Below are 135415 nucleotides of genomic sequence, written 5' to 3'. Positions count from 1 at the left end.
CATTAATTACATGACACACACGGGACAAAGTGATGTCCCATGACTACATATGAAACTAGTGGTGCAAAATGAGCATTGGCAAGACCCTCCTACACAAAGTTAAATGTGGCGTTAACACCACATGTTAGAAAGTCCAAATATCACAGGACACGTAGGAGCACACTGTATGCTACACCAGGTAAGATCCTTGGTTCAGCTGTTAGCTTATTTTGCCTTACACAGCAGATGGTGGTACCTGATGCTGTGGAGACAGGTGAGATCTATCTGTAAATCAGCTAAGTATTTTCTGTGGCGGTGGGGAAGAGGGAAAGCCATTCTTTTTGGGGTACTGCATGTCTTGACATGTGAGATTTTGTTAATCTTTCTTAATACCAAATGTTATGTTGTAGCCAGCTACCCATATTATGCACATAAATATACACTGCTTAAAGACAGATTAGCATGAGAAGGTCATAGGCAGCTCAAAATAAAATTAAAAAAAAAAACCAAACAGCTACCTCCTCCAAAGCCCCCACATATTTCATCGCAATATGCATGCGGGTTATTTTCAGCTCCTGTAACTCGTTAGTCTCCATTTAGCAACTTCTGTATTTTTTTCCTCTTTTTATGGCACTTTGAAGGCGTGGGTTTATAGAGCAGTGATGTCAAACAACAATCTTAGGAAACAACGTAAATTAAGAATCTGTTCATATAATTGAAAAAAGAGGGAAAAAAAATCAGATGTCTTTTGCTTCTGATAGTATTTTCAAAGCCCACGCAGACAGTGTGTGGGCTCTTTAACTTTCCATTGGATATTTTGGGGTTTTCCCCCTGTTAAAGGTCCTTTCATGGAGACTGTTATCCTACAGGCCTTATGTTTCACTCACATTTAAATACCTCAGCTCTCAATAATGCCATTAAAATATTGTTTCTTTCTATCACAACAGCAGTCAAAAATGTCAGGGAGAGCCTTATTGTATGCCACAGTGTAACACGAGCCCGGAAAGTTCCCCTTGTGCCAAGCAGAATTTGCTGTTACAAGATTTAATTAACAGTATTATATTGTCGTGAGATCTTGCCCCTTCAAAGAGTCTGTGCGCTATCTGCTACGGGCAATAGAGGTACCTTCACGGGCAGGTGGGACTGTTTACTTTCATCGCACGCTGGCACATTATGACATAAATCTATAGGGTCTCTGTGAGAACCTCTTTTGTGAGCATACATCAAGCCATACAGTTAGCGCTCCCGAGCGATCCTTCGCCTTGGGTTGGATTGTTGGAAGAGCTACAACAGCTCCTCTGTCGAGGAACGACACTAATGATACTGCATGGTCCATGTTATACGGTGGCGGCTTGTCCCTTCTGCGTAGGGTCGCTCAGTTTGGGATTCCTTCCCTGCATTCGTTGTGTCTTTGAAGAGAAAAAAAGGAAAAAAAGAAGAAAGAAGGGAAAAATCTGAAGCTATTTCTTTGGAGTCAAGACCTCCACGTGGTGGCTAGCCACGGGCAGCCTCTGGCCTATTTTGTGCTCTGCCATGTTATGTGGCAATGCAATAACTTTGATCCCTGGGGAGGCGAGGCGGAAGTTGGTCTTCACCATTAAATTTTTTTATAGATAGCAAAGTCCATCCTTCCACCTGCATCCAAAGCACTGAGGCAGCTGGCAGAACAAAGTGCTAGAGAAAAATAGTTGACCAGAATCTATCTGAAATTGCCAGCGTACAGGTGCAGTCTTGTTTTTCATCTCAGTCGCAGCAGTCCCTGGTGACTGTCAATGTTTTACTGTGGCTAATTAACCCTTTTTTGCCTAGGATAGACCAGAGAAAGAACCACCACAATCCCCACCGCCCTGCTACCCAAGCTTAAAATTACACTAGTAAAGAAATACAATAATCATGCCTAGTCCAGAACCGTGCTACAAATTAAAAGGTTGCTACAATAGTAAAAAAGAAACAGCTAAAGTATGGGGAAAATTTGCCTCTTGGGATCACTGAGGCTGTTTCCAAGGTTAGCATGGTACTTCTAACACCTGAATGAGGTGGTAAAGATAAACAGAGAAATCACCCACTGCTGAAGCACTGCCAACTCCTGAGCGTAAAGGAGCAGTTGTTGAATAAGGAATAGTAAAACTGAACAATAAACTTGGATAAGGGCTGTAGACAGGAAGTCAGGAAATATAAACAACTGAAACTAAAGATAAGAATTTGAGGATAGATAAGAATTCCCAAAGCTGCAGTTCGGCTGAGCCGTCAACATTAAACATTCCTTCAGATCCTCAAGGAGAAGTGGTGGCCAAGGAGCCTTATGACTTTTAACTTTGTTTCTCAAAGAAGCCAGGGAAAATCCAAATGATCTGTGCAAAAGGCAGGACTGTTCCCTGGGATGCGGTGCCTCATGTTCCTTCTCTGTCTGGTTGTTTGAGTCCTAAACTACGGGCTTCCACTACTCCCCTGGGGAGACAATTCCACAATCCCAATGGTAGGATTTTTCCATTTACATATAGCCTAATTTTTGCTTCTCATTTTCATCTCATTCCTGCTATTTATACCTCCTCCATTGAAAAAGAAAATGTCCGTTGTTATTATTTGTGTGTTTGTCATTTTCACCGCCTCTCTAGCTAAATGGCTGTCATTAACCAAGGTGTATTTAGTTCTCTGACAGCCTCTGTGGAAGCCACTTGCCGGAGATGGCAGGGCTGTTCTGAATGCCTCCAGCCCCTCAGGGCCAGGCTCACCGCTGCCACAGAGGGGGGAAAGGTCCTTGCCTCTTGCCATGGTGGCCTGATACCTCAAAAAATGCGCTGGTCCTCTCAAAATGGCACTGGCCTTTTTCCCCTTCTCCAAACACACGATGAGCACATGTCCAGCTTCACTAGCAGGGAAGTTTCTTCCTTTGCAGAAAGTATATTTGATCCAGGCTACTTTTTCCCCCAACATCAGTTTTTCCATAACAACTTGAGTTAGACCTAACCACATCTCTGATTTGCTATAAAAAGTAATACACTGACAGCTTCCTATGCACCACCAAAAGCCAAGTGACGGCAGGACAGAAAGGTCAAACAGGCAGGCAGCATCTGGGCATGTTTTTACCCTCATTCTTTGGTGCCACCACCTCAGGAGGAGAGACAGGAGTATGAATCAAAAACAAGGGAGGTGCTCGCTGCCTTGCTCTGCTTTTCTGCCAAGTTTTCCGCTTTCGTGATTTTTGTGCCTCAGCCCCTACAAACTCAGGGGGGAGAGTTTATAAGGACGCTCTGTGTCTGCTCTCCAGCTGTGACAAAGCCCAAACTCAGATCCACCAAAGCCTCTGTAGCTGTAAATAAGGCAGTTTTGGTAAACAGAGAGTAATGCATAGGTCTGGGACGAAAAGGAGAAGGCAGGCTGCAAGAGGGGGCAACGCTCAGTCGTGCTGGTACGGCAGGAGTTCAGCGCTGGTGTCAGAGCTGCTCAGCCCTACCTAATTCGCTTCAAACAAGCCAGTTCAAAACACCTCGCCAGCCTGGAGTTGGGGATTCTTAAGTTGCAGTCACATTCCTGGCCCTCAGCGAAACCGCCCACTCTGCGTCTGGAGAGCAGGATCAAGGAAAGCGATGCCTCCGGACCTGAGAGGTGGAAGCCTGCCCACAGGGCTGGAACTGCTGGAAAGCCGGGCCGTGATGCAATGCTTTGGCAATCGCCGGCTGTGCCGCAGTTAAGCTTGCACAGCTGTGCCAGTGGTGCCTTCCACATCCCTCGCTTTGAAGGATGCCACGCGCAGACTCAGTGAAAGGGAAAATGTTTCCCTTGCCAAGACACTTCAACAGCAAGTCTTGGACATTTCGTTGGCTATAAAAATAGAAAATACAGTTGGAAGGCATCTCAAGAGGTCGTTATGTTCATCCTCATGCTTTCTAGCAGCATCAAGCCTAAGAAGCATTCCTGCGATAGATTTGTTTAATTTTTTCTTGAATGACTTCAGTGGTGGTGATGCCCTGTTTCTTCAGGCCTCTCTGTTCTTAATGTGCTGCTTTCTCAAAGTCTTACCTGTCTTCCTTGATGCAGGTCAAGCCCAATCCTTCTTTTTCAATTGGCAAAACGCATGGAGAATAGTTTACTTCCCTCTTTACAGCAATGTTAATAGTTAGTATTAATAAACGATTGTCTTCTAATGAAATGGAATAAGGTTGAGATATATCAGTCATTAGAAGCCTTCAGCTGAAAGGCAGTACAGCTTGGTAATGTAGTATGACAAAACCTGTTCTCGGGCTGTAAAGGGCTCTTAAGTCTAATGTTTCAGGATTTAACTGGATTCACGCTGTTAAATTGAAATTCCGCAGCAAATGGAATTCTAGGCTTGCAAAATGACTCCCTCCCGTTCCTAAATCATATCACTTTGCATATATTTGAATGGTCAAACATCTATTTAGTCCCTGGAATGATTTGTTCTTTCATTAATGGAGACTAGATGAAAGCTGCAGATAACAGCTCACGGTGATTGAACATAAAGCAAAAACTCCTTTACGTTGCAGGATCTGCAGACCGAGCACCATGGCAATAATCTAATGATGCCAAAACTTGGATGCCCTTCAAATGCTTCAGAACAATAGGTGCTGTCAGCATGACCTGCACGAGGTACCAGCAACGGAGAAGCTGGAGTCTGAAGTTACGCTTTCCCTCTGCCACGGCGTGCAGCAGGTAAGGGGCACCTCATGTCCCTCTGGGGCGCCCAGGAAATGCTGTGCAAGCAGAAGGCTGGGCCAGGGGCTGGCCCCACTCAGGCCCAGCCTATTTGATCTCGTCTTCATTATTTAGACCTCCTGAAATCTAGCTGTCATCGAAGTCGCTGCTAAAACTCAGGCAGAGGTGAATCAGAGCCCTTCTTGGCGTATTCCAGAGCAGTTCAGCCCAGCAGCTCCCACTGACTTCAGCAAGAGTTGCCCAGCAATGAAGCATGTACATATTTACACTCGAAGAACTTCCACATTTTAAAGTTAACAAGGGCTCGGCCTGGGTAAGGAGTGTGGGATGTAAGTCAGTTACAGAATCACAGAATGGTAGGGGTTGGAAGGGACCTTCGGAGAGCATCTAATCCAACCCTCCATCCCTAAAGCCGCTCCAGCGCTTTGGAGCAGACAGTAGAGGAAGAAGCCTTCTCAGGGCCAAGTGTGCAGCACACTGTGGACAATCAATTATGTTGATTGAGTGCATTCAGCTGTACATCGGCAGCCCCTTTAGAGGAAATGTCCCACCAAACCCCAAATTATTTTAATGGCTGGTGGGATTATTCAACGTATACGCCATAAAATCCATATGTACTCCGTGTAGGATAAAACTAAAATACAGCTGGAGCAAATACATTTTACTTGCAAGCAAAAAGTGATTTCTCAGACTAATACTTGGAGTAGATTTGGTGCTTTCAGAGGGATGTGTGAATGGGAAAGGGTGGGGAAAACAACTCAACCAAAACATGGTGCAGTTAATTTCCTGACTGCTATTTCCCTCCTTTCTGCCAAATTGTTGCATTCACTGACTGCATTATTTCCTGACCAGAAATAGTGTTAATTTTGTGTTGCGGAGAAAGATTCCTCCATTGAGAAAAAATGTGAGATCATTACAAACCATTCACCGACTGAGATCACAAAAGAAGCAAAACGGACATGAAAAAAAGCCAAGTTCTCTGACAACGAGACATTTCCAATTGGACTACTGTATTTATTCTAGCTTAAACGTATCGCTCAGTGAATTCATGAACTGAAGGTGCATAGGTCAGGACCCACCAGGAATACCCTCCTCTCCTATCATAGTGTTGGGATGCATATTTTTCAAAAGCCTAAGTGGTTACAGCCTTTATTAGTCCTGTTTCAATCTAAAGATACTTCCACTCCTTGATGAGGACGTGCTTACAATCGAGATGAACGCTGGAATTGCAGCCTGACCCTCTGATCTTTTGATAGGGCGTTATTATCTCACCTACTGTAAAATGAGCATGGTCTCCTCAACTACTTCTTAACGCATTTCTGTTTTGTTATCAAATCAGCACACCATCCTATATGCTAGGCAGGCACTCCTGTTTGGGGGGGACAGCAACTTGGGTCCTTTCTTTGCCAGCTTATCCAGCATTTATCTCCTCTCTCTGTTTTGATGGTAATTATCGCTTATGAATGCAAGAAACCTGAGGGGAAAAGTAACCTCTCTTTCCTTGCCATGGAACATACTTCAAGGCTTTGAGTTTTTCTGGCCAGACTCCCATCCCAGATTTTTGGAGCTCCAGTGGGGCTTGCTCTACGGTCTATTATAGTTGCCAGGGGAGAGTGTATTGTAATAAGTTATAGTCTCCAGCTACAGCTGAATAATCCACCCTTACAAACAAAGGCCTTCTTCAGAGTTTCATCTCATGGCTGATATTGCCAGCCCAAAAAATAAGATAATCAAAGTTGCCTGTCCAAGCCATAAGACTGAAAAACATTTTACAAAAGTACTTTTTTTAAAAAAAAACAAACCCAAAACAACGTCAAAACTTAGTCCCACCGTAAATATGTACTATTTGCCAACTACTTACTGAGTCATATAGGTACGTGACAGCTAAACTTTTAAGATTCTGCTAGACAAGGGTTTGAGGACTGTACATTGTCAAGGCAGTCCTACACAGATTAGCTCCCAGGCTGACCGCAGGAGAAATATTAGTATCTCCAGCTAAAGACAGGGAAGTTGAGGTGGAAGTTCAATTTACCCAAGGCCATGCCATAAATCACCGGAACAGCAGGATTAAAACTGAATAGCCATGGGCTCACGAGTTCTGGAGAAAGATTCAGGGTCAGGATTTTTGCTCCAGTTAGAGATTTATGACAGAGGAGATAATGAATAAAACACTTTCACTGTCTTTTTTTCTCTACGAACAGTTGTTAAGCACCAACATGATCTAGTGGGTCTTACAGATGCTATTTTAGAGGAGGAAAAAGGCAACTAATAATAGTACACATAACACAGAGAAAGAAAGGAACTGCATGACCATCTAATTTAAATGGTCCCAGAAATACTTCTTTTTGCTCTGTCACACTGCTGGCAGATAAAACCAAGCTTGTCCACAAGCGAGAGAGAAAACATAATAGACACGCTTAGTAACGAAATCACATGGACACAGATCATACCAAACAGGGCTGCCCAACCTCTTCCTTTCTGTAAAAAACTGTACACAGTTAAGCGCTGCTGTCGTGTCTCCCATTCCTTGGCTCTTTTCTACACTAACAAATCCAATTCCCTGCACATCCTTCCTAGGTTTCTAAATCTCTTGCCACCCTCCACTGCTGTTCCCTGCACCCTCTTCAGTTTGTCTACAGGTTTCAGTACGTGGTGCCCAAAACTAAAGCAAAGTATTCTTGCTGAAGCTTCACCAGCCTAATTTGGAAAGGAATAATCATCTTCTATTTTACACATTTCATCCCTGCTAAAACCAACACTCAGATGACATTTTTTTTCAAACAGACATAGTGTGTTGTTGATTCATTTAATTTGCATTTGAACCTATCGCCTTTAACATTTTTCCTGCAATAAAACTGAAAAGGCATTTTGTATTTTTGCCTTTGGTTCCTTCTTCCTCTACTTTGCACAAATCTTACTGGCCGCTGTTGTACTGATTTGCACCATTAATTCCATTTTCCGAAGTCATTTTTAATTCTGATCACGTCCCGCAAAGAGCCTGCAAACTCCTGGTGTCACGCACAAGTTTTATAAATACTACTACATCCTCCAGCTCATTAATGGAAATAGTGAATAGAAGTGACAAAGAACTGACCTTAGGGACCTCACTTGCAATATCTCCCTGGTATGATAACTAAACCTTGGTAACTCTTTTTTGAATGCAGCTTTTCTTTTTTAATTAGTTATGCATCAACTCCTCGTGACAGTTTCATCTAGACCATGTTCCCCCCTTTGTTTATAAAAAATATCATATGAGACAGTATCAAAAATTCTTATCAAAATCCAAATTTGTCACACTTAATACGTAGTCTTATTCACTTAGACCAGTTATACAGCCAAAGGAGCAAATTCATTTAAGCGTTCAACATCGGCATTTCTCAAACAAACTTTTTTCCTAAAAAAGGATCTTTAAATAAGCACAGAAGTTCCCTGTGAAAAACTGCCAACATTGTCAACATTTCCCGTGACAGTGTAATTGCTAGTTTTTTCAAAATTATTGTAAAATCACTGCTGGTATTTTTTCTTAAATACTGATAAAACATAACTTGTGATAATGAACTAGGTCATTGAGTATTTAGATAAGAGTTTCAGATTAAAATTAATTAATCTTATTTCAGTTAAAATCACAAAACCAGATGTAAATTGAACCCAACAAAATGGAAACAAATAATCATTTCAACATCTTTTGACAAATCGCTTTCTTGGTTTTCAGACAGCAATAAGATTCCAGATCACGGCTTTAAATTCAACATGGCCAAATGCTTTTCACCCTACAGCAGATACTTTGGCACCTTAGGACGGAAGCAGCAAAACACAGCTCTACTCACACCTTTGTAGTCAAAGAAAGTTGGAATGATAGTGGCAAAAAAACCTCAACCCAGCCGACCAACCTAAACAAAAAAGCCAACCTTCAAAAAGGCCGGTACAAAACAAGGCAGTTATATCAATATTTGCACAGATTTGTCCAGGAGTGAATAATTCTTTGAGTTACACGAGGCCTGAGTGCATGGAGAAGTGAGTCACCCCGGGGATGGATGGCAGGGTGTCCGTCAGAGAGATAAGCGGCGTTCGATGCCCGGGCATCTGGCACGCTGCCACCCATCCGATTTCTCCATTTCAGCTGGAGTTTTCCAGAGGAGGCGGGAGGCCAGCAGGGAACTGGGGGCGGCTGGGAGGGAGAATGGGAGCGGCACCACAAATTGTGTGTCCTTCCAGGAGCCCCTAATCCTGTGTGACATTTGCCACTGCTTGCAAATCCGCGTACAGCAGGGCCTGTTTTCCACGCTGCTGCACCGTGCAGCGAAGAGACTACCAGTGCGCCACTCAAGCGCTTCTCCACTGGTTTTGCGCAGATTCGAATGACAACTAAATTCTCTTTGTCTCTTTTTCTTTCCCACTAAACCCTTACTCAACTTGCAGGATTCAACCTGCAGCCTGCAAGATGTACTCATGTCAAGAAACTCCAAGTCACAAGGGAACTCTGCGAGTGAGGTTAACCACCGTTCAGCTACGGTTTCAGGCACAAATACATGTGTCTTCAAGTTTGGATGCTGTATCAGTCCATTGTCAGGTCCTAAGAAAGCAGGTATCTAAACTTAGCTGCTTCTAGCTCTAGGAAAAGTTGCCCGTGTTCCAGAAAAAAGATACCAACGGTTCAAACGAATTAGGAACAGGTTTCTTCAATGACACAGAGAGAAGTTTCCAATATGTATTACCACGCATTCAAAAAAGGAACAAAACCAGAACAACAACAAAAAAAAAAGATAGCCCAAAACATTCACAGATGTTACAGTGCTGCTCTTAGCGTGGGAAACCGGCAGAGTTCAAATGACTCAGTGAAGCAACCTCAGCCTACAAACAGACCGAACCTCCACAGCGTTTGACCAGTGTGTCAACCCCAATGTGCTGAACTAGTCACTCTTTCCTCTCCATAAAACACTTGTCCCTAGAACAAGCAACCTGAGCTAAACATTAGGTTTATCGCCTTTGAGGTGAGGCCCAGTCTAAGTGCACCTACCCCGTAGGCTGAAAGGGATTTCAGTCTTACAGCTTTCTCCTCCAAACCTCCCATTTTTTCATGGCCCAGGAGAAATCTTCGTTGGCAGTGGTACAACCTGACCATCGGCAGTACTAGTCCTGCATTGCTGGTATGGAAAACACCAGCGAATGTTAAGCGTTGTCAAAAATATTTGCTCTCCGGATGAACCAAACTGAATCCAGCTGTTGCTAGACGATAGCACAAACCAATCAGGGAACTGTGCCTTAGACCGTGTCTATGTGGGTCTCTGTCCTCCCGCACAGAACCCGACCAACAACCAGAACCTGGGAATTGCCAGATACTCTTTCTCAATACGAATTCAGGCTACTCGGGGACCTAACTGGAGGCAGCCAAGTCTGTACCCCTTTGGACTATGAACTTGATGTCAAAAGCAATGCCTCAAGTGATTCTCAGCAAAAGTCAGCTGCCCAGGTTTGCAAATATGACCTGAAAACCTACACTATTTTTGTTGCCAACGAATATAAAGGGCAAAATGCCAGAGACGCTGAACTTGAAGAGCTGCCATCGAGGGCTTTTTCCTCTCTCAGAGCGAAAACCTAACCCTGACGGAAAGAACGGCAAGAAAAAAGCAGCTGTACCTACCACACTTCAACCAAGCACGCTGCAAAAAGTGTTGTCTGAAGCTTCCACCCTCCTTCCCTGTGCTGTCTCGGTGACTGCAGCGTGTCCCCAAACCAAGGCCCTGCGCCGGCTCAGCGCCAACCTGCAGCCCCCTATCTGGGGACCGTGCCCTGGGTCCCCCCTCCTGGGGTGAGCGTGCCCTCCTGCCTACGGACCTGCCCCCGGGGCAGCCAACCTGGTTCCCATCCAAACCTTTGGACGCAGGCAACAAACTAGCAGCTTTGGGGTGTAAATCGTGATTCCTGATTCCGGGATGCTTCCTTCGGTGCATAGGAACCTGCAAGGCCGTACCCTTCGTTGGGCAGCAAGCCAGCGGAGGGTCGCGTGTCGCTCCACACCTTCTCTCCGCCCGTGCGTGTCCATGCTGCATCACCGAGGAAAGATGCCCCAAGATATTTGTTGCCCCCTAGCATTCCGCCTCAGTTAACAGAAAAGCCATTTTTAGTCACCCTCCGTAGTAACCCAGACCTGATCAGCTCCAGTCGTGCTCTTGGTTAAGCAGGAGGGAGGACAGGAGCCCTCGGCCACACTGCAGAGCGCATTTACTGCCCCTTTTGCCCTTTCCCTGATGTCACTTTCTCATTATGACATTATACCAAATCACAATGGGGATTAACCACCCCCGTATAAGCTTATTATGGGCTTATGCAGGCTGCTAGAGCTTGGCTTTAGATAGCATTTATTTTAATGAGCCGGGGACCGATGTCACTACTACACCCATGAGCGTATACCCACATGCTATGCAGAACATAAAATTAAGTTGCTTTATACAGTGTCTATACAAAGGTGTCAAAATCCCGATGACATACACAGAAAAAAAATGGCTGATGATGCAATGGCAAAATAGAAACGTTGAAGTGGAACTAAGGGAACAATTACAGTCCATAATAAAAAAACACTGCCAAGGGAGTAACACTTGGCGATGATAAATACTTGCATTTACTCTGTACCACTCACCTGCAGCAATGGATAAGCAAAGGCTTAACTTGCATGCATTAAGACATGCAGCACAGGCAAGGAAGCAAAACACTTTATTCTACTTCTCAAAATTTGGGAGCGGAGAAAGATGAATTTTCTTCATATTATACATTTCTGCAGCGCCAAACTGGCTATATTTAGCTGTGGATTAATAGCAGGGTATTCAAGACTGAAGGTATTCCCAGCAAAAGACGAAATTCAGTATTTCTTCATTTTAGCTGAGAGCCAAGGCAACGAATACGGGATAAGAAGTTGAATGCAAGGAGGACCTACTCTAGTCACCTTCGTAAGAGCTAAGCAGTAAGAGACATTAAAAAATCGATTTGTGAGAAATTTGTACTAATTCTCTTTTCAACTCACAGACAATTTCATTGGAACTGTCCCACTATTTATTAAAGAAAACTGAGTGTCTTTAACACGAGCAGAGATACAAAAATATGGACTGATAAAGAAGAAAGTTAAACCACCACTGAGTGTCTCGGCTCCACTTCTTAATTTCATCACCAAAACACATGGCTACGGGCTGCACTGACTCACAAAATGTGTGAAAAGAGTTTCCTCAGTTGAACATCTCCACAGAAATTCATTAACTCTCTTTCTGACTCCCAGAAGAGTAGGATCTAAGCCAATATATTCTGCAACAATTTCCTTTCCAGCCAGTACCTCTGCCTGCACTGACTTCGCCGCGGACGCTCCATGGTCTTGGTGAATGTGAGTCTGGGAAAAATTTCTAAATTCAGAGAAATAATGGTAATATTGGGCTCTCTGTCTTTTTTTCTTTTTTCTTTTTTTTTTTTTTCCGTTTCAGCTATACCTGCATTTTATGTGACTGCAGAGTTTTCAAACAGCTATATCATAACAGTCTGTCGCAAGTGTATTGGGTGTTTCAGTTTGCCAGACCTGTCATAATAAATTAATTACAGGATGTTGCAGAAATGGCTGAGTTCCAGCAGCATCTTGCACAGTTTAATATAGCCCCATTTCCCCATTTCGATGTATTTGTGGTTAGATAAATCCTCAGAAAATTTACAGCTGCTACACACTAGTTTATTATACTCACTGCCTGTGCAGGCGATATAAGTGCAACAAAAATTTGATGTCTGCTCAGAGTATAGATTTTACTGATATTGCTTTACCAGTGTGGAAACATTTTTCCGCTAAAAGTGGCATCTGCAGTTTCTTCCGAGTATTTGCATTTGAGCATTAGACAGGACTTGTAAACTTGCTTGCCGCAGCCAAACGTGGTGCAAATTCATTTGGCCTGACACAGTCCTCACAAAAACTCGGGTGCTAGAGTTCTAGATGAAACACAGAGCTATCATTTTCACTTATGAGTGCGAGCTAGAAATTTTTTTTCCAAGTCGTTAAAGTTAGTGTACCTTAATAAATAAACTACGGCCACGATGTTGCTGCTGAAAGCCTAATCCTTACTGACTTTGCTGGAGCTTTGAATAAAGGGGTCCGTTTACCCTGAGCAGCTTGCAGGACCGGGACTCTACGTCTATATGTCACTGCTGGAAAACAGACCCTTCTGAAGGGGAAGGCAGCAAGGGACCGGCAGACAACAGACCGAACAAAGGACAAAACTCTGGCCAAACCCACTGCGAGTACAGCACATCTACATGTAAGAAAAGGACCATACGATATTTAGTGTTCAAAACAGCTTGGTGTGAAATTCTCATCTCTGCTCTGCCTGTTTTGCGCCGGATGAAGAGGCTGGAGCGGACTGAATCAAGGCAGAGGTGCCTGTTGCACCAGACAACAACCATAAAGGTGCCCTCTGAAGAGCTGTGCCAGAAATCAGGGAGCCAAAGCTCCAGCTATCCCAGCAGCACTGCAAGCCATAGAAGACACGGACCTTTCCGAGTTGTATCTCAGAGTTAAGACAGTGTCGCGTTATGAGTTACTGGGGAGACACAGGAGAATATTCCTCATGGGTTTTAAGAGTTCACCCAAAAAACTCCTGTAAATAGCACAAAACTTAAACGTGTTAAAAAATGAAGTGGTCAAAAATCTTAATTTCTGAAGTCTAAAAAACATGACTGAAGCCACCAAAGCTCTGCTGTAACATGCCTTCTCGCTGTCCTCTGTTCCTTCTTCTTAAGTTCCAATTTCTAATTGCCACATTCATGCAAGTCTCCCCCAGACAGCAGTCGTCTTCTCAAGTTGCTTATTTCCCTCTCTCAGACCTCCTCTCGTTTCTATTCCTTACGTGCAGCAGTTTTGTTCCTAATGTACATATTTTATACTCCAAGCAATAAAACTCCTTGAACTAACACAGCCTGTTTTCACAAGTGCAGGTGTACGTCCATAAATTAATTTGTCCAAAACATTCCGGCTAGTCATCGAAGAGAACGCAAAGGGAAAACCCCCACGGTAGAAACTTGTGCGTGAATCTGCCTAGCCTCCCTCCACTATTCAGAAAATACTTCTATCCCCTCCCAACTTCCACATCCATAAAATAGGTTGCACCGCACACATACTAATTTTATACGTGCTAGAAAAGGATCATTAAAAAACCCCACCACTCTTTGTGTTTACCAAACAAGTGTTTTTGCTTTAGTCTGTTCCCGCCTTAAATGAAGTATTTCCTATTCACCTTAGCAATTAGAGCAGAAGGATGTAGTGAATGAAGTGCCTCATTATCAAGTTTGTATCCACGATCTCTGCAGAATGGCTACCATGCCGGCTATTTTTCATAGCTGTCTGCTTTTGCTTGTAATGGGCCATTGTTAACCCTAAATGATCCTGACATTCAATTCTCCATCAGACAATCGGGTCCAGCCGGCAGATTTAGTTCACTAGTCAACAGAGACTTTCAGTTGTCATGTTCCTCTGTGTTCTCATTAGCCCTTGTTTGACTGTGATCCATCCCCTACCGCCTTCTGAATTAAGTGATGCTACAAATACACTTATTGTGTTTTATGATGTCTGTTCCTCAAATTCTTTTAAGGAAAAAAGAAATAAATGCAGTCTGATGGCCATTGGGAAAACACAGGAAAAATGCGCCCTCCCTTCTTTTCTATTTTGTTAATTTATGCATTGTTCTCGATGTCTCTGTCATATCATAAAAACGTAATAGGAACTGTATGTTGTAACCACCCACACAAAACCTAAAAACACCAGAACAATGAAAGACCTACTATGCTGTTATCAGCAGGCAGTTCTAAACATCTAATATTTACCCTTTTTTAAACAAGGTTTCATATGCTTTGTTCCAGCAATGAACTTGTATGACCCTCTAAAAACTCTTCAAATAGATTTTTATAATTCTGCATTTTAATTCACACCTCAGGGAGCAATTCTGCAGGGCACTCGTGTTTTAGGATACTTAAGGTAGTTCTTCAACTTAAAAAAAAAAAAAAAAAAGAAGGAAAATTTTCAGTAGGCAATCAGAATCCTTCTGGAATTCTTTTCTTCCACTGAAATTTAAGCCCTTTACATACTTGGACAATTTTCAGCAAACATACACAATGTTCATTTTAAAGTGATTTTAAAAAACACAGTTTGCATTAACACAGAAACAAGAAGCATTAAAGACAGTTTAATTTAAAAACTTCTTTTTTTTTTAACCACTGTCCTAATCCAAACTGCTTAAAAGTTTTACCCTTTCTTGTAAATCGAAAATCTGAACTGCAACGTCTGAAAAATAAAGAATCTACTAACACTGCAGAGAAAAGCAGTTTTTCTTAAAATGAATCTATTGGCCATATTTCTGAACAAAAGCTAAAAACTTTGCCATTGTGCCATGTTAATGACTTAAGATATTTTAGTCTGAAGGTTCTAATTTTAATACAGAAGGATCACTTAGACTATTTTTTCTTTTAAATTTCAGGTCTTTTTGTTCATTTTCTGTTAAATGAATGCAGAAAACTCTAGTACCGCAGTGACATGGTATATAAAGCAACAGAAGTCTCTAAACAACCCTGTGGTAGGGAGGAAAAAAAATTAAAAAACAAAACAAAAGCTATTGCAATTACAAGAAAACATTATGAAAAGTTTATTTTCAACTCCCTGCATTTTCGTGTTTGGCTCTTATCTGATTCCTTCTGCTTAATTGTTATTTGGAACTGTGCCTTGGAAGACACTACTGCTGCCTCTCCTCTCAATTTGGAAAGTGTGGCAAAGCAGCTCTATTCAGCTTCAGAGCAGTGAACATAATTGGAGCCCTAGTTCGCAAGCATGAAAGGAGGTGCTGTGCCTTTGATTAGAACTACCATCTCTCTGTGGTGTTTATCTGAAGTGTTATTTCTGTCTTCGGTGTCCACAATGCCAAATTAACATTTTACAATGCTTTCCAATGAGCTCCCAGATCTTGGCTACTGCTCAGCTCTCCCTGACGTGGAGCCTGATGTCATGCTCTGCCCTTATTTTCAATGTGATCCAGGACATTTTAGGGAATGTTAGATGTTGAGATTTTTCTCTATTATAAAATCTTTAAATCCCACACGTCACACAGAACGATAAATTGGAATAGATTGCAAAAGCAGAGAGATAAGGAACCTCGCTAGAAGGCTAGTCCCAGGACTAAGATAATTTTACACCACATTTGACCGGGGAAAGAGACATTAATAAGTTTCCAGTACACATATGCAAGTCCCACTTAGGGGAGAACTCCATACACGTGCTCTAGGCAAAGCAAAGCTAGGACCGTTGGCAAAGGACAATTACCAGTGGAACCAAAAAAAGAGTATTTGCTGCTGTGCTTTACTCAAAAGAAACAAGTTTACAGATTTTTTTTGGCTTTAAAACATGTGCAGGGAAGATATTACAATATATAGCAACTAGTCCTCTGCATCTGGGTGCATTTCACACATCAGTGCCCAACATTGTTATTCTCACTTCTTTTTTTAATGGAATCAAGTGCCCTGTCTACTAAATAAGGGCTTTCTAATTTTATGTTATTTATTGCTTCAGAGGGGGAGGAGGAAGAATTTCCTAGTAGAGTAAAAATAAACTGGACATCATCAGCCAGAAAAAATGCCAACACTAACTGATAGAAAGTGCTTCCTTTAATACAAACCATAAATTATTTAGCACTGTAGATAATTAGTGAAGTCATTAGTAAAAGTTCACAACATAATACTCAAGTAAAAAAATAGATTAATGACACTTAAAAGTGAATAAGAACTACAAGTAAAACAAACAGCACAGCTGGATATGAAATATTTCATTCAGACAAAAGAAAGTACATTTGGCAAGACCGCTGCCAAAGCAGGCAGGAACTCTGACAAAGCTGCAATGCACCTTTATTATGTGCAGAAAACCTCATTTGAAAAACAGAACTGCCTGGAATTTGTAACACTTATTTACATTAGGAAGCGTGAGTAGTCCCACTGACGACAGTGTAGTTGCATAGATAGTTACTCAACAATTTGCTGCAGAGCTGTAAAATGCAGTCTAAGTGAATATCTGGTGTCAGGAAAGTATTTTTAAAAATAAGCTTCTGTTTTCAGGTACACTGCAATGTCAGCGTTCCTTTGGAATTTTACCATTCTGTACACTCTTCTCTTACTTACAACACATTTTAAAATGCTAATTTAATAACTTATGCTGTGGATGGGCTTATTTTGCTCTACATCACACTTTTTCACTTGATTCTCTGCTCTACAGTCTACAGAAATGCCTGCTTAGCCTAAGTTAAGGTGTCATCAGATATTAAATTCGTTAACATTGTATTTGTCAGTGGGGTTCTCATGAAATATGAAAGTCATTTTCAGATTTTACCAGTCCAGTGAGGAGCTGAACATTCAAGTTCTGTTGATTTCATGGAACCCAGGGCAAAAGTCTTCCAAAAAATGGTTGGTAAGTCCATTGGTAAGTCACAACTGGCGCCATTTTGCGTATTTGAGTATTTTAACTATTCTTTGTTTCTTGTTCATCCTAGAAGTGAGATCGTAGTTACTGCCTTCAATGTGTATACCAAATATCACACCAGTATTTAGAATTAAATTATGATTATACGTCATAGCATTCAGGCTCAAAGGCAATATTTGTCTTTCCATTTGCCCTTAAGTTTGAGCCTCTCACTGCCTTTTTCTTCTTCTTCAATTCCACTTCATGGGCTGTAGGTTCATTTTCAACACCATTAGCTGTAACTGATGATACAGGAGTATTGAGACCCATCAAGTTGTGCTGATTTTCTAACTCGTTCTTCTGTATCCTTTTCTTCTTTTTCTTTGCACCTCTAGAGGAAGGTGGATATAAAAAGAGTAAAAGAAACACAAAGTTAGCCCAAATTCAGAGCTTTTTTCCATGCACAGCTGATGTGTTAGAGCAATTGTCTGCCTGTCTCCCTTGAGTACAATGCTGAAACAGCTACAAAAAAATACCATTCCACAGCAGAACAAAGAGAAAAAACATGAAGACAAGATGAGACCACTCCACTAGTCTACTTTTCAACATATCACAGCATTGCTTTGAGGAGAACTGCTCATGATCTTAAAAATCAGCTAGTTTTGATCAATAGTCAACAGATGTAATTAGAAAATACAAATTACCAGTCTCCTCCTCTCATAAAAGCCATTGCACTTTTTTTTTTTCTTTCCTAAGCTCAAACACCAAAATACTTGCAATTAAAGAGAGATTTCTGGTTTATTTATTCAACAAGATAAGACAGGCAGGCAAGGCGCATAAGATTAGTTTTCCATTTTAATTTACCTGAACTATGACAGATTTGTAAAATCAGAAATCACTTTAATGTCTATTCATGCTTATCAGACTTCATACAATGCCAAAAGCATCAGTCAAGCTTCTGTATCTTTTCTAGTTAGTGCCTTTAACAAGGGAATTAGACTGGTCTTACAGATGACGTTATACCACTTCTACCACGAATTTCCACTATTGGCAGAAGTTTTAACTTTACTTAACTATAAATATGTAATAATACTTCGACTGTAACCCTTCAAGGGCAGGTACTGTCTTTGTTCAAAATTTGTATTGTGCCTAGCACAAAGAGGTCTTGGTTTGTGATCAGAACTCTTACGTCGAAAGCTGCAGAAACACATAAGTGAGTGGATGAATCCAGACTAAAGAGTGTAATGAGACGTGTGCAGTTTCCCCAGAAAGGGTGCTGCAAGAGCATTACTGTTGGTGATACTGTCCTAATGTAATCATGTTTTATAGAAGAAAATTTTTTACACATCATCCTTGCTAATGGACTGATGACGATCTGCCTATAGTTTGAATTTTTTTTAAAGCTAAATTGTGTATTCATGAATACATTAATTGCTGCAGCTCTAACACTAGAACATCCTGAAGTAAAAGGTTCTGGAGTTTAAGACCCTCTGTGTTAGGATTCCTGGAACACTTTGAGAAGTACTGCTGCATGAGGAAAGCAGGGTACAAAATCATAATTAATCAGTAATATAAGTATCAACCTACCAGAGTGTTCAGCTGGGTCTGATGTGTAATCACTTGTAAATTTATGCAAAGAGCACTACCTAGTGTACCTCAACAAAACTGTACAATGGGAATATATCTAAGGAGATAACGACTGTACTGACAGATCGTATATAACCATTAATATTCATAGGGTGAGGCTACTATGCAGTTTTTCAGCATAAAGCTACTCAAACTTTGAGAACTAGTTTTTATCTTTTTATTATTTGAACATCAGTTGTGATGATGTATCGAAGCTTTGAGATACTTAGATAAAAACTTTAGTTCACTTAGCATCTATTATGTGGAGACCGCTGTTTCTTCTAGAGTCTGCAGAAGACAGGTTAACTGCTCGGCTAAGATAAAAATCTACTACCATCTTGCATAAGGTTTGTTTTCCTATTGCAAAACCATATTTTCCATCCAGAAATTCTGAAAGATAGACATGTCATAAGGGCTTGCCATTCACTTTCATTTACAGCAGGTATTGTGGCCGTACTGAATACTGTTCTATATAGGCACAAGAGCAAACATCCATTTGGAGGCTCAAATAAAGGTATAGTGAGTTGTGCAGGTGCTAGCAGTTTCACTGCTCCATAGTGAAAGTGCATACTTGGCAATCACATCTCACTTGATTCTGACGAAGTTTATTTACTGCATAATTCCTATTACATACTAGCACGTGACATGGATATTCAGTGTATTTTCACAGAAAACAGGAAGATAATAGAATGTTTTAGGTGGAGCAACTATTTAAGTACAGATTGGACTGGTCCTCAAGTCACGTTGATACAGCTTTTAGATGCTAAAGTAGAAAACTTTTCCAGTTAAGACTGCAACACTTACATGCGTGTAATGTTTTAAGGTTATTTCAAGACACATCAACTACAGTGAACAAGAATACTACAGTTCTGTCACAGACGCTGCTGGTCATGGCTTCAGGTACAAAGGCGTCAGAGTTTTCATGAAAAATATGCAGCCATGCTTCTGAGATGGTTTATGATCTAATTTGTACTACATAGATAGCCTATAAACAGAAACAGGGAACAGTGTTTCAAACTACTGGCATCAGAAATGCCAGAAGATCCTTCTCTCTTCTAGCTCTCAAAATAAGGCAAAACCTTGTAGTCTCTTCTGAAAAAAAATTTGTTATGTGCAGTCACTACTATAATTAGAAAGGCAAGTGAATCACATTTCATTATGTTCTAGTTCATAGAAGAGCTTGCAAAATACATCATTTCAGAGTCAAGCTTTACATTAGGAATGGATATTATGCAGATTTGCATTCTGATCTTAAAACATGCAGTGAAAACTGCCCTCTCCATGTCAGACAAAACGCGAACACTGGGGACAAATGCAGCAAAAACATAATAAAGCCTAGAATGACCCGTACATGTAAGGAAAACACAGCACTGTGTAGTACTGACATGTCTATCTCCCTCCCTTCCAAATTAGTTCTCCCCTGACAAGGTGTAACATCAAATGCTCCCTTATGGCATCTTTCACTAATGATCAGGTGTAAATGGCACAGTACCCTGAAAGCTTGTGAATGTGGCTCTGCGACACTGCTCTTCACCCAGATGAGACAGCAATGACATGAAGCATGACTTCAGACTGGCATCTCCACAACGCTCCTGCTCCCTATAGTTCTGGAGGAGGGAGGCACATTCCAGCGACTCAGGCATGTAGGTTTCTTCTCTTACCTTTTTGAAAAGTAACTGAAGCGGTTTTGGGGCGCTGTTGCTTCAATAAGACACTTCTGTGTGACCTCTTCTCAGGACAGCCTTAGTTTCCATTAAAATGAATATTTCACATTTAATATGACTCGAAATTCCTGAATTTGATTAAACCATATGTGATTCCACATTTTAAATCCGTGGTCCCACATTTTTCAGTGGATGCCCTGGAAAGGTCACTCAAAATAATTGTTTCCTGAAGTTCTCTAATGGAGTTGAGTCATACCAAATTTTTGATACTGGCTTCTAACAGACTGTATCAACCGTCACACTAACTGTGCTTTTAAAGCATTTCCTTCCTTAATGTACATCCTATCAGAATAGCTATGCCCAAAATTCAACACTGAATTCTGTCAGTGTGTAGTTATACAGCCCATTCCTCATCATCCATGAGGGTTAAACTTTCTACTCACAATTTATTTTCAAATCTAGATACAGCTAGAGACAAAAAATTAAGATTTAAAGAGAAGTTAAAATTAGATACGTATTTGCATCTACACTGTACATGCACAGATTATTTATATGGGCAGGGGACCAGTTTGGAAAACAATCACAGGAAGTATTTTCAGATGTATTTTTTTCAGTATAAATGGTTGCAATAGCTAAGCTAAAGACATTGTGGAAGCTCTTGTTCAAAATGCTGAGATCTTATCTGCTTACAGCTTTCAAACAACAAATAGATAGCATTTTTAAAAAATGCTAGTGTCACAATCGTAGATGCTAGCTTGCATCTTCTAGCTTGTACCTTCTTGCAAATTCCTTTTGCAATTTATATTAATTAGTTTTTAGAAGGTGGAAAAATAGTTTGGAGTTTGTAGCAATAAAACCTAATACATACCTAAGGGGTGCCACAGGGAAATCCCATATCCTTGAGTTTTGATTCTCATGTACATTATAGTCCTTGCTCTTTTCAGGGGAGAGAATGTGTATATGCATATGTGTGTGTGCACGTATATACAAACTGTTATTTCCTTCATATTTCAGGTCTGAAGCACTTTTTGAACGATTATCCTAAAGCTAACTTCCTGTTTTGCTTGCTAAAACAAAATAACCCTTCCAACGCTGCTCACAGTTTTCTAACAGCAGTTGTAGAGCTAACACTGCAAATTGTTTTAAGTATTTCTTGCTTACTGTGTTGTAGGAGAGTCTCTATCTGTGCCACGCTCCGAGCTACATTTTAGGTCCCTTGACTTACTGATGACTGGTGACATCTGTAAAAGATGAAAAAAAAAAAGAAAAAGAAAAAGCAGGAAGGTAAAAAGAAGACAGACAATGGGGCCAACACATGTACGTAGAAAACCCACCAGCTTCCTGAATAAGGAGAGAATATACCTCTTTTGAAAGAGAATGTCTATCAGCCATAAAATGTCAACTCCTATGTGGTTACAAGCAAGAAAACAGTACCGTGCTTTAAAAAAAAAATCCAAAAATCCAAAAAAAAAAAAACAAACCACAAAACAAACTGTTAGCAAATAGAAGACAGTTGTCAGGTATGTGTAGAAACAAAAAGTTATGAATCTACTTGAAGTAAGCTTAAAATACACACTATCTGTGAAGAATTATGTTATTTCTGCTGCTGCATGAGTAGAGAATGCTAAAAAGCCATCTTATTGCCTAGTTTGAACAAGAGAAACCTGTCTATTTTTTAACCCTGCAAGTTTCAATCAAAAGTAGTTCAAATTACTCCAGCTTACTTTATAATTCAGGGCTAAAAGCAACCAACCAAACCAACCTGGAAAAGCTTAAGTAAATTCTCTAATTTCCAACGTAATTAGTGGGTCTCTTCTAATTCTAACAAGTCTCATACTTACTGCAAGAATTCCCATAAGGAAATGCAAGTGCCCTTCCTGAGTTTACTGTCTTCAGGGACAGATTATTTTCTCGCCTTTCTTCCAGGATGTTCACAGGTATCTGGTAACCACCCTTGTAGTTTCATTTTCACAGAGGGCAGAAGCCAACACAATTGATAGGCCTTATGTCTTAATCAAAATTTGCTTTTCTGGAACCAGCCATACACTACACATCCAGCCAGGAACTTCAGTCCTCCAGAGCACCACAACCAAGGAGAAAAGCTGTGGAAAGCAGTGCAGCACACTGTAGGTTCAGACCTAGGATCACAACGCTGGCAGTGAAAAACTGTTGTGGATCTCTAGTTCAGGTCGACAGGACAGCTATGTTCTGTAAGCGTCCATTTGGTGTGGCATGCATGAAAGAAAAACAGAATTTATATGCAGGTACACCATAAGAGCGGTGACCGGTTCCTATGAAGACTTTGGAAAGCTGGAGAAAGTTTCTTTCAGGATACTGGAGCCCTAGGCCAGAGAAGGGCGGGAGAAATTAGATCTGGTGCTTTCCAAAAAATAATTTTTTTTTTTCCCAGGGAGTAAAGGAGAAGAATGGGCTTGAAACTAACTCAGCCATCAAAACTTGGACCACATTTATGATCTTTTGACTGTTAGCTGTATTTCAGATTCATAGCCAGCCTAAAGCAAAACCTACTACATTGTTTCTGAATTTCTCAAATATCCTTTCTATTAAAAAAATCAGTCCATCCAGTTCTGCCAAGCACAGAGGTACTCATCTGCTTGTAAATAAGATGTTTAATGTTCTACTACAGCCTGAATTGCTCCAGGAAAAAGCCGGTTACTGACGTTACTGTCTCTAAAAGCCCAGTTAAAAGTGAGCAGTATTAGGAAGAGAGTATCATTGAGCAGCTCTGGAGAGCCTAACAACAACACAGCATCTAAAAAAATAGCCACAAAGTCAACAAGAGCTTTCTGGAAGCAACAGAGAAGAAAAAAATTACAGTTCTTGACCCTCTAAGTCTGCCAATTGTTCATTTCATTTTCTGTAACCTCACAGGCAAGGTTTACCATGGCTCCTCCATATTTAACTTAAGCAGAGAGAAAACAGAGGGTTGCTTCACAGCTGTTCTTTTTATCACTTAAGCATTAGTTTCAGTATTTTAAAATTAAACAAAAATACTTTGTTTTCAAACACAAAACGTATCCATCACAGATTTCAAAGCCCTAATGGGTAAAACTTAACATTCCCCTGTCAAGTACTATTGTCCAATTTTAATTTGGGGTAAAGCGAGGCACAGATGAAAATTGTCTTGGCACACACAAATAAAGACCATATTGGAACCAGAACCGATATGTCCCAAACCTCAGTTTTAGGCCTTAAACAGTTTAATTACTTTCTTAAACTCTAAATGGAATTAATTAAAAAACTTCTAGTCCATGTTAGTAGTTGAATGAAATTTGAACTTTTTTTGTCTTGGTCCTGCTCCCTAATATTATTTTATTAGTTTAATATTATTTTTCTGCTGACTTAAGAGAAACAGGATCAAGCTCCCATTGGCCTATTGAATTAATATAAGCACACTGCCCACAACAACCATGTTTAAACATTAGTCATTAGAATTAGTCTGCTGAAATAACACAGATTGCTGGTTTAGTTTAGACAAAAGTCAGCCTATTAGAATATAATAATGTAGCATTGGCGGGGCTAGGAAGAAAAATCTTCTACTTCACCCAAAAAAATCGTTGTTAATACAGTAACAAACTTGAGACTAAGTCAATGGTAAAAGTAAACACAAAAGAAGGAAATATAATGCCACTGATATGAAAATACAAGGGAGTGCTGTAAAGGGAATGACTCTAAGGAAGTAACACTTCCTTCAGCATTTATAACCTTGAGGTTCCTTGCCATACAGTAATGAACTCACTTCATTTGCAGTTAAAACAAAATCTTTTTCTGAAAATCCTATGTGAATTATGTTGAACTCGTTTTTTTACCCTCCTTTTTGAGTAAATATAACAGAATCTTGACATTGTACTAATACTATAATCAAATATGGACCTTTTGAGAGCACAGTTTGGTGGAATTCCTTTAACTGCCACTACAGAAGACTGATTTGTCTTATAAAAAAATAGACTAAGTTTTTTAGTACTTACAAATACCAAACCACAGAAAATTATCCTTGTTTCCCAGTTAGAAGGTTAAAGTATCCACTACATTAATCTGCCTAACTGAAGAATCTTATGATCTGTGTTAAAAAACTACTCATCACGTTGGCTTTCATATATTCAAACACGGCATTTCAGTATGGGTACCCAAGGAAAGAAAAGCACACAATTAGAGATTGTCTTGGAACAGCTGTGTTCACCTAACATGACTACTAATGAGAATTCCTAGGGTCTGTAGGGACAGACTCACGATTCTCCAGAGTTCAAGTATGATACCTTTCTTACCTACAAATTTTCAAGTATGTAACAAGGCAGGAACTAGATACTACATCTTTTTGAAGCAGATCTCACTGCCACTACCTTCTCTTCCTTATCCCACATACCTCTGTGTCCCTCAGCCCACTCTGTAAACTACTTTTCCCATCCCAGTGATGTGAGTAAGCAGTAGCAGTACTGAAGGAACAAGTGGGGTCAGCGGCAGATGCAAGAAGGCAGTGCAGGATCTAGTGCAACAAGGGGATGAAGCAGCAGGAGAAGCACAGTGAGTAAGTGAGTGGAGACTGGGAAAACAGGCAAGAGGAATGCAGCTAAGGAGGCAGTGGTAACACTTAGACACTTGAGAACATCAAGGATATGCTAATGAAGGTGCAAGCCACAGAATTCTAGAGTATGGAGGGGCTGAAGAGGCAGCTCCGCACTACTGTCACTGCGTCTGTACTGATTCAGCAAACTTAGTATTGTAACAGATACAGTGGTAGCTATTAAATTCATTGAGAATGCAGAGCTTAAATATTAATACAGAATTATTAGGGCTCTGTCTGCTTTAAAGAAAAAATTTAATGTGTCAGATAATTATTATGAACATCTCGAACTTTTCTGTTCACAAGAACAAATACTGAACACAGTGCAAAATACGAGCTCCTTAGTGACACTAATAGTGTTCAGTTTTGTTGCCATATTCTAATTCTCCACCCTTTGAAAGATATAGCCCACCAGAAGGAGAGGAGAACATCAGTTCATGTCAACTGTAGAAGCTTAGATTGTTCACAATCATAAAAATTGTAATAAATATACTTTTCTAGAGGAGTTGCTTGCTTTACAGCTCATTTGGCCTCAGATTTTTTGATACTTAATATTGTGTCAGTGTTGCCAATAAGAAGCAACCAAGGCCAAACAACTGAAGGCTAAACACACAAAAGCATTTCAGTTCCTGATCCCTGCGCTGTAGAATCCACAGCGGTAAGTCACACACTAAACCGTCCCTGTGAAACTTGTGGAAACAACCATATGTAACAGAATGCACTTCATAGCAAAACCTGAAGCAGAGGGCATCTGAAGGAAATATCGGGGACAAAGTATCATCCCAAGTCTACGTCTTTGGTAGTGCTTTCCTCTAGGCTGTGCAGAGTTGCTTCTAAGGCTGATGGTCTGGAGAGGTACTCTGATAGACTAAGAGGCAGATGGACAGACTGGAGTGGTGCAGGCAATCTATTCAGGTGTTTCAAGCCTTGAAGGTAAACGCGCTTGCTCTATAGCCTACTCTGCACAGAACTCTCCCATAGAAGCTGTTCCTACAGAACTTGATCTAATTAAAGATTTGTTGGATCACAGATGGCAAGAATGAACATGTCTGTCTGTCTTTTCAGACTAGCCCTTAGGATGTTAAGCTCAGTATTGAGATTGTATTTTGTTTTCTATTACACAGTCCATGGATAAAAGATTTATAGCAATGTACTTAACTCCCCAGAACCATGCTGATGACTCCAGTCAAAACTGTTCTAATTAGTCAAGTTTGGAAGAAATGCTGTAAAACCGCAACACATTTTTTTTCCTGCTATTCTGTACCCCTCCACACATTTCCCCATTGAATGAGCAACTGGCAGGGAGTTTTGCTAGTGGAATTACACGTATTTCTTTTGATGTGACCTTCCTAGTCAAAATGCAATTAACTTCAATTGCCTGTTTTCCCCTCTCTAGTGTTTTTGAAGAACAAGACTATCTAAATCAGAGTCACTATATTGTAACCCTTACGTCTAACAGTATTAACTTAGCTGTGAGTACCTAGCAGAACCATGGCTTTGTATACAACAGAGAATTTGGCATGAATTTCTCTCTTTCCTATAAAAGAGAGCTAAAGCACTGTAGCGTTTAGGACTAAGGCAATAGTCACTAACTTCTCCATTCATGAATGCTAGAGCCACAGGCAGAGAGGACTTTGCCTTGTCTAGTCCTTGAAACTGCAAAATCCTGGGCCCATTCAGGCCTAGGAGGGATCAACAGGAAATCTGGTGAGTGAAAACTGTAGTCATGGCTCAACACTGACAAATACTGCATCTCAGAAATCAAATCAACTAGATGACTATTTGAGGGACAGTAAAAGAAAGAGGAGGAAGAGTGGAGACAAGATACTTGGGACTGAAGCACTATGGTTTAGAACAGCTGTTTTCAGTCTTGAAGTCTTGGCCTCTGGGAATTTATCCGTGGTTACAGCTTTGCATTAAAATTTGCATAAAAATAGTTCAATCCTGTTCAGAAAGAGGCTATGAGGACCCAAGGAGAAAACAATGAGAAGTTAGCTTGCTTCTGAGTGCTATCTTAACAATATAAATATCCCTCAATAGTATTTTTGGTTCTGCTTGACCAGTTCAGTTGGATTCTTCCTATCTTTAAACAGACCAGTCACTTACAGCAAATGACCATGAATGTCACTTCATCTTTCCTTTTTTCCCCAATAGATATTAATTTCCTTATGAACCAGATACCTTTTCTTTCAGTGACTCAAATAATAATACGGACACAGGCGCAAACATTTTTTGAAACAGAAGACATTAGGAACCACAGAGGTGGTTTTGAAGTTGGAAATGAAAGAGCTACCAGCTTACAAATAAAGTAGCACCACACACGCTTAAGGGAGAGTAATTCAATTTGAACATTTTTGTGGGTCTGCAACCTCTCTGAACCTTGAAAATGAACATACTTCATGAAGCGTTGAAAGTCTCCAGCTCTATTCACTGCAAAAGTTCCACTGTGTTAATTCTTTAATGTTTCTCTCATTAACATGACCACATCTTCCTAGTCCCTCCTCTTCCTAAAAAGACAAGCAGTCACTGAAGTGCTCCCCAGTAACCTAAGAAAGGCACCATTAAAGGAGAAAATAGAAACAGCACAAACTATGAAATGAAAGTTTTTGTTGAAACTAATAGAAAAATTTCTAGCTAGTATTTTTTGGAAATATTTTTGAGCAAGTTTTCTATGCTTTTTAAATTTTTAGATCTAATAAATAAATTTTGAGCCCACAAAAACATCCACATTGAAAGAGCTCCAGCCCAGGGGAATAGCATCAATTGCTTGGCAGGTTTGTTTCACACATGTTAGGCTAAGTAGTTAGAAAGTCTGACAACAAACTACTCTAGGGGAAGAAGAGTGAGAACATGAATTATTTATGTGAACAGCGATAATAAACTTTGTTTAAATATACATGCAATCAAGTTTTGATGATCTCTGGGTAGATTCTCCAAATTGCGAAATAATAATGTTGTTCTTGAAGGTGACCCTCTTCTTTTCATGCTTACGATCATTATTTTACACCTTACCATCATTTTTCAAAGATAAAGATACTAGAAAGAATATTTTCTTATAATGGACATTTTAAATTACTGTTTTGTTTTTTTCTATTACTACTTCCCACTATTCTCACATAATGTAGCATTGAGTACTTAACATTCATAATCCAATTAGATACATTTTATATAGTGAGTGGTAGGCCATCTTAAATTATAAAACATGTTCACAAGATCTTACAGACAGCAAAACATTTCTGGCAAAAAAAAAAAAAAAAAAAAAAAAAGACTCTATTGACTTTGAAATGTCTCTGATTTGCCAAAGTTTTGCAAACCCCAAATTTTGTTTTCTAATACAACTCCATCTGAACTCCTGTCTTTTCTGCCGTCAGCTTAACGAACCTGAAAACAGCACGTTTCCTGGAGCAGCCAGATGACAAGTTTATCTCTATTTCTTGGGATTCTTCATCAGTGCACTGAGAACTTCACTCCATGAAATTTCTATTGGCAGTTTAGATGTATGTTGTAATTAAAGATGATTATGACCTAATTTTGTGGCTCAGGAATTAAGTAACTCATAAGGCAGGAAAACAATGTTTGCATAAAATTATTATGTTATGAATGCAAAGCTGATGGTAGAAAGCATTCTGAAAGCAGGTTCTTTGAACTACAACTTTTTTTTATTATTTGCAAAGATTAATATTGGATCTTGAGTATTACACCCTCTTTTAATGTTGATTCCATTTTATTCACTCATCATAACATTCTGTAGATTAGCTAGATATGCATTTATAATATCTGCAGTTGGAAAACTATTCTTAATTAGATTGGTATTCCTGGTAATTAAAACCATAGTATTCTTCTACATTTTAAGTGCCCTATTTAGTCTCACAGGGTAGCAAAATCTCATGAGTAACTGCTATGATGATTTTCACAGTAACTGTGTTTTTGCAGTCTTAACAAAGCTAAAATATTTAAGTATTCCTCAAAAAAAACCCCAAACGAACAACAGATATAGCAGACCTGGGCATAACTAAGTATTTGGTAAAAACACGCTAGTGGCCAAAACCCAAACACAACCCAAAAGTTCAGCTATATTTTGCTGTTTGTGGTAAAAACTTAATTATTTGATAAATATTTTTGGATTTTAAAAAAACACCTAATTTTCTGTCAAAGCAAAAAAAAAATCATAGGATATTAAAAAATAATGTTTTTTCATACTTCCCATGTAAAAGAAATTGGCATTTACTTTCATCATGTCTAATACTGAAAAAAAATGAAAGGAATAGGAAGAAAAGTTGCTGCGTCACTGCTGCAACACAGGAACTGCCATAACCGATCAGCCCCCTCAGTGGTCGTCTTAGCAGTTTTGTCTCAGAAGTATCTGGTATTGCCTAAAGTCAAAGTGCTGTAGAACTTTCCTTCATTATGACAAACAGCTGAATGACAATTTGTTTCTTCTACATAGCACTCTGCAGCTTTTGTAAAACCATTGCATTTCAAGGCATCGCAAGTCTTGCACAGAGATTTGATTCATCATTTGATTCAACTCACTATCTTCTTGGTGATTTATACTGTGCTTATGTAGCATGAAATAAAAAAAAAAAGTCACCCAGATTTGTCTTTCTCAGTCATTTAGATGCTTTTGGAATCTCCGCCACTACTTCACCCTAAAATGTGTTATTAAAAAAATTGATCCCTGAGCGCCTAAGTTTAATAGTGTCTTGTAGTAGCTAGGTTCACCAGGTTAACTAAGCATGGTATAAACAAAATGCCTTTCTACCAATATTAGATGCGTTCCATTTCAGCTTAATGTTCCCTGATCTTGTTTAACAGCAGAAGGGAAAAGAAGAAAAAAAAAGCAAAGAAAAAGAGTGCATCCAATTCACCTCTCTACATCATGTACTATTTTATACACTCCTCACTGCTCATTCTTTGGTAGTTTAATCTTGCAAGTATATCCTCTTATACCATGTTTTCCAGGACTTGTAAATGTTCCATTACTTTTCTCTGGACTCTTTATGATTTTGCAGTGCCCTTGAATGCTGCGCAAGATAAAAAAATAACATATTTGCTTGGTTTTGGACTGTTACCGTACACTTTATTCATGATGTCTTTTGAATATCTGTATGTACTATATAGACTGCTACAAAATTCCAAACAATTATTAAATACGCAGTCAATTTAATTCAAAGTACCAGAATCAAAGTAAAGAATATTTTGATGAAATATTAGAGGGTTACTAAAAAGGTGCCACTAGTAATATAAAAGCTGTTGCTAGAAAAACATGTCAACCACAGATATTTGAGAAAATATAAGTGATAAAAACTAATCATTACTTCTCACAAAGCTCAATAATAAATACTGGTTGTAAATGTTAGTCATATTACTTAGTGCATGTACATATTTTGATCCAGTAAATCAACTGGATTCCTACTAGAGTAAAACAGAAAAGACGACGTGGATTAAAATCATCAAGTCTTTAATGACAATAAGTGTCTGAGCACTTCTTCCTTTTCTAATCTGTGTACAAGTGAAACTGGTTGAGTACAGTAACATATTCCCTCTGGGATACCTTCCTTGCCTTCAGCAACGTAGACAACAGGTGAAAGAAATCTTCCTGCTTTCCAGTAACATTGTAAGTTTTCCTATATTTGGTTCCAGTCCGCCTTTACAGGAGTATCTGAAAGTAATGCACCCTTGTCTTTCTTGGACAATGCCTTGGCTATGAGTTTCTCAGCTACAAAGAGGTAAAGAGATACTTCAGATTAATTATTACTACTCGGTGTAGTGATTAATTCTGTTTTTCAAGTATAGTTAGAAACAAAACACTTAGTAATTCGATTTATAGCACTTGGCTTCAAGAAGACAGCCAGCTTCAACAACACTGCCAAGTGAGTAATCTCTACTCAATAATTTATTAAATGCTACCTCTCTCTACTCACCTATTAAAAAAGCTACACAAAAAAGGTTAATAAAAGTAGCTTTGAGCGTGTTAACCTTGAACATTGCAACACATATTATGCAGCAAAGATTAGATAAATCATCTGAAAGAAGAAAAAATTGTAACTTAGCAACACAGCATACGTTTTAAGTCTTGCAAATCACATGCAAAATATTAGATTCAATTTTAGAAGCATACCTGGAAAAGTCAGGTCATTTGAAAGAAATCTGAACAAAAGTCACTTTTAAAGTAGTTCTGTTAGTACCATTTGACTACATGAATAGCTGTGGAAAGCACACTTAAGAAGGACACAAACATTTTGGAATAAAAAAATTCTTAAATTCTAAGAGTTATCAAATAATTTCTATTACTTTTTGTTGCTTACAAAGCATCCCATGTTTTAAATCAATTATCAGTCTTACTTCACAGAAGGGGAACATAAGCTGTGCAAAGTTTCTAATCTCTGTTTGTCTGGAGAAGTGAGAGTCATTTGGCCTGCTTTGCACACAGCAGTATCTCTAAAGACCTGAAAAAATTAAAATAAAAGTCAACCCCCCCATTTTTACCTTGACTAAAAACCGGCTGCTGTTTCTTTGTTGTTCTGTACACACTGTATTCTGACTGCTAACTAAAATCACAGAAACAGGAATGCTTCTGCGTACAATATAGCATGTGATATGTAAACAACAACATATTGCCATATACAACTGCAATCCAATATAAGCATATGGTGGGACTGGAGAGGTATTAGATATAGTCAAGACGAGAGCGTTTCTTTCCTTTCCTTCTCCAAACTATGAAGTCTCTATAGTCCACCCTCCTGAACAACCTACAGGATGAGTGCAGTCATTCACATGTTTAAACAGAAACACCCACTGACAAGTAAGCATGTTTAGATGCAGCATGTCTCCTAGTCTGGTAATAAGGCTTTATGATCACTTCGTGTATTTTTAATTAGGATATTATTACATGGACAGAAAAACTCTCAAGAGTAAAACATCACAACTTTTTCCTAAGTAACCTGATAGATAAGAAAACTTCAGGGCAGAAAGTCTGAAGAATCTGTGGGCAGTGCATATTCCAAGAATGACAGTCAAGTGCCTAAAAGTATATCAGGTTTTGACAAACCCATGTTGTTTCTTCAACCATTATTTACACCAGGTAGCTGTGAGAGATTCTTCTGTAAACCTTAGAGGCAATTGGAGATTTGCAGCTCATTACAATGGTGCTAAAGTAGGCAGAATATTTAATTGTCACATGATGGAACAGCTGGTTTCACATGAGACAAACGTTAGACATCTGCTGAAAATCCACCTGCTTGCCTGGAACGAGGTCTACACATAAGAAGTTATTCCAAAACGTATCAAAAATTGCTGCAGTTCATCCGACACACAAAAGACATACTCCACCACTACTTACAGAATCCATCCTTCTCAAATTATTACCTTATGTAGCGTTGGAGAACCTTCCTCTGCTTCTGTTGGTCCTTCAGGTAGGAGAGGAGCAGAATCTGGTACTAATGCTGAAGGTTGTTCTTCATATTCTTCTGAAAACAGGATACATAATTCAGCATTATGAGAGCCATGAAAGAATCACGAAAGTATCTATTTTATGCAAACAACCATGACATTACAATCTATCCAATAGCAGGATGTGAACTGAAACAGGTAAGAAGTGTTTGAAGCCAAACTTTGTATAAGAATTTACCAGAAGTTGCTCATTAACTTTTATTTATATTAGTAAGCTTAGATTTAAGTGTAATTTATATATAGGCTACTATATAAACTAAAAACAATCAAACATTTACATGACTAAGAACAAAGCCCATACTGACAGCAACGCAACTAATGTAACTTAACAAATGTATCATATGCATTTCTTTTGATTCAATAATAAGATGGCCACCAACTGAAATAAATTATATACCAGGGTTTTTTTTCCACAGTTGGACAGCTCCCTCAAAAGTGTTTGGGTTTTTTTATTCCCTTTTAATTTTATTTAACTTATTTCTTTTTTTTTTTTTTAGGAATAGGCTACCATTGAAGACTCTGCCTACAGACTGCTCTCTGGCTTATTTTGCAAGGAAAAAAGAAAGGAGAAAATGCACAGGATGTGCAAAGGGAAGGGCAGTAGTTAAGCTAACTTTAATTACCATCACCAAGTTAGCAGAGTGTTACATTCAAATGTTTTTTTTTTTTTTTTTAGGAAAGAGGCATAAATATTACACATCACTTGAAAGACAAAGGGAGGAACTAGAAAATGGGGGGAAAACATCTTGAGAAATGTTGGGTTAAAAAATTTCTAAACACCAGTATAACTGATAGTTTGATAGTTTAGGAAGGCAAATGAATTTCTTGTAGCTTGCAGCCACACACACTATGTCCATAAGCTAAATACTAACAACTGTCAGGACATTGAGCATCTTTACATCAGTTGACTATGTAGGATTGTTCCTGTGTTATTTGTTCAGATTCATTTAGGTATGTCTGTACTAGTTTCATCAAAACTGTTTTAATGACAAAGACCTGTTAGCAAGTTCAATGCTCAGATAGGAAATTTAGCCATTAATCTTTTAAAACTTCATGCTGAAATCCACTTATTTGGGAACTGAGCATTCTCCATTAGAGTAAGGTGACAAGAGTTTTTACAAAAGTAACTGGTTAGATCTAACAGAGATTGCCTAAGAAAAACCTAAGGCGTCTGTGAAATGCTTTGATGTGTCCAAAAACATTGCCAAGGTAGGACATGAACCAGGTGTCTGTATGTGAGATGAGGAGTCAATCCAGTTGACTGATAATTAAGCCAGTACTATATAAGCTGGAATGTTTAAGTGCCAATACCTTTTTAAGTCAGGTATGTCAACTTGCTAAGTGGTTAGCTAACTTTATGCAATTTCTGCATCATAATAAGTCATCATTAAGCGATCTGTGTCTTACATAAATTCATATCTTCAGAACAATAAGCCGTACAGCACGGTAGAATCTTGGACCATCAGTTAAACCCACTCCGGTATACCAGGAAGACAGCAGTAAACTTACTTTCACCAGCCACATAATTAGCTGGAAAATAGCCTTGCTGTCCATTTGCTAGGCTGCCAAACCACCAGTTATCATTATCTTTGTATAACACTTGGATAATGTCACTGCGATGGATGGTTAGCTCATCTGATCGATGCGCTGTGTAGTCATAAAGAGCCACTACCTAAAAGAGAGATAAGAGCACCACAGCTTTATCACAACCATGCCACAGAGAAAAAAGCGCAACATTCACTTCCTCTTGCAGAAAAGCAGCTGAAACCAAAGCTGCACTTTGGTAAAAGCTGAGGCTGTCTCAAGTTTTGCTAATGGGATCAGGGGTGGTGGGAAAGCAGCAGGAGAGGCAAGATAAAGGACTGTGGGATTGTAGAAATGGTTAAGAACATTCAATTCACTAAGATTAGCTTCAAAACAGCAGCTGTTAGTTTTATAAGCAATTTACTCATGAAGAAAAAGGAAAAAAAAAAAAACCACTTCATACATTCACTTTCTCAGAATTGTTACACCACCTTCAGATCCCATTCTGTGTGTGCTCATGAAGCATATGTGTTCGAATAAATACTTCAACAGTATGACAGTTTTACAGAAGGAAAACTTTAGTACAAAAAATATCATTGCAAAGTTTTGCTTTGATCACTCCACTTTTTCTTTTTGTTTAGAAATAAGGATTTGCATATACAAGTTTATGAATATCTGCCAAAAATACGTTTATATTCATTTCACATAATAAATCTATTTCCCAGTGAAAGACAGTGCACCTATAATTTTCTGGGAAAAAAGTACTAACAGTGGTCAGCACCATGCATACTACATAGAATATATTAACAAAAGCCTGCTTTCTACCCTGAATATGAAAATATCAAGTATAATTTCTTATTTATTTCTCATGCCCTATGAACAAAAATCTGTCCTGATGAATTCTGAGCAGAAAAGACTGAAAACAAGTGAACTGAAAGAATAAGGCAACTGCTCACTTCCCTCATCATAAGTGAAGAGCAAAATTATGACCTATTTTACATAAGGAACACTACTTCCCTACATATAATCTTTACCTCAGATTCTCCTACGAAATTTTAAGTAAAGAGGTCAGAAACAGGGATTGTTAGAAGCAATAGGAGGTTATAGGAGAATGAAGGAGACAGCAAAGTTGTTATGAAGATAGGGATTTGGAGAAAAAACTTCCTTTTTTATTACTCATACATGCATTTAAATCCTAAGACTGCTGAAATATCTGCTGCTTTTTGTACGTGTATTTCTATTTTGAGTAAGATCACCTGTGAGTTATGTGTGTAAAAATATAGCCAATGTCACTTGTATTTTGACAATTCCATGTCACCATTTAAACAGATTAAATCAGTTAAGAATGGGAAAAGATGGAAATGATTCTACCACTGTAAATTCTATATGGTAATTTGTGAGCTGGTCAGCACCAAAGACTTAGTGTCAGCATAGCTCTCGGTAGATAGGAAATATATTTAAATATACCTTCAGTAATCCTGAACTTCCATAAAGGAGGCAAACAATGAAATATCCTTCATCAAAACTCTCTTCCCTGCATTAGGAAAGCTAATACAGTAATTACAGGTGATGTTGACAATACAGAAATATGAACTATGGAACAGAACCAAATAAAACACATTAAACACAGCATAGAGAAACAGTACAGAATGGGAAGCTCACACAGTCGTGTCCAGTAAGGGGTGCTCTAACAGTGCCCACTTCAGTTAAATGACATCAGTTTCCTTACCAATAGTACTATGAAAATCATGAGGTCACTTCAGGTAAAGAAAAAAAAAAAAAAGAATGTAACACTAATTACTCTGCAGCATGAAAAACAATGAAAGGCAGAGCAACAAATACTTCTTTTTGCAGCGTCTTTTGTAAGACAGTTCTAGTGTAAATGTTTTGGTTTTTGTTCAAACCAATCAAGCAAGTCCCACTGTCTGTCCCCTAGAAATAAAAAAATTAAAATACCAATGTGTCCTGTAATACAACTGGTTTAGCAAGCCTGACAATTTAAATGAAATGTGGAAACTGCCATTATATTCTCTGGAGACATATGATCAGAAAATGACCATAAGGGGATACAGGAAATGCACCACAGGACCAAACAAGAATGTAAAACACTCACAATTATGCCCAAAGCAACGGAATTTCTTCTGGTGTGACATTCAGACACATGTTAAGTTCTGTCTAGGTCCAAGTTCAAGCAAAAAATCTCAAGTCTATATTCATCAAAGTTTCACAAAATTATTTTTCAAGAGTGATATAAGAACAGCAGCAATGTGCTTATGACCATTATGAACATGTCTGTAAGAATTACAAAATCTAGGTAGCAAAAACGGTCCTTGGGATCATGTTAAAAAAACAAAAAGTGCTTTCAAAAGCACAGATACAGTGTAACAGGTATAGAAGATACTGAAAAAAATTATGTAATACTTACTGTCTCTTGCCCGAGTGGACAACTGCTTCCTCCTCTCACCCCCAGTGCAGTCAGGCAGTCATCATTCTAGAAGAAGAAATTACTTTAAAACTTTATTATGAAGCATTTTGATAAACTATCATTTTGAGTATTCATGTCTACTGTAAAACAGTAAGAATTATCTGTAATAAAATGCCTTTTTTTGAAAAAGAAAAAGCAGAAGTGATGTTAAGCAACACAGAGTAATATTGGCTATGTAGATATTCAGAAAAAGATACTAAGTTTTTCAAGTATGTACACTACACTAAAGACAACATGGGGGAAGACAGAGGACTGATGACTAAGCAGCCTGATCTTGTTTGCATTGCAAACACTACAGTTGATGTTTAAGAAGTTGTTGCAGTGAACTTTACCTCTGAACCAGTATGCAAAAGATGTCACTTTCATACAATGGAGAATTTCAGGTTGGTCTTAATAACCAATACTTTCTATTTAATTCTAATTGTTCTATCTTCACGACTTACTCTTCAGACTTCGAACAAAGTCAAGGGAATAGCAGGGATTTAATGCAGTAATTAGGATGTGCCTGTACCTACAACATTTTATTTCTGTCAAACAACAGAATTCTTCAGTCGAAAGATTTAAAACAGAAAAATTATGAAAATTAGCAGAGGAACAACAAATTAGAACAAAGGAAGTGATGGAAGTCCTTTGCTGGTGTTACTTAATTTTTTCCAATGGCCTGTTTTCACAAAGGGGAAACCATTTTCCCCTAGATTTTGTGTGCGTCAAAGGATACAAACTACAATACAGAATAGAAATATTACACAGCAATTAGAATATTTTAGAAAAGAAGAATCAAATGTGATCTTCGTGAAGTAAGCAACGTTTCCATCCATAACAGATTACACCACATTATGAACAACATTTGAGAATTTCTATCCAACATACTTCACCTTTTTCATTTTTTACAGCCCCTCCTTTTGCATTAACTTCTTTCTCTTCTCTGGCTTTTTAAAAACATATGTCTAAAATCTATAGCTCCTTTTACTTTCTGGGGTTTTTTATTAGGGTGATCCAAGGAATATCATTACTGCACTGCTCAGCAGAATAAATGCCATTGTCTAGAAGAGATTCTTGCCCTCAACGTTTTTTTTCCTAATGTAGCTAGACTTATCCCAAATGGGAAAGAAATCACTATCTTGAACACAGAGGTTCCATCTACTCTCCAGATTGTTTCAGTATTGCCACAGTAGTTAGACACGCACAGTACATACAGATGAACACAGTATAAAAGCAAGCAGTTGCACTCAGTTCTTATCATCTACCAGAACATCTAAGCCTACCACCTAAAAAGTTCTGAGTAATTATGTACATAGACTGAGGGGGGGGGGGGGGGAGAGTGTAATGCTTGATTTGATAAACAAATTTTGAACAAAGAATGGTGGAGCTGCAGTTCAGAAGACGTGGCTTGTTTAGTGGTCTACTGGTAGTTCGCACTGCCTTACAGGTTTCAGCTAATTCTCATTTTCCATTCTCAAGGTTAGTAGAATTGTGCAGGCAATGTGCTTAGCCTGTGGGATGGGAGTGCCTCCTGTTGCTCAAAAATGATTCATCAGAATTATTAGCAGTATTATTTAGGTATCTAGTTCAGGTACTCATATTGCCCCATTATTGTGTCTCAATCTGTCTCTCTCTCTTTTTAATAAAGTATTTATGTGCTCTCAAACACTAAACCTAAGAAGAGCTTGAAGAGAGGGAGCTGTTTGGAAATAACAAGCTAAAATCCATGAGTCATCCTGAGACTATGTTGAATGTTCTCAGACACCAAGTTACATTTTTAAGGCAACAACAATCCAAAGAGTTTCCTCTTAAAGACATACGCTGAGTATGTCACGGGCTGCACACACATCCTACTTCCAGTGGGAGAGGGGAATTGCCACGGCTGCCTACCACAAATGTACCTACTGCAAGGCAGCAGAGCTGCCTCTGGCATCTCGTGCCATTTCTCAAATAGTGCCAACTCCCAGTTACATTGCAAGTAACGCCCAGCCAAAACTACTGACTTTTCAGTTTAGAAACATCATTTTATGTTGTGTCACAAGATTAAACCACATTTTCAGGATTCCAAAAAAGCAACAGACATACTGAAGTGTATGAATACACCATTCTTAATAGAATATTAACGTCTCCTTTTCTCAATGCAAGATGGAAACTAGTTAAACTTTTCTTGCATTGGAAGAGATATGGGGCTACAGTTATGTTCTGAGGAGCTGCTCTTTTAGGAGGCAGGCCATCTGTGAGAAACAGGAACAAAATGCTTGCTGAAAAAGCCCGCTGTGACACACTGATTTTGGTTGAAGAAAGCTGTTAGGAGCTTTCACGTAAAGAACACCCTCAGAAGAAGATAAATAGATCCAGCAGTTGACGCAGAGTTCTAGACTGTGGAATATCATGCTGATTATTCATGACTAACCCACGTATCCTTGACATTTCTAACACAAAAACAAACAAAAAAATGTTTTAAGGCACTAATACAGAAGAGCATTGCAGGTAAGAGCAAACTGATAAATAAGTTGCCATACCAAGTGTCACCAATTCCTGATAATAGCACTAATTAAAAGTTTATAGCTTCTTTTTTATTAGGCAGTTTCAGTGATTGTGGTTTTGCTTTTCTTCATATATAGCGGCCAACAGGATTTGGGCATTAGATAGCATTCATTCCCTTAGGAGAAGCAGCACTAAGAACAAGTGATATGTTATTAACGCCTTTTCTGTAAAAGTTTCAGCATTTCATGTCTACTACTAAACAAATATATTTCATATACCACAATACCAAAGTTTAAAGAAAAAAATAATATTGAAAAACGTACAGTCTACACCAGTGGTTTCGTATGCTTCTTCCTTATATTTAAACACATTCTTCACTGTAGCAGAATAAACATACAGATTAAGTCACACTTCTAATTAGTTATTAACTCTTAATAACTACACTTGGAAAATAAGCTGTTCTAAGATTAATCTTAGGCAGACACTACACATGCCGGGGTGAACCCCAGTGTGTGTGCGTACAGGGCCAAAGTCACCCTTCCTTCTTTTTCCATTAGAATAACAGATTTGGTGACGTGAAGGACAAACATCTATTTCCTGGATGCTGCACAGTGCCACTGCTTCTCTCCAAGCCACCTCTTTATACCTGCTATCTGCCAGAATGGAAGAGAAACTGGGAGCGTTACTTGTGCAAACACTCCAGTAAAGACACAGGGAATGAGTGTTAAAGCTTTGTCTGTCTGTTCAGTAAATCAGTGCCTCAGTGTGTAATAGCCTAAGTTCTGAGACTGTTAGCTTTTGGGCTTCTTTTTGTTGTTTTATGGCAGTTTGGGGGTTTTTTTAAAGGAGACAAAATAAGAAATGAACTTAAAGTGCTCAAAAAGCCATGACTGGCTTAGAGGTGAGGTAGTATTTAAAACTTGTAAAAGTTTTCAGAACGAACCTGTGCTTTTACAGTTGCTCCACTATTTTCATTTTTCTTTATGAACCCGACGGTCAGAAATTTATTTAATCCTCTCTTTCCCTAAGAATGTCATGCAATCTCTTTACCCCAGTAATTTAAGTTTTAAACGAAACGCTAAATAAGCTGAGACTTAGCATAAAATAATTGAATATTATTAGCATTGTCGTATTTCTGTTCTTGTTCTCCAGTTCAATTAATTGTCAACACACTCCTAGCTCAGGACACCTAACTGTACAAATTTCGTCTATGGGAAACAGAAGTTCAAGGACAGCATTAATAGCTAAATTAAAATGATTCTAAAAGTATCAATTGCTAAGGATAATGTACTCTTCTTTGGCCTTAATTAATCTGTCTGTAGACACTGTAAAGTTACTTCCTTAGGCTTCAAATGAGTACAATCCTTATTTGATTACAGTCCTTCCATATTTAATGAGCATGGGAATCTATAATCTGCCTAGAGGAAAAAAAACCCAAAACTGTGCCAGGCTGCACTTTATTGAAACCTGCAATGTCCAAATAGAAAACAGAAATGCAAACACAGCTGCTGCAGTTAACCCTACAGGGATAAAAAAAAAAAAAAAAAAGAAATAAAAGAAAAAAAGGGGAAAAAAGATCAATTCAGAAGCATGTGAAATACTCCAGCTCCGGAAATTATTTAAAACCTCTTCAACTATTTTGTCATTTGTAAATATGCTACTTTGATATAAATTACTCAGCTTACCTGCGCTTATGACATATATATGATTGCATTTATAACAGAAAAATAAAAAAATATTCAAAAACTTAATTTAACCCTCTGAGGGAAAAAAAAAAAGTTTGCTGCTATTTAGTATTTTACAGAACAGTTCATCCTGTAAATGCTTATAGAGCTTTCTGTGATGGAGAACACTAAAATACTGATTGAACAATTTAAACTTTTTCCTAAAAATTGCATATTGATGGCTAAAAAACTGAAAATGTGAAAACAAGAACCATTTAGCCAGTAACAAACTAGCAGCATAAAACCATACTTTCAAAATTTCTTGGTGAATCCTGTGTATCTTACAAGCTTTCCACAACTCTGTTAACAGATTCTGTTAAATAAGGTAGGTCCAAACAAAACCTAAACCTAACCAAAAGCCCAAGTCCAAATTGTAAAACAGCTATAAATGATCCAAGTTAATTTATGTCCATTTCTAACATCTCTCTGAAAAATTACAATTAGCATGCAATTAAGACAGAATATTAAATCATGGCATTCTGTCCATGGGTGCAGGAGAATTAACATCTCCAGTACAACAGGCCCAGCTTTCTAGAGCCACACACGTTCAGTATTCAGAAGCAAAACTTTTTTTTCCGTCACTAGTGTCTTCATATGTTTTGTGTTTAATCCAGGTTTATCAAGTGTATAGCTGGAATTAATGGCACATACAGATTTTGCTAGGGTTTTATTACGGTGATCAGGAAACCAGAAATAAAGAAAGGAAAAAATATAATTACCAGAACTGTCCAATCAATATTTAACAGATAAGCAATTAAATAAACAGGATGGCTGTGATTTCACTTGTTACAAAAAGGTGAAGTATGAGTAAACAATGAAAGCATGGCTCTGTAAATAGGATTCAATTTCAAGTTGTTGTTTCAGCTTTCTCTCCCTACTTATCAATGCCTGTATTCTTAGTAATAATCAAAAACACAGGGCTGTGATTTTAGTTTATTTATTTCTAAACAACAAAAAGTAAATCATGAAAAAATAGAAAGCTTTTAATTTATAGACATCTGATCTCACTACCAGCTGGCTGCAGCAAAAGCTTATTTGCTCGTGTAGACAATTTGCTTGAAGATACCTCTTTTGTGGATAAAGACAGGATAAAAAAAAACACCTCCCCACAATGAGAACTTGTGAATAATGGCATTTTATAGTTAAACATCAATTTCAAAAAAATGCAAAGACAGAATTCCTTACCGTCTGTAGTCTACGCAATAGTGTTCGGCTAAGAGGATTTCCTACTGGGCTGAAACACCCTGTGAAAAGAAAAGGCTGTGAATTTTCTGCTTGTTATCCTTTTCCATCGAATAAACCATTTTATTTTAAAATCATTATGTTAGCAGGATATGTTTGACAAAATTCTAATGAAAAGCAGCAGCATCTTTCAGTCACAACTATGCATCCTTCAGTCAGGAACAGTTGGAGGGTTTATTTAACTAACAGACCTGACACAAGGTTAACTAATCCAATATTTCCATTCAAATGATTTGGAGAAATAGCTCAAGCTACGTCCACATGCCACCTCGTGCTCAAAGCTGACACTATTATCTAGACCGTATTGCTTTTCTCTTCATTGAATTTCTGAGTAATGCATACAAAGTTTTCCAACAGAAATGATCACAAAAACTCTCAAAGGAATTACTTCCTTATTTTATCTGAAAGAATAACTATGCCTATTCAGTAGCTCCCTTTGATCATCTGAGTTCCTATCACAACACATCTTGCTGTTTATTTTATTCACTCTCTACATAGTGCATTTGAACAAGTAATTGTAAATTCTTTTCTTTTCAAACTACTATGTTAACTACTAAGCTCAGGAAAATGCTTTCATCATCTATGGATTTATCTTTTTGTTATTGGTCTCCTCAGCTGTATACTTAAGAAAACATCTTAAAAAGAAAAGATACGAAAATCTGAAAATTGTTGAACACGACAGTGAAAAATGCTACCGCTTCATTGGAGAATGCTTTCTTATGTATAGAGATGCCAGACAACACAGAGTTAAGTTCACTGGATTTTCTCTGTGAGATATTAGATTTGAAACAAGTTTTGTTTTCAAAGAGAAATAAGTTCTGAAAATTCATTTTCATTTGCCATTCCAAAAGCCTACTCCTAAGGAGTCCAGTATCTGAATAAAGAGGACTTTTCAGATTCCCATGTACTGGCATAGCTCCACAAGGAAGCCTGAACAACTCCACCCACAGTATACCTTCAAAAGCCTTGTGGTTTTGACTTTCACAGGAGATTTACTTGTAAATGTTTAATCAATAAGTTATTTAGATATTTCTAAATATAATAAAAGCTGCAAGCTCAATCAATCATAGTTAAACCACGCTTCTGCAGATCTTCTGCATGCGAATAATTTTTCACTTGTGAGAACTCCTAAACAAGTGCAACACTTGGCTTTCAATTTTGTGTATGAATTAAAAAATTTGTGCTCTTAATTTCAAAAAAGCTTGTATAAATTATGAAATACTTAATTTTGAAAGGTTTACTTTGATTTTTATTACTTTTTCCAATCACTTTTCAGAAGAGGAAAGAGATGAGAATAGAAACCGTTTTCTGAATTCAACCCATACTCAGAGATGGTAGACCTGAAGCTTACCTTTTTCCAAATAAGCTATTTGTTAAAACATTTGTTCATCAATAACATCAAAAGTCAGTGGGAATATTAGTCCTATTAATATTTTTTATCTACATACTCATAGAGTTACAAAATAAATCGCTACAGAGATGATACTACATATGGATATACTGTTGCATACAAGTGTCGTTATTAATTCTTTAAATAAAAAAAAACCCAAACTCAAACCAATGAAATGTCTGCATGACAAAAAGATATTTTACATACAGCTAAGTATTCTACCACAAGATTTTCCATTTGAGCATTGTAGTGTTGTGCCAGTTCATAAAAACCCATTCTAAAATAAAAGCTATAGAAAATATATTATGAAAGCAATTGCTTGTTTGGAAAAATCTTCAAACTTTAAATAAAAAAAAAAATAGTCTCTACTTTTATCAGTAATATCATTGACTTTCTTGTTCTAAGGAAGAGATATATTACCTCCAAGTACTTCTGGACTGTATGTTTATGTATGCAAGTACTCCTATGCAGTCTCTACATTTAGCTGCTTGTCAGGTGAAAACTTTTTGGTTAGACTCCAAATAAGCCTCACTAAAGGGCAGTGCAGACCTGTTCTGCTGCAAGCATAGGAAAGAGACAGATGCATAACTCAAAGATATAAGGAGTGCTGTACTGAATTCTAGCAGCTGCTTTTGACAGCATTTTTCCATGACTGGGGCCTTTTTCCAAAATAAGAAGGAAATTCTTATTACTTCGCTTGAGGTGTAAACACTAAATAGATCCCATCGTACTCGAGTCCAAATATTCTAGGCTCCACAGAGTTAATGCTATTTGTTCATATTGATCATGCCTATTGGTTACCCCAAACTAGTCTTTAGTGTCATTCATTAGTTGTTTTGAGTTATCAAGCATTCCTTTAGGAGCTCCTACATTCAGAACAGTCATATTAAAAAAAACAATCCCAAAACCAACCTGTTCAAGTCTTCCTCATTCACAAAACAAGGTCCATTCAGCAAAACCAAGGGAATATCCATCCCTTCTTTCTCAATTGATGCAGTAGATTTTTAAAGCAATTTTACACAGCTATTGGCTTGACGTGGTTCCATGCTTGACGAAGCACGTAAATGACACTAAGCAGGTGTGACTAACAGCCTCAGCAGTGCTTGCTTTGGCTATCTCTGATCCAGGCTGAGCAAAGTTTTTCAACTACCATAGTCAGGTATTGAAATTGAGGTCAGGATCTCAGAAAGACACTTCCACTTCATCCAAAAATGAAGTTTACAGGACACTGGGACCTGTTGGGACTCTCACTTAGCCTGAGCTTATGTAAAAGTCATTAAATCCCTTGCAAGGTCAAACCTGAAAAAAACGACACCCAGGTTAATCTAGACTGTCTTACCTCAAGAATGCTTCAGAATCATTAATAAAGAAGCATTTTTATTGATCCAGAGGGCAGAGGGTTTACTTGAACTCTCCAACAATCTTCTTTCTTAACAGCATTTGCTGTCTTCACCTTCAAAACCCTGTATGTCTTGAGAAGCTAATCTTCCCTATGAAAGTATTAACTTTTCAATTACTGTATTTCCTATTACTCTGCATTGATTCTTCAGTGGTTTCCTTTATATGGAATTTTACACGAGAATAAATTATTTCTAGAAGAACCTACTGCTAATGTCTAAATGCAATGTTAGATGTCTCAAAATAATAGATGCTATTGCTTTTTCTCAAGTGATCAGAATTTTCATGTTGACACAATTTAACAGCAGGACAGTTCTTGTTTATGGTCCACATAATCCTCTCGCTACAACACTTTTGGGAATGTAAGGATGTGCTGACTTTAGTTAAATGCCTGCCAAGGAGTTGGTACCTTTGAAAAACAATGTAGCTGCCTGCTTTGAGAGGGAGTCTGAAACTGTGTTGGTTTCCTGTACAATTTGAACAGTGAACTGAAAGTCTATCCTTGGTTCCCCTGGGTCACTACTGGCAATATATTCTCTGCCAGTAGAACTGCAACTATAAAGAGAAAAGAAGACGACAGAAACAAAGTAGTTGTCCTCCTGTCCAAAACACGTCTGTACTACCAAGTCCCCAGTTTTATTGCATGCTTTCAGTAAAAAAACTACCCTCTGCTCTATATAAGCACACCAGTGTGAATTGATCAAGTTGTAAACAGTCATGCTGAAATACACAGGAAGTAGATGAGTTCACTTCCAAACAGATTGGATTTACACAGAAATTTATATAACAGCAACAATGCCCCAAAATAGCACTTGTAATAATTAAAACCTCTTCCTATTAAATTACAGCATCTTTAGCTATTTTTTTTTTTTTTTAATTAATAGCAAAAGAGCCAGAACAGGGAACAGAGCCTTCTAAAGAGTCAAATAATTGCACTACTCTATTTGGGTGCCTAGAATCACCTAATCTTCAACATTTATATGAAAATTTCCTCTTTTAATAGAGACTGAGAGAATGCTCACTACAGAATTTATGTTTTAATTACCTTTTCAAAAGAAGGCTTTTTCTCCCTTTGTGAAATGCTGTTAATAAATTAATTCTGTTTATTAATAAAGGTATCTGTGCATCACAAATCTCCAAGGATTACAGTCTCCTGGAATCTACAGTTAATGAAATAATCCAAAAGTTTAACCTGAAAAACCGTCAGAAAATCACAGAACACCAATGAACAGATAACTAATAAAACTGAAAAAAAGGTAATATTCAGACATTTCTGTGATGAACCCCTCTAAAGCATCCCGAGAGAAAAAACCCATACCTATTCCAGTTCCACATTATTCTATTTTTAATTTAATTTTACTTTATACTAATTATTAATGTCTAAAAAACCCCACAAACAGATCTTGAAAATATGAAAATAAACTATGCCTCTAGGAAATGGTATTTCTTATTGCAGACATTCTTCTTATAATTAATATTGTGGCCTCTTGCAACATGGCATAGTTAAAATACACGCAAATAAACAACAAACACTGGGGAAAAAAGTCAACTCAGATATGAAACGAATATGTGTATATCAGCTCAGTCCTTTTCCTACCGATCTTCTGTGGTTTTAAAACTGTTCCCAGTAAACAGAATTAAGTTTTCAGCACAGTCACCTATTCAAAAGTATGACCTTTGTGACCAAAAAGACCTTTTAGTATGCAGTATAACCTCTACTCGAGGCTTCAAAGGAAAGTTTTGAGTTTTTTTTCGAAAGTTAAAGCTTTCAGAGCAGTATTACTCAGTTCTTTCTGTAATTTTGTTTTTCAAGCTAGATATAAGAGAAAGAAGATCATTTTCTAATGATCTAAATATATATTAATCTTCCCTCAAAGGCTTTATCCTCACAACAATTATGCTTTAATAGATCAAACAGAATTCATTAAATAAAAAGATTGTTTATATATTGGATAAGAACCTGTTTTCCTTTAGTTAAACACAGGATCACAAATACTTTCAAAACCCACCGCAAACATTTTCAGATGCAGTTCACATAAAATTAAAGGAATGGATGCATGCACTTAACACAAGCGTACCTTTTTGTTTTACCAGCAAAACAGATGTTTTACTAATATCCAATGCTGTAGGTGAAAACCCACTTCAATTTCTGCTCTACATAACTTAGTCTAGCGCCTATGATTTTGAACATATTCCAAATTGAGCACGAGAATCAACAGGAGGGAAGCGTATTAAAAACTGTTTCAATGAAGTTTAATATGTATCATAGTTTTTAAAACTACTTGGAACACATTTGACTGAAGGTAGAGCAAGAAAACTACATTCAAAAGCAATTCAAAGTGAGACAAGGAACAGAGTATTTTTAGCATTATTTCTAAAATAGTTTTCTCTTTGTAACTAATATGACGCCAAAGGAAATAGTTAATTCTCTTGAGAGCTCGTATCTTGCAAGCCACTTAAAATGTATATTCTCAAAATAGACCGTTCTCACATGCTATGTTTAAGTGTAGATACAGAAGTGCTGCGATGGCATCACTACTGAATGCAAAGGACTTCTACAAACACCCATAAGATTCTTCCAATGTATTCTGCACTGACAGAAGTCTACTCAACGTCAGCTGAGCCTATGTTGTTGCTAGCCCTCTCCCTGTCTTTTCCCCACTTTTTTCTTCCATCAGAGCATCTGGAAAAGACTAAACTACCTCCTCAATGTCATTCCCATTTTCTAAGTCATGTTCCAATTTGTTAACCTAAATCTATCCACTTAAAATCAAACCATAAAATCTATCAGACAAATAAAATCCCTCTTCATTTACTGTCGTACTTTCTATAAATTATATAGAGAAACTTATGTTAATTTATTTTACCAGTTGGACATGAGAGCTGTTTTCATGCTACATACATTTAAAAACAATGAGAGAAACCTTAGCTCTGCTGCTGCCAGATGTCACTCCTCCAGTTAGTGCAGAGACTCATCTATATGGCAATTACAAAAAAACCAAACCAAAACAAAAAACCAACACCCCCCAAACACACTTAAGCCAAAACAGAACTGTGCTGATAGGTGGAACAGCAAAACTTATTGTTTCCCTTCCCCATCCCCATTAATACAATGAAAGCTTGTAAACTAATAAAATAAAAGAAACTTGGGAACTTATATCAATAGATCAGGCTGTGGTTGCCATGCACAACACTATACTATATTATACTATACAGAAAAGTCTGCACAGAAGGATAAGCTTTCAATTAAAAAGTATGCAATCATAGAATGGTTTAGGTTAGAAGGGACCTTAAAGATCACCTAGTTCCAACCCCCCTCCCATGGGCAGGGACACTCCCCGCTAGACCAGGTTGCTCAAAGCCCCATCCAACCTGGTCTTGAACGCTTCCAGGGATGGGGCATCCACAGCTTCCCTGGGCAACCTGTTCCAGTGTCTCACCACCCTCATAGTGAAAAATTTCTTACTGATATCTATCTAAAGCTACCTACCCTCTTCCAGTTTGAAGCCTTGTCCTATCACTACATACCCTTGTAAAAAGTCCCTCTCCAGCTTCCTTGTAGGCCCTCTTCAGACACTGTAAAGCTGCTATAAGGTCTCCCTGGGCAATATTTACCTTTTTAACCAATTGTTTACTAAATGCTGGTATTAAAAACAGCTATCCAGAAAAGTAACTCTAGCGAGTTACACAATTCAGTACCATGCAGTTCCACACATATTGCTGCAGCTTCTTTCACACCAGCACCTAATTTTCCAGTAGATGCCCCAACTCCAGGTATTAGGAGAACTCTGGCTTCTCAGACCATGAGGCAGTCACAGTCCTCCTAAACTGAGAAAGACAACTGGTCTAGTTTGCTTGAACACAGTAACTTTCTTAACCAAGGACCGGTGCAGTTAACTCTAGCTACTGCATCTGGTTGTCTCTGATTGCCTGGCCCAAATGACCAAGTACGCCCTTGCAGCAGAGCTCAGTGAACGCTGGAGCAGTGGAATGGAGCAAGGCTTGAATTCACACCTGTAGATCCACAGACAGATACCTTCACTGTAACATCACCTAATTCCAATCTTCATGTAAGAGACCTCAGAATCAGACAGCACTAACACGAAGAAAACACTATGCTTCTGGCAGTGCCATATCCCACAATATAATTATATCTACCATCAGCCAAAAGAATGCATAGAGATATTCATTCAAGGTTAGCCATCATTTTCATTCCTGGTTCAAGGTGTACAAGGACACAAACATGTGCCCTGTACTCTGTGCCCTGAATCTTAGACTAATCCTCCAGGAGAAACTATGGAGATAGTCTGTCACTGGCTTTGAGAAGAATACTGTTTCATATGAGTACGTTTATCCTGTGCTTAGGCACAATGAACAGGCAGAATTCGGCCCCTATTTACAAAAGGTATAATGAAGTAAAAACTATTGCATCACAAAAACAATTAAAAAATCCAACTTTTTAATTACAGATTAAAATCAAATACATTTAGCAGCCTACACACCCACCTAATTATTTCTGAGTAATCTTATCAAATCATCATCTTACATTTTTCTTGCAAATGCTAAGTTTCTGCAGTACCATATATAAACAATACAAGTAGTAGCACGTGTCCCAAGCATTCTTTTGAAGTAAAGAACATTTATTGAATTCATGCTAATCAGGAACGTGCTAATTTATGACAACCTCTAACGTTACATCATAATGGCAGTAGATACAACTGAAAATGAGCAGGGGTTATAGCATCCAGTTGTTTCTACAATGCAGAGAACAGAAAGTGACTTTACAGCAAACAGCAATAAGCCTGCACAGATATCATCAGCATTCTGAAATCAGATTGGCAATATTATTTACAAGTTCTAGATAGCAGATAAAAAAGATGTAAGGAGAACGCAGACTATGACACATACTTTGTATTAATAAGAGTTATTTTTCTTCTAGTGCTGCAGATATCCTAAGAAAGTCATTATTAGTTTTGCTAAGCTCACCAGGACTATTTAAAAGCAAACAAGCTAAATTAAATTTGAAAAGAAACTTATTCTGTATTATATTAAATAAAGCTTGTGGTGTTACCCCATCAAAAAATACTTCGTGAAATACAGAAACTGCAGTCCCTTACAGTTGTGGACGCCCAACACTGAAACAGCAACCCTCACTTTTGGGTTTGGTAATATTTTTGCTTCTGCATTAGCTTACCCTCCCTGAATCAGATGAAATGAAACTCTTAAGCAGGATTTATGCTTATCTGTTTCCTAAAAATAGGTAGTACAGTTAAATTCTGCTTATTAGTACAGTTAATTTCTATGTAATACAACTAAACAGAACTTAACTCTATCTGTAACTCTCAAAGTCTAGCATCTACTGACCTCAGGAGGTCTACTCATGTCTTTAAAAACAATACTTGAATAGGGATAAAAGAATTACTATTATGCAAGGAAAGAAAACAAAGTAATTTACTTTGCATGGTTCCTCCCACAACTGAAATTCAGCAATGGCTAGTTACCCACAGTTACTTAAACTAAATTAGCCTGTTGCTCCACAAATGGAAAGCGGTAGGTTTGAAAATATGCTTAGAATACCACAAATACTTTTCAAAATCAGCCATTAACATTTTTGCAATGCAAAGTCTTCTCAGCTAAGAAAAAATAGCCAGTTACTGCATGAACTACTGAGTTTCTATATTACCCAGTAGCCTCACAATGTCAAATCAAGTCTTGACCAAAAAAAAAAAAAAAAAAAAATAATCTTGTAACTGCTTGAAGAACATATGTAGCATTTCTCTAACATTTGCGTTCAAGGAAAAATAGTATCAGCAACATCATATGCAGTATACTGGAAAAAATAAGTCAGCTTGGTATTTCAGGTCTTTATCACGACCAGAATTAGCCACAAGTAGTTAGTACTGAGCCTACTTTCTCCATTAAATTATCACTTTCAGCCAGTACTGAATATTAACTTTGAGAAAATATTACCAGAAAATTCCACGACATTGCCAAACAATTCATACATTAATAAAGCTGAAAAACGCAGGACCATTGGCAGACACTAAATCAGGAAACCATTACATAAGAATTTTTATATGGTCTAAAATCAAAAGAGTAAGGAAAAAAAAAGTTCTAGCAGATACACTTATTATTGTATTTTCAGAAATAGAAGCCTATGTCTTTAAAATACATTCCCAAGTTTATTTTCCATTTGAAGTTCATGAACTAGATTATTCGGATATTTCATGAGAATGTGTGTGCAACAAAACCAACCTACCAAATGTAGGTTTTTGCGCATGCACTTTTGAGTTTTCAGACAATTTATGAACAAACTACAAGAAGAGTTTTTCTACATATCAGTGATTAGAACATGTATGAATAAGTAAGTTCTGATTTGTTTCCAGCTGCAAATGGAAATAAAATGGTGGCCTGTAGCAACTTTAGTAACAAAATCTGAATACACTTCTGTGTAAACAATATATGACAAAAAGCTTGAGAACAATATTGGTATCATGCATTACAGAGGAAAACGTGCTGAAAAGTTAAATCCAACATTAAAGCAACACATTGCAGATCCAGTTGTGCACAGATTTCAATGATATTGATTTTTCAGTTTCCTTCATTTACAAGGTCCACAACGTTTTCTAGAATGCAGTAGCAACCTGCTACTACTTTTATGGCAGTAGATTTTTAGAATGTTTTTTAGAAAGTATCACTGTTGCTATACTCTCAGCCTTCAGCTACCATGCAAGTACTCTAGCAGAAGTTACACTGGTTATACAAATATGCAGATACCAAATGTTATGATAGTTTGGAGTAAGTGAAAAAGATGACTTGTCCATTAAGGGCTCCCTTCTAGTACAGGAGACCCTGGTAGAAAGCTTGAATTATCACTTGATGAAGAGCTGAAAAGCAAACTGTTCTAGACAGATTTTTCCTTGGGTCCTAGGTGGAGGATATGCAAAAAATGAGCACAGAAAGGAAACTATTTGCAAAGAACATTAGGAGGCAATAGTACCTTTCATTTACAAGGTGGTACCTGATCTGAGGAGAAGTAAAAGGTGGAAAATAAAGAAAGACAGGTTCATAAAGAGACTGAGCCCAGCTTTGGGCTAAGACCACATTTCCAGAACTCTGGATATCCTGGAGAGAACAAACTTCTCTCCAAGGTTCAATCAGCAACCCAAATCACTGCAACTGGTCTTATAAGAAAGTAAGATTTTACACTATCTCAGCATCAAGCCAGCAAGTAAAAGTTACAGTCCTATCCAGTGAATTTGTATCTTATTTGCAGAGGAATTTTACAAACAAGAGTATTTGCACAGCAAGTCTAAACAAAAACATTAATGAAAATTAAATTCAGAATGAATACAAAGATATAATTTGACTAAATATTTTCTATAGTATCATGAAATACAATGAGTTACAACATGAGAGCTTTTTTCACATCATCACACAGGTAGTGCCAAACTGATAAAAATTGCAATATTTTAACACAGAAGCTTAATTACACCATCCATCCTCTCTGGTTTGACTAACAGCAGCAGCTAAAATTGCTACTGACTATGCTCATACTGCATCTCCAGTAATGCAAAACCCACACGAAAGCAGCAACTGCAAAGTTTTCGTACTCATCAGTAAGAAAAAGGGCATTGTTGAGGTCTGAATATTCAAGGACAGAGAATTCTTCTCTATAGCTTATTATGAAAGTAACCCATTTCTATACATTATGCATTGTGAATAATATCTAGGTTTCTTTAAAACTGACTTAATTGCTAACTGCTAGACAAACATTTGTTTCTTCAAAAGGACCAAACAACTGTACAAAGCACAGAAAACTGTCTAGTAACACTCTAGGAGTTTGAGACTCAAAGCATATGCCTTACTAGCCTTGTTCACATAAAAGCACACAGTTGTTTGTTAAATCTTCCTAGATGGTTTTTAAACATTCACATGTGCCAAATTATTAACTCAAGCACTGGTGATACAGACAACCCTGGACACACCTTGTTCTCTTTGTGGGATTCCTGGAACTTACCCTGAAAATAATTTGTTTTGTTAAGAAAAGCTGATTTGCAGGGAGATTCTTAATTCAAACCACAATTTCAATTGCTGAAAATCCTTTACATGTACAAGTAGTCAAAAAAAGATGAAACTGTCCTTTATGCTCTTTAGCACAAGGAAAACAACTTTCCAATGAAGTACTGTTATCAAGGTACACATGATGTGGTATATTACAGATGTTTATTAAGCGGGCACTGCACTCCAGATTTTCCAAATAACAGTAGCACAGTTACCTTTCTTCTCCTGTAGGTTCTGCGTTTTATGCAGAAACAGACAAATCTGAAGCAAATATATTTGGGCTGAAAATACTGTTAGATTGAACTGCTGGACACAAAAGATGAAAAGTTATCACTAATTAATCAATATATATTCCAAAACACAAGTTCTGACCCCAAAGCCTGGGGTCAAGTAAGCAGGAAAGACTAAAGAGGTTTTTTTTCAATTTGCCTATGTGTCATTCAGATCTTTTTTCTCTGGATGAGGAAGTAAAAAGTGAAGAGACTGAGCCCTACTTGTGAGGGGAAAAGACGAGGAAGGAACCTGTGCAATCTGTTCCTTCGCTGGAGAGTGCCATAAGGTTGCAGAAAACACCCAAATAGAATTCTACTCCTGAAAACTTGTAAGGCAATTCTACCACCGTATTTGAAGCCAGCAAGCCATGAGTCACTGTTCCTTACAACCTCCAGTGAGCAAAAAAGCAAGCCAACAGTGAGGAGGCAGGCTCCAGTGAAGCTCTCATTTCATCTGGATCAAAGGAGCACATTGAGGTAAATAATACCAAATCACTAGGTTGTGCGACAACAGCATCATCTAAGTTACACACCCATAGAGGCCTTCACTTCTCCGTATGTGCCTTCAGCTTTCTTAATGCTTTTCCAAGCCACCATCTTCTATCATTAGTTTCTAGAGGACCAACATGGTCAGCATCAAGCTACATTGGTACCACAGTCTATTGCAAAGCATAATATGGACCACAGATACCCAAAGTTAATTTAAAAGGTCTTATATTAGTAGAATGAATCACATGAGGAAAGCTTGCTCTCACTGAACTTGATGCTTCAGCTACAAGGGTAACAGCAGCTGCATATGAATCCATGAAAGTTTAGTTGTTTCACACAAATAAAAGTCTATCTACAAAATTAGCAAAGGGTTTTAAACATAGCTGAAAAAGTATGTATGTATACCAAAAAAGGATGGATAATATATCTTAAAAATACAATTTTATGTATTTATTAATCTACTCATTTTTTGCTCACTTGTCAAAACCAGGTATGAAGTCAAAGGACCTAGGTCCCTCTTGGGAGAGGGAGATGCCTCCCTCCAATACACCATGGCTGCTACTGGGTCTTTTGCACAGTCCTCCCTGCTCCTCTGGAAATGACAGGAACAGAAGGATTGGAACAAAACAAGGAGGGATCAATTTGCTCATCTTATTCACTCACGCTTATTGCTGTACAGACAGCATCCTTGCTGACCTGAACTTTCTGCTGGACAGAGAATTGATACTTTACTCACAGTCCTGGAGCAGAAGAACCTTTTCCACCTCTGAAACCAGCTAGAATTGCATTTAAGCATGCTCTTTGTCAACACTTGCTGTCTTGTGGCTCAATAGCTCCAAAATTACAGACAAGCTCTATCTGAAAATACAGACAAGCTCAGACTGAAAACAGTTAACAGGACTTCTCTACTTAGGAATTAATTAGATTTGCTTGTTTTAGAATCCACATAATTGAGAAAGTAAGGGCATACTCAGGCCAAATCACTCTTGGCAGAGTCTTTCCACAGTACTACGTCACACCCTGATTTTGCAATCTATATCCACTGCTGCCAAACAGAGAGTAATGCTTCATTTAATCCACACCCTTGTATAATTTGGCTGAGAGTACTTCCTTTACCCTGAAGGCACAGCAGTAATTACCCTAACATACACCAATTTCAAGTAAATATAAATGGTGTTCTTTTGATAAAGTTTTTGGAATCTTCAAAGATTGCTGTTATTGTGCTCTGTATTTAGTGTAATTTTTAGTGAAATATTTTAATTAACTTGCCGAGAAGAAAGATGAAAAAGAACATATAATAAAGGAACATGTGTATCTTTGATCTCAGTATAAACAATTCTAGCAAGTTTAACTAGAAAATACAAACTCTTCTGACATTTATAACACCTTATCAATCAGATAGAGGAAACCGTATAACCAACCTTTTAAAATAGAAGAACTAGATTGTCATTAATGTTAATGTTTTTGTCTCTGTGTCTTTACTATTCTGTTGGAACATTTTTGTGGTTAGATGAATCTATTTATACACCTTTTGTTTTCAAATTAAAAATTCATTTTTACTATTCATTTTATAACTGTAAACACTCAGCTCTTCTACTTTAAAACAAGGTCCTGTATTTGTGTCTTGAGCCAAAACACTGGTAACTGATGTTGGTGGCACAGTAGGGCTGCAGAGCTGTAAGGAAGTTCTTTCGCCCGCAGAACCACCAGAGCTGCCAGCAACTCTCGGTGAGGGCACGGCTGTGTCCTGGTGCTCTTAATTTTTATTTACTGCCTAGGTCAGCTGCAAGGTGGAACATCCCGGAGGTGGCTCTAGTGACTAAGTAGAAGAAATAAGATGAGGGAAGTACATGTAAAGATCGGCTGCAGGTGACAATCGAGTCTTCGTAATCTACTTGCACCAAGAAACTGAGATGCAATCTTCAAGTGCCTTCCCTTCAAAATGTAAATAGTATAGCAAAATAGATTATAAAAGAACCAGAGAGGCATAAAAAAAATATAAATCTTGTGATGGATGTTTCTGTTGTTTTATAAGAAAATTAACTTTGAGAAAAATATTTTTAAGTTGAATTTTACAGTTCTTCCACTCTGCTATGAGCAAATAATAATAATAAAAAAGTTTTATTCTTTCTCCCTTCTCTCTTATACTTTTCCCCTAACTAAAAGTGAGACACATCAATATCTTAAAATGAATGATTATTTTCCCCAGGGGAGTTCCCATTCAAATTAACACACAGACATATATAAAAAACATTTTAGACATGATGTTCTTCTGCTTTTGGTAAAAATATTTTTACCTAATTTCAGTGTAGTTAAGTCAGTTCACACTTGCTGAAGATCTGTTCTGTGGCGCTGAGCTAGTACTTTGTCTCTACTCAGTTCTCTTACCCTCTTTTGAAAAATAAAGAGAAATTCTGGTAACTGGATATAAAACTTAATCCATTACAATTTCTCTGTGATATGTAGTGCTTTATGGTTAAAATAAAGCCTTGCAATGAATATTAAGGAATTACCTTTGGTTAATAGGAGAAAAAAAACTCCTAAAATCCTTTTGTGACATCCTCACAATGTCACTTCATTATTTTCTTAATATCACAAAAAAAAAAAAAAAGCCTAGCAGACTCACCGCTACTAATGACTTCGAGAGACTTTCTTTGTGTTACCTGCTTAGAAAAGGGAAGTATTCTCATACATAAAAGTAATGAAAATTAGTTTCCATCACCACCTACTCCTCCTAGCAGCTTGTATTACACTCAAACCGCTTTCAACTAATAGTGTGGGTACTGAACCACTTTTAGGTATGGATTTGATGCTCTTCACCACAATATGCTCCTGCCCCAATTTTAAGAAGATGTGGGGCTGAAAAGAAGTCTCTCAAAGTGACTTAGGCATTATGGCAAATTTCCATAGCTCTGATCTGTGCAGCCCTGCAGGCTTAATTGCTTCCCCCGTAACAACAAATCTAAATGAAGCTGTTGGGTGAGCTAATGAGGCAACACACATTATAGTTTAACAGGGAATGGATATACCCGGAGTCTTTTAAGACAAAATTGAGAGTTCTCTTCTTACCTTTATCTTCTCCACAAGAAGTCTTTTACACACACTCAAGCTATTTCTCTTAAAAAATTAATACGAAGAGATTCCACTCCTATTTTAAAATTTGATAAAATACAGCATTTACAATAATATGTTAGAATAACAAAAATAAATGATGTAGGTGTTCAGTGATCTTTGTGCCATTCAATTCGCCTGCATGGACTGAACCCCAGTAGACAGATTTCTCCAACTGGCGCTCCTACTGGCACTCCCACTAAACAAAATTGGTCCCCCAAGGTCAGCATTATCTAACTTCACCACAATAGTGTGGGAAAGCCGGCAACACTGCTGGTTGTACCAGAGGCTTTCTCTTAGTCATCTTGTGTTTGTCAATCAGTTCTGTTATTCCTCTTTGAAAATGCCACCAACCTGTATCCAAACACAGCCAGAGATACACTACAAATACTGTATTTCATGTTATTCTTGGGCTATATAGCACACATACACCCAACCTTCAATTCATATATACTCTGTCATCTTTTTTAACATCTCTTCAGAATATTTTTTTTCAGCATATTTTGTTTTTTATTTTTTCAAGGTATTCTATATCAGTCTCTTCAGGGTATTTTATTACTGTTTATTCTCAAATTAGTAAACTAAGCTATTTTAAGCCATTCAGGAAAATGGAATTCAATTGTTCTTTTGATATATTGTCAATGATAGTTTGCATGAGTCTTTTTTTCCCTAACAGTTTCTTAATAAGATATGAAAAGAATAAGGCCACACTGAACTAGCCTTCTACACACTTTCTTCCTTGAGTGACACAAAATTATGTCAGAAACAAGATAAATACCCCCAAAACAAACAAACAAAGCCATTAAAATCCTCCAGTACTCAGATGGTACTGAAGATAGATGTTATAGAGTTGGGGAGAAAGTATGAGATATTGAAAAAAAGTAATCAATGATACCAACATACATATGAAGATACAACTTTTGTCAGTGTTTCCACAGTATCTCTGCAAAAATGTGAATTTTGCTACTTGATGTACGTCCTTTTCCTGCTTCTAAAAAACAAGAATCAAAATAGTATTTTAAGAGCATTTAGCTGATGTATAAATATTTTTGACCTTTGATGTAGAAATTTACTTTACTGTTTGCTTGAGACTCAAAAAAGAAGTTTTAAATAGTCTCTCAAATATAACACAGAACGTAAACGCGAAGTCAGTTTTGTTAGCATCTTCAGAGAGCAAAAAAGAGTACTTTGAAGCTTTCACTTTATACAGGTGGAAAATACCTTTGACTGTCAGTTGTGTTAATGGAGAGAAAATTTCTAATTGTTCTCAACCCTGCCAGAGCGTCGTGTTTTTTGTTTTTGAGATTTTTTTAAAGATACAAGAACCATCACGTTTCTAGCACATACGTAATTAATTTAAGAGCAAGTTTAATTAACTGGTTTTATTGAAGTAAAAATTTTAGTGAAAAGATCTGTGCAGTATTTATAGTTGAGCTTCAATCTCCCACATAGTTAACAATTAGGGTCACTGCTAATTACAATTACTTGAAACCTGAAACTTCTTTTAGAAAACACGCCTGAACATAGTGGGAGTTACTGAAGAGTCACTGTTGACTAAAGACTGAAAATGCAAGCCATTTCTTTCATGGCATGCCACAGATCTGCAAAACAGTGTCTGAGAGTATAAGAAGGTGACTTCACTGTCCAAAGATGCTCACAATCTTAAGGAGGGAAGACAAAACCAGGAGGGATTTTAATGTCTCTCACAGAATGAGTAATTGAAAGCTCGAGCTTTTGCATACTTCCTTATTTGTTTAAAAAATAACAACTAGGAAATGGGTTGTGCTGGAAGGAGGTATAAAGTTGAGAACATGACAAGGATAAGACAGGAATGTCTAAGACAAAGTCCTGGATAATGCTACAGTGCAGTGCTGCAGAGTAGCACCACAGGATGGGTATGATAAATTAGCGCCGAAGCAAGAGCCTAAGCAGAGCTGTACAGCACAAGGATGGTAAAATCTCAATTCTGGCTATCAAAGATAAGTCTCAGATGAATTTTCTTATTTAAAAAAAAAAAAGAAAGAAAAGAAGGTCAGTAAACTTAAACATTACATACTTTTAGGGACAGATTCCCTCAAGCGTATTAAACAATAATCAAGTAAGAATAACGTAATCTGCTCTATATACAACATGGAGAAATTTGAGTACAGCGAAAAATAAGACCAACTCCAAGGCGATGACTTTCTCCAAAGACACACATCTAGCAATTTTTTCAAACCATTGAAATAGCTATCAGCACAGCTGCAGCTTTACTGAGGCAGACACAAAAAACCCCTCATATGGCAAAATGAGTTACACTACTAATGAAAAATTCCAACTGACAGGCTATCAGGATGGACAGTAAGAAAACCTAAGTTTGCTTCCTCTGAAATTTAACACAGTCTTTGTGAGAGGAAGGTACACAACACATTTTCTTAAATTTACATTAATTTTGTTAAATTTTAAGAAATCTCTCTAATGAAGTGCTTTATACAAATGCATAAGAAACAAGTTCATCCATGTGTTGTATCTACTTTGTGCTACTTTGTTAATTACTATTTGTCAAAATTCATTACTTTTTCCTAGTAATTCTAAACGTACTCCTGACAAAACTCTAAATGTATCTGTCATGGTTTGGGCCAGACTGGCCACTGAAACAAACAACGCATACTTTCACCCACCTCTCCCAGAAGGTGAGAGGAAGGGAGAAGAGGAAGAGAGAGAAAGACACTTATGCGTTTAGAAAAAACTAAACTACTTTTAATGATATATTGATAATAAATTAAAAAGAAAATAATGAAATATATACAAAATTGTATGAAGCTCCCAGGATGACAATAACGTTACCAGCAAGCACTGGGAAAGTCCCAGACTGGACTCAGAGGTGGACGAGAGCTGCATTCCAGATCTGGATTCCAGAACACATGGATTGGGATCAAAGGCAGAAAACCAGACAGAGTCCTCCTCAGACACCGGCCATAGAAGAAAGAGGTTGAGCCTTTGATCCCTCAGCTTCATATTGAGGATGATGCAGATGGGATGGAATACCCTGTTGGTTAGTTTTCGGTCACATGTCCTGCCCACTCCTCCCCACAGGTGCGAACCCCCTTTACACTTTTCTGCTTCCGACCCTCCAACGGGGAATATAACAAAGTCAGCTGACTTTGGTTTTTATAGCAATAAGCAGGAGCATCTCTGCATACCATGCCTTGGCATAAGTTACAAATAATCAGATCTTATCACTCTGCGAGTGAAGTGTCTGTTAATTTCAGAGAGTTCAGTTAGTTAGAACAGGCTTTGCTGAAAAGTAAAATTACTGAACAGAAAATTGGTCCTATTTTACCACAAACCAGGACAATCTCTCTTGCACAGTACTCTATAGCATGGATGGGAAAGCAGTAGATGTTAACCTTGAATTTCGCAAGGCTTTCAACACTGTCTCCCATAACATTCTCATAGACAAACTGATGAAGTCTGGACTGTGTAAGCAGATAGTGCAGAGGACAGAAAATTGGCTGAGCTGCAGGGATCGGACATTTGTAAGCACTTGCATGAAATCTAATCAGAGACCAGTCCTAGTGGTGCACTCCAGGTGTTGATACTGGAGCCCACACTGTTTAACATCTCCATTAACGACCTGGATGATGGGAGTGAGTGCACCCTCAGCAAATTTGCAGATGATAAAAAAAACGGGAGGAGTGACTGACACACCAGAGTGATGTGCTGCCATTCAGAGGGAACTTGACAGGCTGCAGAAATAAGCCAACAAGAACCTCCACAAAGTTCAACTTTGCTTTTCAAAGGGAAATGCAAAGTCCCGCATTCATCTGGGGATTCCACACATCCCATGAACCAATGCAGACTGAAATACACAAAGAAGCACTAAATACACAGCAAAAGGTAAGAGGAAAGAGTGAGAGTGAGAAGACTGAAGAACTGCCAATATAACCCGCAAGGATACTGTATTACAGGCAGTCAGCGATGCGAGATCCCAACAGCATAAGTAAATAAATAACATAAATACAGAAAAGCATATGTATTATGTATACAAAAACAACACAGAAGAAAAAAGGTTTTGTGCTTCCAGCACAATCCATTGAAGAATAGATCTGTGTAAGTACAGATTTTCTATTATTCATAAGTAAAATTAAACAGGCAGTTAGGAGCTATGAAAACGAGCACCTATCTTCACACTTTATAACCAATGGGGAAAGATGAAATACATGAGTAAATCTTTCTCATATGTTCCACTGAAAGCAACTCTAGCACAGTAGAACAACTTGAAGGCCCCAAAAATGACAGAGAAGTGGGATTTTAATATATTATCCTACAGGAAAATCAATTTCAGTGGTCCATTAGCATTTTTATGGTCTTTTCCCCCTAAGAATCTTCATTTTCTCATTGCTTTCATTGACTGCTGAAAGACCATTAAAATGTACCTCTTTTCTACTACATTTCATCTGCATAAATAATATCCTGTACCTGAGGATCATCTTGAAGTCAGTTTTGGAAACGACTACATTGGGAGCACACATAAACAGCTGTAACATATACCTATGTTTGTTCATGCTATTTAAGTTCTCCATCAACACGTTTATCTGTGCTTCTGCATAATATAAAACTGAAGACAATAAAATGCACTGGTTTGAGCAATATTAGGTATAGCCATTTAAAACAACTTAAAGTATGTGTTAATGTTCTTTAAAGGCTTAGTCCACTTATTTTAAATAATCACAATATGTAAGACAGCATATGTACTCTACTGTTTCTGTAGAATTTACACACTCTGGAAACAATAAGCATGTACTCTGCAGTAGATTAATATTATTATGGCTCTAAGCTCTTTTGTTAAGGCAGAAAAACAGAATTACAGAAGTTAATTGGTGTATGGTCATTTGCACTGTGAATTAGTTACTAAGAGCAATTCTCAGACTAGCGGTCAATCTTTTAGATCGTGCTAAGGACTCTTTCTCCTGCTGCTCAGAAAAAGTAATCATAATTTGCTTTGTGAAGAAAATTGCCTTTAGGAGACAATTCTATGTAATTATAGAGACTATTCCTATCTTTACTATCTACATTTTAAATCTCTATTACCTGTTTTTAGTTCATTATATATTCCACCCTCCCCCTGGACTTCTTTTTACTCTTCTCAAGGACACAAACAAAAACACTTAGAACTAAGGTTCCAATTTTCTGTCTTATTTTATAGGTGCCCAGAAAGACACAAAAAGGCATGAAATCATCAATTTTATTATTAAATATTATGATTAGTAATGCAACAGATATTATTAGCAAAGTATCACAAAAATTTGCATTATTTTCATTGCTTAACTTTTTCTCAAAATCTTTGAATACAAAATGTCTTTAGAAACAACCCCCTAACACCAGATTAAACATAACTGCAGACTACCAAGCACTATACTTCTTAGTAAACTGCTTTTCTTATATCAACACATATACTTCTAAAAATATGATTTTATTGTTTCTCAGTACCTGTGTTTAAGATATTTTGATAATATTTTAATACTTACTAAAGTATTAAATTAAGAATAGCTGGCAATCTCATACTGTTCTAGGAATTTACAGCACTAATAAATAAGTGTACAGCTTAAAGAAAAAAAGCATTACAAGGGAACACGTCATCAGTATCGGACTGTATCACACTGCCCTTTATAAACAGTTATCACATACAGCAACCAGGACATTCCCTGAAAGAGCTGCACAGCAAAATCTATAAAGGCAGAAAAAAATCCTCATGGAATTTATCGCCCGCTTACTACAGAGAGTGAAGAAATAAAGAAAGAAACTTACCATGTTTAGTAGTGAAAGAATACAGAGGATTCAATGGAGTGCTCAGAGTGCCTGGCAGGCTAAGCTTGGAGTGTGGTGACAGCGATGATGGCGCAGGAAGCAAGAGATTTGAGCTCGCCTGTAATAGGAAAGACAAATCAGAAAGTGAAGTGTAATTTCCTGGGTTACTTACTGATGCAACAGCTAAAAGAGAAATATTTCCTTGCTGTAAATAACTATTAAATTCCAGGAAAATAATTAAGACTCAAATTGATGATAAATAACAATTTTAATGGATGGCGTTGGTTGTTTTGTTTGTTTTTTAATATTTGGAGACAGACTTGGAAAAATTATTCACACAGCTATAAATTGAATTGCGTGTTTACATATGGACACAAACTCTCAAGCAGTGCAAACAATGGAACAGAATCGTTTGAACTGGCATCTTGTTGCATCTTCGTGTACAAAAATAGAATGACATTTATATATGGTTATAAACTGATAAATGTAAAATAACTTCTCATTTTTGAGTACTCAAACTACATTACAACTACAAAGAGATTACTCAATATTAGAATGAGAGAAAAAATATCTTAAACCAGTTCTAACACAAAACTGATTTCTGCAAATCAATAAAGCATACTTAGACCAAAACACCAGATACTTCCTTTATGTAAGCTACACAAAAAAGCTTTTGTGTCCTAATTTCCATAACAACAAAGATAATGCAGTTAAAATTTGGTTTGCTATGGAGTTTCTTGATATACAGGCACTTATTACAAAGCAAAAACCTTTCCCAAACTTCATTTTTGCATATTATCCCATAGAGTCTATGTAAAAAATAGACTATGACGATCTTAGGTTTTTACATGATCCAATTTAGAATTTGACTGTTTGTTAGACATATTTTCACTGGCTGCCTTGATAATACAGTCAACGAGAAGGGAAAATAGGCCTTAAATAAAATATTTGTAACTTTTTTCAAACAAAATAGGTTCATATGATAAAATTTTTGAGAGTCATTTACATAAACCAACGTAATTATTGAGCCTTTCAAAAGTCAAGCCTATTCCACACTCTGGAATAAATGCATGTGGTCACTTAATCCAACTAAAAGCCCAACATTCAGTGGAGCACTTCCTTTGGCCTCAATAAACTCTAGATCAGACCCTTAAACTTTAGTTGTGTGCCAAACCAGAACAATGATATTTTGCAAATTTTCCATCTACTGGCTTCTAAATTCGGATTAAAGAAAGGAGACAGATAAACCAAAGTGAATCAGTGGCTTATTTCCAGAAGTGATATAATTTATATAACTACTATTTTTGTCATTTAATATATATTGAACAATTCAATAGGTTTCAATAATGCAGAGCATTTGGGCATTGGCAGGGATGCAGGTAATACTGTACTAAGACCATGTATTGAATAACTTGACTAGGCCATAGAGGATATCTGCTATAATCTCCTCTATATTACTACACCAGACCTTCATCTTAACATATCTGGGTTTTGTGTAGCAATATGAATTTAATTCTACCAAAAGAAGTTTATTATGAAAAGTGTCTTTTACTAGTCAAGCGCTGTCTCAGCAACTGTGCGCAATCATAATGACTATACTCCAAAACCGGCCAGACAGAAAAGCGAGACAGAAAATCAGATCAACCATTGAACATGATTAAAAAAACCCCCAAAACATTAAACAAGCTAGATTTTACTGCCATGTACAAATTTAACAGAATGTTAGAAAACACTAATTGTGAAATGTAAGCAGAATGGAGAGGCCTGTTTTTCTGACCAACAACAAAATCAATCTGTTTTTCTTATATTACATATGCAAGTGACTAAGTTTCATTAATATAAAGCTTTCTCTGATACACACAAATATGGTGGAAAGCCACTAGGTATGTGTTTACTGGAACACATAAAAATAATCTGTTCTGCCAATGTGTTGAGCTCAGCTTCCCAGTGTTTCGTCTTCTTTTTATGCACGGTTAGCTCTAGTGAGAGCCCTTCTGCAATAAGACAAATGAGAAGATCTCCTCCCTGCATGAATTTCTTGCTGAGTGCACACTACATCATCAGTGATACAAACGTATGTTTTCCAGTCAAGCATTCTCATGAAACCTTTTTAGAATTCTCTTTCAAATTTGCGATCAAAAAGTTGGTTTCAGATCCTGGCAGGGAATGAAGGCAGGTTGAATACAGTAGCCTTTTGAAATCAAACTAAACACAGAGCAAACTACTCAAAACGAGCACTCAACAGACACTTTCCTGATTCATCATGGAGGGGAAAATAAGTATCAGGAGAAACTTGCCTTGATTGTTGTGCTTGAATGAATTATAGAGAGATATGGAACTCTGCATGTAAATTATTCCTTTAGAGCATTTAATCCCCTTCTCTTTATTTTCCTGCTGAATTACCCAAATACTCTCATTATACATGACAAATAGCATGGTTTGAAATCAAATGCAACCGGCACATACGTTAGAAGACTGAATGTATGCTCCTGAAGATTTAAGAAAAATTGGCCTTTTTAAAATGCAAACTAAGTTCTATCTTACAACTCTTGCTTCCTCTCCAAGTCTTTAATAACAAGATAAAAGACATTTTCATAAGAGAGATTCAAGAGGAAGTTTTAAATTTAAGCAGTCTTACTGGAGCGTTTCATTCTTCCCCTTAATGGAAGTGCAGCTCAGCGCAGGTGAGCTATAAAAAAAAACCTGCCCATCCAAAGTAAACACAAAATCAGAGTTTTTATGATCTTTCTGCCATTAGCTCTTAAATATTATTTAAATCTACAGAAGGCCCAAATAGGGGAAAACCCCACAATGTTATAACAGAAGGAACCCCTCGGCTCGTAAGTGAGGACTAATGATTCAGCAGAACTTTTTCCAGATGAAGAATAATTAATTCTTCTCTAACAAACAGACATAGACTACCTACGGAACAGAGTGAAGCAATCATTTTTTTTGAAATGCATGCTGTGGGAAGGCATTGCTAAATACCTTTACAACAACGAGCAAAGTTGGCTAAGATAGCCAACCATCAATCTACTTATTTTTCACAACAGTCTCCGCTTGCTTCATGTGCAAACCACAGCTTTATCAAAGACACAGTTTACTACTATCCTGAATTGAGTAAAACTAAGAGTTATAACATCCATGTAGCTTTTGTAGTGAAAAAAAGATACCTACACAATTTTTGCCAAGTTTAAACAAAGCTGATTTGCACTTTCTTTTTTGTGTTAGGGCAGCTCTATGCAAATTATGCAAATACACATTTTCAGTGGAACTATTTTTCACATTAAAAGTAAATTGCATGAGACAAAAAACAGAATAATGCAGGACTTGACGAGCTGACAATAACAATTTCTCTTTTTTCCTGAGACTGCAATTTTATGACCTTTGCAACCAATATAATCGACATTTCCATGTATACTTGCAAGTCAAATCAAGTTGGCCAGCTCTATATGACCTCTTATTCTTTTAGTTTTGGGCTTTGAAAACTTTAGCCCTCTAGGACACTGTTTTTAAAGACAGTTTAAAAACGTCATTAAACCATGGATTCTGAAGAATTTAACAGTTGACAATTGAATTTGAAATAAAAACAAAACACAAATTCTGCTATTTTTCCTCAATGCTAGGAGAAAGTACATAGGCAATAATGCTTAAAGTAGGAGTACAGTACTACAGCTTTTAAATTTGCAATGCAAGTTTGAATCAAGTTTACATCTACGTGAAAATGCAATCATTTCTATGACAGTAGTGTTAGGAGGACTCCAACAAAGGCTGGGATTCTATTGCGGTAAGCGTACTACAATCACTTAGAGACTAATGTATTATGCTCCTAAGTAACTTCTAGACTAAATGGGAAAAACAAAGACAGCTAAAATAAGATATCATCCCATTACACATATGCAAAACCAAACCGTAAATACTTTGTTTGTCTGAATCACATGTTCCCTTGATGCTCCCTACAGTCCTCTTACTCTGATTAGCCAGGACATTAGGACATGTTCCTTTCTGCACCCAACACGTAAGAAACTCTATCACAGCCCCACTAACCATTAATAAAAAAAGTTGTCAACAATGTTATTAAATTAATTGATTCAGTGCACATTTATGGTATTTCCTTCATAAAAAGTTCTTAATAAAAGCTGCTTTCTCCAGACCTTGGTGACAATAAGCCAGCTGGCACAAGGAAATATAATTTGCTGTCTTTTACCAGCATGAGTGAATCTAGCTCTAAAATATGAATTGAATAAACATAATATTACTCAGATGTCCCTGCTTACTTTGTTCAGCAGGGAGAAAACAAAGTGAGTAACTTTTCCTTAATACTGTACGAACGCTTATGGCAAGAAAACTAAGATGGTAAAACTGGAAATAAAATTAAAGGACCAATCAGTACAATTCACACACATTAAAAATACTTAACACCATCTTATTTTACCCTCTGATAAAATTATTATGATGGATATAGTTATATGCTAAAAAAAGGATGCAATTTATTTCTCGTGTCTGACAAACCCTTTATATAAAACATAAGCCATTGACAGAAATAATAGTGTTGAAAAAGTGGAACAATATCTTCTGTCACAGCTGACTGCAGCTTGTTATTTCTACTTTACACCTCTATTCTCTCAGCAAATATTCAGTAAAAATTAAAGACGGATATCCAGTGCTTACAGCACAGATGAAAGACCACTGCTGTGCAAGTATTGCTGTCCTGATACTCTAACTAGATTCATACAAGTCACTTACCTGACTTGACTAAAGGCTGAAAGCATGCAGATTTAAAATCCATATTCACAGTAAAATTTTAATGACTCCCTACAATAATAGGAATCTGTGTAACCAACAAAAGATGCACACAATTCCTCATTGACTTTAAAAGTATAAAGAAAGAAATAGCTATTTGTTCAACTTTTTCCTAACACAGGCAACTTAACTAAAACTGGCAAATATAATGAATTGACAAGGAAAATTCATTACAATTTGCAAAACCTTACTTTATAACAAACTATTTCTTAAAGACATACAAAGTAAAATTCTGACAAAACTTTCATATGATATTAATTATTCTACCTATATAAAGCTTCTAATAATACTTCAGCCATTTCAAATCAACAATCACTTTATTCAATCACAGTGATTCAACAGTATCTGCTTGGCAAACAGGAAAAACATGTATAGGAAAATTTTGTAAGTAAATGAAATGCACAGGGTTACAGTGTTTCAAATTCAAAAGTGCTTCCACCATGGCTTATGAAACACATCTTTATAAGTACGCAGCTGGGAGTAGCTATGTCTAAATTAATAGTTGCAACAGAAATTCCCAGAGTAAGAAAATCGTTTCCTAGCATTCTGAAGAGTAGGAAGAAGTATACAGCACTACTGACAAGCACCTACTTAATTTAAAAGCCCTCAATCCAGTGGAATGTATTGCATAGGTCATCAGAAAAATGACTGCCTACTTTACACGATCAGGTTATCCACTAATATGATAACCAATAAACTAAACCCCAAACCTATCATGCAGTGGGCCATATGGATCTGACTTGAAATCACTATAAAAGCAAACTGGAAGAAAAGTAACCTTAAACACTTTAAAATTTAACTGCCCTTTTAGCAGATTTTATATATTATTTACTAATCTGATGTAATGAAAAGAACATTAGTAACTCTTACGGAGAATTACCACACAACCCACTCATAAATAACATGATAACGACACACACTTGTCAGTATAAGTTTTACACATATTACATATATGCTCCATAACATAAGAATAATTATGCTGTGTTAGATCAAAGATCCATCCTCATGTTTTTCAACAGTAAACTGTAATAGATACGGTGCATAAGTTTAGAGCGATCTTTCTCCTATGGGCCCTTCCACTTTCATCACTCAACATTTTATGAACATCTTGAGCATCAGCTGGCAGTAACCACGGTTCATCCGGCCAATAGCTTTTGCTGAATATCTCCTTTACAAACTTGCCCCAAATCTCTGTGAACCCATGTACACTTCTGGCCTTCACAGCACTCTGTGTCACTCTGTGTATGTAACTTCAGTGCATGTACCCACTTCAGATGTGAGATACAATATTTTTTCCAGTACTGTTCATGATTTATTATATTTCTGTCACAACTTTCACTCATCTCCAACGGCACAACCTGCAAAGCCAAGAAGCTCTAGTCACGTTATTCCTGGTACATGCAAACTCCTCAACAGCTCTTGGCATTTGTGTTACTCTTGTTTGAGCCTCTGCTCATTTTACTGCATTCTTTTTCAGAAGGGGTGTCCAGAAGTAATTACAGTGTTGAATATATGGGCTCATCCTGGATTTCCTAAGTAGAAACACACAAGCATCCTCCTCATATTCAGTTTGGAATGCATCTTAGTTATGGTTACCTAAAAACTATTCAGCTACAGTTTTGTTTTTACCAAGAAATAAAATTAAGTGCTTTTTTTCCTTTTTTTTTTTTTTGTTCATCTGTGGTATACACAGTATAAAAAAATTGGCTTCCTATTCATTTGCCAAGTTTTCTTTGGGAAAAAACAAGAGAAACTTAAGACAATTCTATGTGTTCACATATGTGTTACACAGTGAAAAAGAGAGGCTTTAAAAATACTGCAAAATTCTTATACATATGACAGATAAGATTACAGAATATCAGTACCTCCTCTGACAGTTTCTAGATAAGAACTTTGTATTGCAGGCATGGTCAAGTGAAAAAGCTACTTCAGCCTGCAGAGACACTGCAGCATCACCTTGTACTTTGCCAATTCTGTGAACATTTTTGCCCGTGATTTTTTAACAGGAGTCCTCAGTACTTAATATATTACAACCCTTCAGTTTTCCATCTTAGTAAATTACTATAGAACTCTTCTCTTCCCAACCTGCACTAAAACCCAGAAGCCAAGCATGACATTTCAGAATCTACCAAAGCCAAGAGGATCTGGAAGAGAGATTCTTGCAAGACTTGATAATGGTAACATTAAAAATACACACCACTTTGGCATTCAGCTCTGCCTCTAGGTCTTTTTTGCAGACAAAAGGACAAGTTTCCAGCTTCTTCCACTTGATGGCTTAGATATAAACATGATACTGGTACTATGTTCACTAAAAAGGTTGCATGTTTTTTCTGAAAAGCAGCGGCTTTAAATTCTGTTTTGTTTTCACACAACAAGATATATTTTGCACCTCAATTAAATTCTAAAAGGAGACCATCTGGAAGGACTACACAATACAGTATTTGTTGTATACTGTACCAAAGCATCATATATGACCATAATTTATAGTCACAGAGCTTAACGATGAAAGTTGAGTACATTTGATGCAATCCGAGGTATAAGCTTCTGGATTCTCTCACAGTACCTACTCTCTTAATGAGTTGTGGCATAGTAATAAATACACTCAAAGGACAAAAAAATTTTGAACAGTTGTAAGTAGTTCTGTACATAGGAAAGAATACTTTTACATTCTACTTGTCTAATATTGCACTTAAAACCGTCTGAGTATCAGAATTTTGGTAACCACTTTGATAACCTTTTAATAACATTTTCCAGAAATGCATTGCAAAGTGAAGACTGGAAAAGCCAAACATACTTTTAATTAATTTAGAAGTATGCACATATTAAGAGATGAGGCAGCCAACATATAATTGATTCCAGGACAAGTACAAGAGTATATATATATATACACATTCTGTCCTTAAGCACTAAAAAGGTTTTTTAATCCTTCAAATTACAGCATGAAAGTTTTGACATCTAAAAATCACAATTTCAGAGCTAGGATATTATGCCTTTAAAAGAAGCCCTTCTCCCCATATCTACATGACATATATCACCCCTTTGTTATGCAAAGTTACAAACAGGTATTTTGATTGCCAGGTGGAAGTGAAATATTAAATACATAAATAGTAACACCGAATCAGAAGCACTTAAGAGCTCTTTCTGTGACTAGAGATGGGTTAAGTGCTTCCCTACCAAAAACTTCTGTGAATAGAAACGTACATTAGTACTAGTTCCTTGAGGCAGAGGTAAATAATAACTGCTGCCAAGATTCACTGTACTGTAATTTCTCTAGTGGTAAAGAAGCCAATTCTGCATTCTGGTTTCATAGAGAAATTTATATTCACCTTTTGTAAAAAAAAGTCCTGGCTTTTGTGAATTACTAAAGCTTTAGCCCAATATTCAACTCTTGGTTCTAATTACACGTTTTCTGGGCTAACAAGAATGGTAATGTTGTAGCGGAAAAAAGAGAAGAAAAGAATCTTCCTCTATCATTCATTTAGGTTCTTGTTTAGGTAGCAAAGAAGAAAAACATAAAGAAAATAACATTGGTTCTAAATGGACCTGGAAAGGGGGCACTGGTCACAACACAAAAAAGCCAGGGTCATACAGGATCAGAATATTCTCTATTTCTATCTAGTTTAAAACAATTTTTAATATATTCACACTACATTTTCAAATGATACATCTAAGATGCAGACCTCCAAACTTTGTACTTACAAGTTGATTTTATATCCACTAGTCACTGCTGGTTAAGTTCACATACACTGAAGTGAGAGACCCCTGTGTTGGCAAATCTGCTGTTTGGAGGCTCCAGTGCCTTTGCCTCATAAAACATGACCCCAGGCGCAACCTCAGGCCACGTTTACTGTCTACAGGGTATGCTGCTAACATGCTTGTCCCAGTGTGGTAATCGCTATGTGTCTGTGACAAGGCACTGGCATGCAAACATGACAAAAAGACCAGTAGAAAGCCTCCAGTTCCTCTTTATTTTTCCCTGACAGATAAATACACACAAGATAATACCTGCGTTCTCATTTGGAATTTCATATTCCATCCTTATCACAGGGCAACCTGCCACCCTATGAGTGGCTTAATAAAGACTCCTTTCTCCGTTTTCACTTGTCTGTATCCAGATGTATTATCACATTCTCACCTATGCAGCTGAGCAACAACTTTGACAAACACTTTAGCAAAGCATTTATGTGAGTACGCATTCTAATAAGCTTTCCAGCAAAGACTGAACTTACTTACGTGCATCATTTTGCACAAGAAAAAGGCAGCTGCACACATGTTAATGCATATGCATCCAAAGCTGTAATTCCCAATTACAAATTAGTAGAAATTTTAAGTTTTAGTGTTGTTACGTTGCTGGGACTGTCCAGAATCTCTGATAATGCAGGAAGACAATACTGCACACCCACATGCAAGAAATTATCCTATCCCTGCTTGGAAAGGAGGTATTACTGTCCCCTGAGCCTCATGTTGGATTGCTTAAAAGATGAGTATCAAGAGTCCTTTCAATGGAAAGAAATCTCCTCCCAATGTCTTGGTGGTTCATAAAGCCCTGCAAAGAAGCACTCTTAGTTTTAATAAGCATCATTGCTCTGCGACTGACATCAGGCAATGTGGTCACTTTCAACTGTGCCATCCCATACTGTTTGGAAACCCACACAGTGAGAAGACTCAGATGATCTTTCTGACATCTCCCATATACATGGTCCATGGGCAGAGGGTTTGGAGGATGCTGTCCATTGATCATGACTCTGCTCACAGTGGACTTACTCACCCCAAACTGGTTATTGAGTAATGGGAGTCTAGGGTTACAAAACGCCAGTAGCTGAAAGTTATTCTCTCAAACATAGTAGGCATACCTATTTCACCTAGCTCTATGGTTCTGCTAAACCAGATTTGTCTCTCACAGCCCAGAATCCCTAGCTGATCAGGGCTAAACAGCTGCAATGATAGACTCCCACAAATTCATTATCCCTGTCTTCTTCGTTAGGTGATAAGGCACCCAGAAGAGTAAAAATAACTTCTTCTGGAATGTCTTACCAGACATAAGATTACTTGCTCCATTCTCTCCATATGGTGTGTCTCTCTGACTGATGAACAACTTGAAGGCACTAGGGCTTACTTGTAGATGAGCAGGAACAAAATAAGCAGAGGACAGAAACATGGCTTGCTTCCTTATGTGAGGCCACACGCAATTGTAGAGGCAGCGGCAACGTGCTACCATTATCCATGTGAATTACAGTGTGGCATTTCATAAAGGAGTCCACTGGGAGCTCACGGTCCAGAAAGCAAAGGACTGTGGGATCACTTTCTTTTGGACAGTTTTAAAGCACAGGCCTAACGGGGATGTCCAGGCCAGGGAACCATACTAGATTTAATCCAAAGCAAAACCCTTAAAGCACGATGAGAGTAGCTACAGCATCCTCAGCAACAACTACCTTCACCTACTCACATGCTTCTTTTGTGCTTCACTACTTGTTAATGCAGACAAAGTCTTAAATTACATTAAAAAAATTAAATCTATACGTACTCAAAAGTACTTAAAAATGAAAAACAATTAAGCGCAAACCCAAATGCAGTTCATGTAATTGTGAACAGTAATTATAACTGCACAGCACTATTCAGGAATATTCTTGCTGCACGCAAAATTGTCTCAAGTTGAGGAATTTCCCTTAATTAAATTTATTGCTAATTACAAAAGCTTTAATTACTGATTTGGCCATTAAGAAACAAGACAAATAAACAAACATGCAAAGAAAATACTTTTTCTCCCTCTTTGTCTCAACTTTGCTTCAGACACTTCTCTCTCCTCCTTCCTAGTCCCCAGTCTCCTTGCTTTTACCATTATGTTACACTCAGTCCCTCTGGTAAGGCCATGGGTGGTGCAGGAGAGTGGAGTTAGTGCATAGTGGCTTGCTCTGTTTGCTTGTCCTTGTTTCTTACTCTTTTCAGCCACTTTACTCTGGGTCCTCCACCTGCTGAAATCCCCTTGGGGATTATACCTGTCCAGCATGGATTCCTCCAAGGGCTGCAGTCCCTTTGGAGTCATACCACCTCCTGTGTTTTCTTTTGTGTATCCTCACACATCTCCTCCTACCTTTCCCTTCATGCCTACTCCATTATCTCCCCCTGTATCTCCACCTGTGCATCGTTTTGTGTCGTCTCCATCACTTCTGTGCTTCCTCACATCCCTCCTCCTGTATATCCACTTGTGCCTCCTGACGTGTTTTTTGCGTTTCCTCCTGTGCTCTGGTGTCTCCTGTCCCTCATAGCTACTGACCTTTCTTAAATATTTTTCACAGAGGTGCCACGTGCTCTTCTGTTTGGTTCCAATTTCAGTTGTGCAGTGGATGCATATTGTCCTTCACGGGGCTGGCTGGAAATGGCTGTGCCCAGCACAGGGCAGTCCATGATCTCCTCCCACACACGTCAGCCCTGCAGCCCCCCAACTACAAAACCCCTGCAGCATACAATTCTAAAAATTAATAGAAATAAATTAAAACAAAGAGATACTTTTCTAAAGCTCAGCCATAATGATCTATGGAGAAAGTCATATGAATGGCAATGGGCCTTGACAGAAAACATCCCTTGTCATCAATACTTGATAAACAAAAATAACTCACTTTCATGCAATTAATCTCTTCTAAAGAGCCACTTACAGGTGGAGTAATATTAGTGAGAGATGTATTCATTTCTGAAGAACGGATCCCAAGACCACATACATATATTTTGTTACCAGTTCGAGAATATGAACTTTGGCTGAAAAGACTATATGATTCTGGAAATTAATTACATTTGACTTACCATAACAGAATCAAGTTTTTGTTTCACCTTCTGCATTCTCATTGATGCTCTTGCAACACTGACAAACTGATCTGCCGGAGACATCACTGAACTTTTTTGTAAAGGAATTTCAGACAAACTGCTTAAAACCTGTGGCCCTCTTGGTGCAGCTGTGGTAAGTGATAAACTGAGGTCTTTTACAAGTTCAGCTTCCTGTTGAGCAACTGTAGAAATAACCAATATCAGTGTGTCAGGTGAAGCTTTACATTGCCATGGGGGAAAAAAAGTATTTGAGTGATCACTGTCATTTTGCCAGACGTGTCTTCAGTGAAACACATACTATTAGTGCTATAGAGAAAAATCTGAAAATGACATGAAGTTTTCCCCATACTACCCCTTTTCCCCCTTAAATCTTCCTGATCACAATGTCTCCCTTCTAGTATCTGTGTTCAGTAACCTCTCACACAGAATCAGATATTTTTTTTTTATTGCTTATAAACAATGTTATTCTCCATGCATAAATATTGGGGGGGCAGGGGTGGGGGTGGGAGAAAAGAAGGAAAGAATGTTTTCAACAGCAAGAAAGTTATATAGCTTGCACTGAGTTCAAGTCAGCTATTTTACTACGTACATTTCACATTTTTTCTAGCGTAGTTCAAGTGAACTTATACTTCAATAGAATTTCAGAAGTTGCTAGATACATGTACAGGCACAGGAGGCATCCTTAGGAGGTAGCCTGCTCTAGAATAGGATACTTTTGATGAAAGTTGTGCTCACTGTCATTTAAACAAATTGTCTGACTTTTGCAATTTTCTGTACTGTGGTTTCAAGCCAACAAAGGTTAAAAGAATTCTTCATGAAAGTTTTGTCCAGGATATTCATAAATATACACTGGACAACAGTGTATATTTTTACAACAATATATAATGGACAACATACACTGTTGGTGTATGTAAAACTCAAACTGTTGGAGTCTTAAAAACTGTTTCAGTGACTAAAATTAGTATTACTATATGATTAACTCTTTCAACACTAAGACAGTAAGGCTATCTTCTGAAAGCAAAGTGTGTGCTTTTAACCAAAAAAGGAACAAACAGTTACTAACATACAATGTAGAAAAGACCACAACCTATGCAAAATCTTACTGTCACCAGTGGCTTAGTTAAGCAGTCGGATGATACAAATAACTACCAGTGTGATATCTGTGTGATCTCTAAATACACACACACACATATATATTAAACTACCCTATTAGCTTTTTAAAGACTCATTGTCTGCTGAATAGTCAAAAAATTTTAAAGAAATCCTTCACCCAAAAAAATTTCCATTGCTTTCTAGAATGCAGATATCTTACTGGGTTGAAGTTTAGCACTGAATATCTATTGTAAAGTCATTCCACTTTATTTTCCTGTAAGAGTCAACCAGTTCAACAAATAACCAAAACTGTGAGATTTGATATGAGTAATCTCATTAGTACATGTTATTTAGAAAGCAAATGTATAAAGCCAGGATTAGCTTTATAAAACTATGTTCACTGCAAACATAATTCAAACAAAAATCTGTTAGAGATAGGCTAAATTTATTGCACAATTTGTATTAACATTATCTACTGTCTAGATACAACATCTGAAACAATGTCCTTAATTGAAACAATGAGAGTGCTAAAGCTAACTTCAAAAACAACATCAGAAAAGCCCAAAAGAACAGTCTGAATTTTATCCTGTATATCAAAAATTCAAAGCTAGCATTTATCCCTATCTTTTCTTTAACATGAGGAATAAACGTGTCTCTCACATAATCACACTACAGACATAATACTTGTTTATTAAAACAATCTATACTCTCTCATATTAATTGATTTCTATACAGCTCCTTAACATTGTTTTGTAACATAGCCAGCACAATATAATGAGATTTATATTAAGTTGTTCATTGATTTTCAGAATGATAGTATTTTCTGGCTCCATAATCCACCTTGACACTGAAAAAGGACTTTCAAATATTTATATGATGCTGCCTATATATGATAAAGTGGTGTAAGAATCACACAGGATGACATACTTGACATGTCATCATGACACATTTAAACTTGAGGTTGCAAGGGACCTCTGGCGATTGGCTAGGCCTAAGCCTCTGCTCAAAGCAGTGTCACCTAGAGCAGGTTGCTCAGGGTCAGTCCAGTTGGGTTTTGATATCTCCCAGGATAAAGAGATCATTATCACCAAATGACTGTTTTCTTTTCCCTTCAAAAGAAGTACAAACACTAGCAAATCACTTCTAAAAATAAAATATTTACAGGCGTGTATCAAGAAAATTTGTACTGTACCTTTATAATCATAAATGTATACAAGTATTGGCTGGTTTTGACCAAAGGCACAAAATGACACCATGTGTTCATGTGGATGAAAGGCAACATCACGAAGTGGAGATGTAAAGGAGAGTTCAGAATATACGGCCACTTGATCCCCTACAGAAGTGAAATATGTTTATTAACACCACGGAAACATATTTGGTACAGAAAAGTAAGAGTTGGTAAAAGCTTATATTTCACAGTGTGGTGACTGCCACTGTAAATAAATATTTCTTAGTCCATTTCCTTATTTAAAAGTAATATTTGGCATAAGACAAAAAATATTGCATGCTTTTAAGTTATTCAATAAGTCAGAAAAGTTAGTGCTGTAGCAATAGCTGCAGGAAACCCCAGAGGATGCATCAGGTCAGCTGAGTTCTCTTATTCTGATAAGCAAGTTCTGGAAAGGTGGCGTTCCACAGTATTTGTTTGTGCTTGCATTTTGCCAGATTGCTATCTTAGTTGTGGATTTCAGTTATATAATACTGACAATAGGAGCGAAAGTTGAGCACAAAATTATTTAAAAAAATAATAAATAAAATTAGCTCTTCAGCTTATGGCTTTATGAATGCAAGTACAGTGTGTAAGCAACAGACAAAGCTTGGTGAAAACATAGTACTAACAAATTTTCTCCCTCCTTTTACTTTTATTATTTCAGACAAATTATGTAGTGGCATAGATGTAAGCTAATACAGATAGAAATGCAGAAAGAAATTCAAAACAGAACTGTTGGTTAGCTGCCAGCTTTAAAATATTTACATCTTCCTTTAAAGAAATTATTTAGATCATAATTAGAGACAGAACACAATGTCATCAAAACCAAAAAGTGTATTCTCCAATGTTCTACTGTTATTTCTGTCCCTTTTACCTCACTGTACAACAAGGATGACAAAGTCTTTATCTTACATTTGCTTAGCACTTTCCAGAAAGATTTTGGTAGCTACTTTGAAACTCATGCGGAATAATTCGTGAAGAAATCTTATATTCCAAAGGCCAAAAATATTCAGAGTCTCCAATCACCCTTGGGAAACAGATGAAGTGGTTCTCAACAAAAGCCTAATTCCCAAATCCAAAAACCGCAACAGAAAGACTGATTTGACTAAAGCTGAGCTTAAGGTGCTCCATTCCTGCTGGATATTACAAATGCTACCTCTGCCTATTAATTTCCTCTATAGAATTAAATCTTGGACATTAATAATAGCTATTTAAAAGGTGAAGCTAAGGCTTCAAGATTTAAGAACATCTTACTGAAGTTTTATTCCACATCAAAAGTGTTTCAATAAAGCTTACAAAACCCTTTCCCCCTCAGTTTCGACAACCTGGCATAAGACCATAAAATAATTAGTTACCTGTTTCTGGATTCCAAACATAAGCCTTTCCGTCTTCACTTCCAGAAAACAGGAACGTACCACAAGGTGTTAAGGTGCTGTGAATCTTTTCTCTGTAATTTGTGGCACCTATGTATTTCTTCGTAGCCAAGCTAAAGATAAAGAATAGTTTGCAAATGTAGCAGATACTTTCAGGATAGAAAAAAATCTAACTTTTTGTGTGTCAGTCCCCCTCTTTATTTCTCAGAAAAATGAATACACCTTGCATCCCAAATAGGTATGCAGGCACCCACCTTTTGCAGAGTGCAGCCCTTTCTTTCCCCTGGCTTTCATAACGCACCTGAAATTATACATCAAAGTGTACATCCTCGTCTCTCAATAGAAAATAGAAACACTCAGATCTACAGAACGGATATAGATGTAGTAATTTGCATTTTCTTGATCCTGGGCTTTGCAAAAAAATCGGAAAATTGGCACTATTACTCCAAGCTCTACCAAAAAAGTTTTTATTACACTCCCTGAGCTTGATTACATCCCAGTAGTGCTTAAATTTAATGAGCAGTTCTCTTTAGCTCTTCAGACTAACGTCTCTTTGGATAGAAAAGCAACAGTAGAATCACCAAATTTCAGACATCAATGTTGATTTACTGTTAACATTGAAATTTTTAATATTACTGTGCTACTTAGGTATCCTAATCTTTTTTCAGTAAAACACTACTGGGCAGCGTAGTAATAACGACCTACTAATGAACTACTTTCAAAGAGTTTGTAGGCATCAAATAAAAGAGAATCTGCAAAAGGATTTAAAGCATAAGCCAGCCTGTAAGAGGCTATCTTAAACATGAGGTACAGCTTGGAAAGTGATAGGAAAGATCAAAATGGAGACTAACACAGCAGTAATACTAAGATACAGAATTCGATGCAAGAATGGCAATAGGCCATGACAGCCCTCAAAGACAGTAGACAGTAATTTTGCAAATGTGTTACTGCAGAAACAGTGGAGGTATGCTGGGAGAAGTGCAATGCAGTTAATGAGAGAGGAAAACTATTTTTAACAAATACTCTGAATAAACATACCTTAGATACAATTCTATTTGGCAAGCAAGGGAAAAGGATGCTTTAATGATCACAGCGCAAGACCGTAATAGCCCAAGTAAGAGTTTGAGCTGTGTGAATAAGACAGATAGTATCTCTGAGAAGTCATGTAGAAGAGCTCTGCAAGATGTAAAACTAACCTGCACATGAAACCCTAAGGAGAGGTCTGAACCAAAATCAAATCCCTGGTCACATACCTGAGTGACAGGACAACAGCATTATCCAAAAGATCAAAAAAGCAAGTTGAAAGAGGAAAGTTAAGAACAACTAGCTGTCAAAGTGAATTGTGTTGATCTGTGACCTCCACCCCCTCTTTTCTCATGCAGGGAATGAACAGTTAATGGTGACGTGTACAATTATCACTGCTGGGTATCTGACCCTGTGGTTTATTGATAGACTTAAGCCAATGTAACTGTGGGCTGCGGTCAAAGCAGCAGTCCTGCTGTTGTCCTCTCCACCCTTTTTTTCCCAGGCTCTCCCTCATTTCTTCTCTGGTGTTTGGGCAGCTATCAGATGAGTTAGATCAGATAGTTGATTAAAATGAAAATTAATCATTTGTATTTGTAGTCTGATTTTTAGTCGGATCAGTTCACCGATCTGAATTACACTGCATCAAGAGATCTCTAGAGCAGATAAAAATCAAATGCTAGGAATACATGGCCAAGGGTGTGGGACGTAGAAGGAGATGGTGTGTCCCTACAGATAAACTAGCTTAATAATTGTGAAATTGCACACCATATTAACCCTTTCTTTGAGATCGATATGCATGTCCATTTTTCTCTAATTAATACTCTCTGCACTTTTCAGGAATGGTACCGATAGAAGAGCACTATCTGGTTCCCTCTATTATACACATATTTCATGCTTCAACTGAGTGAATAGTTTAGCCTTCTAGCATGTTCATTATAATTTATCATTTACAGTAAAAGATGAAGAGTGCACTATAAGACTGGAAAGTCTTCAGCTAGTTCAAACATCCAACCCAATATTTCATTTAAGAGTGAGATTTCCTGAGACAGTATATCTATGTAATAAAGCATACTCTAAAAGAACATAGTTTCTTATGCTATGAGAGCATAAAGAGGTATTTTCCCCAAGTAATTTCACATAGAACACCAGGGACCTTTGATTTTTTTGTGTGGTGAGGCAAGGAAGGGGACCCATGAAATTAGGCACAATTATTTAGAAGGAGCATTTATGTCTTTAATGTGATTTTCCAAAAGACAGTGTTCAGGTGCATCTTATCAATGTGTGTAACTGATAGGAGTAAGACTCTTCTCAGTTTCTCCCAGTGAAAGGACAAGGGGGAATGGACACAAATTGAAATATAGGATATTCCATTTAAAATTAAGAATAAACTTCTTTTACTTTGAGGATGAACAAACACTAGAACATGTTGCTCACAGAAGTTGTAGACTCTCCATCCTTTGAGATATTCAAAACCCAAGTGGACAAAGCGCTGAATAACATGCTGTCATGCTTTGATTATTGGGGTTGGACTGGACAGTCTCCAACCTCAATGACTCAAGTGATTCTGTAATTGCCTTGTTTTTTATTGTAGTTTATTATTAAAGAATCACAATCACAACTATTAAAAATCAGAAAATCATCAAAAACTAAGTTAAAAATATATCACTGCCTGCTTAATATACCATAATACCTACATCACTGCATATTTCAGTATTTATAACAATCTTCATTCCATTTTATCATCAAAATACTATTCCCAGAGTCTTAACAATAAGAAACTAATGCAAAAATAAATGTTACAATTTCAAAGTTATTTTCAGGCACAGATTGCATTTTTAAAAGCGAATTCAATCTTTAGGAAACTAGTGTCTTCTTCATGCCACCTTGATCTCCGAAGTAATCTAGTTATTTTTGGATATTCTATTCTAAAAGACTTACCCAATATCACACAAAAGGTCTGTAACACAGTAGTGTTTTGAAACCATTTCCTAACTCTAGTATTGCTATCCTGGATTATTAGGACATCTTTGTTCTCACAACTATACATTCAATATTTTTATGGCACTTTATTTCCTCAAGTAAACTTTAAACCAAAAAGGAAACACGCACTTGTCACCAACAATCTACTTACATTCTGAGATCCATGATTCTCAGGGTACTATCTTTGGCATGGATTAATAAACGCCTTCCATTTGGATGCACCTCCAAATGATTTATTGGTGTTCCTTTAATATCATTTTCTCTTATTTCCTACAGAAAGAAGGAAAATACAGCAAAAAAAAAAACAACTTAACTTTGTTTTAAAACTCAGGTTTTTACACATTATTATTCATTTTTCTCTGGCATTACACATCTGCCCACTTCATTCTATTTGGTTAAGGAAAAAGTTTGTTCCTGTATTAAGGCATTACATCCTAGGCAATCAACTTTTCACAACCACAAGGCAGATTCTACCATGACTCTGAACTTCTGAAACACAGCTGATGACAGAAATGCTAACTGAACATTAGGCCTCTAAGGTATGAACAACGATAATTTGTAAAGCCTATTTTATTGTTTCTAGAGAACAAAGCTAATGCGTTAACATTTATCTGTTAATACAGTGCTATTAAACCTCAAGCATTTTCATGTTTTATATATAAAAAATGGAAGTTGCAAAATGATTAAAAAATTTTGTCAGTGAATTACAGCATGTTCTATCAGCTCTTTCGTACTGTTATTTAAAGCAAACACACCTTTTCAGTTAAACAAAAGTTAATGTATAAGATGTATAAATGACTAGATTTGGAACAGTTCACATAAAAATTACAATGCTAGTTTAAGAAACCTGTATACCTTATTAACCCTCCAGTGTTGAAACATGTGTTGAGAACTTCCTTTGACAGGTGTATCCCAAACTATTATCAGTCCTGAACTATCTCCTGAGAACATGTGGAGCCCTGTGAAATAATAACGTCTTATAAGTAGAATACCACCACAAAGAACAAATATAGACAAGGGTGTATGAACAAGAAACTTTTTTCCTATTATTTTTGTGAATAGGCTAGCACAAATTCTTGCCTCTCTTTCACTCATACTCCATAACATAAGTTGATGCAATAGATTTGGATTCAGCACATAAGTCATGTACTGGCGTGCTGAATATTCATGTTTTTTTTTTTTTTTTTCATTTTTTCTTATATTCTAGAACCAGCAAAAAATGAGCTTTTATGGCTGACTGAACTTCACACGATAGCCCAATGCTTACCTATACAGTCACTGAGAGCATCTTGAACAAGAACAAATATTGTTTTCCAACAGTTGTTCTTAAATTAAGCACAAATACTTACTCTTTATAAAAACACAACTCTTTCCTCTTTATAGTACCTACTCCTGTGAATACCTCAAAAAAGGAACCACCTAATTACTAACGATGTAACTAATACCAGAAAAAGTCAAACACTTCCAAGTATCTTATTCATTCACCCACCTTCAATTCTTCCCACTCTCCACTAGTGCATGTCAGTACATCTCTCTCACTCACTTTCAGCTGTTCACCTACCAGTTAACATTATTCACAGTGGTCAAATCTCTGTCCTTTTCTCTCAGTTTTTCCCAAACTCTGTCGATGTTGAAAAGCTCATCACCTTCCCACTTCTTCAGCCTAGCATTAAACTTTTCACAATATAACTACTGCTACCTCATTTTTTTTATCTTTATATAGAGTTGATAAGTTTGAATGACAATATGGTGGAGCTGTCTTTGCTACTGTTCTGATCATGCAATCTCCTGTTCTGATGTTCTGTTCTGTGAGTTCTCTAGAAGCCGGTTTCAGATTTCCTGCTTCTGCTTTTAAGTTAGCTCATAATTCATCCCCCTACTTCTTTAGCCAAACCTGACTTTTTTCCAATTTACCTCTCTACACAAACTGCTAGACTTTTCACCTGCATCCTGATCCATTTGTCTCCTCTGAACAGTAGCATCTGTGCTTTATATTCTGCTAAGTTTTGCTGCAGTATGTACAAAACGATAGCTAACTAACAATTACTAGTTACAGAAACAATGAAAACTAAACTATGACCAAAATTTTTCCAGTCGACACTGCCTGATCACTACACATTTGTTTGCCTGTCCTTTCTACACTTACCTTTTCTGATTACTCTCAATTTGTATCAGAGATTGTGTCCCTTTGTGTTCGTCCAAATAAGGCATCACACTAACATATTAACTGCAAACACAGCTACAACTATTCTATTATAGCATTTCACATTGCCTCTATGAAATAAAGCACACTAGTAACACTCAAGCTGGTCTTCAACTGAAGACTATTTGAAAAAAGTAACACTAAATACATACCTTCTGCATCAAAACAAAGCGTGTTGATGAAACTTTTGTGACCATCAAGCTCCTGTAGCAGCTGCCCATGGATTTCTTTCACATTTGCATTCCAGATTCTAATCACTGAGTCGTAACATCCTGTCACGACCAAGGAGTCAGCAATTGGGTGGTACTTTGCAGTGTAAACAAACGAAGGATGAGGGAAAACTCTCACTGCAGATGCCGCCTCAATTTCTATTTTCCACATTCTAAAATGAAAGCATGTTAGGATATCTACTGTAGAAAGCAATCACACACACAGGTATAACTGATGCCATATTTTGTGCTAGTGGTTTTAGAGGCAAATGCTTGAAACACTTAACGCCACCTGTTTATCCTACCACTTTATTTCACCTATATTTAATCCCTTAATATGGTACTTTCTAACAAGAATTAAGATACATTTACTACTTTACATAGTACTCTGTCTTCAAAGTAAATTCATGACTAATTACTCATTTAGTGGATATTTTGCACATTTAAAAACACGCATAAAGAATTCCATAGAATGGATCCAGTTTCCTTTTTTCAGGAGTGATAAACAAATTGTTAAGACCTTGTGGGGTATCACCCGTTTAAAAAAAAAAAAAACAAAACACAAAACAGTCAGAACAAAAAAACCACAAAGGAACACCTAGGACCTCTAAATATAAATAAAACCCCAGAAAGTTTTAAAAGAACAATTACCTACCACACAGTGATTGTGATCTCAAGGATGTTTTCTTCACATAAATTCAGTTCTTACTATTCATCTATTTCCTATCCTTCACCACCCATAGCTGTAAGATCAGATTTTGCTTAGGATGTGTTTTTCGTTTGATGCTAATATACTTTATTATTGAGCCTTCCCCAAAGATGAGTACATAAAGAATGGAATGATACCTGGATCATGAAATACATGTGGGTAGCACATTTCAGAGAGCGGTCAGTTACAATATGGAATTTAGTTGTTTGAGTGCCACCCTTCCAGGTGGGGTCACTACTTCCGGTGGCTACTGAAGAATTGTAAGCTTACTCTGAGGTGTGTTCATTACAAAATTGCAATCCCTTAGTGTATAGCGATTAATGTGCAAAGGTAACAAGGAGTCATAGAATCGCCTAGGTTGGAAGGGACCTTTCAGATCATCAAGCCCAACCATCAACCTAACTCTGAGAAAAACCATCACTAAACCATATCTCTAAGCACTATGCCTACCCGTCTTTTAAATACCTCCAGGGATGGTGCCTCAACCGCTTCCCTGGGCAGCCTGTTCCAATGCTTAATAACCCTTTCGGTGTAAGAATTTTCCTTAATATCCAGTCTAAACCTCCCCTGGTGCAACTTGAGGCCATTTCCTCTTGTCATATTGCCTATTACTTGGGAGAAGAGATCGACCGCCACCTCTCTACAACCTCCTTTCAGGTAGTTGTAGAGAGCGATAAGGTCTCCCCTCAGCCTCCTTTTCTCCAGGCTAAACAACCCCAGCTCCCTCAGCTGCTCCTCATAAGACTTGTGCTACAGACCCCTCACCAGCTTCATTGACCTTCCCTAGACCTGCACCAGCACCTCAATCTTTTAGAATGGTTTTGCTCTAACAACATAAAGGTTAATTTATTGCTCACAAATAATGCTCACAAAGCTTGGGAAGGCTCAAGGATAACATACAAAACACTATATAAAGAAGGATTCACATTAGTTCCTACATTTCCCTTCAAGTTGCCTTAGAACACAGTCTGAGATATAACCCAGGTCATAAACTGATGACAACTTCAAAGCAATGGGGTGCCTTTTGGTCCTCATCCTTCAGTTCTACCATGTTTCAATGGCAAAATGCTCCCGATATGAAAGGGATAAAGAAGAAACTCCTTGCCTAAACTGAGACTTTTTAAGGAGCTTAAGGCAATGGCCAATAAATACAGGAACTAACAACTTGTACAGTGACTACGCATAGTACACAGAAAAGGAGACAGACCACTACAGTTTCAACTTGCTGCCACAAATTCAAGAACTGAGGAACAGCTGGGCCTTCTTACAGGTAGCATAAATGACTGAAATTGATATTTACTTCAATATAAAAAAAATTATTTAATCTGCTTCCAAATAAAAAGCAAAAACATGGGACAAGCTGTTAAAATATTTTTTCCTACATATAAGCAAAAAAAAAAAAAGAAAACAGTTCCACACATACAATATATCATTTAACAATTCTTCTGGCATTTTAATTATGCAACTGCCTGTAGCATTACTGAGTTGCATAACAGAAACAAGAGATAGGGATCTGAAGAGCTAAAAAAAAAAAAAGCCCTATGAAAACCCATGAAGTTGCTCGTAATAAAATTACGCCGTGTCACAACCATACTTTCATGTTTTTCTACAGTTTTGAGGGTTCTGCTTTTAAACCTCAAACAGATTAGTATTTTAACATTAACACTGCGTTGAAGTACACTTTTAAATTGTAGAGGAAAATGCGTACACTTTCAGTCTCAGAAATAATACTACCAAATTACATTTACAGCAATTTAAGTTGAATTATTTAAACGTGTACAAAAAAAATTAAAGTTACATATATATGTACAGTGCAGCCAATTTATACATGTTACTTGAATCTTAAATTTTCAGTTTCCTGCCTCATGTTCAAATTTGCAAACTTAATACTGCATTCATAATACCACAGTTTCTCCAAGGATAGAATACTGCAACTGTCTCAGTGACTTTTGGAAATACAAAGTCTTTTTTTTTTTTTCTGCACTGTAGATTTAGACATTACAGCTGGAAAGCTTGGAAAAGCTGTCATCTCAAATACATATATATTAGAATCTAATATAGTAAATATAGTGTAAGTGATTAACTCCATAATATTTTTTATAATATTATAGCGTGTCACACTGCACTAAAATCTTTAATTAAAACATTATAGCACATCTTTTAGTAAGAAATGAAACTCGACCACTTTCTTTTATGCTTGATGCTATCTGCCAGAACAACTTCATCATACTGACCTGACAGTGCCATCAGAGGATGCAGTAAGAAGGTATTGATCGTCTTTTGACCAACAAAGATCATACACTATGTTAAGGTGACCATAAAATTCTCTCAGAAACTGTCCAGAAGGAATTTCATACACTAGTGAAGTCGAAATGGAAAAATAAAATTTTTTTAAGTATTTACAATCAATAATATGCAATTATTGTGCAAAGTTTAGTCTAATCTTGGGCCAAGTTTCTGCTAGCAAAAGTCAACTAATTTTCTTTATCATTTTCAGAGAACAAGATCAAATAGTTGCTAGATATGCATAGACAGTAAGCATATACTTCCATCTAGTGGTTCATGGATGTCACAAGTGTCTTAACCCTTAAGAAACAGCCTACTTGCTTTTAATTATTAGAACCAGATTAGGAATTTTGTTTTTTAATTTGTTTTGACAGCTAACCAACCAATATTTAAACCAGATTAACACAGAGATCATTTTCTGGGGCTGTGTAATAAGAGAATCTAGATTTACTGTTCATTGCATTTAAAAAATTTACTTTGTGCACACTTGAAATACTATTCTCTCTAAATCTCAAAATTCTTACATAGGGTTTAAGAACTATGCAGTTAAGGCTACTGTGAAGAAGCAGCTCCAAGTTTGAGTAATAAGGAAGATTTATAGTTCCAACCAAACTAGACCATAGAAGACAGCAGACTCCAGCAGTCAGTCTGGAGATGACAGCATTCCAAGTATCTAATTTTCATGACAGGTTATGAGAAAAACGTACACAAAAAGCATGTGGTGGAAGGCTGGAGAAGCTATTTCACTTAGAACCTTATTATCAGAAAATATGTTCCTTTTGCAAACTGTTTTAGTAGTTCCATTAGACCTCTGCACCAAAATAGTGTGATTTCATACCAAACTGTATATAGATTACCACGTATGAAAAGCAAATTCCAGCCCTATTAACACAGAAAGAGCATTTTCCTCAATGCTCTTTCATGCACAGAACAATTTACAAAACACAATTTAGAAATACAACTTTTGCCCTTTAATTTCAAACTATGTGAGTTATATGACAAAAACCCAACAAAACAAGTTTTTAACTTACAAAGAATGGGATAGCCATTCCTTCCTGCACATGCTGCTGCCAGTGTTTTCCCATCATGAGAGAAACAAATACAGAGACAGCCCATATCTCCACCTCGCAGTGAAAACAGATGCTTGTTCGGTATGCGGCAAACCTAGCTTTTCAGGTAAGAATTGGGATTTCACAGTTATGAATATTAACTACTCAATGCTTAAAACACATTCTTAGTTCTTGTCATGCATAAGTTTTTAAAAGCTACTAACATCTTAAGGGAATTTAACAAAAAGTTCAACCTTATAAACAGAGGCAGTTCTGCTGCATAACTTAGGCCACATCTAGTTTGTATATTCGTTTCTGCCTCATTATTACAGACAACTAGTTTTAAACACCTAAGAAAATTTAAATTTGAAATAATTTCCTTAATCTTAAGAAGTGCTTAATGATGACTATCATCAATAATATAAGCTGTAGAGTTAGACTGTAAGTCAAGATTGTTTAAGGAGTCCAAGCACAACTTTTTGTAACTTAATGATTGCAGTGTGAACTCAGAAGACTAACTACAGACAATCAAAGCTTTGGTCTACCAAATCACCTTTAGCATTCCTCATCTGTATTTCAATTCTTGATTTTTTTAAAAACATAACTGGAGATGAAACATTTCAAAGAATTGCACAGGTATTATAGTCCCCCTTCCTCTCTCCCAAAATATTTCCTCTTTTTCAGGCAAGGGCTTTTTCTTCAGAACTAAATGCAAAGTTTAAGGGTAACTAAAATATCCAGAGTAGTTATGTGATTATTTAACCTAAACCTGATTTACCTTTACGAATGAAAAATGAGCATAAACAGATTCATATGCATTTAAAAGTATAAAAATAGATCTACTTATGAAATAATTGAATATACACTGTTTACTTCAGAATAAAGGTAAACATATCTTCTTAGAAACTATATTGGGGGTTGGAACAAGGTGATCTTTAAGGTCCCTTCCAACCCAAACCAATCCATTCTATATACGCAGTTAAGCCTTCTTCTGCTTATTAACCTCTCTCTAAAATAAAACATTACAATGTTGAATCAATAATTCAAACAGCTCAAAAGAAACTTCTTTTATTTACAGGTCATGTAGTTACAATTCACATCTAAAACTAATTTCATATTTAATTAATATATCAAATATTTCATAATTCTATGGAATATTCTTTGGCAAATAGACATGCCACATAATGCTAACCTTACTGAAACTTTTGCACAAGACAGCACATCACAAAATACTTCATCGTTGCTACTAAAGTTCTTCAATATGGATATAGACTAGTCTAAGAATAAATGAGCTGCCACATTTTATTTGATGATGGTAGGCAAACATTCTTAGGATCATATTTCTCTTGGTTTTTATTACAGAGTTTTTTTCAGAATGGCAACTTTCTGAAAAGTAATGAAAATTAACATAAATACACCGTTTAGGTATACTTCCATTCTTTATAAGAAAATTTCCATTGTAAAAACAGTCTTGTCTATTCTTTCCTATTTTATTATTAGCAAACATTACTGGGAAATAAAATTAAGTCTGTGTGTATTTAAGTGTTCTTTTTGAAAGTATCTGTGTAAAGGACTACAGTCTGGCACCAAAAAAAAAAAAAAAATCAACATTCTTTGCTAACAAATCTTTTATTATTCAAATTTTTATAGAACCATGAGCTGACACAAACACCAATCTACAGAAAAATATGAAATCATTGCAGGGACATTCTATATGTAGTTGCAAAAACATTCCCTTTTTATGATTGCTAATTTCCATTAGATACAGTGATCTAGAAGTTAGGATGAAGGTGGCAAGAACCTTCTTAATAAGGTTCTTTAATGAAAGTTCCTTTGTAATTCTGTTATACTGTGAAAAAAAAAAAAAAAAGACTTCAACTGAGGGAAGAAGAAAAAAGAAAAAAAAAAAATCAAACAAGAAAATATATTTCCAATCAAGCTGAAATCTGAGAACTGGTTTCCTGTCTTATTTCCACTACTTGAATAGCCCTATTCTTTCAAATTCCTAGAGAATTCTGGAGATAAAAATACCTGACTCTTCTGGGAAAAAATTATTAAATCACCTACATTTGGTAAGAACCTAAGTATCCTCTATTATTTCTGAGAGTTCCCTATGTTTTGTATTTTGTGTACTATTTAATTTGCTTTAATGAATGACTTGCTTCATAATACTTATGTAATAAAAATAAAGTTATAAAAAGATAGTATGTCTTTACATTATTTTTCTTTAATAAGCAAATAAAAACACTTCACTTGTCCAGGCAATCTTGTCCATTTAATTGGCTCCTTTTTCTCCTCTGGAATAGGTTCACATGTTTTCTTAGATCCCTCGCTCTGGAGCTCACACAGTGCTGCACTACTTTGTTCCTGCTGAACAGCTATCATAGAGCGGAAAGAAGGAGCAACCTTAAGGCAAATGAAACTAAGTATCAGAAAAAAACATTTTTATAATTAACAGTGTAATACCTGAAAAGATTAAAAGGTATTTTTCAAACGTATTGCATTTTTACATCTGAAAAACAGAGATTGGAAAAAAGTTGAATACATGAAAACTACATAGCAAAAATTTAATTTAAAGTAGCCAGCAAGTCCAAGAGTAACTTGAGCTTCCAAAGTTGCGTCAATCAGACAGTATAAAAGATTTTTCAAATAATTGATACCTTTCTATTTTTATTAACTATCCGGGTCAGTGAAAATTATTAATACTCTACTACCTGGTGAAGGTGGTGTATAAAATAAAGCATTCCAGCATGCAAATAGTTGCAGTGACATTAACCTACCACCTTCAGATCAAAATACTGCTTCGGCAATAAAACCTATTCATGGTACCAAAAGATATTACCAGCACTGTGTACTGAACAAACTGCTCAAGTGCCGCAAAGAAAAAAGGAGGACTGACCACATTTGTGATTTTAATTGTAGATAAAGCATATACACTTTCCAAACTTCTCTAAGTACACTTACTGAACCTTACATGTTACACCACGGTTGAACACACAGGAAGCCTTAATACCGTGAAGCAGCCTAGCAGCCCCATGGCTGAGGGGCACAGAGGCCGTTAAGCAGAAGCTGCATTTCTGATTGATTTCACTAAAACAAGTCTCTTCAGAAACACAGCTGAATACCAGGAAAATATTACTGTTTTCTTCCAGGCTGACAGCTGCTAGGTATCCACTTCAGGGTGAATAACCGTCTAGATTCCTGTAACTAAAAAGGGAGGTTGGACACCTACCACGCAAGTAGAAAGCAATTTAGCAGCTTAAATCAGTTGTCCACACATAGATGTCTACTTCCTCACCCTGTTTTATCCAAGGCATATATTTTCATATCTACCAGCCCGTGCCGGAGGTATGGGAGATCTGAGCCCTTCTGGAGAATCATAGAACCACCTAGGTTGGAAGGGACCTTTCAGATCATCTAGGCCAACCATCAACCTAACTCTGACAAAAACCACCACTAAACCCTATCTCTAAGCACTATGTCTATGTGTCTTTAAATACCTCCAGGGGACAAGGCAGGATCTATAGCAGATCTTAAATGGAAGCAGAAATCTATGCATAGAAAACTGTATCATGTTATGGCTTTTATCTGGAGCTCAATCCTAGCCTTGGCAAATCTGGCATTTATCAGAACAAGAAAGAAAGAAATAATATCAGTAGTCAATGGATTCAAGTCAAGCACAGCTCGGAAAGATATGCAAATTCATCACATCACTTGAGCTTCACAGAAGACTGTAAAATAGGGACAGCTATAAACCAGTGACAGCACCTAAACATACCAGGAAAACATTCAGACCATGGAGAAGACAGGCTCAGAACACTTCCAGAAAGATGAAGCACAGCTGCTCAAACAAAGCACACAGAATTCCTAACAACCTCAGCAGCTGACTGAGCAAGAGATCTGCAGATGTCATTCCAGTATACAGATTAGAAAAACGTCCCCAAAACATATGAACTAATCCCACAGAATAGCTTGTTTTTCGACCACATCTCACCAGGCTTCCACAGATCACCCTTGATTGTATGAACAGAAAGCAGAAGACACTTATGACAACTGCAAATACATATGGAAAATTAGGTACTAGAACAATATTGTACTGACACTGTAGAACAATAAATGCTGTATTTATCTTGAATGCACATCTCTGCACACACCAATGGAAGCCTGTCTTTAAAGGAGTTTTCATTTGAGAAAAAGTAAGACTCATCATAGCTTGAAGGTGCAGGGAATCAGAGTTAAGTGACTTACATCTTCTCTCATTTATAGAATTTACACACCTTTGTGAGTCCAGTGACTTAAAATGGCATTTCTCCTAATGAGAAGGAATATCAATCTTCAAGAAAGCATCCTGAAAGTTTTCTGACTGTCAATGGCAAAATATGCAAAGTTGCAGATGGGAAAGTACGCCTATTTTTCAAAGATAGGTATGAAGGGCTGAGTTTGGAACACATATCTTAAGATGCAAAGTTCTTATTATAGCTAGTTATATGCTAGCTATTTTATATACTGTACGTACAGCTTTTATAAACATGCATACAAACACACACACTCACACACTCTAGCTGGTTACTACTTCCTACAGAAAAGTCTGCATATTTGTAAATATATTTATATATTAAATATTTAACTTACATGATCTGGCAGTTTTATGCCTCTTATGGTTACATATAAAGTTGATGGGTAACGATTTCTAGGACATTTTGCCCACCAGTCATAAACCTCAACAACATTCAAATGTGACTTCGTCCTTGGAGGTGGGTAATATAATTGCAGACGGAGTTTTCCATCAATGTTTCGAACTCCATTTGCACCTACAAGCTGGAGCGGTGATTGAAAAGAGGAAAAAAAAAATTATTACATTAACATAAAAGTCATTGATTATTTCTAATATCTCAAACAACTACAGTATAAACTCTGAAATTTCCCATTGGGGAAATATACCATCCCCAAAAGTGGTAATAAAGTAAGCACGTCTTAAACACCCCCAGGATCAAATCACCAAGATTGAAGCTTAGATGGCAGCCTAGTTTTAAAACGTGCTTCATATGCACAACAGTAATATCCTGTATGTGGGAAGACCTCTGCAGTACCCATCCCTCCCCCCCTTTTTTTTTTTTTTAAATTACTGCTTGCTGGAATCACCAGAATCTCAAAGGACTGTCAGTCCACAAAAAGCCTCTTCCAAATCTGTCCCCTTTGAACCCCGCAGCAAAGGCCATTGGTAAGACTTTGACTCAGAACAGAAGATACAACAAAGCAGTAACCTTTCCAACTTAGAAGAAATAAGAGTTCTCTCTATTGAACTAAAGAACAAGTGTACCTACTGCCATTAACACTAACCACTGTTTATCAGGACATTTCTACTTTGACTGATACGGATGAAAGGATAATGCAGACGGATGCAGTAGGAATGAAGAACAGGTCATAATTTTATTTGTATCTATAAGTTGGAAATTCATCCTTCCCTTTGTTCACAAGTAGGCTGTACTGAACGCCTGGATGCACAGTCCCCACAGCTATACACCCAGACACAAGATACCGGACCTCTTATTCCAGTAGATTCATCTTTGGCAGAGCTGAGAAGAGACTCTGCATGTAATGATATGGAGGTCCCTCTCCCTTCCTCTAAACTTGCAGTCCATTATCTTCTCCTGTATTTCTCACGTTGTAGGTTGCACAATGACTGTCAAGATCTACCTTCCACAAGAGTAGGTGTAAATGAACAATCCTCAGGCAAATTAAAGCTTGTCAGCTCTCAAAGGCCAAATTGGCACATTCAAGTCTCTCCTAAAAGGGTAAAAAGGTATATGACATGCTAGCTAAATTCCCTGTATGTCATTGCTGCAGCATTTCAAACTCTGGAATTAAAAACGACAGGCATTTTATAGTTAGGCTAGAGAGTCTTGTCAAAGACTGGTCAACTGAAAATGCCACTAGAATGCAGAATAGCTGAGGTACACAAATCAGTGGATTTGTCATTTTCTTTGCAGAGACAATCTCATGAACACACAGAAAACCCTTAAAGAAAACCTCCTTCTGTACTATATGAACAAAAAAAAAAAAAAAAAAGCTTTTTTACACATTGTATACTTCCTTGAAAAATACATATTCTTTACTGTCAAGCTTGTTACTGTGAATTTTATGGGGTAAAGGAAGAGGGAAAGGAGAGAAGAGCCAAGCAAGAATTTGTTTTTCCATCTCTGTTGCCTGGAAATATTAAAAATACTTTCACACTTTGTGCGGTTAGCGTCTTCTAGATAATTGAATAGAAAGATTTATAAATTTTGTTTCTTCATTTAAATATTTACAATACCTTTAGAAATGCCCAACAAATTTTTCGGAAACCACATTCCTGAATTTGTACATCAGAGTTGGCTCTCACTTCATCCATACTTAGAAAATCAAGGATCTGAAAGTATTGATAGGAATATAAATATATTTCTCACGAATATATACTTCACGATAATTAAAAAACACATTGAAAACATGCTAGATGCGATTCACTAGATCAAGACTTCAGTTTTAAGCCATTACAAAACAAGTACTTCTTTCACATAAACAATTAGAAATAACAGATCCCTATACATTTACCTGATGACTATTTATGACCTGCTTTAAAATAGAACATAAGTCTGGTCTTAAAAAAACCTCTTCTTGCTTTCCTTCTGCCTTAATAAATGTGTTCATGTGTAATTTTCATAAATCCTATATAGCTAGGGAATCATATAGATCACAAATATGACAGCCAAAACTAGCTGTATGTTAATCTAGCTGGAAAATGGCAGTCAAAAAGCAAGTTTTCCTTTCCTAGCTTTGTCACTTATGTCGTAGAATCAATCATAGAATGGTTTGGGTTGGAAGGGACCTACAAAGATCATCTAGTACAACGCCCCTGCCATGGGAACGACATCAGGTTGCTCAAAGCCCTCTCCAATGTGACTTTGAACACTTCCAATGATGTCCATGTGTCTCTTCATTTTTCTGGTCAGTGACTTTTGGAGATTTACCTGGCATACAAAAAAATTGGAATCATGGTTTCTTCAAATTGTTATTTCATAAACCACACTGAAGTCAAACAGCATGATTCCAGTATAGTCATACTTCTGGTCACAACACCAACATGATTTCCATGAAGAAGCTTTACATATAAATGTAATTAATTTTGTGTTAAGCAACTAAGGACTCTACAAATGTGTTCGTTATGAGTATCACAGAACATAAAGAAACGTATGGTGATATTGTATATACAATCTATTTGAAATACAAAAAACAAGGAATGAAAAAATATTTATTGTATTAGGTTCCCGTTTTCAGCTTAATACTACCGAGTCTCTCTTTACAAATATTGAAATACTTAAGCTTAAAGTCACGTTGAATATATACCTTACAATTTTTCCTTTAAACATAGTTGTACTGGAGGAAGAATTAATAATTACTGTGTGAAGAATGGGAGAGGAGAAGTAGATGTCTAAAACATCAAGGGAAAAGAGTTGTTGCTACAAAGTAGGCAAACTCCATCTTTGAATTTCTGGTACTTGAGCTTCTTTTCAGATTTCAAGAATGTAAAAAAGGAAAAAGTGATACCCTACCTACATGGTGCCACCCCTCCTGATCTGGAACAATCTTACCAGCCTTTCACAGAAGTTTGACAGTTGATTCAATAAAAAAGCTTTGTCCTCTTTACTACTATCAAAACAGGGTTTTTTTTTTTTTTTGCTATGAAAAACGTTTTGCAGTCACCAATAACACTTTTTGCTATCTCCACTTAATTCTGTATCTTAAGGCTATGCTATTAACCCAATATAACTGAAATAAAACACCTGAATCAGTTAAATATATACTGCAGAAGAAATAAATAGAAAATCATAACGTGCATAAATTTGATGTAAAATATTTAACCTTACCTCAAAAAACAGGATTACGCAAGGGCTTTCTTCAGTATTTTGAATAAAATAACTAAAACGCTCATTAAATATGACTTGCTCTTCCCACTCCGGAACTGTTGATTTAGACTGTCTGAAGTCATATGGTTTTGTCATAATAGGAAGAATGTGCTCTATTTGCTCTTGTTCATAATAAGATGAAACTTTCCTCTTGCTGTTTGAAAATTTCCAAAAAATTACAATTGTTATAGCACCTTAAAAAAACCAGTATTTTCAACTACTGAAAGCAAAGAAAGATACAAGATACCATTTGTTTTATGTTAGAAAAAAAAGTTCTAAAACCACCCAGAATTTAAGACAATTCCCAATGTATATAGTAATGCTACAGGCTGAAGTTCAAAATCCTAACAATCATGTTACTCTTACCAAATTTATGCATAATGATCATGGTGGAGCCTACTGCTTAAGCACTGTTAAAATTTGGTTTTCAGGAAAATTATGCATAATGACAGTGGAAACAAGTAACTGAAGCAATTAGAAATATGAAGAACTAAGCTTAATTTCAGGATTTTAAAAGGTCTTTTATAAAACAGAAAAGACAGATGGTATTTATGCTACAAGAGTTTTGCTTACTTATTCTAATCTTGACTACTACATATTTTTGAGATTTAGGAAGTTTTCTCTCTGAAAATAATACAGAATGAACTGTGCTGTAAATATAGCAACCTTGAGAGCAATACAGCAGTTCAGAGCATTTAAAAGTGCCAAAAAGAAAAAGAAAAATACCACCCAAATTTACTGTAGGTATACAGGTAGGTTACTGTACCTATATCATAGATGCAGAAACTAATGAATGACCTCGCAAGCTTAAAATTCAGCATTATTTTCATTTTCATATTTAATTTTCTAGGGAAGAATCTATGTATTTATAGTAATCATTGATAACAGAAACAGTTTATTAAAAATCACCTATGATCCTTCCTGACGTATAAGCCACTTCTCTGATCAACAACATGGATTTTAACCATGGGATGAGATACCAGGAGATCAGTTTTAAGTCGATCAGATCGATGGATATAAACTCCCAACACAAGATCATCATCAAAACCAAATTTAGACTGAGTTGAAATTTCTGAATTCTTCATTTCTTCATCATTTTCTGCAGCAGCTTCTGTGTTTTCTTCTAGAAATTGGAACAAAGTAAATAGAGGTTACTATGTTCCACTAGTGACAGTTTAAAGGAGTAAAAATGCTCCATATTGCCTTAGCAATCAATAGTAAAGCAATAATATTTGAAGTGTTCTTTATGTAATAGGTTAATAGAAAATTATCAGATTTGCAGCATTTTAAACACATATGACCATACACACAAATTCATATTCATTAATATAATCTATACCCATTAACAAACATCTTTATTTAAAAACAGAAGTCTTCCTCTTGATTCATATAAGTTCTTCTGTGCCACAATGACTTAAAATCCATACAGTTCAATATCCTGCTCTGAACTACAGCCTATACTAGGGTTGGTTTTTTTTTTTTTTTTTTAAACGTAAAAAACAATATAAGAAGCAAAAATTGTTTTCAAAACTTCCTAATTTACAAGTTACGGTAAGACCACCACACTTAGTAAATATCAAAAGACCTACTCCTCATCAATTTCTGTAATGTCTGTTTTTTAGACTAATTTCTTATTTTGTCCTCCACAACATTTGAGGAAATGAATTCTCCAATTTGACTATGTGTTGCATAAAAAAAGTATTCCTTATGTTTGAATTGAGCATCACTGTTAAAGCAGTGGTGATACACCATTTATAACATAAAGTAAATAAAAATGATGAAAATGATAAAAAGATAATTAGAAGATGCATCTAAGTAATACACTGTAAATGTGGTATATATATTATAATATTATGCTTTAAAAAACCCCACTTTCTAACTATTTATCAATTTCAAAAATATTTACAGTAAATTAATTTTAGATTGGTACATTAAATTAGCTTTCTTACAAGTTAGCCTCAAAATTGGAAGAACAAAAGCACAATTAAGTAACTAAAGAAACATAAGTAACTTCAACAGCTCAGTCACTTCTGTGTTACTACTATGGACAAATATTTCTGTAGCAGCGGAAAAAAAAAAAGAAAAGAAAAAAGACTTGGATAAAGCAGCAAAGCAGCACACCATTCTAATATTTTTGTTGGCAAACCTTTTCTGGTTTTCTTTTTAACCTTCTTTGCTTTAGGTTTCTGTTTTTCCATGGTTTTCTCCAATTTCTGTCCTTCTGATGTAAGTAGTCTTTCCAATGACTGATTTTCATTGCCGTCTTCTGCTGGATGATGCTGTAGCTCAGAAAGGGACATTGCACTGCAACATAATGGACTACTGTCAGCAATTGTATTCTAACGCGTATATGGATAGAATTGCTTATTACCACTATTAATCCACTTGAAATTTCCTCTCTAGCTCTGCAACTCATCAGCTGTGTATCTTGAAAATGCAACACCTCACCCCCTCCAACATTAGTGTCTTGACTTTTTTTATTTCTCTCCCCTCTTCCCTCTGATTTCCAGATAATTGCAGAACCGTTCATCTGAATAGAGCCAACCTAATAGTCTTTTGCTGGATCAGGGCCATCACTCATCACCAAAGAACCATGCACAAAATTAAGTTAGATGAGAGTGAATTCCACAGAAAATAAACATCAGATAGTAATGGAGGATATTTTTAAAAAAGTTAAACTGAATCTGTGAGTTAAATATTAATCTTGACAGCATTTTGAAAGAATATTTGGTAATATTTTTTTCATAACAGAATCATCCAGTTCATCACATATGTACAGTTTATCAGAAAGCTTCCACCTATCTTAAAACAAAATGAAACATTTCGCTTAAGATTCACAGACACACAGTATACAGTTTATCATTGTACCTTGTTTCAGCTTCACTTAAAACTGCTACTTCTTTCTTCTTTTTCTTCTTTTTGCCTACTTCATTGTTCAATACAACTTCATGGCTTTGAACACTGGATGTAAATTCGGACATCTGTTCTTTAAGTTTCATTCTTATTTTCTTTTTAATTGCCTTTGCCTCATCCTCAGCCACTTGCAGCTGATAGGCTCGAATTAGCTCTTCTTCCTCATCTAATTCAGTTACATTTCTCTCTTCAGTCAAGGAATTTTTAATCTTTCTATCACCTTCTTGATGAGGTACATCTGTTTGTGATTTACTTTTTGTTTTCTTCTTTGGAAAATCAGGAATCTTTTTCTCAAAACTCTCCAATTTAGCTTCATATACATTTTCTTCCTCATTAAATTGTTCTTGTAACAGTGATTTCTTTTTCTTCTTGTTAGACTTTGGGTGCTTGTTCTCCTCTCCACTAACAATATCATTGTTTATTTTCTCTGCAATTGAGGCCTTCTCTCTCAGTTTGTTTTTTGTAAATCGGGGACTCTCTTCTTCAGGATTATATGTGTTGTTTATAATTGCTTCATCATTCACACTTTCCTTAGCTAGGTCAATATTACTTCTAAAGGTGTCAAGCTATAAATTAAAAGAACATAAAACATACTTGTACTAAAAATTATGTTCTAAGGATAAACATCATACTTTATGTTATTTCTTTAGTAACGTTACACAAAGTAAAATGAAATCAAAGATCTAGTTATTTTCTTTAAAATTAACAAGACAGATTGAAGGGCAACAGAAAATTCACGGTGAAAAAAAATCCCATTTTGTGGTTCAGCACTTCATCCTCGATGTTGTTTCACTAGGTTTTTAAATTACTTTTAGGCATATCCAGTAAAAAAAGAAATCAACAAGTCTACTCCATAAACAGATGCCAACGCTTTAGACTGTTGAAAACTTGAAGATTACAGCACAAAATCATGTATTTTCATCCATTTAAAATGCAAGTTAGAGACAGGCTTCAGGCTCAGTTGTTTGTAGTCTCTTTTACTGAAAGTTGCTTGCCGAAGTTTGACAATGAAATTATATTTAAAAGTGCTAAAACTGAAAAACTAATTTCCGTGAATACTTTTTTTTTTTTATGTATAAAGTTGAACTCCCCTCCCTCATTATTCTTAGGAGAATGACAAAGAGTTAATCTAGGACCAGCCTAGTAAAAACAGCTAAGATAAATTTCAGCTAAGGCATTTGTTTGTGCACTCCTCCTGACAATTTTTTGGGTTTTTTTTAGGGGACACATTGTAAACTTTCCCCCCTCCTTCAGGTTTCTATTCCTGGTTACTAAATGCCTGGTTGTAATGGCCCATCCCTGGAAACAGTCAACGTCAGGTTGGACAGGGCTCTGAGCAACCTGATCTAGTTGAAGATGTCCCTGCTCATTGCAGGGTGGTTGGACGAGATGACCTTTAGAGGTCCCTTCCAACTCAAACTATTCTATGATTCTATAACAACTCCAAACAACACAGCAAGTAACTAAGGTCTAAGTCTGTAAGGAGCTTGACAAACACATCTCTGTTCCTTGATGGAACTTCTATGAAGTCACTGAGGTTCATTTACTCTGTGGTCTTACACAAAACTCTCTGGAGTCTCCACATGAAACATTAGAAAGGACTTCAAAACACAAAGAAAGCAAATTTAAAAAAAAAAGTTGGAGAAAATGTAAGTATCTGCATACAATCTTTTCTTTGCCAAAACCACCTTCCTCCCTCAATAAACGCAGACGTCTTCCCCTTCTAGCTGGGATACTTCTTACAGTTACAGAATCACGTTTGCCCCAAACATTTTTAAAAAGGGACAATACATGTAATAAGTCATCACCAAAATATACAAGCTTATAAAAAGGAAAAACAGAGAATGAAGTTGCAATGGCAATCACACTTTGGAGGATGGATCCTGACTTAAAAATGCCCACTTGCATGAATAATCTTCCTTCTAGGCATGGAATAGAATGCTCAATGTGCAAGTCATTTGCCTCCATATTGTATGCCCTCAATTATGTGAGCCTGCAAACCTTCATCAGTATCTTGTTTTATTCATGTCTGACATTTGAAGAGAAAACACAGAGAGCAAGGAAAGCACTGAAGAAGAAGAAGGAAGGAAAAAGAAAGGGAAGTTTGAAGTACATGAGAACGTATTATTTTAATAACATATTATTTGTACAGGAAAACGCACTGACTAGACTTACTAATGCTACCTACTAAATGACACTGTCCTAATAAAGTATGAGTTAAAAATTAAAGCATCTAGAATTTCATGCAAGTATGCTTATCTAATACATCAGAAAAATCTAAAGCCATTCATACATCTTTTCAGTAAGTATCTTTATTTTTAGCATCCTATGTCTAAAAATAGTTTAAACTATCTCAGTATCAAATTATGAAAAAAACCTGTCTTTGTACCTTCATCTCTTACTTGCTTAAATAGACCAGTAACATCCTCTTTATTCATAAGTCAATGACCTAAGAGGATGTGGAATATTTCATGTAAATAACTTGAAATACAGAATAGAGTAACAAAATTAAAAATAAATTAGAGCAACAAGCTTTATATAAACTAAAAAACCAAAATAAGCCTCTCTAATAGATTGTCCCCTTCCTTATCTGCACTTTTACGAATAGCTTTAACTGCAGAGTATAAGGAATGAAGGTTACAACACACTGGCAATTAAGACCCAACAGTGACCAAAGCTAAGGTCATACTGATTTTTGCCCGTGACAGAACATTAATCCATTAAGCCCAAGAAGTAGAACTCTTTGAGAAATCCTAAACAAAAAGCCCTTGTCTTTGACCTGTTCAAGTAAAATAACTCTGATATTCAAGAATCATTTCCTCAAAGAAACCTAGCTGTTGCAAAAACTCGCTTGAAATATTTACTAGAACTTGTGATTTATTTTGCCTACAAACAAAAAAATATGTCCACAAATATGTGTCATGAATAGTAGCAGTACACAGTCACTTAATTATAGCATATTTACTCATAGGAAAAAAAAATACAGAACACCCTCATAATGAAATAAAACAAAATCTCAAACTACAGCAAATTCCAGGAACATTATTAATAGATACTGCAGGCAGCACAAAGCTGCTTCAGCAGTTCAAACACAAATTCCTCAGCCTGTATGATGTTAACTCAGGCCAATTTTTACACATGTTGTAATTACATGATATAATTAAATAGAGAGGAAAGATGGGACAGGGTCACAAAATAATGAAGTAAAAGCTAAGACATTAATAAAATCAATTCATCATATTAGGTGGCAGGCAGACGCAGGGCTACTGTTCTAGATTCTCTGTCTGAAAACGCAGGACAGAGAGAGATCAACTAAGGGCAATCGCCTATATATAAACACACTTGAACTGAGTTAGAAAGAGCAGTTAGGCTGGAAAAGCAGCTCAGAGGATAGGCCTGTCTCTGGAGTAACTCCAAAAGGTTTCTGACCTGAAGCTGACCTCTTCAGCTTAAAGCATGGAACAAATGAGAAGGCTTTTTTTCAAAACAATTCCACAGCCACATTACGGCACCAGGGTAGAGGAAGCAGTCTTCCCTGAGAACAGATCTGCTTGCACTACTGGCTTGACAGGAGCAAGAGATGGGCTCCAGCCAAGATGCACTGCAGGTGGACTAACACACAAATCTTGTACCACTATGAGCCAACCCCAGGTCACGCTACTTGCCATTCATGTTCCAGCGCTAAAAGCAGGGACAACGCCTAATAATCTTACTCCCTTTTAAAAAGGCTTCTCAAATATGTGTGAGTGGAACCTGGAAACACATCAAGTGATTTTGCCCAGGGTATCTGGAAACTCAGATAACCAGGTTTACAGAGGTACCCAAACTTCTTCCCATAACACAGGCACACCTTGAAAAATTAGGAATAGACATTGCCAGCCTACTGAAGGGCTGATATGTACTGGTTGTAAAAGAACTTATTTAAAACTTTACTTACAACTGAATTGATAATGAATGTACTTGTGATGCTGGCTATTTGTGTGGCATGCTTAAAAAAATTCTAATGCACTAGGGAACCAATTTTACTGCCATTACTTGTATAAGACTACAAAATGTAGATGCTAGAAGAACTTTAATTTACAAATAGGATGAGCTTGGAGAAGTTTAACCAAATTTTAACAGAAAACATCGAGAAAATGTGTATGGTCAACTATTAGCAGTTCTCCTATTTTAAATATAAGAAACAAAGGGCTAAAACCAAGTGGAAATCTCAACAATAATCTCAACAACAGCAAAAAAACCAGGCTATGAAACAGACCCTGAGAAAATTCTACAACCTCAAAGCTATGCAGGTTGTGTTTTACATCTAAGACAGAAGCTAAAGTACTGAATTAGTCAGAAGAAACCTGTGAAATATCCATCTTACCCAAAATAATAGAAGAATTTTCAAGCCTGGAGCTATGCTACTATTACCTGTACACTCATGAACCTCCAGAGTCCAACCTGTCATACAGGGCCTTATGAAGAAAGGGAAGGAGCGGACTCAATGAGGTAGGAAGTAAAAAGCTTCAAATGGATAAATTTGCTGCAGTCCTGCCTTGAATACAAAACCTTAGTTATCAAAGTGTGCCCATCCCAATATTGTAAACTGGTCAGACTACAATCTAGGGAAGAAATTCTTGCCTCCATATATAGGCATCTTGCTTTTCACCTGGTAGAAAACTTCACTGACATTTTCTGAGTTAAACATGCCCTTTTCTACCATGAAATTCAGATTGAACCAAAATAAACTCAATCATTTTCATGCTGACTTTAGACAGATTAATCTATCTGGGCAAAACAGTCTGGCCATTGCCTGATCTGAGGCTTGCCTCATTCTAACAACTTGTAATATGAGGCATAACTGGTAAAAAATAAATATGGTGACTGTTCGCTCCGGAAGGGATACTAGCAAATTCACGTTCTTCAATTTCTTGTTTTTTCAGCCATGCCTTCAGGCCTCATACCCACTGCACCTGTGGCTATTGAACAACAAAGCAGACCTGGCCACAGCTGATGCCTATTTCCATCTACAAGCCCTTCATTCCTATCAGTTGTGAGTTTGAACTCATCCTGCCATACTGACATCAGCCTTTCCTTTTGAGTCAGGCTGCTTCCCTTCCCTCCAGGCAATCGGCACATAGAGCAGAGCAGGCAAGTGGGCAGGTAATCCCCTTACCTTCGCTTCTATCATTTAAAATCACAGCAATCTCCTGCAGCTCCTGAACTCAGGTTTCAAGGAAACAGTGGATTATGATGGCAAAGGTTTTATTAATCTAAGAAAGGCTAGGTTCAGTAAAGACAAAAGAAAGAAGCAGACTGGAACATTTCCAGCAGAAATATGCTCTCAACCATGAGCTGCTTCTGTTCAAAACTGGGAGACCATTTATGGCAACTGCATGACGCAAAGGCAAGCATCACTGATAAATTTCACATTATTTCAAGATATGTGAAACTCTAATAAAGAAAACTGGAACAAAATCAGCCAACCTCCTATATCTACCTCCTCCTAACCTCCCACACACATTTTTTTCTTACAAAGAAATGACTGGTTATTTGCTGAAGCAACCAGCATGGAAAATACCAACCTGAGCTCTTGCAACTTTGCCACACTTTAAGAAAATATTCAAAACGGTCAGTATTAGGTTTCAATACACGTTCTCCTCAAGTTCTTATTCTTTTAGTGCTTTGATTGGTAAAAATCTATGCCTTCAACAAAACCATAAAGTTAGGCTTCCACACTGATTCTAAAAGCGCTTCTTAATTTGTGGGTACACCATTAACTCGTGATTCAGTTCACTGTGACTTTAAGTGTTTTTAGGTAACTCCAAAACACTAGTGTTTTACATCAGAGACTTCTGGAATGAAAACCAATTTTAAAACCAAAGTAAGCTTAAAATATTTATGAGTAATATGTTGTTGCATATGAACATAAAATTATGTGCTCAAAAATACTTATATCATAAAGTACAGATTTAAAAACCCACGTTTCATCAAAAAAGTAAACCTAGCCAAGGAAGAATTTAGTCTTATTGTTACACATATGCCAGCAAAACAAAGGAAAGGAACACCCTCTAACTCTTCTATACTATATTTTAGACGTCATGTCGATTCTTTGTATGGACTAAATACGATATACTTCAAGGAATGCAAAAAAAATCCACACAAATATCAACTTCAATTTGTCAATCTAAATACAAAAACATGTTTCAGCATAACAATACTAAGTTCAATATAATTATTCCAAATATACTATATATAATAAATACATGTAATATTCTGACATTGTATAAAATACCACTCCTTTGTCTTAAATGAGTATTGAAGAACGAACATTCATTTCCAGCATCTGGTATGAATACAATTGTAAGACAAAAGACAGAAAACATAACACCTAACAAAAGAAAAATAAACCCAGAACATTTATCTTTTAAGCAATTTGCTTTCTTTTGAAATTCCAAACATTTTAAGTGAACAATTGGTTTCAGGAAAAAAGCTACAACACGAACCGTAACTCAGAGGAATTTCTGAGGCTCTTTTAATGACGGATATGCCACAAACAAAAACATCATCTAACTATAAGGTCAGGGTGATAGAATCATTCCTAATCTGCAAGTCACAAGCTAAAGCCAAAATCTTTATATGTGTGTACTGCCTAAGTGGTCATGTAAACACAGGACCACTCAGACACAAAGCTCAGCACATGCAGAAATACGCCGATTACAGAGATCAAATTTTTAAAAAAATAAAATATGTCACATTGTTTAACATTGTTTGCAAATTCTTATACCAGTAATTCTTAGGAAACGGAATAAAATTAATTATTATCTCTAATATTATTATAAATTCTCATCGGTTCTTAATTCACAGATGTATTACACAGATGTACCTGTATTATACAGATGTAGCACTCTCAAAATTAAATACTTTTACAGCCATAATTCTATTAGCCCATCACTCAAATTCCCGCTGAAGTCAATACTGAATTTGAAAAACTTAAAACTTTTCTGAAAAACGTGAATGAAAAAAAAAAAAGTACTGGCAAATTTTAAATGAATGCATGCACCACTTTCTTTTAACCAGTATTGTATTCTATATAATTTTGGCATACCTCCAAATTACAAGGATGCATTGCTGGTACGCAAACACAAATAAAACCCACATCAAAAACAAAGATATGTGCAGAAATATACATCATACTTTTTTTTTTTTTTAAATGCTTACACCTCTTTTCTGCAATACATTTTCCTGATCTTTTTTCCATTAAGGAAGGCAACCAAACAAAGCTTGCATGTGTTCAAACTCACCACAATATTCTCTTGAGAGTGAAACTTCTTTTCCTTTGATTTCTTTTTTTCTGTTAGGCCAGCATGATGTCTGAAGATCTCCTCAAAGCGGACTTTGGTTTTTGCCTTTGCCTCACTTTCAACTGCAAAAAGAAATCTAGAGTATGATTCACTAGCTCAATAATTACCATTGCTAAAAAAAAGTGCATAATCATCCTTTAAAATTGCAAAGGACAAGAACTATTTTATCAGGGAAAAGTTACCAAGAAATTCACTTAGCATTCAGTTAAGAATTTTCACCGACAATGTAAACCACGCAAGGATAACTCAGCAACATTGTACAAACACACCAGGATACAACTTGTTGCTGAAGTCAGCACCATCTACCCTGTTTCCTGAAGAAAGCACACTTTGAAGAGCACACACATCAGGATCGAGACAAAACTTGGCCTAGCCAAAGCAGAGGACAGGTTATTGCCCTTGCTGTTTATGAACAGTAGCACCCTGGTAACAAAGGTGACACACTGTCTCCAGAAGATGCAGCAGCTCTGGGTTCCTTACTGAACCTGGAATCCAGAGCAGCACCACCCTGAAACAGATCTGTAAGAGGCAGGAACATGGATGGATCCAAAATCAGGTGGAGCTGAGAGCCCCTGCCTTTCTGTGAATCACAATACTGCTATCAGCAGTATTTCAACCCTTGAAGCAGTAGGTGTTCTAGCCCCCCGAGGTAATGCTTAATTTGTAGCTAAAGAATTAAAAAAAGCAATCTGGCACACCACTGAAAAAGGCTGTTGAATCCTCAGCTACAGCATATTCACCATTGTAATTACAATTTTTACAAAAGCCCCAAAATTTAAAATAAAAAAAAATTAAAAAATAACAACACTTTGAAAATCAGCTATAAACATAGACTCAAAATGGAGCCAATGCAGCATTAAAAATTTATAAACAGAAGTAACTTCTATAATCTGCATCTAGTTCTGACTATAAAATACGTATTGGAAATCAAACACAAAGTATTCTTACCTGCTGGCATTTTCAGTCCTCAGTTAGAAGTGGCTCAACACACCAGCTGCTTCTTCCTCAGAATTCACCATTCTATTTAAAATAATGAACAACTTTCACTAACATAACTGGTCCATAGGCTTGAAGTTAACAATTGAATGCATGCTAATTAATATCAAGGATGAGTACGGGTCTTTTAGGGAAGTATCTATTTCTAGACTATTTGTCTAAATTATTAAAAGTTCTCTGCCATCAAATGCTCAAGATTCTCAGCATCTATCTGATACTTGTTATTTGAGAGTAAATAAAAACCAACACTACAGCATTTTAATTAGCTATATATTTCTGGGCAATAGCCAAATACTTCAGTACTATAGTGCTCCAGCCTTCTAAAAATACCTACAGTTTATTTAAATAATAATCAGCCATGAAGCCTTTCTAATCAGGTTCCTATCCTGACAGCATCATCAAGGAAGTCACACTGTAGCCAGCTGATAGCTTTCAATGCAAAGATTAGTATCTGCCAGCAAATCTCACTTTATTACAAATCTCTAAATATTTATGTTTACATAAAGCATTTGTATTTTGCATAATGCAGACAAGCAATTACATGAAACTCATTTCTCTAAAGAAAAAATGTTAGGCCCTCCTGGTTGTGGAGAAAAGCCTACAAATCCAATCCAAACAAAGCTTGAAGGAAAATAAAAATATTAAGCACCTTTATCTTTTCATCAAGAAAATTCAGAATGTTTTACAAAAAACTTTAATACAAAAGCTGTTTTGTAAACAGTGGAACTAATGAAACCTAGCTTTCTATGAACGTGTTAAGTTCCCCTTAACCTTCGCTGCAATAAACTATCGCACCGATCTCCCTGGTAGCCCACCAGGCAATAGCTCCAACTTCTCCCTAGGTAACACCTTGCTAGACACCACTAGCTCACATTCACTGGACACCCAGACTGTATCTATCCTAATAAATTAAGACATAGCATTAAATACTGACAGCCTATATGGTTGCATTATGCTTGGCACCATTTTGGTCCAAGCCACCTAACACTCACCCAAGCAATTCCTGGGCACAGATTCGGAGTTAGTATGGATTATTATTAACAGGCAGTTAGCATGCAGCCACTCTGATTTGGGGCTAAGATTTTAATAGCATTAAAGTGGGACAAACATACCACTTGGCCTCAACGCTGAAAATCACTCCTGGGCACACTTATCTTACCTTTATAGGAAAGAGCTGAGGCTACACTTACATCCCCAGGCATTTGCACTACAGTAACCTCAGATCCCTCTCATCTCCCTTTCACAGTGTTACTTGCTTCCCCCACAGGCTACATACTTTCAGGTCATTTCACATTTGTTACTTACAGCAGTTGGGTCTGCTGCCTGGCCAAACCAAACCAACGTAAGAAAAAAAAAAAAGCAAAGTATTAGGGTTGGTTTGGGATTATAGAAGTGCTGATTAGTCAGTTGCCAGGTGTCATTAGTTTATTTCATGTATTAAGCAAAGCATTTATACTAAGTATCCAACAATCTGAGGCTGTTTGAAATGAGCAAGGACAACCAGAAGGGACTTCCTAGGAAGAAAAAAAAATGTTTTGCTCTGTAATGTGCTTCACCATGTCACTGACAAGGTAGCAATATTTTCAATAACTAAAATATGTCTTGACTCATAAACAACTGTCACAACCAGAACAGTAACAGTTAGAAATAACACTTCTTACAATAAATGAAAACAGAAAATATTATTGAAAAATAAAACTGCTTTTGCAATTTATACTTAGTTATACCAAAAGACCATTTTAAAAGTACTACAGTTATTAAGTGCTGCTTTTCAAGTAGTCGATTCACAATTGGCTATAAAATATAATTTGAAGTAGTAGAAAACTAAATATAGTTATAAAATACAGATTCTATAACTTTAATAATTCTCTGAGGATTGGAGGAACATGGAAGTCTCTTATGACTAGTTGAGTGATTTCAACCATCCCTCAGAAAAACTAACTACAAACAACAAATGAAATGCTCTTAAATTTAAAACACAAAATATGAGAGACAATATAGAACCACACAGAAAAATAAGTGAAGTGCATACCTGTCCCAAGTATATAAATAATTTTATGGTCAAAGGTTAAATAAATCACACCACAAAAGAACTATAGGTAAAGTAATTTTGCAGATAATTTTGCTTATAAGGAAACAAACACTTTTCCAAAGGCTAGGCTCACCAGTGCTCTCTGTAGAATGCATAGGTTTGCTAATTCACCAGTGAGTGCATAATTTTCTATTTACCCCTATTTATTCAACAAGTCTATCCTCTTGTGGCAATAAAATTAAGAGATAAAGTCCTCTAATGATAGTGCTATTATTTTATACACATTTCCAATTTCAAATTACATGACCTTTGACATGTGCATGAAAGCAACTATTAGATTTATGTAAATATAGATCACTAATCAACAAGGGTAAGAACAAGGCTGTTAACTCAGTATAATCTCATCTTAAAATAGGAGAGATTTAATCTTACATCCAAGTTCAGCAACCACAGTGCCCCAATCTGAATAAACTCAGTTATCATTAAGATTAATCTTGTAAAATGCAAGGGTTTTACTAGTAGGTTTCTAAAGCTATCTGTAGTATCATTAGTTCAAGATCTGAAAAAGCTTTAACTCAGAATTATAAGGCAAAATAACACTGAGACAAATCTGTTCCTCTTCACTAATGATAAATGTGGCATCAAAAAACAATCTGGTTTTATTCATGAAAATTCACTATTTAAGTCCAGAAAACTGAAAGACAGCTTTAATATTATGATGTAAATACCTATGTATTTGCATATCAAATAAACACTACTAAAAGTGCAGGAGCTTTCTACCAGTTGAGATGTGCCTGTAAAAACCTTGTGTTCACACTAATTTAAAAGGACGTTTAAAAAAGCTGGTGCTATCCATCTGAGTTTTCTAACGGTAACATATCAGAAAACTTTAGCTTCAGAGTAAACTGCCAGTAAACGACGACAAAAAAGCTGGGTTTTTTTTCGAGATTTGGCACCTTTTCTTGGTCAGTTGAAAACAGTCTCTCTGCCCTGATGGTAAAACTATGGACTTCAGCTCTGTGTAAGGAAATACAGCTGACTTTGATTGTTTAACACATTTCAAGTCTCTGCCTTATCTTAGATCATAATTACGAAAATGAGTTCCCATCAAGAGACCACCCTAAGAATTTTAATTTCCAAAGGGGCGTTTTGCTTTGCACAGAGGAGTAACGGTAAACAACAAAGATGCGAAGGACCATTCCCAGCACACACCGTAACAGGGTTAAACCGATGGGATTAATCGCATTTAACGTGCAGATGCGCATTCCTCGTGCGAGGGAGGCATCACTGCTCTGGGGCTTAACGTGTCAGGCACGGATAAGCACGGTATCTTCGTGTACTGCCGGGTATAAACTGACCATGCCACCTCACGCGAGTAAACTACAAAGCTTGTACCGACGGGGGGGGCGGGACGGGGGACACACAAACTAATGAAGGGATTTACGGCTTCACGCGGCAGGGCTTCATACCGCCACGCCGCAGGGAGACCAGAGGACGCCCGCCACATGCCGGCCTCTCCGGGTCGCCTCTTCCCCCGGTCAGCCCCCGGGGTTACTCTGAGCAATCACGCTGGCTGCGGAGCTCAACTCCCGCTATTTCCCGCGCATCCCCGCGCTCCCCGGGCCGGACCGGGCAGGCCGCCAGCCGCCCTCACGACCGCCTCACGCCGCCCGCGCGCGCCGCTGCCGGGCGCGCCAACGGCCGCGCCACCGCGTTAACGGCTGCCGAGCCCCCCGCCCCGGAGCCGGCGACAAGAGCGGGGAGTGCCGGCGGGGAGGGAAGGGGAGCCGGGGGAGGGAAGAGCGGCCGGGGAGGCGTGCCCCAGCCTACCCGCCTCTGGAGCCGCACACTATGACCAGCGGCGGCAGCTCCCGGCGGAACCCCTGCCCTAACACGGCCTCCTCCCCGCCGGAGGCGCGGGCCCTGCCCGACACAGCCCCGCTCCCCCGCGCCCGCCGGCCACAGCGCGAAGCCATCACTTACGTCGGCCCCATCCACTTCCGTGACAGCGCCGCGGCCAGCCGGCTGCCCCGCCTCCCCCCGCCAATGGTCTCCCCCGCACTTCCCTCCCTCCCCTCCCCAGCGCTGCGCGGGTGGTTTGGCCGAAAACAACTGCGGCTGCCAAGGCAACGGCGCTCCTCGCGCATGCGCGCCGCGACGGCTCCGGCAGCACAGCCTCGTCCGGTTTCCCGCCGGAAAGTGGCGGCGGCGGGGAGGCGCGCGCAGTAGGGGCGGTCCCGTGGGGACGAGGGCGGTGGGGGTTAGGCCGTCCCTGTGCGCATGCGCGTCTCGAGCTCCCTTCCGGCGGGTGTTCTGAGCTGGACGCTCTGTGCGGCCTTGGCGCCCGGAGGCGGCGGGAGCGGGGCCGGGCCTGGTGATGGAGGGAGGGGCAGTCGGCTGCCAGCCTCCCGGGCCGCCTGCGCGGGCTCTCCTGCCGGCGCGTCTGATGCCGCCCTCCCCTGGCGGTGACCTGTGAGGGGGGCCCGGGGGCGCGGCGGAGCTACCCGCCGCCGGGCCCGCCAGAGGAGGCGGGACGGCGGTGTCTGGCGGGAGCCAACAAAATACACTTCGGAGTGACCATCGCCGCCCAGGGGTTTGTTGGCCCAGGAAGGGGCAGGCAGCGTCCGTCTTTCTCCTGCTGCCCGTACGTGACTGCGGGTTGGAAAGGGGAGAGGCCTCTTCACCTAAAAGCGGTGCGCCTTCCAAAGATGTCGTCGTGAGACTAGGGCAATATGTTTTACAAAACGGAAAAATCTGAGTAATTAGCTAAGCAGCACCTCCTCTCGTGTTCCAGGTCCGCATGCAGTGTTGCTTTTCTCTCATGGATGATGAGCTGATCACACGAGACTTAGTGAAAACATGAAATTGGAATTTAGAAAAAAGGGAGACTATGACATGCTTTAGAAACAGGGGAGCCCTTCAGGAATACTTTTATCATCCATTCAAAAACTCAAAAGTACATAACAGCTCTCTCGAGTTCAGACTAACAAAGTTGCTTGCAGAAGAATAAAGTCTCTGGGTAATGTGCTTGGTTGGAGTCGGGAGGTTGTCTGTCAGATAAGAATGGACATCAGCTTCTTGCAAATGGCAGCACAAATGGACCTGAAGCTACGCAAATACTGGAGGAACTTCTGTCTGATTTAGTAGCTAATTTAAGCAGGTTTTTTTTTTTTTCTCTGGGAATAATGACTTATTACTGTCGTGGAAGAACTATTTGTTAATTTCTTCTGTGTAAAAACTAAATAAAATTGAAACAATAAAAGGCATGAGAAATTAATGCAGGTTTTGGATTAATATGGTGGTATCGTTTCAGAAGTGAAGCTGAGTAAAATGAGCCTTGAGTTGACCGTGTATGTACTATTTGTACAGCCTAGGGGTGGGCTAATGCTTGCGATGCTGTGATCATGACATTCACAGTTCTCAAGTGTAGTGTCCCTCAAATTCTGTCAAAAGTTACACCAGCTGCCAGAAGAATACACATTCTGAAACCTTCCTTTCTTGTTTCTCAACTGGTATTAGTGACAGATGCTATTATCTCTCTCTGGTACTTGCCTGCCCTCCGCCTTCTCAAATGCTCACTCAACTGATAGGTAGGGCTATTTCTTTTTTCATAAGGCAAGTATCCTGGATTGCCTTGGCATAACACAAACAAAAAGAAGATAGCTCTTCAGCATTTCTTTTGCTGCTTTCTGTCCTTATATCTCCATTCTTGCATATCTTCATCCTTGGTAGTACCCAAACCTCGATTAAATAATGGCCTTGAACAACCTGATCTCCCTTTGAAGTTGGCCTTGCATTGAACAGGAGATTGGACCAGAGAACGAGAAATTCAGATGTCCCTTCCTAACTAAGTTTTATGATTAAGATGTTATTTGTTATGTTTATAATTAACATGTAATTACATGGCAGTTCTAGTGCTAGCTCTTAGAATGGCCAAGACACTTGAAATGGTCTCAGGGCTAGTCATAAGGTAGACATCCTACTCAAAGGCCACCTTTGTTTTAGTGTTGTGGTCCCAGCAAGTTGCAGCAAAGGATTGAAGCTTTATCCAAATTTTCAGTATAGGTAGGGCAACTGTCTGTATAGACTATGTCTGTAGCCTAGAAGGATTAAAAAAAATTATCTTTTTGTACACAGTAACTCTAATCCAAATTCTAGCCCCAGCTTTCAATGTAGAGAGAATGGTTCCCCAAGAGAATACTGGTTTATGATTATTGTGATATGTTATGAGTTGCTTAGAATGCAGCAGAAAAGCTACCTCTTCAATACCTTCCTTTATAAATGTCAGTACCAATCCTAACAACTCCAGTACAGTCAAGAAACTAATAGGTCCACACCTAGCTTGTCAGTCGTGGTCAGCCAAATTGTACTGAAAACTAGGCATGTTCTTGAGAATCCATTTCAGGACAGGGACTGGTGAAGGCAGACTCCCAAAAGCTTTCCAGGTACCATCTTGCGCAGTAACCTGAGGCCACACTGCTAGGGAGAGGGCTGTAGTGACGGGGTTTGAGGGTGTTCAGTTGTATATCTACTATCCAATGGAATCACTTGCTTACAGAAGAGGGAAGAGCCTAGAATTAGATTTAGGCTTTTGGAGAGTAAGGGCTGAAGAGGTGGTCCTGTATCCTCTGAGGCTAGTGCAGACAGCAAAACAACTGAAGCAAGGGGAATTTGAGGCAGGATTTTTGGCAACTGTGAGTCACTTGTCTGTGTTGATGTTGTGGTTAGTGTATGGTTGAGGTGGAAGGGACTGTAAAGCTAATGGTATTGCTGGACACCATATGGCAGTAATTTAGGAAGAAGACTTTCTGGGGCAGACTCATGGCTAATGAAATGGGAGATGGAGTTCTCTTCACTATGGTGGAGCTTCTAGGTTATGATTAAAGTTCTTCTAATAGTTGGGACAGCAGGAGCTACAGAATGTATTGCTGGATGCAGCAAACCAACAGGCCTGTGGAAAGTGAGGCAGGTTGAAATGAAAAATGATTAATCTTTTATGGTAAATCCTGAAGAGTGCTGTCAGTCTTGAAAATAGGCTTCCTGTGAGGATTAGGATTGGGGTTAAATGAGACTCTTCCGTGGCTCATGGGACTAAGATGTGGTTTGTGCCCACCAAATAAAATCCCAGGGTATGTAAGGCTGTAATTCTTAGAAGGGTAAGTGTTGAGGCTAGTGCCAGAGAGCTTTTCTGACAGCAAGACTGAAGAAAGATCTTACTTTTTAAATCTGTTAAAAGGTAAAAGATCATACAAGTCACCCAAGGGCTTGGGTGAAAGCTGAGCCTGGCAGAGCAAGTGGCATAATGGCAGCTGGGAGGCTCAGTTATGGCTAATTCAAACACAGTAATTTTTAGTCATTGACATAGAAAGTAGATTTGATATTGTCCAAGATTTGACCTGTCAGTAGCAGTAATGGGCTACAAGGGCTTCTAAATAAACCTGGCACTAGACATCAACAGGTTTTCCTATTACTACTACAAACTTGTGTCAAGTTTCCAGGAATACTTTTTTCATGAGAATGTCTTAAAGAGTTCTGTGGCCACTACACCTATGAAAGACCCGAGGTTTTTTTGCCGTCTGAGTTCTATAAGCAAGTAGCGGTCAGGCACATTTTCCGTGTTGGAGAAGAATTCCGTCTCACCTCTTCAGTTGGATTTTTTGGGGGAACAGACAGAACGAAACACTGCAGCTCTTAGTCATAAATAATAGATTCTGTGATACAACCAAGAATATGTCTATATTAAATTGGGTACCTTCAGCCTGGGATAGTTAAAAATCACTATTCTGGAGTTAAGAATATTTCAGATAAAAAGCTACTGTAAGCCAAGATTTGACATGCTGATCTAAAGAAGATTTCCCCCCCCACCGTGTTTCTTCCTATGAGGTCGTATGTCTTATAGCTCTTCCTATGTACTTTGCGTAGCACATTACATGATCTCCTGATATTATGCAGTTCTTAAGGTTACTTATCACACTCTCACTACATCTAAAATCTTGCAATATGTATTCCAATGTCAGTGTCACAAATATCCTTTGTTCCATTTCCTGCCAGTGGATTTTTTTTTTTTTTTAAAGATTTAGACTCTGTTCATTATCTCAAAGGCAATGGACATCAAAAGCAGCATCTAAGAAGTCCAGTCTGGGAACTCTGACAGCCCCAAAAATAATAGGATGATTTTTGTCTGTACTTTGATGGCCTGTGGAACAGACCAAAGAAAAGAAAGCATATTCCAAACACAACGCATCCTGCCCAAAAGCATACACAAGTGTGCAAATCATGTTCTGCTGGAAGGAGGAAAGCAAGACTTTTGAAAAAGAAGAGTTATATGGATGCATGGAGCTTTTCAATGGATTGGAAAGCTTGTGCTCACTGCGTTCACATGATTTTGCAGTTGCAGGGGCTTGTGTGTAGAAGGCTTCCCGTTACTTATCTTACATTTTCTATGTGTGGGAAGTAGAAAGGGACATACACAGTGATGACATATTGTAGTGTGCCGGTAGAAAGTTTGTAGGTATCAGACGTATTCTGAAAATCGCGCAGGAATTCCAGAATGATGAAGAATGGATCATGGTTCATGTCAGAACCTAACTTTCTGTCACATGCAGGGGAAAACCTCTAGGTGTCACTTGAGTGTACAAAATAGAAACAGGATTTGAGGTTGGGCAACTCCGCTCTAAAGATGCAGTGATATTTTGGCAGAAGTTAATTGTTTAACTGATCAGTGGATTATTTTCTCTTGATAGTCAAATATAATTCAGTTTCTGTTACTGGGTATTTTGAAGAATACGCAGGCTGCCCAGAGAGGTGGCGGAGTCTCTGTCTCTGTAGATATTCAAAACCCGCCTGGACGCGTTCCTGTGCAACCTGCTCTAGGTGACCCTGCTCTGGCAGGGGGGTTGGACTAGATGATCTCCAGAGGTCCCTTCCAACCCCTACCATTCTGTGATTCTGTGAAGAAACGATCTGATCGTTTGGCATAAGTTGAAGCTTGAGTCGTTTATGGGGCAACTCATAGAAGAATTTTAATGACATTGATAAGAAAAGAAATGTCACAAAAATGACTTTAAAGTCAATCACCAACTTTATTAAATAAACTTAGAGACCAATTGTGCAAGATGCTTTGCATCCTGAGATTGTTGTATCTTGCATGCCAAATTTTTAGTGCTTTGAAAGCAAGTCATAGGTCTAACTATTTTGGAAAGCTTGTGTTCCCTAAATATGCAGATATTGGCAGTATACGTGTCTGTACACGCTTATTTGGCAGTGCGCATTTCTGTGGCCTTCTCTCAGAGAGCTTCAACTTTTTGAGCTGAAAAGATTTCCATGTTAGTTCAATATGTGATTCAGCTACTATTCCTAAAGTGAGTACCCTTAGTTTAGGGGATACATGAGCGTGTGATGTACTCAGTCCTTTCTCAGAAGAGAGCTTTTGCATGTGTTGAAGAATGTCCTTTATCCGCTTTGACTTTGTGGAGCCATAGTTACTGTCTTAAAGTGTTTTCCTTAGTAGGGACAAGAAACAATTATTGCCATGGATTTTTTTTCTCTTCTGTTTTATCACCTTATTGTGGGTGACAGTTCTCCCAAAGCTAAAATTCTGTAATGCAGAAGACTTATTTCACAGTTTTCTACAGTTTTTACTTGTATTAAAATTCAGCAAAACTTATAAAGAAACCTATTTTTTTTCTATTTGAAGATGTTTCCAGTTTAGGACTTTGAAATGTTTTAAGAAACTTGAGCCTTAGTTGTCACGTTAAGGCAGAGACTTGGAGCAAGGCTGAAACTATGAAGTAGCACAATCCTAGGATCTGGTATTAATAGGAAATTTAAGGTTCCCCAATTTTTAATATGTAATTTTATTTTTAATTTTAAATGGTCTGAAATTAATGGGAGGGTCACAGCAACACTCCCTCATATCTCAGATTGTGTACCAATGTGTTCAACATAGTAGATTACCTATTTATAATAATGTGTTATATTTTTACAACATGAAAAGGATAAGATAAACTCATTTAGTTTAACTGCCAGGAGACTAGGTTTCAGAAGCCATAGGTTTAAATTATCTTTCCAGAAAATTAGGCCATGAGCCCTCTGAGATGAAATTTTCATTGTGATTTCAGTAGAGTTAGTGTTTCTTGACCAATATCTCCTGAGGTATAGATAAATCTCTACTGATGTTTTCCTGTCTTCAGAACAAGAATGCTAAATCTTCTCTTTTTGAAAGCAGATTATCGTTTGGAAAACTGTATTTATGTTCACAGAAAGCTGCAGGATGACAGTATACTGCCGCAGGATGGCAGTGTAACAGCATATGTCATTAAGTTTAATTTTTTTGAAGTGTTTTGGAAACATTGGATGCTGGAGCTCGAATTTTCCTGCAACGAAGTGCAGCATTATTGCTGTTTAACTTTTCAAAATACCATTGTTCCCCTTGTATGGTTAATGCATCTTTTCATACATTTTAATTACATTGTTTTGCTTTTGTGCTGTTTATTAGCTATACAATAAGCTTTAATAAAGAACAATGAATCTCCCAAATTTCCCTATTGTGTCCTATGATTAATAGTCTGTTATTTGTAGACTACTTGCCACAATCTTTCTTTAGAAAAGTAATTTATTCTTTAAAATGTATTTCTTTAGAAAAATAATTTATTCTTTAAAATGTAGTTGTTGATATGTTTCCTCTGGTATCTTTGCTTTCTTTTAAAGGGTTTTATTTTTTTAGCAGGTCAGTTTGGAGATTTTGGTTCACAGTCCTTCAGTAGGTTCTCATAACTATTTATAAAGCCTTCAAGCCTATCTTTTTGTTATTTTTTATGTCACTGGGATATTTTATATTTCAGTATTTTATTAAGGTTCATCTCTTCCCATGCTTCCAGTGGTTTCTTGAGTAAGAATCACTAGTCTTGTTGGCAAAAAAGTTGCCATTTTTTAACTTGGGAAATACTTTAGTACTTCCACTGCAAATGTGTTGTTGTGCATCCTTGTTGGTATTTGTTTCTAATCAACCTGTTGTGGAGTCTTGCTAGAGCTTCACTGAAGGTATCCGAGAGATAAATGAAACTGAACTTGTTTGCCTTCATGGCAATTTTGGAAGCCGTATTTGTCAAAAACATTACTGTTTTCTCCACTTTATATTTTTAGATCAAAACCATTAAAATTTTTCCTCCTTTTGTGATTAGCAAAGGGATAACGAAACTTTGGACTTGTACTGAAGTACAAGAGTCTGCCTTTCTAGGTGGACTCTAGGTGATCCAGTTGACTGTGTTGCACTTGGCCAATGCATATGAAGGAGCTGGTTTTTGTAGAGAGCAGCTTGGGCTTGAACATGTCTAAATAGCAGTCAAAAGATATCTTGCAGTGACTTTTAAAATTTATCCAAACTCCAAGAAAGACGGGGTAAGTTTTGATTGGGTTTCACTTTGTTGTGAAACAAACTGGGACCAAATAACATGAGAAGTCCCAACTTGGTTTTGTACTGAAATTCTGCATTCAACCTAACATGCAGTTAGTTTATTTCTACAATGATGGGCACTGACTTACTAGCTAATTCTGCCTTTATTAGGGTGACGTGCTGGTAATGTGGTATAGTCAGATTTTGGTATCTGCCCAGCAAAAATAAAAACTTCAGCTTTAATTTGTCTTACTTAAACACACTGTTCTGTCAAAGTTACATATGAGGTTTATAAAGATGCTTTAGAAGTCAATGTAAGTTGACATTTCAGATTCATTTCTGAGTAAAATGAACTCAAAATGAAACTTAGTGAAGAAAATGACTAATTAAACATGCAAATGGTTTGATGATTGAGAGCAAAATGAACAGAACAAATTATTTTTCATAAAATGTTCCTCCCTAACTAATGTGCAAAGCAAGAACACAAATCACTTCTAAGGATGTTTATAGTTTAAAAAAAAAATCCTGCAATTCAGATACTCAACATAGGCAAGATCTAAGTTTCTATTCTCCCATTTCTGCCTGTTCTGTTGAACAAGAAACCAGGAACAGACTGAAGATACTTTTCTACCTGTTCAGTTTTCAGTGTTGGCTAGCTCTACAACCTTCTCTCCCCATCTCTAGAGGTCTTTAAGAATCCCCCTTTGGCAGATTTTTTGTATATCTTTACCCTGTCACAATACATAATGAGTATCTATTTTAGCCACTGTTTCTACGTACATTTTATCAGTTCTACATTTTCTAACTCCTACTTACATGCCTGTCTTGATTCTGTTACCTCCTGTGTACAGGCATGACTTCATTTAGAAAGAAGTTGTTGGCAAATAGTTTTTCTTTTCCCAGTCTCTGATTTCAGTATACAGTTATTAACTCAGTTCTTAACTTTTGTTTCTGAGACGAGAAATCTAGGTATTGTCCTTGATCCTCCCTCTTTTCCTTCTACACTCTGGTTTTCTCTCAGGCTTTCTCTGTCTACTCTTGGAATGCAGTCAGAATTTGTACTTAACATGGTATTGCCTCCTTTTTCCGTGTTCATACCGTTTTTTTTCTTGCCTGGTACAGCTTCTTCTTATGGTCTTTCTGTATCCTCATTCTCTTAAGCTAGGTAATCTAAAGGCAGCTACTTTTCCTTGTTGCAGCAAGAGAATGGAGCTAAGTCTTTTGCTTCAGGACATAGAACTTAATACCCGTGTGTTTTGCCACTGGTTTCCTGTGACTGCAAAAAAGCCTTGTAAGACAAGGACATAGCAACCTGACCACATGAGGGGCAAAGACATCAGACACACGTACATAAATCAGTCAAATGGAGAATGTACTTTGCATAATACCAGTGTATTGGAAAATAACAGTATCGATGTTAATTGATTTACTCCTGAAATACTTACTAGATACTTTTGCTACTCTCATCTCTTTGGTATTTTGATGGGGAAGGTTTCTTGCTAGATGTTTTTATGACAGTTTACAACCTGTTTCTTGCCTATGGTCATTATATTATTAGCAGTCTTTTCCTAAGATCATATGCAGTCTGGTTCTACTATCAGATACAGTAATTTTCCATCATTCTCTATTTCAGCATTTGACATCTTTGTTCAGTTATTCTACTTTTACATGTCTCTGGTCTCTTGATCCTTGGGCCTGCAGATCCTTGCAGGATTGAAAATTTTTATAATACCCCAGCTCTCTGAAGCTGTCTTATACTGCGTATTGAATCACCTTCTCTTGTCTAAATGGTGTTTTTTCCATTTCCCACTTCTTCTCTGTGTTATTGGATGAAGCTGGAGAACACTTTAATCCTCACTCCTATATAACATATATAAGTCCAGTTACTAGTGAATGGATATTAAGTGACTTTCATTTCTCACTATGCTTTTTAGTGTACTTTGCATAGTGTACTTTGCATTAGTATGTAATTTTGATGTTTCATAGTGCTCACCTTTTGTTTGCACTGCCTGAACTAAATTTTTCTATGACCTGATAAAGCCTGCCTGTCTCAGCTAGCTCATTGGATTAATTCTACTTACCACTTTTGGTAGTTACAGCAACTGATACTAATCAAACAAGCTGTGGAGAGAAAAGTCTATATGACATACTTTCCCTAGAATTGTAGAATACAGAACTCTGAAGGGACTTGCAGTCTATTTGTCTTTTTTAAGGCAAGGTAAACTATACCTGTATCATGGCAGACTGTTCTTAAAAAATCTTCCAGAGATGGGAGTTTTCACAGCCTATTCACCTACCATGCCCTGGTATGTTCTTACCCTTGCTCTTAGAGAGCTCATAGAACAACCCATGTTGGAAAAGGCCTCAGAAGATCATCTGGTCCAACTTTTCATGTGAAAAGGAGCCTAGAGGAGCTTATCTGGTATCCTGTCCAGTCACGTCTTCAAAACCTCCAGTGACAGGGACTCTACCATGTCCCTGGGGAGGTTGTTCCAGTGATTGATTGTTTTCACAATTTCTTTCTTATATCAAGATGAAACCTCTCCCAGTGCAACCTCTACCTATTGCCCCTTGTCTTGACAGAGGGAGAGCCTCCGCCCTCTTTGTGACCACCCTTTAAGTGGTAGAATACTGTGATGATGTTCCCCCAAACGTTCTTTTCTCCAGGGAGAAAAGACCTAACTCCTTCAGTCTTTCCTCACGAGGCAGGTTCTCCTGCCCTTAGATCATCTTTGTAGCCCTTCTTTAGGCCCTTTCCAGGCTGTCCACATCTTTCTTCATTTATGGGGACCAGAATTGTATACAGTACTGCAGGTATGGCCTGACAAGTGCTGAGTGGGGTGGGACAATCACATCTCTATCTCTGCTAATAATGCCCCTTTTGCTGCCATTTAGGCCTATTGCTCCTGTTCCCTGCAAAGAGAGTAGATTGTTGCCTTCCTCTTTGCATCAGTCAAGAGGAGCATTCTTCAGAATTTGAACAGTTAATAATTTTTCTCCTCAGTCTTTTCTCCAGCCTGAACAATCTCAGTGCTTTCAATCTTTCCTTGTAGATGGTGTTTTAGAGACCCTCAGTCATGCCTGCTGCTCTTTGTTAGACTCTGGAATTGGTCAAAATCTCTTTTAAAATGTGCCTGAATTAAAGACAGTATTGCAGCTAAGGCCTTAGTTTTGAAAAACGTAAGATAACGGCTTTACCAGTCTTCTGGATCATAGTCATGTATGCTTTTTCCCCAACGGCAATGATACTCACAATGTTGACTCACATACAGCTTCTGAACCGTGTGGTTTCAGATCCTTTTCAGCAGAGCTGCCAGCCAAACATTCCCCAACCTGTAAGCGTGCTTACTGCTGTGTGTGCAAGCCCTGCACATGTCCTTACTGAATTGTGGTCTCCTTTTTCGTATTTATTTCCTATTTGTCAAGATCACTTTGAATTATAGCCCTCCTGTCCGAAACACTTGCAGTTCCTCACAGACTGGTGTAACTGCCAGTTTAAAAAGCTTCCTCTTTATTATACAACCCAGTTCAATAACTAATACATCAAATAGTGTCAGACCCAGGGCACACTCCTGCAAATGTCACCTTGATATAGCCTTGCTTATTGATAGTGCGTCAATGATAACTGCTTCTAAACAAGTTTTCCACCAGTTCTATACCATGTATGCACTTATTTCCTCTAGAGTAGGTAACATTCCAGCGCTAACCATTCTATGATTCTATGATTTACACAAACAAGCTAGAGATAGGCGAGAGAGTGTCAAAAACTCTACAAGATGGGTATCTGTCATCTGTTGTCTCTTTCTTATGCACAAAGCTTGTTATTCTCTCAAAGCATGTTACCCTCTCACAGAAAGAAACTGATCTGACACAATTTATTTTCAACACAACTATGATGAGTGTTACTTCAGTCATGTAGTGGTTTGATTATTAGCTCTACGATTATTATTATTTTTTCTTTTTTAATAGGAACTGCTGCTAAACTGATTGTTAGGTAATATCCAAGCAATACTTTTAATCTTTCCCCTACCCTTTTATATTTGCCCCTGCCCAGCCTTGGAAGTTCCTAGAGATGGTTCAAAGAAGGATCACAGAAACAGAACTGAAGAAGAGTTACGATGTAGGACGGAACTCCGTTTATTAGAAAGAAAGTTGAGGTGACATAAGTGCCGGTGCCGAGGTACTTTCAAGGCTAAGGTGGTTGCTAGGCTCATACTAATCCTTACCTTTGGAACTGGGAAGGAGTTTTTTCTCTGGCTTGGGCTGACAAGAACTTTTGCTTCCTTCAGCAGTTACCAGTATGGTTTGCCTGCTGATGTCATTCGTCTTGGCTTAGCCAGCATCTGTCACTACTGAGAGCCAAACCCTTGTCTTTGCTTGGGACATACAGCTTAATCTTCTGTGAATGGAAACCTTTTACTGAAGTCTTTCGGATTTATGTACAGGTACCTGGATAAAATCTAATGGCCTCTTACCTCCGTAGGTTGATTAGACGATTTAATGGTCCTTTCAGTTCTTAAATATTGTGAAATTTAAGAGTAATCTATCAAAGAAAAACTCTTCAGAATTTCTGTTTGTTTCATTTTCTGGCACTAACAAGTATTCCCTTTTGATTATTTTACTCCAAGTTTATATTAATATGCAATTCTGTGTTTGGTGGGAGAAGTCCATATTTCACACAATAAAAACAAACACTTCGCTGCAGCCTCTGATATGAAGCCACATATTGGCAAGTGATAATTGTGGGTAGCTGACTTGGAAATTCTTTTCATGCAACAGAAGATCCCTGTTAAAGGCAAATAATTAGATCAATTTCTGTTGGTTCAAGTCAACTGAGAGACTTTCTTGCTTGTTTTACAAAATCCATCTTTTATATATTCACTTCTTAAAAAGCATCAATCAATATAGCTGAATCACAATTAAAGACTTAAATTAATTGTAATATTAAACTCAAGAAATATGCATTTCTCTTAAACAAAAAAAGGTCTGAATGCTGTGATATTTTCAAGGTAGCTGAATACTATTTCATTTTTACTATCTGATAGACAGTCTGATAAGAATTCCTGCAAAAAGAACTCCAAAGGCATACTTCACCTTCTTGTAACCACTGCACTGTGACTACACAAAGCCCTGTTTGTGGAGTAAGAGAGTTGACCTCATCTCTTTTAGAAGCATCCTGAAAAGGAAAATTTGCCAGATCACTTACATAAAAATAGAAAATGTATTGAACTTTTTATCTTTTTAGGGAATTAGCTGTCGACCCTAAATGGCTAAAGACAAGACACTTAAATTTCACAGTCCTCTTTGCACTTTAAAGAACGTGATCAGTGCATACTCAAACCATCACCATGTTTCTCAGCCATAGAGGAGGACTAAATTGTCCCCTAGTAGGTACTGTTGCTCCGGTGACACACACGCTGTGGAACTTAATCATCTCTCAAGTGGTTTGCAGCTGACAGCATTTGCTTGCTTCAGACGTAAGTCTCTCTCTTTCTGATAAAAAAAAAAAAAGCCAGACTTTTCTTTTTGAATAAGTGTACTGCTTATTTTTCTTACTAACACAGAGATGTAAAAATATGTAAAAAGATGATTAGAAATCAGAGGTTTTTTGTTCACTGAAAAACACCTTGTTCTTTTAAACTTTGCCTTGGTTGTATCTTTACATAATAATCTCTTTTCAATTAAAAGACTTTAAAGAATTTCCACTTTTCTTATGCTTTTTCCCCCCTCCTTTACTCAGCTATAAGGCAACTTGGTTGACAGAGCCATTGATGTCTTGTGCCCTTGTGTCAGACTGATTTTATTGGTAATATTCTCACAATTTAGCTAGGCATTTCATCGGCAATAATCTCACATTTAGTCAGGCATTTCATAGGCTTTGTGCTTCATCGTACAAACCTCACACTGGTCCAATGCCAGAGAGGGATCACACTTTAACCTGCCGTTATCTGCACCGCTGACTGCCACAGTGGTGCCACATGAATTGGTGGGTTTTGGCTAAAAACTGTGGTTCCCATCCCACTGTCTTCCCAAGCTGCTTGAAAGAGCATCCTTAGCCACTGGCCAGGCTTCTCCTGCTCGTCTCTGTGGTGGCAGCACTGCCTTGGGAGAGAAGCCGTGCTGCTTTCTCCTTATCACTCCAGGAGTCTGAGTTGGTTTTAAAGCCAGAAAGGAAGAAGTAGAAAGTCCAGCTGCTTGAAGGAGTTCTGCTTTCTTTCTTAATCTATGACTGATAGAATAATTTTCTTCATCTTTCTTTTTCCTCTTGGTGTACGAGTTGGAAATGCTCCAAATTGATAGCTTAGAGAAAGCAGAGGTGAGACAGGGAAGATTAGAATGAACTCGGGGGAAAGTTTTGTTTGGGGCCCAGGGGTTTGACGTACACAGAATCATGAACTCTTGTAGCAGAAGTTGAAATTTTCTTCTTTTTTATAGTGTCGTGTTTCACATTAATCTAGCTGTGATTCAGATATGCCTAATACAAGCATACCTTTACCTCCATCATTTCGCTTGTTGATGATCATGTTTAGTTGTCACAAAAAGCTGACAGAAAAGTGCATTCTTAATCATCATACAAATATCACACAATAACTAGTCCTCAGATGTACGTATTATAGAAAAGTTGTATAGTGAAGTGAGCTTGTGTGCACAAGTCCTAAAAAATTACCTGTCACACTCAGTTTACACAGAAAAGCCAGTATAAGAGTGTTTCTTTGTTGATAAATGAAGTATTAAATCCCTCTAGAACTATCCAGCAACAGGCTGCTTTTTAGTCAACAAACTGCATTTCCTTAGCACAGAGACTGAAATTTGTTATCTCTATTAAAATGGCTACCAAGATTAAAGATTACAGGAAATATGCAAGGGTGTATTTACACTGAGGGGGGGGTTTCCTTACTCCTACTCCAAATACTAGTTCTTACTCAGGAGGGCTGTGCCTGGGGGTGCAGTTCTTCCAAGAACTGGGTCACGCTTTTAACCACTGCAAAATTTTTCTGTTAGTTTCAAGTCTTGCTTTTGCCAACTAGGCAGAGCAGAGACATTCCAAACAGAGCATCCAAAGGACACTCTGTGTATTTTTGTCATGTGTCTTTTTATTTTTCACCAAATGTATTAATGTATTCTGTGTAATGTAATCTTTGCAATGTATTGAAATAAGTTTATTTTTACTTTTCTCCTACAGCTTTTCTGGTCCTACATCTGATTTCACATTGGGAAATAACAGATGTTCCCTTCCTCCCATAGGTAGGAACATCATTAGCATGTCCTGACTCCTCTTGGAGCATCATGTCATTATAGAGGTTGGGAAGTCCTCAAGAATCTGGTGGGAACATCTCAAGTGAACAGAAATGGCTTGATCATTGGCTGGCAACTTGGGTGCCAGATTTGGGGAAAGAAGCCTCTTTTAATGAGTATGAGGAAAAGTCTTAACTCTAGGGAGAGAGGATCTGATATTCAGGGATTGCCTTAGGCTGTCCAGTTCATACCCTGGGCAAAGCTGGCAAGTTAATGAAGTTAATGAGCTATTAGGTACATTCTTCAGGGACAAGGGAAATTAGGAAAAAAAACTTAGGAAAAGTCAGATCCCCCAAATCAGAACACAGTAAATGTTCTTTATTAAAAAAAAAAAAAAAAAGATTTTTTCTCTCTTTTAGTATTTGACCATTTCTACTGTCCATAAGCTTTCAAAGTGTTCTTGGTGAAAAGAGTGATTATTGTGAAGTCATCAAGTTAAGGACCATTTATGAATCTGAATACCATACACAAAAGAGCTCAAGGTAGCTTACTTGATAGTATATGCTCAGTTTTCCTTGGGAAGGATGGCATTTTAGGGACTGCAGAACAAAAAGGTTTTCTGGCAAACAGGGAAGGAGTGGTTGCTTTCTGAAAAGAAAAGTCAGGGTATTCATGTAGGTTTCTGTGATGCTAGAAATGGTCTAGAAATCAGCTGAGTGGGTGTCATTGCTGTATGAAAATTGTTTGTGAGAACCTCAGGACCACCTTGAGAGACTGAAAGTTACAAATACAAGAATGGACTAACAAGAGGAAGAATAAGTTTCAATTGGTCCTAGTTTCAATGTCCACCTGGTATTGGAAAGATGAAGGGAGTTTTCACCTGAACCCTTATAACATCTCCTTAGTTAAGATATCCTTCAGAGTAGAGAGAGAACGTTTTGCTGGTAGTTCACTGTCCCTCCACACATGAGGATCACAAAAGACGTTTAACTTCAGCCCTTTCGGTTGTTTTGCAGAAGCCTCGCCTTTCAGATTTGGCACGCAAAGCAAACACAGGGATGTAAACTGAGCTACTTGTTCACAAAAATCTTAAACCATAAAGATACCAGGTTTCCTCTTGGGTGAGGTGAATGCAAAGCCAGTATTTCTTATGTGGTTTTTGTTTAAAACTGCTACAGTTTTGAACACAAACCGAGTAAGATATGCTCAAATTTACTGTTTGTACAGCTTTTTTCTCATCTATACTTTGGATCTTCTGCATGTTCCTTTTCTCAAGGGAATGAGACCATGAGTTTTATTTCAACTTTATGACAACTTTGTACAGCCCTAACTGTTACTGAAATACATGATGAACTGGTAAGAAAACCCCAATATTTATTTTAAAACAAACAGATACTATTTGAATATTATATTCTGAGTGGAAGCTAAAAATATTAAAAGTAATGCTCCTTTTCAAAGAAAAATATTAAAAGTAATGCTCCTTTTCAAAGGAGTAGGCAATAATTTAAGTTCAGAAAACAACATTGCTTCTGTTGTGTACCTAGAGTTCTGTATGGACCAATAATTAAAAATACAATGCCTTTTTGTTTAAAAAAATATATTTCCAACTTCCATGTGTGTCAATCAAACCAAAAGGATTACCACCTTTTTATAAATTTAAAACAGTACTTCATATGCATCCAGCTTTTTGTTTAATGCCAGCCCTTTTCATTGAGTGCTACATTATTATGTTCTGAACAAAAGTGTATTGATCAGTTCAGCAAGTTCCTGGATAAGTTTTTGTCCTGTTTCCTCATTATTATCATACCAATTTCCACTTACTACTGCCCAAATGCACTAAATAGAAAAGTTGAATAAAAGTTTAATTGAAACTTTGTCCTTACTTCTAAAGTGTCTTATGATGGACTTCTATACTCTGTTGTAGAAAAAAAAAGATAAAATAAAGGAAATAATACTGTAGAGAGAAGCTAGCAGGGATTTTATGAGGTGATGAAAGCAGGCTGATTTTCTGTGGGGTTTTTCTGGGTTGGGATTGGGTTTTTTTCTCCCCTCCTTTTTCTGGGGCAGCGTAAGGAAACCTAGCAACTTGGCGAAAGCATTGCACATTTAACACCCAGATCAAATATTTTCAGCTTAAAAATAATCATAATGACTTTGTTTCTGCACACTTTGAATATGAAGGGGGACTGTCTTAATTGATACTGAAGACTAATGAGCAGTAATGAATCAATCCAATACTATCCTGCCTGCTGCAATTACTTGTTAAATCTGTCATATCAGTTTTGTCACCTTGCACCTTTTTTTTTTTTTTTTCAGAGGTTACCTGCAAGGTCATGACTTACGAGAAACTGTTGAGGATTTGGTTTTTTGTAGACTTCATTATTTCACACTAAAGTAGTTGACTACAATACAACTCATATTTGAAATTTGCAAAACCTGTTAGGTACTTTGTATAGTTTTATTCAAGAAAGTTGTAATTTCATGCTGATTCTTGGCACGCTTTAATAAATTCACTATTAATAGTTTTGCTGTATAACTAGATATTCAAGTTAAATACGTGGTGGATCATTAAATAGAAAATCATATTCCACATTTGAGGCCTTTGTCACTTAAACAGGGCAAAAAAAACCCCATTAATTTTCTGGTTTTCTGTTTGTTTTTTTTTTTCATTTCTGAGCTACCAATTTGCAACAAATTGAAACACAAAGGACTTCATTACCATGCTCATGTAATGAAATTATGTACCTGTTTAAATATTAAGAAACCACCTCTTTTTAAGTATTGCAGTAGACTTCCTTGCCTGAGACACTTGTGGGCATAGTACTTACTAGTTGACAGTATTATTACTACTACTGTCTAATTACCTATCATAGAACCGTTCATCTGCTTACATCTTGGAGTTCCACTATGTCTTGAATAGTAAATTAAGCAGGTGCAAGTTCATCTATTGTTTGATTTTGCAAAAGCTTCATAAACAAATTCTCTGTCTCCTAAGATGCACCAGTGTTGTGTTTACTCCCATGGTCTTCAAATTTGGACAGCTTTGTAGTCCTACTGACTGAAAGGCAAAGACCAACTCTCACGTTTTTTATTAAACAAAAATGGGAAAAATGCTATTGAGACTTTTTGACTAAGTCACGAAATATATTTAGCATTTGCACAAATGCATGTGACAGATGTAGTATTATCTATCCGGTTGTCTGGCTTCATCAAGCACTTTTTTTTATGCGGTTCTGGATGCTAAAAGAACAAAAGCATTATTAAATAGATACAGATGTTAATATCCAAACACCCCGAGTAAAGAAATGAAACAATCTACATACAAGTAACATGTATCATACCATTTTGCCACTCAGAGTCCCCTAGCATAGAAAACTTGTGTCTTCTGTATTCTCTTACAGATGTTAAATACTGACTTCAGGAAGTCAGTCAGTTTTTCTGGGACAAAGGTAGGAAGATGGTTATGACACTGATGGCAAAGTATTGAGTGTTTTGTAACAAATTTAAGTTAAAAGATTTGTAACTTATTGACACTGCCAGTCCGAATATTTGTGTCAATCATGACTCCTATGCAAATAACTTAAGATGTTTTTTCCCCTAGATTTAATAACCGCCAAGCAGTCCATAATTGTCCTATCATAAGCCATTGTTTCTCCCAACATTAGCTATTTTCTACTGCTGTAGGTATTGCAGAATTAAGCATTGTTCATACTGTAAGACCCACTACTACTTTGCATCTTGAATGCAGGTAAATGCCATCTCCCAACAAGACAGGGACGAGACCCCAGTACACAATGCTGTGTAAACTTCAACTCCAATATGAGAATTGACCGTAACTGCAGGATCCATACTCCCCTAGAAGCTTCCATAAGCAATTCAGGATTTCCAACATTCCCAACATCAGATCTCACCCCAGGCTATAAGGGACATCATTAAAACTAAACATTTCAGCCCATACTCTACAAAATCATAACTTTAAACCTAATTCAAACCATTTATAATTGTTGCCAAATGACTCTGATGCAATGCTAAGCTGGCCCCACTCACCCTTACCACTATTAGTTCTGTTATGGTTTGAGAACCCATAACAATTTATTGTCGTTTAGACAATTATTCTATCACCTGATGACCCCTCCCCACCTGGAAAGGGGAATCAGGCAAAACAAGGAAACACAAGTGTTGACATATAAATAGATTTAATAGGATAAGACTAAATAATTAACAATAATACTAAAGAACCAGTATCGATCCTGATACTAGTATAAAATGTACAAGGATTGTACTCAGCCACATATATCAGCAGGAAGCTGTGCACTCCTAACTGTGGGCAGCAAATGCTGGACACTGCAAGTGCCACAGCCTTGGGAGGAAGGGAAGGGCTCAGGGGTCTGGCACCAGGGCAAGAAGTTCTCTAGGCAGCTGCCATAAAGGGAGAGAGCGCGCTACACAGCAAACTTTCTAATTTATATTGAATGTGATGTTCATGGTATGAAATAATCTTGATGGCCAGCTTGGGTCAAGTGCCCAGGTCTCGCTCCTCCTCATCCCTGCACCTGGAAAGGCTCGAAAACACCAAGACCTTGAATCCAACATAGCCAGCTGGCTATAAAGTAAATATTTTAACGAATTCAGGCACCAGAGTCTTCTAAAAGTGCAGTTTTCCCAAGCATTAGAAGATAAATTAGTCCTGTGTCACTCAAACCAGGACAAGTTCTCACACTACTTCTCTTAACCTCACGCAGTGCAGCAGCAAAACAAGCTCTTACAGTTCTGCTGTCTTAAATCCTAAGTGTAACGTTGATCTTAGCTAACTACAGCCCAGTGACCGCTAGATGCCCAATGACCTGCCATGAATCTTTCATTGCTACCACTTGCATCAGCACCAGAGTCCCTGCAATTGCCAGGATAAATGTAGATCTTCAGTCCCTGTTGTCCCTAATTCAAACCCTGACACAATCGGACCCAAACCCTGGCCTTAACTTCAGGCCAGCAACCTATACCCCGAGCCAAAGCCCACTCACCAGCTCCAGCCTCCTGCCCAGCCTTGCAGGCCTAGTGGTAAGCCTAGCTTTTCAGCCCTGGGTTTCACTGGGAAAAAAAGTCTTCAGCTATGTCCTAAACCTGACTTTTAGGGGAAATTTCATGTAGTGTTTGGGATTCATTGTTCTCAAGGAACTGTGTACTGATTTTGGTGAGCAAAGTTAGATTAACTCTTAGCATTTCCATAAAACATTCTCATTTCAAATACTGCCAGTAAAGCAAAATTACTTCATACCACCATAGGTTAGCTGGAGTACATTTCTGTTAACTGAACTATATTATTGCCCATTTAAAGTAAACAGAAGCAGCAAAGGAAGCATGCTGTTAATACTTGCCATATTTTATTATTATGAAAAGTTACTAAGTTGCTTTTCTGCAAAATTTCATTCTCAGATTTGACAAGCAGTTGTTAAATTTTAGCTGTGAAGAACTAGATTTTATAGCTTGAAGCTATACAGCTTACTCAGAGTTGCTAATGGGAAAAATGGCTGGTGCAGAAGTAAAGTTGAAGGTTGTCTTTTGTGCCGACTGATACTTGTGAGCAGAGCTTCAGAACCACAAGATTATTCATGCCTTTCTCTGCACAGTGATTATACAATTGTAACTTAGGGACTGAAAAAGAAATAGGTGCACTGATGTTTGAATAGTAATTTTCAATTATTAGTACTACTTGTTTCTGATGATTTTGGCGTGGAAACTGACACATGAAGTATTTTGCCTCATATTTTGTCTCCAGCAGGTAAGCTGTTCGGCTGCAATCTCGGGATCCCAAATAGATCAAATTACTTTAAAACCAGTTACTAAGGTAGCTTTTTTTTTTAAAATAAATTACTTACATTTTCTAAGTAGTTATATGCAGAAGCAGTTTCACTAGCTGAATGAAAAAGCTGGTCATTACTATTTTTTAATGTGCGTTTAATAATGGGATTGGTAGGAGTAACAGAGGACCTCTTATAGTACTAATTCTAACTTACTAAGAAACTTCACAGGTCACAAACTAGGAAAACTTGGTGGATTGCACTGAAATCTCACAGTGCTACGTTACTCAGTTTATGTCTCTATGAACACACTGACCTTTATCAGCACAAATGTATTATTGCACACGCAACTTGCTTCTTGACAAAGTCATCCTAAAAGGCTGATGGAATGCGATGCGTTACAAGGCCGCCCTTTTCTAGTTTTACAGCAAATTCTTTCTGGTTGACTTAATAAGCAACTATAAAAGTAAATACACAAAATATAAGGAGACTATGCAGTTAAAAACACCATCTGCCAACTCCAGGAAAGGAAGAAGAGAGGGAATTATCCAGTAACAGCCCAGATAATCTGGCACAGCCAGAGCTTAAATGGGGCTGCTGAGCTGATGGGCAGAGTATGGATGGAGTCCCCAGGTGAGGCTGATCAAGGCCATTAAGTCCTATAAGGTCACTCAGCCTCCTAACAAAGGTATTGTCTCATTCTCCTGAGCCAAAGCTGTGTGTTAGCCAGCTTGATCACGGTGCACTGCAGAAGAAAAAGGATAAAACTGTTGTGATGCCCAAAACAGTTGATGCTGTTGCTAAGTACAGGCATTTCCAACAGTTATGGGCAGTGTTGCCCCAAGAATTTCCCTAAACTCAACAAGCAGCTCAGCTGCTATAGAAAACTAAGGTTTTTTTAATCATTCACTTGGGTTTTGAGAAACCACTTGTTAAGCCACGGGATAAAGGTTTTGGCTTTACATGATAGTGAGTTTGGAGGTGTAAGATATCAGTGGCCTTCTCAGAGCTTCTTCCTTCCTTCCCTGATGCAACGAACCCGCAGGCAGGAGCGATTCCAAGCACTGCATCCTGATGCGCTTATGAGCTCAGTACATGCACACAGTGTCCAGGCCTCTCAGGCTCACTCCCCGCGACTACAGAAATATTCATTTGTTGTTAAAAACAACAGCTTAAGTTTACTTTAGCCCTCTGTGTTCTAAAATATGTGTTCTTGTCCATACTTACGTCAAATACTGGCGTTTTCCTTTGAAATGGCTTTTATGCTAACTGGTGCAAGTTGGCAAACCTAATTTCAGTTCTGTGAAAATTTTCACGATTTGGAAATATTTTTCATCCCACATTGGTACAAAATGTCAAGTATGTACCCATTTGTGAAGAACTAAAACCCCAGTAAAATCCCCAAATACTTTGCTTTTGGACACAATATGAATATTTAAAGTCAAGTTTTTAATCCTTTAGTGGCAAGAAGTAGATAGCGGATACTCACTGCTTCCATTTTCTGGGAGAACCCCCCTGTCTAAGAAAGTACTTTTTATACAAATCCTTCAATTAATTATGAAACTTGAGGGGATGTTGTGGCAATAATTTTATCTGTCATGGATAATTCATAACTCCAGACCTGCCTCCTGGTGGTAAGCGAAGAATATGAATTAAGTCTCATCACACAGATCTTCAGTCCATGTAGACTGGATAAGGGAAGTCCGAGGGCTCAGTGAATCATTGCTCCTCATTATTGTGGAGCTTTCCTAATTGTTTATTAATTCTGCTGTATACAATGAACCACATTGTCTCTGATATATATGTACAAATTCTGTCAACAGCAATGAGAACTGTACATGCCCCTGTCAAAGACTGTTCCTCCTTCAAAGTCTTTTCATAACCTTTCGCATGGCATAGTTTAGTTAATCGTAGTCCTTACTTGCTTTATTATTAAATTTCAGTTTATTATTCTACTTTATTTTAAAGCACAGTCTTCTTGTATTTAAAGTTTTTTTTCCTCATTGTCATCTGTGAGAGTCTATTTGACATTCTGGATTAGAAATATTTTTCTTACTAATATTTTCTCCATCTCATAGTAGTTTGTTACAACTTAGGAGTGTTGGCATTTATTTTATTTTATTAGCCTATGTAGAGCTGCAAAATGTTGAGTTTTATTTTGTTTTGACCCTCCTGCCCAGAGAATTACGTGGAAACTGTAAAAAGATACAAGAAAAATATTTAGTCACATTTTTACCCTGTCACTTCTGACGATATCTATCTTAGTCTAAACAGGATATCAGTCTTTTAACCTAAAGCCTACCCTTCAGTGTGCATGCAACCTTTTCATTTCAGTGGGAGCAGTACGTGCTTACTGAAGGACATGGCATGACCTTATATGTGTAACTTAGCTGCTTTTATAACTTAGTTTCTTTTTTGGGTGGCTGGTTTTTTTTTAAGTCCCTAAGAAAGGAAAAATGACATTTTAAAGGACTTTCTGTCCACTCTTCATTTAAGTAAGATAAAGCATTTGTCAGCGAATGAAGCATGCAAAGTTATGTACTGGAGTGAAATAATTATAAAAGGTGGGCAATATCTAGACCCTTATACTCTCCACCCAAGGGGTCCGAGGAATTTAAGAATGAAGTGCCTGAGATGCTAACAAAAGCATGTAGTCTTTTTAAAGCCAACTGCTGTTGGAAAGCAGAAAATATGAATCTATCTTAAAAATGAAGTGATAACTTCTCCAGGAATCACACTGGCTTTCAGATGTTACAAGGGCAGCGCTGGTGTCAGGAGGGAGTGGCAGCAGCTGCAGTCGTGAGCGAAGTGAGCCCCGCTCAGAGGATGTTCGGGTGGTCTCATGATCTCGTGAGAAGAGGCTCTTGTGGGGGAAGGACCTTGGTGAGGTGCAGAAGATGCCTGTGGTGGGTTTCCAGTTGCTGTGGAGGTGACATGAGTGAGTGGTGATTGCCTCCATGAGTGACCAGTGCTCTGTGGCAGGTTTGTCATCTTGCAAGGGACACAGCTGGGGAGGGTGAGGGAGCGTCTCATCCTGGAGTGGCCGTTACCAGTGCCAGGCTTCTATCTGCTGTGAGGGCAGTGCAGGCAGTGGGACTGCGTTCTCAAGCACATTGAACTGGTGTCAGAAGGTGTTAGATGGGATTCTAGCCTCAAGCGAAGGGACCCCATGGTGGAACCAGCCTAATCTTGGAGCAGCAGTGTCCCTCAAGGAATGCAGAATGCAGTGACTAGGAGCTGCAAAGAGGGACTTGTCACTCAGTCTGGCAATTCATGGAACTGGGCATGTGCTGAGGAGCTGGGGTACTTCTTGGGCTTCTGTTCTCTGACAGTGCTCACCTGTACTGAGCAGCTCTGGGCTTTCCTGGGAGATTCTTTTCTGACATCCTCAGATCCAGCCTCTATTGCTGGGAAAGGCTGATCCTGATTAGGGAGGGCCAAGTACCCATTCAGCTAGGGTTAGCAGTCCCAGAGCATAGGTCCCAGGGCACAGCTCTCAGAAGCAGCAGTTTGCTCAGAAAGGCACATGGAAAGGTGCCAGAAATCTGCTGAAGGCCATGTGGGACTCATCAACAGTAGAGCTGCACCACAGGGCACAGTTTCCAGCATCAAATGGAGCAACTTCCCCTGGCATAGCAGAGGCTCTACTAAGCCTCTACTAAGTCACATCTCCAGTGGGAGGATAAAGCTCTCCAGATCTCAGGCTGCAGGAAGTACCCGGTGCCTCTCAAAGGCTGGAGCAGGAGGAAACAGTGTCCTCACCTGCAGAAGGTGCACACTAGATGAGGAGATATTTTGCCAAGACAAGGAGCTGTGGGGAGTAAGAGAGCAAACTGCGCAGCATCAGGGAACATAAAAAAGATGTTGACGGCATCTTCATAGAGATCCTGCAGAGACAAAAGCATGAACCTGTAACTGCACAGAGGGAGGGCAGCCAGAGACCATGGTCATTTTGGGGCAAATGGAGAGTCCCAGGCTGGGAAGGGCAGGAAGCTTGTGACTCCTGGCAAGAGGAGGGTGGCAGATCTGCAGTTGCAGAACTGTTTCAGTGTGCTGGTAGCAGGCAAAGGAGAGAAAGCCATCCATGAGGAAGCAACAGAGACACCTGATGAGCCATGCATGAGCACCAAGAGGAAGTCATGTGAGACAGTAGTGGGGGACTCACCTCTGGAGTTACAGAAGGCCCAATTTGCTGATCTGACTTTCTGTCTAGGGAAATCTGTTGCTTGCTGGCATCTTGGATCCAGCATGTTACAAAGAAACTGCCAAGGGTTGTCTGGCCCTTGTACTATTTCTCGTGCTGCTTAATTACATTGGCAGCATTAACATGTCTGGGGCAGGAACCTTGAGCATGTCAGGAGTGACTGGAAGGCTTTAGGAATGAGTGTCAAAGGCATAGAGGCCCAGGTGGTGGTCTTTTAAGTCCTGCCAGTGCAGAGGAAAGGCTTGGGGAGGAGCAGACAGATTCCATTGGTTAAATAGCTGATGTCATTGAAAGGAATTTGGCTTTTATGAGAATAAGACCCACTTTGGACAGTAGGAACTGCTACAGACAGAGATGGTGAAAGGACTCTGCAAAAAAGGGCATGGGAGTCTTTTCAGACAGCAA

The 135415-nt window shown here is 37.6% G+C and overlaps 1 protein-coding gene across 10 annotated transcripts; it reads right to left on the bottom strand.

The window, feature by feature from the left end:
- Positions 1-15864: 15864 nt before the first annotated feature.
- On the bottom strand, positions 15865-110428 carry AHI1 (Abelson helper integration site 1). Of its 10 annotated transcripts, none has more exons than XR_008465363.1 (26): positions 110362-110428; positions 106299-106370; positions 105291-105412; positions 97960-98570; positions 97238-97395; positions 96001-96214; positions 95053-95245; positions 93462-93557; positions 91781-91966; positions 89402-89554; positions 87131-87263; positions 86048-86171; positions 83048-83277; positions 81548-81651; positions 80844-80962; positions 77669-77799; positions 76296-76436; positions 73991-74193; positions 62390-62507; positions 41819-41877; positions 36381-36446; positions 33941-34103; positions 32348-32448; positions 21559-21638; positions 20395-20475; positions 17384-17498 (listed from the first exon to the last, which is right to left on the bottom strand). XR_008465363.1 is itself a non-coding variant. In XM_054194957.1 (25 exons), exons 2-25 carry the CDS (start codon positions 106306-106308, stop codon positions 17270-17272), a joined length of 3744 nt encoding a protein of 1247 aa, XP_054050932.1. In that variant the 5' UTR covers positions 106309-106370; positions 110362-110428; the 3' UTR covers positions 15867-17269. The 10 variants fall into 10 exon arrangements, 8 of the variants coding, with proteins under 8 accessions (XP_054050936.1, XP_054050932.1, XP_054050933.1 ...); XR_008465362.1 differs by having other exon boundaries at positions 17432-17498; positions 20226-20475; XM_054194957.1 differs by lacking the exon at positions 20395-20475 and having other exon boundaries at positions 15867-17498.
- Positions 110429-135415: the final 24987 nt, after the last annotated feature.

This window comes from Rissa tridactyla, chromosome 3 (assembly GCF_028500815.1).
Source record: "Rissa tridactyla isolate bRisTri1 chromosome 3, bRisTri1.patW.cur.20221130, whole genome shotgun sequence".
In the NCBI taxonomy this organism is placed as follows: Eukaryota; Metazoa; Chordata; class Aves; order Charadriiformes; family Laridae; genus Rissa; species Rissa tridactyla.
This window is presented reverse-complemented; position numbering and strand designations above follow the sequence as displayed.

Excerpts from the sequence above, each read along its gene's own strand:
- AHI1 (XM_054194957.1), bottom strand. Across the intron at positions 95,246-96,000 it reads TACGTCAGGAAGGATCATAG|CAAGAGGAAAGTTTCATCTT; the intron begins GTGATTTTTAAT and ends ATTTTCAAACAG. Across the intron at positions 41,878-62,389 it reads TTCTTTCACTACTAAACATG|GGTGTTTCAGCCCAGTAGGA; the intron begins GTAAGTTTCTTT and ends TTCTTTTCACAG.